Raw genomic sequence first — 144,179 nt, 5'->3', positions numbered from 1 at the left:
CCCATTATAAATAGAAACATTAGAAAAAAATTTTTAGAGGAGTGATGCCCCAGCCATGCAAGAAGGAAAAGCAGAGTGGGCACAGTCTGAGCCCCAGTATGTCACACCAAAACACAGCAAAACATTCTTACATGCAGAACCTGGGATGGAACTAGGTTGTTTCTTGCTGCTGAGCATCTCAGGATGCAAGACTGCATCTAAGCCTTTTTGGTTCCTTTCTTTTTAGAATACTTTCACAGAGACCCTGCTTTCACTAAGTGTTTGAGCCACTCTGGTGAAAGAAGTTGAACTTCCTCAGTTGTTAAGAGTAGATCTCCAAAAATCATGCTCTGCTTGTGAGTCTTACTCCTGACATTACTTTTCACTCAAAAAATTCCAGTTTCAAATTGGGCTCTGTCCAAAAGATGGCAGAATTGAAGGTGTAGTCAGAGAATAAGACGAGGAATTAAGAGGAATTAGAGATAAATCGAATGAGCACAAGACTGCTGCATTTGACAGCCTCTTCCTGTTCCCTCAGCTCTTCATATTTTGTAGAGTGTCAGAGGCATACAGTGGAGACAGTTGAAAAGTACAATTCCCAGCATGGCCCTGAGCAAGCTGTCTTGTTTTGTTTTGTTAGCTGAGGCCTCTGGAGCCAGTGGGAAAATAAAAACAACAACAAAACTCTCTGTTGTTCACTCTTGTTTACTGGAAGTGGAAAATAAAGAAGAATAAGCAATGTAGAGGGGCAGGAAGGTAGCAATAATAATTTACAGGTTGCCGAGGGGAGAAAAGAAGTTCAGAAAGAGTGATACAGGACATAGGCTTTTGGAGAATGCTAAGAACTATGAAAAATTCAATTGAACGAAAAACCGGAAACTTCTTAAATTTTCCCTCCTGCTCCTTTGACTCATTAAGAGGACAAAAATTCTGTGCATTCAGAAAATGAGTGCACACAGGGCACAAACAGGTTAAGCTTAGGGAACAGAGTCAAAAATATGGTGACAGATCCTGCTCTTGTTTATCTGGGGTGAATTTTGAATTGTCCTCTTGGGACAGCTCTGGGTTTGCCTCAGCACGACTGAAAGCAGAATGTGGCCCTTGCACAATATGTCCAGATGTTCCTTTTTTCTATGATGAAAATGTGAGAGTTTCAAAGAGATCTCTCAGACTGACGAAATTCACAGCCTCCACCCTCTCCCCATGTAGCTCTACTTAATTCAGCTGGTTACACCAGAGACTGCAAGACTTTTGGCTCACTGAATATTTTTTTTCGATGTTTTACACTGCAAACCTATTATACAGGTTTGTTGGTGCCTGAAATTTAGCAAACCAAAGCTATCCTGGTGCTTTTACAAAGACAGCTGGCCCAAGGGAAACCTTTCTGATGCCTGGGACAGCAACGTGTTTTTTGCTTCTTGCCTTGTCCACAGACTGCAGAGACTACCAACAACCTGCAGAAGGGAATACTCCCCTTCTCATCTTGGGCACTATGACAGCCACAGATAAGCAACAGGCAGAGAGGTAATTGTTCATTATTTACTGCTGAATTGCCTGGTGCAGGTGTGTATCCTTCATTTCAGTTGTCTCTCTCACTCTCTTTGGCTGGATGATCTCATTTTGCACAGATTCCTTGCACTTTGTAAAGAATCCCAGAGATATGGAAAGGATCCATCATTTTACACTCCCATGCCAAATTCTGGCAGTGTCTAAGCAGGTGCTCAGACATGCTGGATATCCAGAAAATCAAGAAAATTGCAAAAGAAGATGGGTAGTTGGTTTGACTCACTGCATTTTGTGGATGTGCTCGTGTATATTGCAGGAGCCAAATACTGTCCTAATGAAACAGTGCACAAGATTTGGTGAGAACAAAGGGGAAGGGAGTGGGCAGGGGTGGTAAATGTGTATAATTCTTCCATTTTCTTTCCCTAGAAAACCCTCCACATTTTGAGGCTGAGGGGGTCATGGCTGGGAAACAAAGGTGCCTTGTCTTGCTTGGCAGCGCAGGCAGATGCCTTCTCTACTTTCCAGTTAAATGCCAGGCTCTGCCAGGCTCTGCCTGGGGCCAGCTGGACCTGTCCATGACTCAGAACTTGCCCTCTGTAGTGTGGCTGTCCAGGGAGATGGCACAGCTGGAATGGCTGTATGATACTCACAAACATCCCTTACCTCCTTGCTCTGACAATATTCCATTGATCTTCTCCAGCAGTTAAGCTGTGGTCTGACACTCCAGTTGGAGTTTCGGCTGGGCAGCCAAAAAACTTCTGTTCTTCTGTTGTCTTCAAAAGAAAATGATCTCTGGCTATCTTGTCCCTGATGAATCCAGCTGCAGAAAGGGAGGAGTTACTCAGTCACCACGGCCAAAGAGGCAACTTCCCTACCCTCACTTAAACTACATGACTGCTGGCAAGACACTGGTACAGTACCCTTTGCTCTCTCACCAATTTTAGCCACGCAAACTTCTTCATACCTGATCACCTATTACTATTGCATCTGTAGGGTCTGATCCTATCACATCTGGGGCCCTTTATGGCCCTTAAAATGCCTTTGCATTGTACAGGCAATCCCAGGACTGGTTATACTGCTCCCAGGTTTGGTCAAGTGAAGATCAAATGTGTGGAGGGCTGTGCTTATGAGGTTCAGCCCTGCTCCCACAGAAGTTAACACTAATTCCAGTTTTCACAACAGAAGATGTCCTCCACAAACTTGTAACTTCAGCAAGCCAGGGCATTTTTAAAATCAATAATAAAAGATAAAAAATAAAGCATGGCGGTCCATCAGTGAAATAATTTATCTTTCTTCTGTTGCTGAAACAAGAATTCTCTCAGTTTCTCTGGTTGCTTCTTTCTTGGAGCACCACAGTGTCCCCTCCTGCTGCGCAGTATCCCTTTGGTTTACCATGGTGGACCTGGGCTGTAGCATGGTTGCTTTGCTGTCTGCAAGTGGTGCTACGGGAAGGAGTGGGACAGGCAGTGGGCTCCCCAGAAGATTTCCCACTTCTGCCAGGAAAGAGAACCATCACGAGGCCAGTGAGATTAAGCAGAGGGATTTGTGGTCTTGGGTTAGTGTCACAACTCACACCTCATACACGTCTCTTGCTCACTGAGAACGTCCTCTCAGCTGATGAACCTGGCCATGGTAAGCTGGACATCAAACTGGGTGCTGGTAATTGGTGTTACTGTATTCTGGGTCTCTGAGTTAACCCCCCACCCTCCCAGGGCAGTGGCACTACAGCAGTGCAAGATGGCCCAGCAAACCTGACACCATCTGAGACTGCTGCTCTGACACTCAACATTTTGGGATAAATTTAACTTACATCAGCAGCTATCTGAGCACACTTCAACTCCAGTCTGTTCTTCCTCTGCAGAACCAAGGTTCTGCAGGGCAAGCACACTTTCTGGTTGTGTGCTTGCACGATGTCCACCAAAACAGGATTGAGTCTACAGATGTTTCCCTAACACACTTGAGAACAGTGACCAAGCGGGTTCCTCGGTGAGCACACAGCACCTGAAATAAATCCTCCATGCCAATGCTAACCCAATTTTTAGCTGCCTAATCAGGGAATAACAGCAGAAAAGCAGAATTGTTTAATACTTTTGCTCAGAGAAATATCCCAACAGCCAGGGAGAAAGAAGTTGCCCTTGGGCACAGACTTTAGATACACAACAGTGAGACACAGGAGCGGGGACAACACATGACATTGCTTTTGGCCAAAACCTATTTCTCAGGGAGATGTTTAGCAAAACAACAACCATCACCACCACAGAGCTCACTGGGTTGTCACAGAAGATGATTATACTGATTAGCCTTGAAGTTAAAATCAGGAAAAAAATAGTTTGGATCGATTCTTGCAAGCAACTGAAAAGAGACTCATACTGCCCTATATGGTAAAAATGCAGCTCACATTCAGTGGGAAAATGTGGATTTTATTTTCTTCAGTTACAGCGGTTAATCCTGTCAGTTCATTTTAATAATGTTTTTTACAAAACCATTCTGATCCAGATGTGCTGTTATTGTGCTCTTTTCAGGGACTCTGGGCATTTAGTCCACGTTTACAACACATTAATGATGCTCACAGAAAAAAAGAAGGGATTCAAAAGCTATGGTCCAATGATTATTTTTAGCATTTTCCAGTATCTTTTTCAAAATGCCTAAATTCACTTTATCTCTACAGGATAAGGCTTGTCTGCATACCAGGTTTGAAAAAAAGATGAAAGATCCTGGCTTGACCTGAGGATGACCTCTCTGTACACAAGCTCCGTTATTGTAGAGGAACTGAAAGCAGCAGTGCTTAGCAAAACCAAACCAAACAAGCCTGAGAAGCAGGCGGAGGGGCTGGAGCTGCTGCCCTGCAGAGAGGTGAAGCTCAGAGCACCAGCCCCTGCCCCTGTGCTCTGCCTGTGCCTGAGTGCCCGGGAGCCAAACCTCAGTGCGGACCTCGGGGGACCTGTGTCAGCAGTGAACCCCAACAAGTCAGGTTCCTTCCCAGCCCTGGAAAGACTTGTGTCTAAAAGCAGATCCGAAAAACTGTGGTATTTTCTCACTTCTGCTGCTCTGAAGAAAAGTGTGGGGGGGTTTTAGGTTTTGGTTTTGGTTTGGTTTTTTTGTTTGTTTGTTTGGGGGGTTTGGGGTTGGGGTTTTTTTTTTTTAGTTGAAGTTGCTGTAAGCCTCCTTGATTTCATCATCCTGCGCAGGGCATGTTCAAAGCAGGCTGCAACTGCTCAGAGATTGCTGAGGAATTTGGACTTGCAGTTACTTGCAGGAATTTAGATAATTACTCATCCTTTACATCTGAGACATTTTTATACCCATGCAGCTCCTAATTACATAAGGAGCATCAAATTTGTGATACCCAGTAGATGTTTTTTAGTGAGTACTGCTATATGATATGAGGATTTTTCACACAGACATACAAATATACTTCTGTCTTCCTGGCATCCTTCCCATATACGAACCTTTGGTGCTTTGACTTTGCTGGGAGAAGCTGCTGACCATGCTCCTGCTCTGCAGATCTCTGCTGTGCTCTGCACATCTCTGCTGCTTAGCAGAACAAATTGGGAAGTGATATTTCCCTCAAGAGAATTTTTTCCTTCAACTGAAAAACAAACCACTTTTTAAAGAACTGCTTTGTCAAAAACTGGTCATGTTTTTTTCTGGAAAGAGCAAAAAAGCAGGTCTCTCTGTAAGAGCTTAGAGATGGGGGAGTCACAGTGTATGGTAGGTGCTCTGTGGTAAGGGCAGCTTCAGGGTTGAATGTGAGATGAGATTCTTCTCCATTTTCTGGTGCCGTGAGCCTGCTGGTAAGGCTGGACCATGTTCTCTAGGATACAAGGGTTTCGCAAACATTTCACAGTGCTGTCCCACCCTGAACTACTAATCCTGGGGTTGGCTGCCCAGAGGAGCTGAGAGACCCTCTGCACCCCAGTGAGAGGCCCAAGAGAGCATTCTGCTCCAGGGCACCCCAGGGCCACCCTTGCCCATAGGCATACAAGTAGGCAGGCAGTATCCCTGATTTTTGTGCAGTTGTTCACAAGTGATGTGGTCAGGATCAGGCCAGAGAAGTCTCATTCTTACAGCTGGCTGTATAAAGGTCCCTGTGTCAACACCAGGTTTCTTTACAACATTCAGTGCTTCCTTTCCCAGTTCTGGCGGATCCTTGGCCTCCCAAGGTACGGGGAGATTACAGATGAAGAAGCTGAAAGGAACAACATGACCCTCTCCCAAGAGGTACCTTACTAAAGCAGCAACTCAGCTTGTGCTCTGTAGGAGTGGGGTGGTCTTGCTGTGTCAGAAACAGTGCAGCCACCCAAGCCACTGAGTTATTAACATGCTGCATCAATTTATGTGCTTCCTGAATGAACTGTATTTTACTTTTATCAGCCATCTGTTTTTCAGACTTGACATTGATGGTTTCAGTTTTGCTGCTAAAATGCACCTTGCACTCTCGAAAATATTTCCTGTTCGGGTTCCTGCCCAAGTGACTTACAGAAACTGCAAGAGATCAGACAGCAATGGAAACTGTGACCACGTCCTCCTGCAGCTGCTCAGCAGCAGAAAAGCAGATGCAGCTGGCTACTGAGAGGCGGTACACATGGCAAAACCATTGCCTGCCAACCCCTCTGCTGAGACCAAGCTTGACAAGAGCCTACATGGAGGAGGGAGTGAGACCAGCCTCTGTGAGTCTGACAGACTGATCTCTCCTGTCCTCAGGATCTCTGTGAGCAGACCCCCCTCCTGCACCCAGCAGCAGGGCCAGCGGGAGTGCATCTGCCAGGATGTGTGTGTGATGTCCTCTAGCACCTTGGCCCCGGAATATCCCCTTGCTGCGCCTTGACCTAGCAGCACCCTCCCTGGGGCCATCCTGACCCAGGACACAGTGCTCGGCCCTGGCCCCGTGCCCTCCTCTGCTTCCTGGCTTCCCCTGAGCAAACCCAGCTTCTCCCAAGGCAGGGGCTGCAGGAAGCAATGGGGTGTCCTGCAGGAGGAAGGCATCTGGGTAAATGCAGGCGGACGACTGTTGAAAGCACAGGGACATTTTACTTCACCTAAATAAATAAAGGAAGATGATTTAGCAGTTGCAGGCAGTTTCACACTTCAAATTGTCGTGCAATGAGGCTGTCCCATCACGTCCGGGCTCTGTGTAAACTGTGGGTGATTTCACACTTAATATCACTTATATTTATTTCTTGCTAATATTTATATCATGCATAAATTTTCATAAATGAGTACAGAACCCACAGGGTTGCTCATAAGGCACTACTTGCAAACCAGGGAAGAGCAAGTCTAAGAAGTCAGTGCAGTTGGCATAAGGGCCACTGGTGAACATGTTGTGAACCAAAAACCATCAGAAATGTTCATCATGGGACTGAGGCATATGTCGGTACACTGCTACAATACCAGTGGGAGCAAACTTACTCAGACCAACATTTCAGCAGTTTATTAAGGCTGAGTGAATAATTTGGAAATAACCATCAATAATTTAACCAGCTATTTCCTGAAACACTAGAGAATTTAAATTATCGAACAAACATTGTTTGACTAATTTATAGCTGGATCTATATCGTGAAAAATTAATATTCAAACAACTTGAATGACAAATTATGGATATTATTTGACCGAGCTAAACAGAACACAGATGTATCACTCATTTCTTAGACGTATTTATGCCCAGTGCCAAAGCTCTTCTGTTGTGGGCATGCTCCTGTCAAACACACATACCTGCCTTGTACACCCTAGTAGGTGTACATGCCATCCCTGCATGGCTCACCATCTCCTGCTGCCATAAACACTCTGAAATCTATTGAATCAGGCTAAATGGTGATGTTTCTCCTCTTTCCCTCCCTACTAAATTGATCAATGTTTATACTAATCTTGCTATTAGCTAGTTGACACCAGTAAGAGGTGTGTGGTCATTCCAGAATCTGTTTAACCTAAATAAAGCATTTGGGTTTAGCTGTCAGTGCCTGTTCTAACACTTCTGGGAAGGCAGGATCCTGGGTGCAGGCAGGTAGTACCAGGTTGCTCAATAGCATGCTAGATAACCATCTTCTCTTACAGACTTTTCCTGGAACATTGGGCATTTGATTGCCACTAGAAGACTGAAGAAATCTTCTTTGAAGTCGCTGCAATTACTTTGTCTGGACTATACTGTATGGCTATTTTTTGATCTCGTCAAGCACAGGCTGCTTGCAATCGATACAGAAAGAAGGGGCGAAGGAGAAGAATAGAAAAGGAATGGAAAATGCCATGGTAAGGTCACTGAAACATAGTTTTCGGATATGTGAAGAATACCCACCAGGATGAAGCATTCATCTCTTCATAAGATTTTCAGAAGTTTTTCCAAAACAAACACTGAATGTCACAACAATAATTAATTAACATGGTCAAGCTCTTTCCTCCTTACTCCTATTGTTCACACAGCAGTCTGTAAAAAACAGAAAGCAAAAACATTGAAAAAGCAGCACTTTTATGGCATTCATTGGGTTCGCTCTTGATCAGGCAGCATTCTTTATAAAGCAGCAAACGGAGCAACATGGGAATCTACAAATTGTAACAGACTCTTGCAAAAGAACTGACACTTTATCTTAATGTACATCTGCAATTATAAAAGTTGTGAGAAAGTTTCAAAATAAACCGCAACCCTGGAAGACCTGTTTCTGCACATCTAACTAAGGGAAGCTGACAAAAAACCCTTTATATGAATCTCAGAAAACACTGAAAATTGAAAATCAGGCCTGTATGTTCTTTGTGTATCCAAGCAATTTCCCAGAAAGATTTCAAGTTTTACAGTTAGCTTTTGTACAGAAATAAAAAGAAAGATAGTAACCTTTACAGTGAATGGCAGGTCTGTGAAAGCACAATACTGTGAGAAAACATATTATATTACATATTGCATCATGAGGTAAATTAATTAATTGGACAATATTAGTTTCTGTTGACATCAAGTATTCTTATTTTCCAAATCAAATCATAGACAGTTTCACAATCAGAACAACATGTTTTTCATTAGAGAAAAAAGGAGGTAATTATACTTTAACATCATGGCCTCAATTCTCAGGTTGTATTAACCTTCATACTGTGAGAGGTTTGTGGAATGGATTTTACCTTGGACTGCCACCAGCTAGGACTTCCTCTACATTCAGAGAATTATGATTTCTCCATGTTACTAGAAAAAACAATCTGTGTCTGAGCTGTGAATTAGGTACTTCTTCCTCATCAGCATAATTTATTGGATAAATAATGTGGTCTGGAAGCCAGAGATAGGCCTAGGAGACAGTCTTCTGGGTTATGTGCCTGGCTTTGCTACCAGGGCACTTTACAAACCTTCAGCAAACCCATAATCTTTCTGTGCCTCTGCTTTTTGAATACGGACCATAATAACTTCAGCTTTTTGAGCAGTATTTAGAGGAATGGGTAAAGGTGTTATCTTTATCCTAAAAATTATCATTGTTAGTACTGAAATAAATTAAAAAAAAAAAAGTAGTTACAATATATGCAGGAAGGAAACTTCCTAATTAAAAGATATAGTAGGATTTAGATCACGTAGCAGAGGAGGCTTAGTGCAGTAACAGTTGGAAAAATAGAGCTAGAAAGCTCTACATTCCCATATAATTATAGGGACATAAAGCCATATCAAGCATAACCACAGCATCCCAGACAGTATTTGTACATTGACAGGGACATAGCCATGGGGAAGGTACGGTTGCCACAATGATCCTAAGCAACTGTAGCAACTACCTCTGGAGTTAGAAAATTTTCCTTCTAACCATGCAGACCTTTAGTTAACTTAATTACGCCTTATCCCACTTTTACTGAATTTGGCAAGCAGTTTATTCTTGGATTTTGTTCCAGTTATAGCCAAAGTATGTTCCTTTCCAGTACTGTCATTTGAGTCAGAAAAAATCCAGGTCCCCAAAAGCTGCATTTTCTCTTTTTGGTGTCTCAACTGCTTTGGACTTTCTGTATTTGTTCATAACTTTAAGTGCTGAGTCCAAGTGTAGAGAATTCCCTTTCGTTGAAAAGCCTTACCCAAGCAAATACAACAGAATTGCCTCCCACGGTTTTCACATGGTAGCCCTGATAATATTTAACAGCATAACTGTTGCCATTTTTGTCACAACCTTTTGCTCTTGCCTCCACCCTAATCCTAATGGCCTACAGTGGGACCACTGCCTACTCACTTTGCATTGTACACAGATCTCTACTTCATAATATATCACAGCTGTCTTTATTAAATGCCATTTCTTCAATTTTAGTCCTGTTTTCAGTCTAGAAAGGTCTTCCTTTTTTTTTTTTTGGTTATTTTTTATCCTGTCCTCCAAAAACCAGGCAATCTTTTTCGGCCGATTTTGTAGGTGCATCCCTTATTCCCTTATCAAAATTATGGTTGAAAACACAGTATATAGAGAGTATTCAGGTACAGATCACTGTAGACATCAACAGATTTTCAAATTGTTGATGGCACCTCTGTGATTACAACTTTTTGGCTGATTATGAATAAAACTATGCACAAATCAAATTATGCACTTCATATGTCATAATTTGCTCATCAGAATAAAAGTTCTTTCAATTAAAGCCTGTAGCCATATTAAAAATAAGGACTATTTTTCTTCTGTTTTCATCATGTTTTAATCTGAAAGAAACACAGAAATAAACAGAGTTAAAATAATCCATTACTGTTTGTACACTTAATCACAAATCTCTCTACCATAAGTGACCGGTACTTCCACAGCCACTGAATGTTTTAAGCTAATTTTCATGAATGTAACTGTGTTGAAGTGAATTTTAAGTATAACATGTCCCTGGATTTTGGCTGGCTCCCCTTTAGAGCTACGTATGTCTTCAACCTTTTTCGATCTCTCCGGGGGCATTTAGGTGACTGGGCTTCCATCTCCATTCCCTGACAGCAAAACCTTGTAGCTCATCTCTTGATCTCACAACAGTTACCCCTCCCCTGCTCATACATTTGCCTCATGATCTCAGCCTGCTACATCTGCCTAGCAAAAATTCCATTTGGAAGCTATGACAACACTCATCCCGAAACAGTCTTCGTAACAGCATCATCCATTTCTATAGAATTTGCTGCAGCAAGCAGCCCACATTCCTGAAGGAAGGCAGGCTCCTCTAGTTCTGTATCCTAGTGGGTCTGATAGGGGGTTGTTAGGTGTCCCATTCACCCCGAGGCTGGATGCCAGGTCTGGGCAGGGAGCAAAATTCCTTCCCCTTCTGGCCTGCCTTCAGCAGGACTCATGCTTATCTGTCCCTGTGTGTGAGCACAAAGAGCACAAAACTCCTGCATCTTCAGCAGCAGCAGGTAATGCTTGAGATTGTGAAAAATGGGTGCCCAAGATAAACTTCCCAGTCCTGCCTCATTTCCTTAAGCTGTGGACGCCTTACTGCTCTTACTGAGTGCACTTTGCTTTGTAGAGCCACGGTGATAAAGCACAGCAGGGTTGGAGCTGGGGGCAGCAGAGGCAGTCAGTTTGTTAGCACAGTCCTTTCCTCCTTGTAGTGCTACTGTGGTTTCTGCTGCATGCAGCTGCCCTAAAATCCATCTAAAGTCACCTGCTTGCCTTTCCACTTTAGACATTGTGTAAAACATCTTAATGGCAGAATTGGACTCCTGTTTTGCACTGATTTAACAGCCGGTGAGGCACTGGAGAATCGGGGTCTTTTCCAAAAACATACAGTCTGACAGCAGTGCTGACATTGTAGCCTTAATGTGGTAGGTACAGAGAAGCTTCAGACACAGCTTATAACATCCAAAGTGAAATCACCACATTTCCATGCTGAGCAGCTAGTGCTAGACAATGTATATTCATCTACTCCAACCCTTCCCTGGTAACAAAGAAGAAAGACACACCTAGAGAAAACAATGGAGCAAGATGGTTTTGGATACTATATTAAGACTAAATGCCACCCTGCCTCTGCTGAAGACCATCTGAATGTTGCAGCTGAGTCAATAATGTCTTTTCAAATCAGCTTATTCTTTTGCAGGCAGTTGCCCAAGCCAACGCCTGGAACAATCAATCCCAACCTATGGAACCTGTTTTCTGCAGGCTGCTCACTCTTAGCCACAAGATAAACGGCAGCTGGCTCTGTGGCTGCAAAAAAAGTGAGCACCCTGCAGAGGACATGCTAGAGACTGCACTCGGAAGGACAGCTCTGGGGCAGAGGAGTCGCTGCTTTTCACCGCTGTCATGTAGAACTGCTGAAATCCGTGTGGGCTGGAGCCTCAGCCTCCCCACACCGCAGGGGTGCTCTATGCTGAAGCAGCACATGAATGCAAAGTGTGCTCTCGAGGACCTCCTCTGCTCTGCGAGCGCTTTACCTTGGATGCTGCTGTGGATCAAAGATCTCAGAAGGATCATGGGAACAGCAAAACAGTGTTTTCAAGTGGTTTGTTAATTGTGGATGTGCAAAATTTGCCTTTAGTACAAGCACATCCCACATGCAAGCGAGACAGCTAACCCATCAGTAGGTGCAAACATTTTGCCCTAAGCAAAACTAACCATTAGACTGTTCCAAAACCCTTCTCTTCAGCATGTTTTCTCCTCTAGCCTTATTGCTGCGATGAGCATCCATGCATTTCCCTAGAGGCATCCACAAGAGTTGGCAGTTCAATATGCCCTGGACACAGCATACGATAGCAAGTTTTTGGGTTTGCTACTTGTGCTTCCTGCAAACCTGCTCTCCTTTTCAGATGTTTTAGTTGTTATAGCTATCTAATGAAAGTAGAGGAACATAAAACCACTTGGCAGTCAATCATAGATGGTGTAGCACAGCCATTTTAAGCCAAATTTTCTGCCATTGCTGAAGACACTTGAACGTTTGACAGTGGTGAGAGGTCTTTCGCAGGCAGAGAGAGGAGGTGATCACCCAGGCTCCTTCCTGCCTCCCAGTTCTTGGATTCTGTGAGTAACAAAATAACTTCCTAAAGGCAGTTGTGCTGAGTGCACTAATAGAGGTGGTTAATTCATGAGACTGTCCATTAATAATGAAGCAGAACATTGCTATGGAGACAATACTGTACTAATTACCAACAACTCTCCAGAGATCTGCGGGATTCTGTTTCTTTTAATAAATAATATATAACTCTGTTATTTCTGTAATATTATACAACTAAATAAGATTTCATTTAACTGTTTCTGCTCATCCTCTTTCACCTGCTATATTATTGTTGTGGTTTGTTTAGAGAGGTTTACTTATCTCCCCTTACCTGCTACATAAAACATTATCTTTTATCTTGACTGTTATAACACTACTTTTTCTGAAGGAGCAACATTCATATTGCCCCTGATATATTAGCCAATATCGAAATGAAAGGCTGAACTTGGGCAATACATCTCCACTGATCATTCATCGCAGTCCTGATTGCTTGTGCATGTCCGTACTGAAATGCGTACCTTGCTTTGCGTTAACACACTGCACTTTCCTCTCTCCCACAAGAGAATTAGCAATGTTAAGGAGGAAGAACAGGTTTTAACCCTGCACAGAGTTTGCCAGTTTGAGGTGAGGAAGGCAGAGGTATATGAAATACATTCAGTGAATAATTTGGCCCATGCTGTGCAATCCCATTTGGATTTGGATAGCTGGGAATGCAAGACTGCTAAGACAAATGTAAAGCTCAGTGGCGACTCTAGCCTTACAACATTTCTCTGACATGAGTAGGATAGACATGTGTCTGGAGTAGGAACCTGATAATTTGCTTCTCTGAAAAAGGAGTTTTCTTTAAACCATTGATATGCTCTGACATGGTGTCATATTATATCAAAGCATTTTCCATAAATCAGTTTTGCATATGTGAGAGATGCTATCCATAACAGGCTCAAGGCTGAAATATTTAAATTACTTAAATATTTAATATATGAGTTGTTTACAAACATAAACTTCAATTCTTTTGGTTTTCCCTGGATAATCCATTGTGTCTCCTCTTTTCCCCATGACTAATTGGCTGCAGCCTGAATATATAGAGAAGGTCTGTGTTCTCTGCAGTAACACGCAAGGCCACTATCAACAAAGAAAGTTCTCCTGTTTGTCTTTTACCAGTGTGGGCTCAACATGAAGATAGAGAGTGCTTTAAATTCATATCCATTCTGTTACTTGAAAAGTGGTGTTAGAAAACCTAAAACTAAAAATTGTGTTATCTCTCATCTAGTAGCTGATCTCAACCCCCCTTCAGGCAGTGGAAGAACTTCTGTTCACATAGGCGGGGGCTTTTTATCCATCTCTGTTTCTGTCTGCAAGTAAGAGCTCCCGTTTTCTGCTGATTTCTGCTTAAGATAATGAGGGATTCCTCTGAGTTTCACTCGAGATTTTAAACATTCCTCCTCACTGAGACATAACTATTAGTTTCAAGTTTCTTGAACAAAACTGTGGGGGAAAACTACCTAAACAAAGTAATTCATGGCATCTAATAGTGTATGTAAAACAACGACACATCATAAAGTTAGATGGAGATGTTGACAATGCTCAGATCTGTCAGGCATTTTTCAATAGACTCCAGGAATCATAATAACCATATAGGTCAAAAATCAGCTGCAGTGAAGAAGTCTTCTTACAGGTAAAATAGTAGGTCATTATAATGGCTCACAAGTTTTTTTCTGAAATTTGCTTAGATCACCCATTGTGAAAAGTGATGAGCCCAATCCAGTCATAGCAAGAGAACAAAGTGGTGTAAGCCATAGCAGCAGCAATTGCTTTATGAATCTGCCCCTAGGGATGCCTGGTGAGCTCTGTCCTGCAAATAGTCACACTTATGCAGAGAGAGGATGGGCCAGGCCCGGAGGCTCACAGCTGCTGCAACACTTTGGGAACATTTTGGGAAATCCCACTTACTGCCTGTTTCTGCAGCATGCAGACCCACTCTGCTGAGTCCCTCACACCTTGAAAAACAAAACAGATACCAGGTTAATGCCACCACGTGAGACAAACTGCCTATATGCCAGGCCAGCACTGCACGGGACATATGCTGCAAGGAAAAGTTCTGGCTACATCTAAATGAATGGATCAATCCATTAAACAAAGATCTCAAATTAGACTCAAAATAGTGCTGAGGAGCTCCAGTGCTGCATACACTGGTTTCAGGTGACTATTTTGCAAGAAAACAGTTTTTAAAAAAACCTGTCTAACCTGTTGAGGCACTTGAAATACCAAAAGCACTTACAGTTTCTGGCAGAAATATCCTTAGGCAACAGTAGCTGTGCTATCTTGCATGCCCTGTAGCACCTCTCTCTTGGCTAGTGTCACTATCTAGGTACCCACCTTCTTGCCTGTGGCACTTTAGGGTGCAGAAATTAAGTGCCCCTATGCCTAAATCCCCTGGAGAGCACTATTTTTCATGCATACCAGGACACACCTAAGACAAACTGAGAGGCTACCTCTATGCTGCTGAAGAAAATGGTTTCTTCTAGCCCTCAAGGCAGTTAGCATGGCACATCGTGCATACATTCTTCGCTTCACCCTGCTTTCCTCAAGCTGTTCCCTGGGAAAGTGGCCGGCTGTGGGCTAACTCTGAGCTGCTCCTCCACCTCACCTGCTGCAGTCTGAGGTCTCAGGAGCCAATGCTTTGTCAGGGCTCTGTTAATTAATAAATATTATGCAAGCTGCTGCTCAGATCTGTGTCTGGCTCTGCTTAGTCTATTAGTACAGATCCCCTGTCCTGAACAACTCAAATGCTAGGATGCTTTTGGCTTCACTCAGACTGTGGTTTAGGGCATTTGCCTGAAAGTACCCTGCAGTGGTATGGAGAAGTATAATTTCATTTCAGACCCTGTTGCACTGTTCTCAAATATAAGCAGAACAAATAAATGGTCTGATTTCAGAGAAAAACTTGAGATTCACATTTTTACTTTTGCAGTTCAGATGCAACTGAACAGAGAACACTACTTATGACAGATGAACAGTCCCTGCAATTCCCTCCCCAGTTGCCCTAAGGCTGACACTGCTGCTTGGAGATAACTTAATCTGTAAATATTATTTTGAAATATTGGGGTTTTTTCTCTGTTCACAGACAGATTAGAACCACAAGAATATGCTGATTAGGGCCATGATCATTATCCAAGTGATAGGACAAGGGTTCTTCTTCTCAAAGATAATGCAAGCCTCCAGAAAGAATCCCTGTTTCCTGAACTCAGGAAACAGAAGTGTGAAATAGGATCCTGTCTAGAAAGGATTTTGATTTACTGATCTGAGGATGAAGGACCTGCCTTCACATTGTGCCTGAGAAGACCCATGAGCACTGTGAACCCTGCAGGGATTAGCTGCTCCCTGACTACTCAAAGAGCAAACTGCTCGAGGATCCAGCCTGAGGGATTGGGAGTTATTCACAGTAATGGCTTTCGATGCCGCTGTGTTTCACACTGTTCTGAAAAGTAGTTATGACAAAGAAAATTTGCCAGGCCTCCAGCAAAAGCCTGGATTAATGAATAACTTCATTCTGGGCAGAAATATAAAAATATGCTCTTGTGAGCTCTGCTCTCAGCCATTTAGGTTGAGGTGCAACAACAGCAATAGACATGATGCAAAGCTTATGTGTCTGTGTTTTAAGATCCTGGCTAGGAAATCAGTTTAAAAGGCAGACAGAAAGGAAAGGTGTTTGAGGATGGTTGAGGTGGGAAAAGATTTAAAGCAGAAGAGGCAGAAGTGAAGAGAGGAGCTAGATGCAGGAGAAGGAACAAGCGCCAATGACACGCCTGAGAAATTCATAGCACTCCTGTTAGGCACTTAGCAGAGCAAGATCGTCAGCAAGACAGGAAGGGGCTGAAAATGCAAGGGGGAAATCAGTGAGGGGTGAGCACAGCAAAACAGTTGAACCTGGAGATGCTGGGGACAGAGCAGAGGCCAGTGTTCTCGTACACAGCAGAATGCTACACCAATGGGTGCAGAGACAAAACGTGCTCCTGGGTGCATGCCTGTATGTCAGGCTCGAGCTCCAGCAGCCACCTCTCTGTGCCAGCTCCGTTTATTCCTTGTTTCAAGAAAAAGTGAGTTGCACAAGGTCGGTGTGTGTTATCTCCAAATAAGGGCCGGGAAGGAGTCGACGCTGGCAGCTGGAGCTGTAGGGCTGCCATGGCACAGGTGCTGTTGGCAGTGGGCACAGCATAAGGCTGCCTGGCCCTTCTCCCTGGACTTAGCTGCTAAGGTGGGAAGGACTGCCAAGCCTGAGGCCAGGACTGAAAGGAGAGTTTGTTGCCAAACCAAGCACTGAAGTTGTTAGAGAAAAAAATTGTCAGCAGTTCTTAAACAAATATCTTTCACAAACATGATGCTGCCTGGAGTGTATTGTTGTGAGCATGCGTGTGTGTTGCTGACATTAGCTCACATATTTGCCTTTCAGAGGTTCAGGGAGATGTGTGCTACATGAGCCTGAACTTGAAAGACAGCAGTCTCTCTCATCCTGTGGTTGGCATCTCCAGTAGGTACCTGGTTGTCTGCAGCATCAGACTGCTGCTTGGGCCCTTCCTCACCAAGGCTACAGCCACATGTTTCAAGGGATGAACCAGACTCTCCCAAGAACTGAGTCAGTGAGTGATGTAGAGTCATTAAGAATATTCACAAGTCACTATTTAGCTATTCAAAGGGCCCAAAAATTTTAGATTAATTAGGCCATGAAGCGCTCTGACTTTTCTAGAATAGAGTGCCTCAATTTGTTGCATACAGAGTACCTTACTCCCAAGGACTTATATATCCTCAAATGAATAATTCTAGATATGTAGGTAGCAACATAGCTTCTCCTCTGAGGTGACTCTTGAAGCATATAGTCACCAGACATACAGTTGGAGCTACTCTAGAAATTAAGCCCCTTTGTCAGCTACCTCTATGCTTTATTGATGTGTCAGGTTATGCATTAAAATGAAATGTAGTTCAGAGGGTTAATGGGAGTGATCTTTTTTCATCCATGCTTCTGGAGATTTCACCAACACAATTAGGTCATCCCTGTTTGCTAGTCACCAAGTTCTCTGCTCTGTGTGCTGCTGACCCTCATTTCCCTTGCCTTGGCCACAGCTGCACCCTCTGCTTGGCTCACGTGGCACCAGTGCGAGTGCAGGTCAGCCGAGGTGCTGGTGGCTCCGTGCGGCACAGCTCCCTGGGGTGCATTTTGGGGAGGCATGTCAGGAGCTTTGCCAAGCGTGGAGATCTGACAGTGTTGCCTAAGAGCTGCGGGTCCTTCTGGCGAAATAAGGCTTTTCCTGGAGGTCTTTATTGCGCAACCCACAGTGATTAAGGCTTCCATGTTCTCAAAAGGAAGTGAATATTTTGCAGGCTACGTAAGGAAGAATTCAGGAACTTAGGAGGCTAGGAGGGAAAGAGTACACAAGCATGTAATTGGGTGAAAGATGAAAGCTTTCAAAAATTGCTTCAAAGGTTGGAGAATGAGAGAGTGAAATGGTTCCTGTTAACAGCAAATTCACTGAAAGTGTTAGTAACAGGAAGAAACAATTTGCAAATTTTTACTGGGTTCGCCAATCACCTTTGTCTAGAAAACAGAAGGCAATTATACAAGAAGTTAAAATGTTCCAAAGATTTTGAATTGCTGTAGTTCATTCTGAAAAAGTCAAGTACTCATTTTTCAAATCATAGAAGCTTTGCTTTTCCACTCTTTATTTAGTAGAGACTTTTAAAATAGACCTAAGCATTAAAGAAAAGTGAATAAATATGCATCTTGAAGAAAAATGAAACATATCAGATAAAAAGAAACAAAGTATTTTTTGATGATTATTTTTTCAGGAAAACTGAAAAGTTCCATTTCAGTTTGACCTGCTTTACATCTGTTCCTCTCCATTTGCCAGTGTGGTCATCAAGGCAGAAGTTCATAGTACAGGTCTCTCTAACAATTGAGTTAGAAGCCCTTCTTAGGAGCAGCCTGTATAAGAGATGGATCTGTTGTGTGAAATCCTGTTACTACTGTGAAGTGTCCTCCATATTGAGATGTTTAGCAAACCTTTTTATCTTTGGCATGTCTGGTGCACGTTGTTGTGCCAATAACATTACTGAAAACATAGAGAAGGCATCTTGGCCTGTTATGTGATAACCAAAACTAATTGCTAATATTTGAGTCCAATAGTGGAGTATGGGAAAGCTTCCCATTCCAATAGATCATTTCTTATGTGTCACATTGAAAACGCAGACTGAAAATCTTGTTCTTCATCCTTTTACACCTTTTGTGAAAGTTATACCCATATATTCCCAATGGAATACTGGAACACAACATGTTTCATTCTGACTGCATCATTTCTGACCATGCTGCAGAGGTGGCTTAGGCACAGTAGCAGCTCATTATTAAAAACAGTCCAGAACACATTGTCTGAAAAGTCCAAGGAGGAGGAACTCAAATATTTACTGTAACTTCTGGAGCAACCTGGTCTAGTGGAAATTGTCCCATGGCAGGGGCGTGGAACTACATGATCTTTAAGGTCCTTTCCAACCCAAACCCACAATCCTATATTTCTTCATAATAAGTACCATTGTACTGCTCAAAGTTTAATGAGCTTTAATAGTACCACTTGAAGGAAGGGTGTTGTCTTCCTCCACAGAAACTGCCTTGTGAATCTGTACAGAAGTGTCCTATTCTTCATTCAGTGAACTAAGGCTTTGGTTAAGATCAGTTTCAGTGATGAATTTCAGGAATGGGGGGGGGGGGGCGGGGGAATAAAGCACATTTTTATGTTGCTGTACACACTGGGAGAATTTACTGAAATATTTCTTGTGATGACACTTCCATAGCTGTACATGGAAATCTTATTAAAAATTATTTTATTTATTTACTACTATTTTGAAACAGGTATCTGGAATCAACAAATTATTTTGATAAATGTTAGCAGGAAGGAGTACATGATCTTGAATAGTCTCATATTGCCTTAAATTTTGATTATATGGTAGGTAGTATAAACATGAGCACAATATGCATAATACGATAATAGATACACTGAAACAGCATTTAAATTAATACCAATTCAATCAGAAATATTAGTTAGAGAGAAGGGACACTATATTGAAATGAAAATAAATCTTCAAAGAGAAGTAGGAGTTTAGTCATTTGAGACATATCTGAAAGACTACAGGGAGTTAATTTAAAGGCAAGAATCTGTAAATATATATAAATAGCTGCTGGCTGACACCTTTTACAATGGAAGTCAAACCTAAGAAATAGAAGGGCAACCAATTTTAAATGTAGGAAATTGTCATTTTCGTTAGTGTTATCCTGTGAAACACACAGTATTATTGTACTTCAGAGCTAGAAGGAATTTAGTATTTCTTACTTATTTGGAAACAAACATATGAAGAGAGGCAAACTACTAAGCTTCATGGTACAAATCATCAGCTAAGAATACAAGTATAAGGGGTAGTGAATGTGTTTCACATTTGCAAGGTTTTTACATTTGCAAGGTTTCTTGCTTCCTCCTTTGCAGTACTCACCCCTAGCCTCTCTCAGAGGCAGGATGCTTGACATGAAAGGACATCCGACTGACTTCATGTCTGTTCCTATTGCCCTCCCCCTGGAGAGAATCAGTGCATACAGAGCACTTTGAGTGTGAAAAAGAGCCAAGATAGAAAATGTTGGCATGCTGTACATGTGAGATATAAATATTCCCTTGTCATGGCTGGAGGTTTGGGAGACCTCAGACTGACTGGAGACACCATGTTGTCACATGCCAGCCCCTTGGGAAACAGCTGGGAAGTCACCACAGAACAAATTACTATTCACAAGGCAAAACCGTAAAACAAAGCCTGCCCTTCAAGTTCTGGTGGTCCAGTAGGATGCAGCATGGTTTAGGGTGCTGGGGTATCATCTGCCGAGCCAGAGGACCTCTGTGGCATACTGCCAAGAGCCCAATGGCCATGTCCCATTTGCATGTGCAGAATTGGATCTTCAGCAGAATGCAGTGCACATAGCTTGAGTACTGACAGTAAACACACCACTTTTTCAACCCATAGAGAGAAAGGGTGTGGGTGGTAGTTAGAGAAGCAAGGGGACAAGATGTACCAAATGCGCATCAAGCACAGCATGATTTCTGACACGATGCATGGCAGTTTCAAACTCTTAGGTGGTTATATTCCCTGGGCTTGTTCAGACCTGTGATAGGAAATATCTGTTCACAAATACATCATTATTTCCAAAGAGCATTGTACAAACAGCAGTCCACACATATAACCATCACCAGCCATGTAGCTCCACAAATCCACCTTGGTAAAGTCTGGGCGACAGAACTATAACTTGATCAATTTTTCTTCAGCTATCACCTCAGCTTATTCCAGGGTCTTTCCAAGACATGGATCCCTGTTTTCTTCCCAGGGTAGGAGCACTCTAACAGAGACATGCTCTGAGCTGTCTCATCGACAGCAGGGTTTGGGCATGCTCAAACAGCTGCATCTGCTGAGCCAAGAAAGCCTAAGGCTTCTAGCTGTTGATTCGGAGCCATGTAGGCTTCCTTTCTGTGCCAGCTACACTGCTTCAGCATCAGTTAGAATGCATGGGCTACCCAGACACACCAAAACAGAGAGGCAGGTGTTCCAAATATGGACAGAGGCAGCCTGCCGGGTGACAGCAGATGTGGTACCTCTTCCTGTGACTTTTTCAAACCCTCATGAGTGGCTGTAGACTATGCCTTCCTCTCCACACAGTGAAGTGGTTGGTTACCATGTGCTGGACAAGGACAGGGAGGCCTCACTCCCTGGGAAGGAGGAAGATTTTGCTGTAGCCCCAAGGCCTTTACCCTGAAAGAACTCGCATTTCCTTTTATGTTATACCTGATTATCTACCACACTTTTTAGCTCTTTTTTTCTAGTGTTTGCTTTCCTGTCCATAAGCCTAGTTTGCATTTGAGCCCAGAGCATGATCTTAGAGTTGGCATTTCTGCAGTGCACATTGCTAGTCCTCTGCCAGTCCCACGGAGATCTCCAGAGCACTGTGTATCTACACCCCATCCCTCTTCCACTTCTAAGTCTTTATGTAAATTGCAAATTGTGTTTATTTATTACATTTTCTTCAAGCCACTGATCGAATCATAAAATGGCACAGGCTGCAGTGTAAGTAAATTCAGCCCTATACACTCACATGGAATTACATATGTGGCATATTAAGTAGAGTATTTAATCTATTTAATGCATTAATAAGCTATCAAAGTTTAAAGATAAATAAAATCAGAACCCAATTAAGTGTCTTTTATGTGAACATTTCTACTAAGAACACTCATGGACTCATAAACTGATTTGGGTTGGAAGAGACCTCAAAGATTCACCTAGTCCAAACTTTCTGTCATGAACAGGGACACCTCCCACTAGACCACGTTGCTAAGAATTCTGTCCAGCCTGGCCGTGACACTTCCAGAGATGAAGCATTTACAGCCTCCCTGGGCAACCTGCTCCAGGGTCTCACCACCCTCCTGACCAGCAGCAGTTCCTTCCCCAGCCCCCCCCACCAGCCCCAAGGCTCAGGGCCTGAACATCCCACACCAGTTTCTTTCCTGCATTGGGAAGACCAGGAGGGAACAGAGGAGTCCAGACACAGTTGTCAAAGTACCAAATAAGAGAGAGGGAAAGCACATGTACTGTTATTTTATTGAAGTTTTTTTGAGCCAACCCTCTGATTTTTTGCTGATTGAGACCTACATCAACATTATTTTTCTGACATCAAGATCAGGATGAGTTCCAGACTTTAATTGGTTTCTCCTTAGAAGTATTAGTTCCAAAATAGATGCTTCCCAGTTCTCTGGAAGTTTTCTAGGGCTCTAGAAGATATTAAGTAAAAGCACTGTCAACCCTTTTTTTTAAGGGTTGTGCCAATAACATTACAAGCTTTTTTTTAAATGTTCAGATACAAGTTATCTTGATTTAGTGATTTATTAAAGACTTTCTAATAGCTTTGGCTTTTCATTATCCTTTAATATTATTTCAATTAATAGGTTCATTGTTATGAATAATTTTAGAAAGTTATATATATACTGTCCATCTGTAATATTCTATCATTTCTGTCTGTTTCAACCCACAATCTTATGAGTTACTTTTTCTCCTGAATATCTGCTGCTATGTGCATTAGGTTATTTGTTGTATACTTTTCTTTCCTTTATTAGTCTTTTACTTCATCTGGCTTCCTCTTCATAGGAGCTTTTATCAAGTTTCCATGTTTCTTTTTATTTTGCTTTATTTTTTTTGAATGTCTTACACTTTACTTCGGTAAAGCTGGCTTTTAATCAATGTAAACATTGGTTCTGATTATAGGTTGCTGTTTTTAAGCTACATATATTTATAAATAAATATCTGATTTCGATCTCAGTTTCCCACTTATATTTTTCCTCTGATGGATTTGACTTACAATTATTTCCAAGTTTGGTAAATAGTTCCTTGAAAAGGTCCCACATCTATTTATATTTCTTTTATATGCAAAACATACAAAATATATACATACTTCTTTACAGATAAAATGACAAAATCATGTGTCCTGATCATATTTTTTCTAAAAAAACCTTGAACTCTAATTTTACAGCCAGATTTTGTTTATCTGATAATATAAGACATAGACCTCCATGAGTTGGATATAATTGTTTTGAGGCCTTCTTAAAATGCCAGGGACACTGAAATACAGACAGCATCAGGCCACTAAAAAGTCAACAAGAATTCACCAATCTCTGTGACACACACTGGCATTTTCCTTGTTTAGTGGAACTTGTCAAATTTGGAAAATACCCCACCTGGAAAAATTATTGGGCATGCTGAAGAGCTCTACAGAATGATACTGAACGTAAAGACATTTTAAAATTATCTCCTGGTACTCCTAGCAGCTATACAAAAAAATAAGTCACAAAAATGCAGAAAGAGCAATTGCTGTTAGCAAATGTTACCCAAATGTTTGAAATTAGGCGTATGCTTAACATCACCTGTTAGCAAAAGTTATCCAAATGTTTAAGCATATGCTTAACATCACAGCTACACTGCTGCAGTGAATTCAGATTATAACTTGATATACAATACAGTATAACATCCATGGATGATTAGGAGGACAGATATATCTGTATCTTACAGTGTTCACATTTGTGAGCTTGCAGATGAACTGCTCACAGCTTGTTCCCCACAGCCTTGATCAACCAAAGTGCTTGGAGATATTCAGAAATGAAAGCAAGTAAATAATCCCACTCAATAGTGGGTTATTGCTAAGTCTAAAGGCCTTACTTGTTTAGGGCTATAAATAGCATTAACACTACGAGTACTACCCATCCAGATTTCTGTCATTTAAACCTCCCATCACTCTTTTTTGGAACAGTGCCTGTCAGAGCTCATCAGTGTCCTGGATAGAACTTCTCTAACTGCTTAGCAGCCTTGTATTGAAAGAGTTACCTGCTGAAAATAAAAAATAGCAGCAGATCTGATGTAGCATGAGCTGCATCAATCAATGTTCCTTGGCTCTTGGGATGAGTTTCTAGGGAAGAAGGATGGCAAAGAGAGCACAGGTACAAGCCCTGACACAGAAACATGGATAGGCTCACGCTCAGAGGTTCACTTCACCTGGAGAGTGAAAAGCCTCCTCCTTTGAGTGATTTACTGCCCAGAGCAAAACCCATCTTTCTAGTCCAGTGAACATTTAGTATCTTATACAGTAAGAATCAATGGTAGCAGGAGAAAGTGTTCCTTGAATAAATTCCTAGTAGCAGTCTGATGGAGCAGGGATTCAAACCTGTCTCCAATGCCCTGAAAGGATGCCTTGCTGAGTGAGTTACTATACTGCTGTAAGAATCAGAGATAGGTTTGCCTCCCATCTCTAGCTAAGAACAGAAAAATAATAATGTGAGTGTTAACACATGCAGCCCCTTTGTTGCGGAATGATAGGGCAGGAGTGTGAAAAAAAAGAACAAAAAAGATCATATCTCTGTGTATCTGACCTCTTGAAGAATGTGAAAGTAAAGGGGAGAATGGAGAAGAACTGCTTGCAAAGCAGAAGCAGATGTTCTCCTGGGCAGAGTAATGAAATTGTGAGTTTGCAACCACCATGAGAAGTGAGAGCATGTGCAATGCTACCTGTGTTTTGAGGGAAGGAGCTGAAGGCCTGGAACAGCAGAGCTCCTTCTCCAGAAATATTGGATGCTTGCTCAAAACAAGTGGGAGAAGAAGAGTTAGGGGTTTTTCCCTTTTCTCTTCTGTTCCTTGGCTTGTTTTAGCTGGAAGGAAGCAAATAAAAACCTGTGAAGGAGTCACAAGACACTTCTGTTCCTACTGGACCTGGCTGACCTCAGAAAGCCTAATGAAAGCATGGATCATCCAATCCATGAGGAGTGAAGTTTAATGGAATGGGGGGCCAGGATCAGCCTTCCAGCCAGTCACTGCGCAGCACCAGGGCCTTCCTTACAGCCAAATCTACAACAATAAACCCTACAACCCCTGTCTCTTTGGAGGAAGCTCTACATTTCTAAATCACTCAAGACTTCAGTCTAACTTGAAAAATGTTCAGTGAAGGCAAATAATAAGCTCCAAAAACATGTAAGTGCAAACATATGGTGAGCCAAGCTGCTTATGCAGAAAATAGCAAAACCTTAAATAACATTTAAAGGCAAGCCTGAGTAAAACCTCATTGGAGTCTCTCTCTTTACAAAATGCAGATAGTAATGACCATTTAAACAAGAATTAACCAACATGTACCATTGATTAAAGAAGGATGAAAGACCAGAAACTGATTTGCACTGGTCTGTGGGGCTACCTATCAGTACTGCCACACACCCTGATGTAGCAGGGCTCTGCCTGTAAGCAGCTGGCCGTGCTTACGCGGCCGCTCTTCCAAACCATGCGCTGGGGAGCATCCAATGGGCAAGGCACCACCAGCTCAGGAATGTTGTGCTCCTGACGCTCTGTTTTCCCAGTTGTCAGCTCTGTTTATAAATTGCCCACTTATAGCAAATCTAGCACCTGCTATGGACACCTCAAGCTGCCAAGTGCTTGAATGTACCTCAAAAGAAGCCAGTCCATGCTTTAGTCCGTTATGCTCAACTCTTTGGTTAAAGCAGCTTCCCAGAATTTATGAGGGCAAGTCGTTTTGAACAAAGCTCTGGAACTGCTTTTGGGTAGACCTAAGATGTACAGTATTCCCTTTCAGAACAAAATAGCTGATCCACTGGGCCTTGAACATACTACCTTCCACAGGAGCAATATGTTTATCCTTTACAGCACTTAAAGATTAATTTAGACTGATAATTCAGAAAAACCCAAAAATAATAGCAATTTAAAAATTGAGTCTTTTACTGCTTTGTTCAACTGATTTGCAATTTTGATATTACTGGTATATGGTAGTTATTCGTTAATAAGTCCCAGGTGGAAAATATCAGATGCTTGGATTTGTTCAAACTTGATCACCGCTTCCTGTAACCAACCTCCCTCAGCCTAAAAGTGCCCAAACAGCAAAAAGCAAACACTTGGTTACACACAACAGAAAATACAAAAGGCTTGTGCCAGACTAATTCCTGGGCTGGCCCAAGCATAGCCCAAAACACAACTGGGTCTGATAACAACCCAACTACTGCTGCAAAAGCAAAGTGATCCCAAGGAAAACCTCAGCTGCCAGTCTGCGGAGACAGAGATTCCAGAGTTACTAATAACCAGCTAAGAGGAAAGGGGAAGGGCTGGGACTTACACATCTTCAGCAGAAGGAGGAATTTGGGAGTCTGCACAATGCAAGGTCTTCTTGTCTTCCTTTGAAATTTTTTCCTCCTCCCCTGTGGTCAGAAATAGCCCCAAATTTGTGACCTTCAGGCATGGTACAATCAACCCATTTATTAGTCTGGTCTTTTGGGGAGGCTTCAGATGTACAAGGGGTGATTAGGCTCAGAGATTAATGACTTTTAGGGGGTGGTTGTTTTTCACTGGGGTTAGTGGTTTGCTTCTGCATTTCTTGCATTTTATGGGGTATATAGAGTAACTTGAGCCCATATGAAATGGACTTTCCTTATGTAGCCAAGTCAGAATTTATATAGAGATAAATGAAATGTGGCCTTGAATGTTGTGAATGTATGGATTTCTAATTCTCTCTGGACTGTTCATATTTGTGCCAGTGCAAAATTGGCCCCAAATGCTATTGAGTAAAAATTCTTGAACAATAGTAGCCTTTTACCCAGGTCAGGCTGATTCCACAACTCAGAGTGACCTTGGTCTACAAGCTCTGTGGTGCTGCCGTGCAGCTGGGCCACGCTCACTCAGGAAGGGTCTTTGCACCATGAACAAGGTGGTCCTGGTGATCTGTATTCAGGGAGGCTTACACCCGGTGATGCTGAAGACCAACAGTCTAGAAACACTTCATTAATCTGTGAAGCTCACTGCCCCAAGATAAAAGGAGGTCAAGTGCTCAAGAGTACTCCAAATGGATTAGCTTTTGTACTGCTTCTGCAAGATTCTAATTGTACTTGACATTCAGAGATGACAGCAGAGAAATCTTCACATTACAAGGCATTATCCAGTCTTTCCTGTAGTTTAAAAGAAAAAGACAAAAAACCATTGTCCAAACAATTTCTCAGGGGCACCTGACAAGGTCTAGGAAAAGAGAAACTGTCTACCAGAGAGACACCGCTGCTGTATGACCCCTCCCTAACACCTCCCAAGTGCCTCCTGACTTGCCTGGGGCTAATTGCAGGGGCAGGGAGCACCACTGGAGCCAGCACCGGGTCCTCACCACTGCTTGGCTGGCCCAGGAGGTGATTACCAGCAAAGTGTAGAAGCAGAGGTTTAGTGGGACAAGGATTAGTCCCACTGGGACTATCCCATTGGACTGGCAAGCCCAGCCATGGCAACCATGGGCACTTGCACCTCGTGGGAGTGGTGGCAGTGTCCTGGGCCCACGACAAGGGAAGCCAGGGAGTCAGGAGCTGCCTCCTGACTCAGGGCGTGTCTACCTTGCTCTAGCCCTAGGCTCAGACACATACCTCAGAGGGAACTTTGAGCTTATTCCAAAACACTGCTAAAATTATTTGAAATACATTGAAAAGGACTGTGTTATTACCAGCTTGTTCTTCTTCTTTAAAATCGAATGGAGCTATATATATTATGGGGACAATATGCATAGAAAACAAGGTTAATCAAGTTTCCTGGCTGTTATTTAAAACACTGAAAAAATGTCATTTTAAGCATATGACCCAGACCTTAACACATAGTTTGGAAGTATGTTTCTTTCCTCTATTTAGTATGCAGTAGAAATCTAAAAATAAATTCAGATATTTGAAGTACACTTTAGATCTTTGGTGCTCTAAATTGATGCATGTTTAATTTTGTTCCAGTCAATCTGAGAAAAAGCTAAGTACTCACACCGAGTACTTTGTATTTAGTTCTAATGTTACTCATTTTTGTGGTTATGTTTTCAAGGTTTTTTTAAAATACCATAGATGTATGAACTTACTGGCAGACAAATCTTTCACACCACAAATCTGCTTTTCAGACTTCAAAAATAATTTCTAAGCACTTAAAGAAATCTGAAATTGCATAACTTTCTCAGAACATAGATTGTTAGTAAAAAGAGATTATGTAGATGTAAATTCACCTTTTGCTACCAAATATAGGAAAAGGGAACCTCTGAAGCCTAAGAACAGCTAAGAATAACTCAGTAAAGAGATGGAGTCACACAGGTAGGAGGCAATACTCACACTGCAGCTTTAGGTAACTATCAGACTGAAATAGGAAGCCATAAACTTCCTACTAAACTTTTTGCTTCATCAGCAAAGTTTAGGTTCACTATACTTGCAGCACTGTGCCAGTGGATCTTTACAGATGAACTCTTTTCCCTTGCCCTTGCCCTTCCCTTCTCTTTCTTCTTGCAACAGTGATTAAAATTACTTTCTCCATGAAAGCCTGAAATACTCAATTTAAACACAGTGTTGTTAAATTCCAGGTGAATCCCATCAGTGAAATAGTTTGGAAAACGCTCAGTGAGGTGTACTGGTGCAGGTAAAAATCTTTACCAGAGCTTAGAAACCTGGGTGTTGGCGAATTGTGTCCAGCAGGCATCCAGTGAAGGGACAAATAATTGTTGCAGACTTGCACATTTTCAAGATCAAACTCTTCCGGTATGTTTAGATATTTGAGAGGACACAGTGTTACTTGTCACATTTTACTGACGTGACAGATACCTGCACTCATGCCACACAGCTTGTGCAGGCATGCAGTCCTCCAAAGAAGCTACAGCTTTTGGCTCCAATCAACAGTACGTGCATCTTAACACATTACTTTTGTTTAGGATCTTGGCTGACAGCCCAGCCTTTGGGTCACCGAGTGGATATTGCACAGAGGAAATTTTCCTGTATTTGGTAACACCAGTTTTCCTCATAAATATATCAGTAGTGCTAAGTGCACATTTCATTTTTCATATTCCATATTTTCATATGTGCACCTCAGTGGATGGCATTATGCATACAATAGCACATCACCTACGAATGCTGACTTGCAATGGCTTCACTGATCTCTACTATTTCTTCAGTTCCAGTTGCAAGGTATTTGCTGATCAATATGCCCCTAATATGCACCTCCACTCAGTAGAGAAGTTTCTGTAACATTTAGTGTCATTCTGTGTCATTAGGACGACCCTTCTTGAGCAGGGAGGTTGGATCAGATGATCCACTCTGGTCCCTTCCAGGCTTACCCATTCTGTGATTCTCTGATTGGTCACACTCTTGCTGAGTGTGTTTCAGACAATGCTTTGGAGTAGGTAGTCCTGCTTCTCAAACCTCCCCTGGATTTTGTCTGACATTTTGTCTGCAATAATTAATATACTTTGGCATTCTTTTCTCTTTCTACAAGCCAGTTCCATGCTATGTAATATTTCCTCCTCCAGTCTATACAGGAATACAGCATCTAATAACATACTTTAGTTCAACTTTCCTTGAAAGAAACAAGGAAAGAATCAGGCCTGAATTGCTGATACAGAATAGATAACCAAACCATGAGTGATACACAACACACCTCAAAGAGCTGCACAAATGGTTCCCCTGCAACTAAACCCATCCTTTTTAAGAATTTGGGAGCATTTTCATTGTAGCACATGTAAAAGACAGAAGTCTTCATCAGCTTCTCTTCAGTGCAGTGTTCAGCTTCAACACTGAAAGAAACATTGCAAGAAAATTACCAGACTCAGCTGTGCTCCCACTGCCTGAGAGCAGGACATAGCATGTGAGATCAAGTGCTTTATTACAGGCTAAATCCTGCTGCATTAATTCACCTTTTAAGAGTTTAGTCATGGGATGCAGCTCAAGAAACCTAGGCTTTCTTCACAGCTAACTTGCCCAGGAGCTGGCTGGGTCACCTCACACCCTTTACCTCCCCAGACACTGGTTTCACCATCACTGAAATGGGGCTAACAGTGCTTTCTTGCAGTGCTTTAATATCAGCTGCCGAGAAAAGTTATTTTGCTATTATTTAGGTAAAAACCTGTATGACTTTGTGAGACCTGTGCAAAAATCAAGAGAAGATGAGTACTTTCCCTGAAGTGCCCATCACAGGACATGAATCTCTCCAAGGTAGGGAAATACTATTGTCACCCTGCAGCAGGAGGGCAACCGACTGCAGGCTACCACTGCTGCTTTCTATTCACAACCACCTCATACCATGTTCATTCTGACACACAAACCTAAGCCTCTCTGGACCCCTGCCCTCCCACCAGCACCCTGCTTCAAAGTCACATTTCTTCACAGCTGACCTTGATCAAGATCTGGATCATTATAGCCAGAGAATAAGATGACAAGCACTTACTAGGTTAATAGGCATTAGGAGAGTTGGGCTATGCAAAATGAGTTCAGAGGGAATCATCAGCCATGATGTGCCGCAGGAGGACACGGAAAATGGGAGGTCAGGTAATCCATCTGAATCAGCCAGTGAGAGAGGAGAACTGAAATCTCCCATGTAAGCAGCCTACAGCTGTCTGTTATGTCTTGGCAGTGGAGTGAAATTTGAAAAACAGAGAAAGACAAAGTGAAAGAAATTGACTAATTTAGATGCCTTCAGATCAGGATTTCAGATGGAAGACATTGCTTCCCAGCAGACAACATATTCTAGAAACAATGCTCCTCAGCTCTCTCAGCTGCAGCCTCACAGGTATGCAGCATGCTGACCTTCATGGGTTTTGTTTCGGGTGACCGGTTGTCCCTTGGGAAGAGCCTGGGCCAACTCTTGACTAGTAAGTGCACTAAAATTATCCATACACTAAAAGTTCTTCTTGCAATACCCAAGAGCTTCTTGTAAATCTAGCTTCCAGTTAGTTTGGGTACACTGGACCACAACATTGTGTAATATTTACACAGACTTCCTGGTGCACTGAAGCCTGTGAATAGGGAAGAATTAAATAGAACTTCCCCCCCTCCCCCTCCTTTTTTCCTCCCCCTTCAGCTTTCAGGCTACTCACAAGTGATCAGGATGTCTTCCTAGAATAGTCAAGTCTTCCACAGAGCTCTGAAAATGCTATCACTGTAATATTGCTTTTAGTGAGTCCTAATTACTGACTTGTGGGAAAAGGAAAATAATGCTATGTCCCACAGCACAGTAAGCAAAACATATTTCATTTTGGAGTAGACTACTATAAAAGCAAATACTAAAAACTGCTATACAAAAACCTCAAGGTATTCACCAAAACATTTTTTGATCTTTTTTTTTTTAATGAAAATGCTGGTGTTTTGCTTCCTTGTATATATATAGAGGACACTTTTTTCCCAGGATGCCTTCCTGGGAGTAAGTCTTTGGGATGCGGGTGAAATTTAAAATCAGGCTTATTTATTTATTTATTCTGGCTAGATAAGTGACTGGCACTTGGTTACATTGTTTCTTCTTACAGTAAGTAATCAACATTTTTCCTTCTCATACAGCATTTCATTCTTCATTTGGCAATAGTTTAAACATAGCAGTATTAGCAATTGTGACCATATCCTGAAATAAATCCACTGATGTGCAAGATACCTCCTAGTCTCCTTTTAATTTCAATTAAAGGTTTAGTAGAAACTCTTCCAGAAGGAAACATAACCTCAAGCAAACTATTTTAATGTTTTAGGGACTAACACTCAGGCAAAGCTAAACACAGCTCACTGTAAATTACAAGGCAGTCTTTCCAAGAGTATGAAGCGATATAAGCAGCCTCAACTGACTTTCTTCACTCTACAAAATTAAAAAAAAAACATGTCAGAAAGAGAAGTCATCTGTCTAATGGTGAAATGAAGAGCCAAGATACTGTTATTATGATTACAGTTGTGAATATTCTCAATAGTACCGTTCTGGTTTATGCCCATCCTTGCAGAAAGATTTCCAATGTGCAAGCACAGAGGACAGCAAGCTCTCTTACAGAAAGATCTGCCATCAAAAACTAGAATAAAGTGGAGGAGTGAGGAGAGGTCCACTTGCAAGCTGTCTAACAGTAGGCAGAGTTGTGACAGACCCACAGCTTTACTGAGGTCAAACAGGAGAGAGAGCAGACCCTGTTGGGCCACTACTCTGTGTTTTATATAAACAGCTATCCCTGTGTCCTGAACTCTGGGCCCAAGAGGATATTCTTGTTCAAGGTCACAAGGAAAACAGAAGATGTAAATAGAACCTGGCAGTTTTTGAAGGAGAAAGGCCCTAATTACATGGAGACAGACAGACAGACAGCTTGCCTGTGGAAAGCCAGCTCTGCTAGCTAAGTGTGTTGTAAACTGGGCACCTCCTGAAGAGCTTTCCCATTTAGTATTTGCATACAAGATAGCTAACCAACGTGAAATCCCCTGTATTCCATTAACAGATATTGTTACTAAAATGAAACTGATTTCCTGGGTTCTTTTCAATAAAGCTACCAAAAGTAGTCTCATTCCACTGCCAAAAAGTCAACACAGTCCAAATTCCTATGAAAAGAATCGATGTGTGCTTTTCACTATGTATAATTACTCACCAAATTAAGGCCATGTACCTCACCTGGAGTCCAGGAGCCACTACCATCATCCATAAGAAGAAGGCTGTGTAGTACACTATTCCTTTCTTCATACGTATGTTGAAAGAAAAATGCTTATAATAATAAGGTATTTGAGGCAATGTTGTGCTGTTAGGGTCATTAGATGGATCAAATAGAAAATATACTGTTCTGAAAAAAAAGTACTTGTCTTTATAGCAAGACTAAATAAGGTTAACAGAAGTATGTATAGAAGTCTGGGGTGTCTGAGGGCCAAATCTTGTGAGATGTCTCATCTTGCTCAGAGAATTAGGCATTTTTTAGTCTGTGTAACCAGTCCTGGTGACTTGAATAGCTGAATAATTGAATAAATCACAATATCAGATTAAAAAAACTTATATTTAATAATTATATCTTTAACACTTCACCAGAAAGAAAAAATCCAAAAAAACCAACAAAATAAGTCATAGTTTCTTTGGTGTTCTTAACTGATCCAGGCCTTCAGTCTACAGTTACGGGGCACTACTCTTTCACTGAGAGCAGCTTTTTCCAGCTGAGTTTCAGTAAAAGTAATCTTCGGGGTCCTCTGGATGAACTCAGACGGCTCTTAAGAACTGCTTTAAAAATGAGTGCTTGTGACTAAGCTTGCATGTTCTACATTTCTGGCAACTGCAGCAGTTTGTTAGTGCAACAGGCTGTGCTATTAGCATTCGATTTCTGTATCTTTTATGAGCTTTGTGTGAGGCTCTGATCTGTGCCTGCCTTTAAAATAGGACAGAATCAATATTGTTCCAATTGTCATTTGGTTCATTTTGTGTGCAAGATACACAAGAAACTCTCATCCTTAAAAGTACTTCCCTGCAAAACAACCCTGTCATTGTGACAGGGAACAGGAAATGCTGTGAAAATTTGAGATGGTTAAAGTCAGAAGAATGTTAATTATGTAGTGGGAAATTTCCTGAAGACCTTGTTCTGTTTGGAAGGCCCCAAAAATCTGCAAGTGCATGTAAACCACTTCTAGGAAAATAAATTTACTTTCTAATGTGTTTGTGTTTGGGTTTTCTTTCACACCTCAGAAGAGTAACTTCTAAGCTACAACACCAGTATAGAAATTCCTTCTTCAGAAACTGGGATATACCATGGGTTCTTTATGATGTCCTGTGGTGAGAACGTCAGTTACTAGGATTTTAACCACAGAAAAGGAATTTCATTCAGCAACAGTATGCTCAGGTAGCCTCTCTGTTTGAGCTGTTGCAAAGAAAAGCCATACTAGTGTCTTCTGACAATTGTTTGGATTTTTCTTGGCTAATTGCTATACAGCTTTAATAATACTTAATTTGATACTTCCTGTCATCATAGATGACCTATTTCCAACACAATCATTCTTAATTCTCAGTATCAACTAGAATGGGATCTGATGCTCTATGGTTACAAATCTATGACCTTGCTGAATAGTGTTGTATAGTTTGACCATACTTACTGAACAATTTTTATCTTAGAATATTTGTTTGTTCATTTTTGAAATACAAGGGGAACTAATGTCAATTTCTCTCTCCTTTCTTTCCTCCAATTTTATCTAGTAAAAGTTATATTTACATTTCATACTCTGCATATCTGAAAACAAAGATATAAATTCTTTCAGAAATATGCAACATACATGATAATCAAAGTATCACCTATATATAACCGTTCCATATTTAAAGAGGAGCCTTTACCTCTTTATATCTCTGCTTCTTTGTCTTCAGAAGAATAGAATTCCAGGATAATTTTCTCATGTTTTGGAAGGGTTTTAGACTCCAATATTATTTCTTATTCAAGTACAGGAAGCATCTACATTGTAGGCATTCTTTCTTTCATAAATATTCAGAAAAGATTTATTTTTTGCATACAGATGCCCTGCTCCTCTGAGCTTTGGGAAATTGCGATACCTTCCCAGGATGAATAATAAAAAAACATTCTTTCTAGACTGAATTTCAACAGCAGGAGCTTATAGCCTTCAGCATAAGTAATCAACCTTGGTTACAAAAATATTTGGTTATTTTTGGCTAGTAAAAACTTTTGAATTTACACATCAACACAATTTTTTCTCTTTTCCTGTATCTCCATGTTCATACCATATTTCTTTACTACTTGTAGCAACAAGACTTAGAGAAACTGAAAGGAAACAAATAAGAAGGCTGATAGTTTACAGACACTTTGTTGTATAAAAATACTTACATGGATCATAAAAAAAGTTTAAACCCCTGGTGTGTATGAGAGACAAGTGCATATTTTGTGATTGTCAAAAATCTGCATCTACTAGTCACTAGACACTGTTTGGAAATAAAATTTGATTGTTTATTGACATTTTCAATAGAAAAGAGTATTTCCTATTTACTTCTTACTAGCAGCCTTAAACTTGTGATTTGATTATTTCTGTGTGCAAGATACAGAAGAAACTCTCATGCTTTAAGGTATGGTATGCCCAAAGTGTGGGCAAACAACACACTGAATTTTGTAAACATATGTTTGTAGTTATAGTACATGGGTTCAAACCATGCAGAAATAATATGTGTTCACTCATAAAAGACAAGGCTCAGACCTTTGATTTGCCTGCTTTCTGTATCCAATAGTGTATTTTTGCTTTTCCATCATGGCATTTTATTGCCTCAAAGTGACCTTTATGTGTGCTGCTATTCTTCCTTTTCTTTTTCCCTGAAGTATTGACTTTGTTCTGGGTGGCTGAGGGCACTGAAGGCCCTGAGGTAACTGCTTGTCTAAGGACAGAATAAGATGAACAGAACACAGCCCAGGCACGCAATCCTGCAGCTCAGTGCAAGCCTCTGGTTTGTAAGGCTGTCTCATCTTATCTGTGATCAGGGCACAGCATCCTAGGAAGTGTGCAGTATGCCCTTGCTACAGCCTTGCCTCTACAGTAACACATGGATGCATAGCCATGCACATTTTGAATCAAAGTTTTCAGTGCTTACATCCACAAGCCTTCAAGAACAAAATCTGAATTGCAGCTCTGTAACAGATATACTCAAATGTGGTTCCAGATATTTTTTTCAGTGTACATATTGAAGTGCAGATGCTAGGTTAGTTGAAAGATTAATGATACTTAACCATGCATGTACATCAGGCAAGTTAAAATCCAGGAAAGTGCCTCTGTTCCTTTGAGCGTGATCCTGTCCCTTGGCTCACAGCTATGGAGCATGCTATGCATGGGTGCATCTGAAATCCTCAGCACTGCTTTCAGCAGAGCAGGTTCAACCTGATAAGAGTAGTGAATTTCCTGAAAGGCAAAGTAGTCTGTTGCACAGAAATTCTAGCTAAACAGAGAGCCCTCAAATCATATGAAGTAAATACATATATAACAAGTTCTTTGATCCTTCAAGACCTGATGTCCCATAACAGATTCCTAGTCAACCACAAAGACTTACCAGGGTATATAGTAAGCACTTCATAAGTAACTGCAACATGACCAATTTCACGGCCAGTTGAGTAACCTATCCAATGTTCCCCAAACAATGGGACATGAAGAGGCATTCCAGCACAGACATCACCATGATATCACCATGAGTGCCAGCAGATTTAGTTCATTCCATCACCATAAGGCAGTGATAAAACTTTTTGTAAGCTGTATTTTGGAAAATACATCTTGGCCAAAAAGAAGACCCTGAACTTTACGTTCTCTTTTAGAGTCCACATTACTCTTTTAGAGATCACATTACTATAAAATTTATTATAGTATAATTTAATGTATTTAATTTATTATTTATAATACTACTTGAAAGATCACATTACTATAAAAAACCTTCTATTTATATTAGACACCACCGCCTTCTCCCATGTCTATGTGTTTATGTTTTCAAAAGAAAAATTAGTTTTCTTCTGCCTTTAATGTAAGTGCCTAGGAATATGTTGTCCCATTAATTCCAATGCAAATTTTGTTCCAAACTCCGTAGTAAAGCCAGATATTCCCTGATCTGTCCCTCTTCCCCTGTTAGGCATCTGGTATATTATAAAGGTGCAGAGTCAAAGCCCTAACAGTAGAGTTCAGACAAGGCCCCCCACGCTGTGTAAGAGTAAGAACAGTCTGATCTTATATAAACTGTAAATTACTTTTCCTGGACATAAGCCTTTCTTGCATGACAAGCTGCCTGGAAAAACAAAAAAAAGATTTTTTCATGAGATTTCTTGGGGGGTAGGGAAGGGAGAAACCTTTCTTTGATCACTTTGTTTTTTCTAGACATGAAGGTAATTATTCCCTCTATTTTCTGTTAGTGTAATTTGCACAATGAGAAATAAGTTGAGAATATATGCATTAAGCCTGAAATTTTCCCTGTTATCCCAACAGGCATACATGGTTTTACAGAAAATAAACTACTTAATATAGGCTCCAAATCACTTTTTGATAAAGCCTTTTCAAATTTCATAGAAGTACTATATTATTGTGATGGAAGCAGCTGTGGGGCTCCCTCATCCAAGCAGTATACCACAGGTTATATATGACAATAGCACTAATTTCATGCAGTGCTACTGCTGCAATCCTTTCCTGCCCTGGAAGTCTCCCAACCTTCCATTTAGAAAGATGACCTCTTCTCATGATCATTCCTTAGTCTCAGACAGTCAGAGGTATGAGATGAGGATATGTAACCCTTAAGAAATGGAATAGTAGTGGCATTTAGAAATGACTCTGTAGTCTTTTTTAATTACTACCACAATCTACCCAAGAAATGAACTAGAAATTATTCTTACTGATCTAATTATTCTAACCCAATCCAGACTGCAAGATGACCAATACCTTTTGTTTTCAGACATGGTCAGCCATCACTGACTTTTGTCTAACAGTTTACCTAATTGACAAAATCTGTATGAGGAAAACTAATAATAATTAAAATTCTTTCATGAAATGTTTTTAATTTTTTTCCTTTTCTTCCTTCTTCCTCTAATTACAAGTGTTACAGGGCATATTTCCATGGACTTTCTGAATAGGTCACAAAAATTACAGAGTTTTCAACTATAAAAATAAGTGTAATCAAAACTAAACATACTGCTCTGCTGTCAACAACATTCCATTTTCGTTTAGAGTAATATGATGCCACAGATGTTTTTTGAACTAAATTTTTCTATGTAAGTAGTCTTGAGTGATTCATGTGAGCAAAGGATACAATATCAATGCACTTGATCACCTCTTTACAGTGAAGAAGGTATCATATGTAGACAACTTCGTTCTCAGGTATTCTTAAAAGCATGTTTTCCCTTCACTTTACATTCTGTGAGAGAGACAGCACCCAGCTGATGAGTGTTTGTACAGGTCACATAGATTTCAGTAGTCTTTAAAACTGTTCTTATTTTACATAGTGTAGACTGAGGGCATGTATAAATTTAAACAAATTTTTTCCTTGTTGAAATCAGTTCAGTTTGTCTAAACACAAGAATCTTTTTTACATTACTTACAAGACACAGATTGTTCTAAGGGATGCTATAATGTTTATTTCCTTTCAGATCTTGGACTTTTTGATCTGCAAAATGGCTTTGATAGAACTTTTCTTTTGTTACAGGTTATTAAAATATGTGAGTGCATTGCAATTGAATGAATGCTGAAATTTTGCATGACTACTCTACATTTACAAAATACACAATTTTCAGTGCTGTGTGCGTGCAGCACTGTATCTGTATGATCATGATTCATCTCCTCTGTCTTTCTCAGCTGCTAATTCCTTGCCAAGTTTCACTGCTGGGTGCTTTGTAGTGTGTAAAGATTTGAAATCAGTATGCAGTTGGCAACAAGTTGAGAAATAAGTTAAAAGAGCCCACTGCATTATTTATTTTTAAAGTCCTGGATGGTTTTCTTTCTCAAGCTAGTAGCATAAATCACCCCTTTTGGGTCTTGGGCTAGACCTCTTTCAGTTGAGGTTTCGCAACATCTGTTTCACAATGCTGAGACAACAGAAAAACTAGTCTGCCTTGGCGACAGTCATTGCTATCCATTTATATTTCTTTTTAAATATCACTGTAAAATTAGGCAGGAGCAGTTGCTGCAAAAAGAAATTTTAATATCACTGCCTTAAGTTAGAGATGAGACTAATGCTTATCTCTGCTTATAATTGCATTTGTATGAGGTGTAATTGATAAAATTGACGAAATTTCAAATGTCTCAAGCTGCTTCTCAGCAAGTACATGGGATTGCTTGTGGGAGGCAGATGGAATAGCTGAGGTGATGAACCTGGGTTTAGGTCCACGGAACCATGTCATTGAGTCAAAAGCTCCAGGGAAGGGGAGGTGCTGCTGGAAAGCACATACTCTCTGACTGTTGTTACTGGCTTGCCAAGTTGCCGCCTTTGTCTCTTGTCTTCCCGGTGCAACAGAAAGCATGTCATGCTTTGCTGCTGTGTGGGTGTCATAGGCCAGCTGTGGGACACATTTGTAACTTATCTTTACATTTATAGCAATGTAATATAACAAGGACCTGTCCATCCTCTGCAGTGAGTTGTTCTGGCCCTTAGAATCCTCCTGCTGCCATGGGTAGATGATTTGCTAAAATCAAAGCACACAGATATGGTGACTTCTTTTTCTGAAGACAATAAACTGGATCATTTTCTTATTCTTTCTATTTACAGAAGGAAATATTAGAAGTCAGAATAGGAATGGGCAGACAGTCATCTCTAATGCCTTCTGCAAGGTCTCCGATGCTGCAGTCTCAGAAAATTAATTGTTTTGTGCACTGTGTCTTGAAATCAGGAACACTTTGATCTACATTTAAATGCATGTAGTCATGGCCTTTACTTACATAGTTCAGATGTTATGGAATGGCACTTCTGATCATAAAGGCTGTGCCACCGGACTTTCAAAATTCTGCACATGTGGTCCTTACATAACTGCCTTATAGAATGCAAGCAGACTCTCTGTTTCTTACCTTTATTCACTGGTTATTGTGGTTGGGTAGAAGGAGGCTAAGCAATGGTTGGACAGAAATAATGGTCATGTCTCAGTGTCCCACTGCTGTGTTGTAGGGCAGACTGGGCTGTGTCCAGCCCTCTTGTCAGTCTGTGTTGGCTCATTTTTCTTCAGAGGGAAGGAACCCGTCTTATTAACATGCTCCATGCCAGCACATCCTGCTCTCAGTTGTTTTCAAAACCTGCCCATCAGAATTTCCCTACTGTGGCAGCTACAACCAGCCATGGAAGAGAGTCCCTCCCCAGAAAAAATACCAGGGTGGGGTGAGTAAAACTATGCAGAGCTGTAGGAAAATCCCAGGTCACCCAAGCCTCATCCCACCGCTTTTCTACTGAGCTCTGCCAGGACTTGGTCATGCCAAGACCTCCCACAGCTGTCATCCCTCACATACACGTGCCATAGGCACCAGTGAGGTTTCCATTGGGAAGAGTCAGTGCAGAGGATGAAGACTGCTGTAGGCAGGAGGGACATTACCAGGGCAGGGACAACAGGGCATTCTGAGATCAAGCTACCAGACTCAGTTTGGTAATGTCTTGAACAGATCTGCTTCCAACAGAGAGTCATGTGTAATGGTAATCCAGTACGGACAAAGAGACAACCCAGGTCAGAGTGCAGGATTTCAGTATGACACCGCTTGTGATCCAGAAGGCTGTAAATGGAGAATATATGTATTCTCCATCTCCAGTGTTTGGAGGTTTATGCTCCCAAAATGTTCTAATTTTTATGTGGTGAAGAAAAATCCCTGTTTATAAAAACCCCCAGACTAAAGTAAAAGAAACTAGTAAGAAACATGTTTATTTAATTTAAAATGAGGCAAAGAATGAGTTTCCTTCACACAGCAACACTGTAGGAAATGTCAAATGTGAACAGGTAGAAATCCATGGCTTATTCCTGCACAGTTTTATTTGCAGCAAGTTTATCCACATGTGTATCTTAATTTCCTGTACTGTATTCTTCTGTAAATATACATTGTCACAAAGTCTGCACATCATCTTATCCTTCTGAAAGTATTTTAAAATGTCTTTCAGAATTTCCAACAAAAATAAGATTGTCGCAATTAGGAGTGAGGCAGATTCCCCAGGCAGGTGCAAAGGAGAGCCACTTTATTGCAAAAAACCTGGTCTTTTTAAGCAGTTAGCCAGTTATCAGTTTACATAGTTTTAAAGCATAACAAACATAATTCAACCAACCACCATACGCCATGATGTGAACATGCAATGGTTATATAACATGTTCTTCTACCCCTAATCCAGCTGTGGCTCTTTCCTACAGTCCTTTACTACCTAGCCGAAGTAACCGGCCTGAGCCATGATTTTACAAAGGCAACAAAGCCTCCATTTTATAAGGTTTTACCTATATGCAACATAAGATTATTGAACTTGAAACTTCATTTAATTTATTGCATATAATTTTTCTTGTTTTATCAAGTCATGTCAGATGCATGAGCTGACAGTTTGACAGCTGTTCTTCATTTGATGGTACTGCAAGCAGTTACATAAAAGGATAACATAGGAGTGTTATGGCAACAAAAATCAGCAAGAGTCCTGACTTAGCATCTTAGAATATGCCTAATATGTATCTGTTGCTCTGTATATAACTTTATTTTTCAGCACAAGTAAAAACTGGGGGAAAATCCCCCAGAATTTTAAATATGACTTCTTATCATTCTGTTACTTTTTTGTATCTGAAGTGATAATTTCTAGATTTGTAAAATAACTGCAGCGAATCTGTGCTCAGCAAGAACTCTAATGTACTCATGTTTATATAGTCTGCTTCTGATTTTGTCTTGATGTGCATATATTTCTCATAGCAAGATACTGTTCTGTGAATGAGCTTAGCAGGACACACTGAATAAATACCATTAACTTCCACTTTAAGCCAAATAACTTTGATAGCTTCGATAAATATCCACCCTAATTCTGCTTTAGTATTACTTCAGCAACTCTTCATCATCAACTGTTCTGGGAAAACTGAGCAGTGTAAAAGGTTATTCAGTGTTATACAGCAATATATAGAGATGTTTGAAACACAATATATTTAAGATGTCCCCAAAGAAAGGCCTTAAACCTAAGCACTTCATTGTTTTAAAAATATAATACTTCTACCCAAAATTTACCACTGTGGTCAGAGTAAAAACTCACACTGATTTAAAGGAAGTTAAGAATTCCCTTGTCTGTAGGAGGAAATGTGACTAGTAACAAACATGAGCAGAAAAATCCATTGACAAAAGAATTTCTACATTTAAAAATCTGGCCTTCTTTTGAACTAACACCAAGAGTAAAAAGTCTGAGGAAAAAAAATTCAGCCGAAATCAGTGCAGATCTTTTGCCTGATAAGACATTTCATTTCAGATCTAGCTACAGTCTGATCAATTTATATACTATAATATGAAATAAATAGCTTAAAATGCACAGAAAAAATAGAAAACAGCAGAACAGGATATTCAGACTTTATCAGAATCCGTAAAGGGCTTCTTTTCCTAAATATAATTTATCTCAATAACTATATGCCAAACACTGTTTGAGATGTGATTACATTTTAAGGCAGCAAATGGTTCCCTTAGCTTCTTCTATCTCGTTCTAATTAGGAGTAATACTAATATATGAAAATGGTGGCTTCAGATTAGCTATTCCCTACATAGCATAGAACAGGGATGTTTGTACTTCTCTTGCTTTTCTTTTTCCCTGAACAAAAGGGGTAACTGTCTTCTTAGTTTTAATTAGGCATTGATTATAAAATGAAATTGTGGTACCTTTCCCATGATCACATCCTTCTCGCAAGTTAGGAGCCTTTAGAAGTACTGCCCAAAAAGGTTAGAAAAGAAAACGGTTACGGATTACAATATCCATGCTGATCTGCAATTTTCTCTTTTATTGCAAAGTGAAAGAAGACTAAAAAAAGGCTAAGTATCATTTGTAACAGGAACTCAGTTTCTTATTCATCTGTAAAACTGGGTTAATGACGGTGACCAATTAATAAAATGCTTCTGCACACAAGACCTGGCTAATATAAAAACCCAATTAATCGCTCTTCTACCGTAACAGACAGTGTACCATAGAAAATCGAGTGTTTCCATTTTTTTGAGATGAAGAACTTTCCCAACCCAGTAATTCTGCAAGACCTTGTCTATTCTCAGGATGGTGGGTTGGGGTTTTTTTCAGGTACTACAGGCCAATTTGAATGAAAGATCCATTGCATTCACATCAGGACTATTGAAGTGTTGTTTGGAAGGGCTCTCCTGAGAATATGCAGTTCAACCACCTGCTCAAGCCAAGCCTTTTGCCTGCACTAAATCAGGTCAGTTTTGGGGCTATTTAACTCAGCCTTGGAAATCTCCAAAGATGGAGGCATGACTACATCCCTCAGGTCCAGGGATAGAGGAAGAACATTTAATGGAAAAATATCCACCAGCAGACCAGTACCTCTTAGCCAGTGTTAGGACAGCCTTATTGAGAATGTAGGCTCTGCTTATCTCCACATTCTGAAGGCTAGATGGAAAACTAGGTGGTGTTTCAATAAAGACGTGTTTATTCCTTCTTGCTCCTTGTTAAAGCAGTTGTATGTTCACACTTCAGCTGATTTATATCCTGCTATAGCACTATATTTTGACTCTTAGATGGTTTACTTGTATCTGAATATAACTTTGGAATGAACTTCCATGGCCTGACTTTGATGGAAGGAGAGAGGCCCTAGATATTTTACAGGTGCTTCCAGTATGTTTTACATGGCAAACCCTAAAAGATGAGCTGATAGACTATTTTGAAAACAAAACCCCATCACTTTACAGCATGCCCAATAAAACCTATTATTTTGTTGGAGGTATTTTTTAAGTCCAATGTGATTACTATGAAACCACTAGTATATCATTACAAGGTTAGCAGAAATTAGATCCTCAAAGCACATTCATGTCAAGAAAACTTGGAAACCCCATGTAGTTTTGTGGCTGAAACACTGAACTGGCCAGACACAGGTTTTTATTCCCAGCTTTCTACTTGCACACAGTAAGCAAACAATGTCATCTTTTCTTCATCTGCAAAACAGAGCAAATGACAGTAACCTACTTTATAAAGTGCTTTGGGATCTATTGATGAAAAAAACTAATTGAAAGATTTGATAATACTAAATAAAAGATCTTATCTCTGGAAATTACTCAATGGGGCTTCAAATCTTCATACAAGCAGACTACTCTGATTTAAATATGTTCCTTAAGAAACTGATTCAGTTAAATCATTGCAGCTTCTGTGGTACAAACAAGACCAAAGAAAAAGCCTGAAGCAATAAGTACAGGAGAAAGGGAATGTATTTGTAGGTCAAGCAGTGTAGAGCAAAATTTTCTGAAGCAAGCACTTCAGTCTCAATCAGTTCTTATTAGCTTTCATCTCTTCTTGTTTTAGCTTCAGATGATGCTGTACAAATGAGAGTAGCAAATAACAGCAAAAAAGGACCAGCCTTTTTACCTGAAGTTAAACCACGCATTATTATGTGCTGCAATATAAACCCTATTTGAAACTTTTAGTAGATTGTGCAGGCATGGAAGACAATTAGAAGGAACTAAGGAACAACCTGTGCCAGACGTGAACTTCCTAGTGTATTTTTAAGTAAAGATGATTCATTTTGGCAGCAGTTCGAAACCTGGCAGTGGGTGGAGGGAGGAGACTTAGATTGATGGTGGTGTCGCTGTCATCCTTCCTCACAGCTTTGCCTGGAACAGCTTAAGAGCCTTTTCAGCAAAGCATGCTGAATCAACTTATTCTTGGCCAGCCCAGTTTGCTTTTTGCTGAGCCCAGTGCAGGCAAAGAGGAGGGTGTGACCAGTGCAGCCTCTTCATTCTGCAGACTTCCTACCCCCTTGTCATAGTTTCTGGTATCTAAAACTAGTTAAAATTGAGCAGTGCTCATTGCCCAAGGTGTCTTGTGATAGGAGTTGTAGCTTTTGTGTGAGTTCTTTAAGTGCAGAGGAGCTGTGTTATTCACTATAATGCCACCACAACTCCCTATGTCTGACTCATATTGCCAAAAAACTATTAGAGCTTAAAAATATTCATGTGGGGTTTTTTGCAGTATCTAGATAGAAGGCAGAATAAGTACCATGGAATGCAATGACCTAGATGAATTTATTCAATCCTAGATTACTTTCTATTAATTTGTGGGGTATGTACATGTGTTTGCAGCAAAGTATCTTAACTGCAGTCAATGACATTTAGACTAAGAAACACTGAACATGAGATCTCTCTTTTCAAAAAATTACTTGCTTGGGCAAAGAGAAAGGCTAAGATATGACATGGAAGCCCTTTTACCATTTCACAAGGAGATAGGCCTATGCCTAGTGTCCAGAGCAGATGGCCTCATTTGATTTCATTTCTACATTAGGCTATGATTTTTCTGAATGATAGTAAGTTGTTTCACTTGTCTGTGCCTTAGGAGTTGTTATACAAATAAATCATGGATATTCGGAGAATTATATTTAAAAGCGTAGAGCAACCTAAACATTTCACCTCACAATTAATGCTTTGTTTAAGGAAAACTTCATATCACTACTAATACAATATACCACACACATTTCAGAGACAATGATACACAGAATTTTGATTTATCAGAAGTACTTTTCATTTTTTAAGAGGTTCTTCTGAAACTGAACTTCTCATAGGGACAACATCCAGAACCATTAACTTTGGGCCTCAGGAAAGAGAGGACTCTACACAGATGTTGCCTTCATTGGGCCTGGGGACCAGGGATGCAGTGAGCAGGAATGGCAGCAGCATCCTTCCCCCATCCCTGGAATTAAACCATCTGGACCATGACTGGTGCTCTGCAAAAGCTTAGCTGCGATTGCAAAGGAGAAGTGGACAGATTTTGCCTCTCTAATTCTTGAGCCTCTGTATATCCTCTTCTAGACCAATGAATGCCAAAATACTCAGAAGATCGTATGATAAGCTTAGGCTTACTAGCAACATTTTCATTCATGCTTTCCCATCTTCTGCAACAAGACTAGAATGCAAGACATCAGAGGAATTCAGACCTCTGACCTTCTGAATATTCACAATGAACATGCTTTGAAAGCATCATACACTTCCATCTCAGGACATCTTTGTTGTCTTTGGTGTGGTACAATTACTAAAATAAGATGGTTGGAATGCCTTTCCATGTACCAAAACAAACACCCTCACATGGTTCTGTAACATGCATCTGCACCAAATACTCCATGGTTGTGGTTCTAAACAAATTGTTTGACAGGTTTATAAAGCTAGTCTTAGATATGAATCATTATTATTCCAAAAAGTTACATTTTATCTCGTGCTGTGTTGAGAGCAGGGGAAATAGAAACATTTTCTCTATATATGACTTTTATATATTTTATGACTTTGGCTTTAACATCACCAAAATGCACTGGAATTTAAATTCTCTACTTTCAATACTTTCAAAAAAGATGGAAGAACGGAGGAGTCAGGAATTTATGATACATACCTCTTTAATATGCTGTCATTAGTGATGGTTTTAGAATGACAAATAATCAAAGACAATATTAAGAAAAAAAAGATTACATACAAAGAATTTTGTATTTATTGACTGATTAACATATGTGTTCAGATGAGTTAGAGAAATAGTCCTGTTTTATTTGAGATATAAATAAGTTGCTTTACACCATTCACATTGGGGGAAATTCTGCATGTAAAAAATAGGATATTTTTCAACTTTCTGCAGGCTTTTCCAATTGACCATATTCTTCTTTCATAACTTTCTCCAGTGATACTTTTCAGAGGCTCTTCAGCTTCCTTCAAACACTGGATTACTTAATATGGTAAAAAGATGAGCTGTGTTGTTCTTTGATACCTAGACACTCAGGGAGTAGTGTATATACTACTCCAAATCCTTCAAAATCTGAAAGAGAAGCTTCTGGTGGACAGGCATAATGTCTCACAGAAGTATATATCTTATCAGACCATTGTGTTGAGACTGAAGATTCCCACAAATCAAATCTGAGTTTTAACAATCTAGGGGGATTTTTGGAAATGTGGAAAAGACAGGAACTCTACTCCAGGGGAAAAAAGATTTCTATGTACTGCTTAAAGATGCAAATGGCAATCTACTCTATTAAAATTCAATTGGCAGGATAAGAAAATAAAGAACTGACCTGAACTAGAAGGGTGCTTTAATGTATGAAGAGTACCTTTTCTTAAGGTTTAATGAATTTAAACCTGTAGATTAACTGACATGGAAAGCTAGGCTTTCCTCATATTTAAAATAAAATGTTGCTGAAATAATGTGCAAGTGCTTCTACTGAACTAAGTCCTAATACCTCTGAGTTCTCTCTGAAAAAGAAGGAATATATATTGTCACAATTCATAGTGAACGTGGGGAGTTAGAATATACAAAGAAATTTGAGAAAAACTCAGAAAGTTCTGGGGTTAGGAACTTAAAGGCAAGAGAGAGTATTATTCTCTTTATTTAATAACATCAGCCTATGTTTTATTTTTGCATTTGGTATCTCTCCATACTTCATATATACATGAATATATTTCACTAGATGTGAAAGAAGTTATTAGAAAGTGGCTGCAGTAGTTCTTACTGTAGACTTAAAGGTATGTACCACCCTGTGAAGGATCCTTTGTTCTGGTTAAACCGAGCAAACAAATAGTTATAATCTCAAGACTTCCATGACTAATAAGTAAATGTGTTAATACACATTCTTATCTTGGATAGAAATTAAAAGGGAGACTGTTCTCTTCAACATAAAGCAGACAGTTCATGCGGCTTGTAATTAAGATGTTAGAAACCACCTAAAGAAGTCAGTATAATGAAACTGGGGTGAATATTTGTAAATAAAATCACCTCCAAATCTTGTGTCTAGAGGAATGAAACTACGAGCAGCAGCTCAGTACTGTTCTGTTGTTAATGAAGTTCAAGAGAAAATTTTGACATTTGCTTTTTAACTGATCTGACTCGCACTGTTAGTGTCATGCTCAGAAAACCTGATTAAGGCACTGTCCTTGAAAAGCAGTTACACAGCTAACTGGAAGTGTTTTGTATGGATAATACCTTCAACTGTAAGTGGTCAGTTATGCTCTGGAGACTTGCAAACCTTTGTTCAAAATCTGAAAAGTTTTGGCTTAAACCACAAAGAACAAGGAAGATAGGCAATCAGTCAAAATAAATTGTGTATCCTACCTTGGCAACCATTATTCTGATGTCCTCTCCCAAATCCACACAACATATTCTGTCAAGGTCATTCTTTGCTTCTCAAAGCCTTTCATAGTGCAAACATGTAGAACATTTGAAGTCAGCTCAGCTTTGTACCCTGATAATACTTTTAGGTTACATAAGTGAGATGAAATGATCAAAATGAAAATTGCAAAACCACAAAATTGAAACCAAATCTGTTAAAGAAGCAACATATATATATATGACACATATATTTATAGTATTTGCATGTATTTATATTACATGCAAATTAACTTTGCAAACTAGTACAACAGCAGTTTTCTGTGATTCCAGTACCTAATAAAAGGATGGTAAGCGTGCAGAAAATAGAGGATTTTTCTATTAATGATTTACTGATATGATTAATTGGGTGAGGAAAAGGAAGTTATGATGTAGAACAGCTAAAGCTCTATGAAAGATAAACCTCAAGGACACCAATCAAATCCAACAGGTAGGTTTGTACTGTGGAACAGATAGAATATTTTTTAAATATCTTATCAGTAAAGTAGAACTCAACAAAGGTCAGAAATTCGTTTTTCAAAAATATATTTTATTTCTTTGTATTTCTTTTGGAGCCAGCTTTTCATGAATTATAAAGATAAGACAATTGATTTTAACACCAATCAAATACTAGAAGTGAAATGTTACTTTCCTCAGAACTCTCCAGTGCAATTTTCTTTTTCCAAAAACCACATGGGAATCTTTTTTATAACTCCTGGACTCGTACTTACGTCTGGACGTTGAAGCAACATGGTGTTCAAAATATTTTGCCACTAGATAGGCAAATTCCTACTACTGATGTCCATATCATCTGTTTTTTAAGATGTTTAAATGATAGCTTTGAACACTATGATTAAATGGCTTTGAAAACACCATTCTCAGGGACTGTGACTGGCACACAAGCAATAAAGTAGTGTTGTGCCAACTATATTACTGGAGGGAATAACAGAGATTTAAGAGCCTAAGGAAAAACCATGTAGCCTTTTCTAAAGAGGTGGAGATGATAAAGATCTGACTCTTTGGACATCAAGGATCCCAGAACTATTTTTAAGATCTGCGGATTCCTTGCCATTGTTACAGCTAATAGCTGCTTGATTCACTTCAGCTATGGTGCCAGAAAATTGACAGACTTGGCATAAAGGGGTCACATGATAAACTAGGCACGGATGTTGCTGCTGAGTTTTATTCCCTCTGACAACAGTGAGGTCCTTCGCAGGTCTACCTGCTGGATTTAGGAAGAGGAGCAGCACTGCCATTACTGCTAGCCATCATGAATGGAAGCATACAGACATTATGACTAGAGGGCCAGGGTGGGATGAAGAGAAATTAAAAGGAGGGAGAGAATGTGTCAGGCTGGATGCTGTTACTGCACCCAGAAATGATTATTCAGATATGCACTGCCTCTGGAGAAAGCAAGGAGGGTACTCTGTGGAGGGTGTTTCTGACAGTTCCTTGTCCGTCTGGCAATTGTTCAGGGAGGCACTTATCCAGAGGTCTCTATAAAATTGTGTCACTCTTGTCTGCTCTTTTTTTACAGGATGCTCAAAAGGATTGTGTGGTATGTGCTGGATACATCAATCACACAAGACTGTTGTTTTACAGCCCACAGCCATGCTGAGACATACCAACAATGGTTTTAATGTTTGCTGGTGGTTGAATGTTTATGCTGTTTTCAGGTTACTGTCCTCTAGGAACTGCAGCTGGCACTGTGTGATTCTGCTGCCGGGAGAGCAAGGGTGGTGAGCAGCAGGCAGAGGAAAAGAATAACTGCAGGGTCCTCTTCAGTGGGAGTGAGGAAGTGGTCCTTCTTCCATCCTGTTAAGACAAAAATAAAAGTGAAATTCTTTCATCTGTTTCTCTGTAATTTGGAAATCTGTAGCTTCCAGTGGAAAAAAGCACCCACAATTTATTAAAATATGAGCTTCTGTTTGTGTCTTTGACTCATAGAACAGAAGGAATAACAAACACCTAGGCTGAAAGAGATGTAACAGACAGTGGTAGCAGCAGGGGAAAGGAAAACTGAGCTATCATTGTTTTTCTGAGTCTTAAGTGGTAGAGTTGTTTTCCCCCAGAGAGAGAACAGATAGTGGTGCTTAAAATAGATGCAACTGCTGATCCAGGTGAGAACTATGTTTTCAATTTATTAGTCTGGAAGAATACAAAATAAAAGAGCTGTTGGCTGCAATAATTTTGGTAGATCTTCGTAAGTGATGTATGAGAAAAGGTTTAACAGGTTTTGCTCACTTCATTAATATATTCCTTTTGAGCAAGGGTGCACCTGGAAACTCAATAATATCATATCCCTCAGCCTTGGGTCATGCCTTAGGTAGGTAAATAAATTTGTTACACAGTTACAGTTGGGAAAAATTGAACCATGAAAGGATCGTGACTTATTCAAAGCCAGAAAAATCCTCTGTAATACAGCCAAGAAGAATATTCAAGTTAGATATCAAGGTATCAATATTCTAAAGACTGAGGACAAAAATTGAACTGATTTCAGTAGTTAATGCTAGATGTACAAACTAGTGATAAAAAAATCAAGGCACCAGATCTTCTTATACAGTACAAGAACTGCACTCTAGCTTGCTAATTGCTCTGTTGCCTGTCTTTCATACTTAAATTGCAAACTCTTTGGAAACAGATCACCTTTTTGCTTTGGATCATATGGTGGATAGACTAAAAGGTTCACTAGTTCATGAGTAAATGCTAGAGCAAAAAAAAAAGTTAAGTGTAAGGAATGTGATTAGACAGTGCAGGAGTGTTGTAAGTAGCATCAGTATCATTAGTCCTTAAAAAGAATCAGGGAACTGTTGTTACATGCTTTGGCAGAACAAGCAGGTTTAAGTACAGCTCTTTTATTATGCGTCTGACACCTAGGTCAAGACATCACCTTCACTTTTGTAGATCCAAAAAACATTTTTAACAGAAGTTCAGTTCCATGTGGACTGAAATGTGAGGGAAAAAAATAATCTTTTAACATGTTTTCAATTGAAATAATGAAGAAAAGCAAAAGTAAAACATTAAGAAAAGAAATACATAAATAACAGTAGATGAGACATTCCTAGTGTGTCAGCAAAACTGCTAGAATTCCCTGTAACAGATTCCAGTTTTACCTTTCTCTCCCCTGACAAGTGATAGGGGATCCTGCTTTTCGGAAGGAAATTTCTTCTGAAAGGTACACCTGTTATGCTATAAAGTAAGAATAGTGCATCAGCAAGATGGCAAAGCATTTCTACAGAAAACAGAAATGCCAGCAGATTTTCAGTAGGACCTAGGAAACAAGCATGAAAAGGTCCTCAGACTGGTCCTCATTTAGTTGTTTGACTTCTCCATTACATGGAGGAGTAAACAGGAAAGGATTTTGGCTTAGGAGCAGGTTTGTTTTCCCTTTCTCACAACGGAACGAATGAATAGAAGATCAAGGTGAGGATAAGACTTTCTACACAGACTAAGAAGACAGAGAGAATCCAGTTTGTATACAGTGTTAAAGCATTTTTTGCATGTTTAGTCAAGACCAGAAACTGTGGACTGTGTTATCTCTCATATTTATTCTGTTTGTGCATGATGATGCCTAGGTTATGTATTCAGGGGCATGGCAGATTCCTATCTCTAGCATGTTGAAAATTGTTGATTATTCATTACACTGTTACAAGTTTTGTGCAACAAGGAAACTCCTTGGCTTGCAAAATCTTAGTGTGTTCCCAAACAGAAGTTTCTTTGTGTACGACAGTAGATGTTCCAAATATTGCATGATGCTAATTTGAGGCCAAAGGCCTCTGTTTCATAACAAACCCTGGGTGCCGCTACTTGTGACTGAAAACTGCTAGAAGTCTCATGTTACCTTCTAGAGTTGTGTTTTAGACAGACTGAGAAATAATCTATGCAAGAGGTAACTGAGTATCTTTCTGAGCTCTTGGTAGTTTTGTACTTTGTTTTTCAATCAGGTCAACTCATTTGTTTAAGTGCAAAAAAATTTCTAAGAGCAAATGAGAAGAAAACACAGATGTCAATAAGCATGTTCAGTTTCTGATTTCAAAGTGGTAGCGCCTCTATATTGTGCACAAATCTATGTTGCATGCCAGCAACGTACAACCTAATGTTCTGGAGTGAGGACTGGAAGGTGGGTCTTGTTAGTCACTGTGCTTCCTTCTCTGGTCAAGGCACTGTGGAGAAACACACATTTGAAAAAATAAGGTGAATATAAGGATTATAGGCAGAATGCAATTTATTAGAATTGAAATTCAGCCAGTAATAAGGAGATAAACAACCCTTATCAGGCCCACCATGCATTTTTTAATTACAGAATCATAAGGGTTTTCCACTTTGCATCTTATCCAAAAGTAACTCAAAACCTTGACAGTGCTGGCCTTACTCAAAAGGCAAAGTAATGCCTTAACAGGGGTGGTGATAGCACTGGTCTGCTTTTACGTATTTCTTACACCGGTGCCTGTATTTTATGTTTTGCACTGTCCCTGTATTTTATGTTTTGCCCTGTTGCTTTCCAGAAAACATTTCTCCTCTGTGCACATGCACATTCCTCAGTACCCCACTGTTACTCCTACATCTTGCCTTGAATTTCCTGTTTCCTTCTCCCTTGTTGGAGTCTTGGCACTTGGGAAAGTTTTTCCCTAGAACTGTCATACATATTGTATGTACCCTTACCTCCTAGATTTACTTTTATTGAAGATTTGCTTTTTCTTCTCTGTATTCTATTCCAACCAATTGCTATTCAAAGGGGTATTCCTATTCCACATGATGAGCATTTATAAAACACCTAAAGCTGTTTTCTTATTCTGTTTAGATGTCTTTAAAAGCATGAGGTTTTGTGTGGTTTTCTTGTTCTCTTTCCTCGGTCTATTAATGTCATTGTATGGCAGAGAGGAATATTTGAAAAGACACAAGGGCACTGATTTGCATGCAACTAATTTCATGCTGCTTCTACAAAGTGGATACTTTGTTATCTTTTTTTCCATGAATAACATTCCCACTTTGTCAGTGTGTCTTGGTTTAGGAATCTTCCAGAAACAGTCTGTAATTTATAGCAGTCTTTGAGTGTCAAACGCTACCTTTATGAAACTCAGAACTGATTTACATCTCTCAGTTGTACATTACAAGAGAATATTTACATGATCTGCTTATCCCAAAGAAACCTTAGTTGAAAGACGACAATAAATGCAACTGACTTTCTCACAGCATCTTTCACTAAAAAACCTGCACAAGGGTGGCTGTAGGGTGGCATCTTGACAGATCACCTAAGTAATCCACTCAGTGTGACCTCGAGGCCTTATCTACTGATATTATTCTGCAAGTATATAGAGCACAAAGGGTGCCCTCAGGCTTTCGTCTAGAAAGACCTCTTCCAATCTGGTCATGACATCCTCCAGCAAAGACCCTACATTTAGGTCAGCATCTGATCACGTATGCAAGGCAAGAAAGAATCTTCTTCTGTTAGAAGGTACTTCTCACTCAACTAGTGCTTCAGATCAGATCACTGATCCCAGGAAATTGACCATACTAATACTCATTGTTGAGACGCTTAGTTAATGTTACACTTGGATACCTACCAAATTCAGAGAAACAAGCCTGAAATATTCAGCTTAACTACTTTGAACTGTGTGACTTTTACTGTATCTAAAAATCACACCACCCTGAAAACAACCTTGTGTGCATAGCAATATGCAGTTTTCCTTTTCTCATCTCAGATCAAAAAGCAAAACTACCCCAATGCGATCGAGTGAAAATCTAAACCAGGAGTAAATTTACTTGAACCTCCCCGAGGTTCTGGTCATGTGATGTCTCCTGCCTTTCTTCTCTCTCCCAGTCTCTCAGGAAACAGCCGCAGCGGTAGGTGTGCGTGGCAGGGTATAATCTCATCTACATGTGCATTCCTGCGCACACATGGAGACGGGTGTGCTCCGACGAGACATTAACGCTTCCCCGTCGTTTGCAGACATGGAGAAGTACCTGAGGACGGGGGCGGCGCCGGCCAACTGAGGGCAGCCGGGGGAAGGACGCGAGAAGGCTACGAGCGAGGATGTGCATTTAATTTCCTACTAACTCCAGACAGGGACGACCAGGTGAGCTGGGGCACATTGGAGAGGCGATTCCGCGGCTGCAGCGCAGCGAGGCACCGCGGGCGCTCCGCTCCTCCCGGCCGCTCGCCGGCTTCCCGGGAAATGCTGGGGGAAGAGGCTCAGGTTACGGGGGTGCGAGCTGGGAGCGCTCCGAGCTCCGGGAAAGCCTTCCCCCCACCTCGTACGGGGGAGCCCAGCCCGCACGCCCGGCCGGCTATACCCCGCCCCGGGGCCGCCGGAGCCTCCGCCGTTCTCCCGCACGTGGGGAGGGCCGCGTAGAGGCGGGGCCGCGCTCCCCGCTCGGCGCCTCCACCGGTTCCGGGCTCGGGTCGGCTCGGCCACCCGGACGAACTCCGTCCGGCCCCTGCTCCGGCTCTGTGGCGCGGTGGCGGTGGCGGCGACCGCGACTCCAACCCGGCTCCCTCCCCGGCCCGACACCTGCGCGGGGGCGGGCAGGGCGCGGCCTCGCGGCACCTACGGGCGCGGCCCCGCCCCCAGCGCCCGCCGCCGCCAATCCGCGCCCGCCGCCCGCCCCCGCCCTACGCCGTTTGCGCAGGCGGCGCTGTTTGCGCAGCGCGCCGTCCGCCGGCGGCCCCCGGTGCTCGGGAGTCCGATGTGACCCGACAGAGAAAATGGCGGCGGCGGCGGGGGATCGCGCCTCGTCATCGGGATTATCCTCGGGCAGCGGCGTGGAGGCGGCCGCCGCCGCCGCCTGCGGGAGCGTGAAGGGCGGCGCGGTGGCGGGGAGCGTCGCCGGGAGCGGCGGGGGGCTCCTGCGGGAGGCGGGCGGCGGCGGCTGCCGGGAACAGCGCTCTGACTGGAGACGGAAGCAGCTGCGTAAAGTGCGGAGCGTGGAGCTGGACCGGCTGCCGGAGGCGCCCCTCTTCCTCGCCGCCGCCCCGGCCGCCTCCTCCTCTTCCTCCTCCTCCTCGCCGGAGCCCCCCGAGACGCTGCTGCTCCACTACCTGCCCGGGCCGCCGCGCTCCAGCCCCGCCAGCCCGGCTGCCTCCCCCAGCCGCTGCGCCGAGCTCCTGGAGTCGCTGCCGGCGGGAAGCACGGTGGGGACGGACCCCGCCGCCGAGCGGAGGATGGAGCCGTCCCCCGCCGTGAGGTGAGGGGCGCCGGGGGCTAGACGGGTGGGCAAGGGTCGGTCCCGGCCGGCGCTGGATGACAGCGGCGGCGTCGGGGCTGTTCCCGCGGACGGGGCTCGGGGCGGGCTCCGGCGCCGCGTTCCGCCTGGCCGCGGGCCGGTAGCGGACGCGGGGGCGGCGGGAGCTGCCGTGGAGCGCAGTGCTGGGCGCGGCGGGCAGAGCTCGCCCGCCGCCCGCCTTCCCCCGGGGTACCTGGTACGGGGCTGAGGGAGGGGCACGGCGGGGCCGGGCTGCCCCGTCGGCTGCAGCTGTCAGCAGTGCGGGGCTGCGCGGGAGCCGATCTGCGGGCGCGGAGCGGCGGGGGACGGCCTGTCTGGCTGCGGGGGTGCGTTGTGTTTGACTTCTGCCGGAGTCCCGAAAGGCTTTGAAGTGTGAGCTCGGGGCGGTGGCGGGGCCGGATGTGTCAGCAGCCATTGGGGCTCGGGGCGAGCGAGCGCGGTGCTGCCCGCGGGGCTGGGGCCGGGCTGCGCCGGGGTTCGAGCGGCGGCTGAGCGCCTGCCTTGGGTGCTCCCCAGGCGCTGCCCGAGCACTTTGCTGCAAAACTGAGTAGTCTACCTTCTTTTTTTTTTTTTTTTTCCTCCTACTGCCTCCCCCGCCCTCCCCCCCCGACTTCTCCGAAGTCAGATTCTAATGTGCAGCTTCGCGATAATGCTGAACTGATTTGTTTTAGTAAGAGGAGGAAAGGCTTTGAAGCATAAATGTCCTCTCTGTTATTCTAGGAGAAAGTAATTTTGTCGTAGCTTAGTTAGGCAGCCCATATTTGCCTTCCATATGTATTAATTGATAAGTCCATTTTCTTGTGAACTGCCCGTATTTCGCCAGTTTAACATGTGTGCTAGTATTCAGGATGAAAGCGAACTCGTGTCTGTGGTGAAGCAGTTTAAGTACTTCAGAACACATTTCAGCTTTAACATGTACTCGCTGGGTCTTACTGGTGTGTGTGTGTATATGTGTGTAGGCACTGCAGTATGACCGTGTAATTTTGATATGAAGATGACAATTACTTCTGGATCTTTTGTAAGGCTTTATCTGATGTGGACTCTGTAGTTTAAGAACTTAATGTTGATGTTAACATCCAGGGACCTATTTTAATGATGCCTTACAGTTTGGCTAATCATTTAAACCTCATAAAACATGTAATTCCTGTTTGGACTTAGGACTTGTGTGTTCTGTTCAGTTGTGACTTATGTCAGTCAAACCTCAAGAATATTTTTTAAATGTTGACTTATCATGGGAGTACCATAATAAGAATTGTTTTCTAGACCAGTGTCCTGTTTATATGTATTCTCAGGAATTCAGATGGATTTGGCCTGTTCCTAGGGCAGTATAAAAATACTTGTTATGGTGTGGTTGTGCAGATAATAAATGGCTCTGTACTTAGAGAAGGACTAGCAGGAAATCATAAATGTTTAGGGTAAAGGGAATGATGTACGAATTTCAGTGAGTGCTTTGTCTTTTAATAAACTCTTAGCACCATCTTTGTTTTTATCAAGTCATGAAATTATAATGTACTGTATATTGTAATGCAGTTGTATCCAGTTTCATGGCTTTCAAGGAAAATAAATAATCTGGATCAGAATATGTTTAAAACAGTTGATTCTCATGGTGATAGGAAGTGGGAGTTAGGCTTGACATTAGAGATGCAGGAAGGTCAATGTATATTGCATCAGTGCTGAAATGCTGCATCCATCCTTGGTAGTTGGTCCACAGCAGCAATGACAGAGCAGCTGTGGAATTTTTTTCCTTTCCACATGGACAGTTCTGCTTAATTTTAAGTAGCCACATTTGGGTAAATCAGTGTATTGAGTGTGTATACAATTTAAAACACTTGTAGTTGCTCTCTGATATTTGACTAGGAATGTTATCAAACCTCAGAAAATACTAAATGCCAAATGCTTTTCTCTTCAGTATTTTAGTGAGATAGTCTACTTTGAATTTAAGTGCAGTTGAAATACATGACAACTTTAATAATGATTGTCCTTCAGAAATACCCTATAATTGCTCATGTAGAGTATCTCAGTAATTCTGTGTGCTGTGTTACCAGTAAACAGATAGTAGACCAAGTACTACTTTATCAGGCTGTTTAAAGAATTTAAACCATCTATCTGCCCTCATTTTAATACTGACTTTTTTTAGCTGGAGAGAGGCTGATTAGTATGTGAGTAACAGTAATACACATTAAATTTGTCTGGGCAGCTGTTGTCCAGATATTTATTAACAGGCAAACTGAAAGCCATAATTTCAATAATGCATTATGGGGAGGTTTTATATTCTGTTTGTAGATACAGGTAGTTATACTTTCTTGTAAGGATCTACTGTTAGTTAGAAGATACTGTGCTTGCTCCAAAGTCCCCCTATCAGTCTCTGTGGTATTACAGTTACTTCCTTTTAAATAGTCTCTGTTTCTGTTTATGCTGGAAGACCTTCATGAACCGCAAAATGAAGATGAGAAGGGAAACTGACTGATGTTAAATTACAGATGTAAATATTACCTTTTTTTTTCTTTAAGCTCTCAAGCATTCTGCTTGTCAGGCAGTAGAGTGAATATTTTCACTAAAAGCAGTGAAGGGTGTAAGCTATCTTATATCACTGTAAGAGAAGAAGGGAGCTGTTTTACTAGGAATTGCAGCTTCAGCATAATAAAGCACTTCAGATCTCTTATCTCATGTATATTGTTTACTGTCAGTATATTGGTTTTGTTTATAACAAGATCCAAATTGTGAGTTCAGTGATAACTGTAGTGTGATTTCTTGTAGCCTGATGGAAATCCATGGAGGCAAAGTGCACCTCCTTCTCCGTGAGGTTAACGATATGCTTTTAAAGCATCCAGACTTTTAAGTGATGTTAGTGGCTGAAATTGGTGTAGATGCCTTATTACTTCCCCAAGTACAGGATTAGTTTACATTGCTGTAATCATGTTTCTATAAAGAAATAAATGGTGCAGTTCATCTCTTCTGTGTGCAGTAACCACATACTGTGTGACTTCCATGAAAATTAGGTGTTTGAAAAGGCATGTGCTAGATAGTTCAGCTGCAAGGCAACCCTTGTAGGTGTTTATACTGTATTTTTCTGCAGTTGTTGTTTGACACATGCTAGAGACAGCAAAGTCACACTGTAAAATAGAAGTTTTGTCTATATGTACAAGTGTACTACTAAAAGCTCATCAGTTTCAGCTCTGTTTATCAATTTGTAGCACCTTTGATGACTTTCAAAGGAAGACATGAATGCTTTTAGCAGAGCACTGGGAGCTGGAGTGGGAACAGAGGGAGAGCACCTACAGTGACAGCACAGCATGGCCAAGGATTTTTCTGTCACTGAAATGCTAACTTTCTCTGTTCATGTCAAAAGGTAGCTAAGGTAAAAAAATATAGCTTATTATTGATCTTGGCTATTCTCAGCTAAGGTAAAATATAATTCTGTATTTTATCCAAGTCCCTAATGCTTGATGTTTTTAACCATCTGTGTAAATAAGCCACCAAATTTTCTACTTCCAGTTTGAGCGGATGCTGCGGTGAGAGGAGATTGCCTTTCTACCTCTTCTGTGCTCTGTGGCTTGGGAGTACTTTTGGAAGAGGGTCACCCTCTACCATGTCTGATTTTTATCACTCTTAGTTATTGCAAATGGTAGGGTTCTGCTTAAATGGTCTGATCTGGTATGGCAGTTTCTTTGTTCCTGTGCAAAGTAAATAGATTGTAACTAACTAATCTGGAGCTTTCTGTCTCATTGGATTTAGTGATACTAAAGGTTCAGTCTCTGCTGTCACTCAGTGGAGTCTAAGTACTGCTCAGTGCAATACCTGTGTGAAGACATCTGCTGTCGTACCTTACCCAAAGGTCGAACAGGTAGAGCACAAGATTTGAAGACCAGTTTTTCCTTCTGTATGATGGATTTGAACTTCACAAGACCTTTTAAAAGTAATGGTGCAGCCGTGCAGAGATTTATGCTGCTGTGGGGGAGCATGAGGCAGGAGTAGAAACAAGCATCTGGGGGTGGAGTGACTGTGAGAATGCTTCTGTTGGCTTTCACCAGCTTCCAGTATTGGTGAAACTTGGCTTAAGCTTGTTTAAAATACAAATTATACGTTGCCATGTAGCTATTCTTTAAACAAACTTGTAAAGCTAGTTTTCAGCAGAAGTGCTGATAAGAGGATGGATCTGGTTTGAGTTCTGAGTTTCTAAGGCTAATCTGAGTGTTCTCAGAGTATTCTCTGCAGACACCTGAGGGTCATCTTAATATACTTTTTATCTGCTGTGCGCTCACTTAAAGCTCTAAAATGACGGTTCATTCTTTCGCTTTAAGCAGAGTGGACAAAAAACCTTTAAAAGGGCTTCATTACTTGTCTCTGTGTGACTAGGAGAACGTGGTTAAGTGGAGAGTTGCTTTCTGTTACTACCCTCCCTTCTCATCTTTACCCGGCAGCTGAGTGTATTGCCTGCAGGGTTGCTTCCGCTTTCCAGTCTCACAACACTGTAGAACTGGAGAATTCTGGTCGGTGTTGAAGTGTCTTGGTTATTTTTTCACTGTATCTTTGGAGTTTTGAGGGAGTTTTGGTGTGTTTTGGTTCACTTCTTGGTTTTTTGTTTGTTTGTTTGTTTTTGGGTTTCTTTGTGGTTTTTTGTTGTTGTTTGTTTGGGGTTTTCTTTTGGTCTGTTTCTTGTCTTGTAGGTTTTGGGTTTTTTCTTTCAGTTAGATTTTGGGGGTTGTGTTTGCTTTATTTTGTTGGGGTTGTTTGTTGCTGTGCTTTTAGAAGATCGGTGTTGTTGGATCTTGGCTAAAAATGTCCAGAAAAAGCAGCAGCTCTATCTACTTGCTGCTTAAGAATAATTTGAAATTGGGAATTATTTACCGTCTGTCTGGAAACTGTTGAAATAGTTTTCAAATTGTCTTAATAAAAGCTGATAGAGGCATCACTCCCTCTCTTTCTGGCTCAAAAATGTCCTATTGTTTTGATAGCGTTCAGCATGTGATGATTAAGGATTTGAAGGTGTTTGCAAAAAGTAGGTTTTTTTTCTTTAAACTCAGAATGTCATGGAGTATTCCTGTTTCTGAGATTAAAATGGAATTCAGGTCAGTCTACCTTTCTTTCACACTGTCTCCATATATTTCATTTGTGTTCCGAAAGTGTAAACTATTCAAATAATTCATGGAAATAAATACCATGATACTGTTTGTTCTCATCTCTCTTGTCCTAGTATTCTAATTGGTAGTGAAATGACTGCTAATATGACTATTATGCTGGACAACTTCAGATAGGTTTCACTCTGCTCTTGCTACTGCAGCTCCTTGTAACTTACGCAGGGTCACTGTGGAAGGTGGAAGTAGAGTGCTGGGAAGTGAGTTGCATCTGCTTGATCTCACTGACATCTGACCACATCTGACATCTTGTTTTCTGAGCTCTTTTCCATCCTCTTCTTCAGCCTCCAGTCATTTTGTTTTTGAGCAAACTGAAATGAGTTCTTACTCAGCTGTCAGCAGTGATGCTCAGGTACTTTTGGGAGCTGGTAGTTCACCCTCGAATGTGTGCATGTATGTGTTTCATTTCAGTAGTTATTTCTCTGAAATACCCTCTTACATCCTGATGATTTTTGCTGTCCTGTATAACCATCATGTTCCTATCTCCAGGACTGTTCTTTTCAGATGCTGAAAGATCTTGGTGTAAATATTTAAAATGCTGAAGGGGAAAAAAACCCGAACTCTAATTTGTGATAACAAAAAAATTGAGAAAAGTTTTGGGGTTTTTTATACAAATTGTTTTTGTTACCTCCCATTCTACTGCAAATAAAATGTCTGCACAATATTATTTTAGTAATTCTTAGTATTCTTTAAAAGGGAGGCTTCTAAGCTCAGTGGATAATATTTTGCCCTCAGATAACATTTAAGTGTTCTGCATTTGGAGACGTATACAAAAATGTAAATATCTGTCAAAGGTGTGGTGAAATGTGCAGTGACATCTAGTTTGCAGTTCACGTACAGTTTACTGAGCTTGTCATATTAATATGCTCTAGCAGGTTAGTATTTGTTTGCTGCCATGGCTAAGACAATATTCTAATTGCTTTGAATTATGATAGTACTTTTAATTTCTGGTTACTGAATATATAGTTTGAAAATTCTTGTGTAGTCAGTGACAGTTTCTCAGTATTCTACTTTTTTTTTTTATTTTTTACTTTTCATGGTTTTAGACTGTGAAGTTGCCAGGTCTCATACTAATAGTCCTTTCAATTTTTTCCTCTGGTTGCACATTTTAACTTTACCGCTAGATCTATAAATAGTGTCTTAAATCTTTCCATTTAAAAAATCTAAAATGTTTGTTATTTCACTAAACTAAATGCCTCTACAGAAGTCTGGGCTACGACTATAGTTTTCTTTGCTTAATGTAAGAAAATATTGCAGCTTGATTAGCATGGAAGCTTGCTGAGACAGTGTTAATGTATTCTTAAAAACTTGGAAAGGATCTTCCATGTTAAGGATCTGTATTGCATATTAATTTTGTTAGATTATTCATATAAATAAAACATAGGGGGTAGCTTCTGTAGTTGTGTAAAGTTCTTTCACGGTTCATACTTGAAATGGAAGTGTGGAGAGCTGTTTTTTCAATTGTGTGGAGCTGGATGGAATTTTTCTTAAAACTATACTAATATGCATAAGTTTATTTTTTAAAAGTTAATTCAGTAATGCCTGCATATAGGTCCAGAAAACGACTTCTTCTGTAAAGATAGAATACACGTTAAGTTGTTGGGGTTTTTAACTGTAAATTCTGCATTGATCTGTAATGAACAGCTTATTACAGTAGATCTCCTGATCTCTGCATGCAAATCGAATGCCCTGGCCTGTAGAAAGTGCCAGGGCTTTGGGGTTTCTATTAGGTTTTCCATGGTGTGGAAACTATTTCTATAATGCCCAGTAAATGCAGCCAAGCTCTTCACTATCTGTCTGGCAGGGGTGGCTCCTGGTTTCTGGCAGGGTCATAGTAACCAGGGATAACTTGCTTTCTCTTTGAACCTCCAAGGTTAGGGCTAGAATTGGTGACCTGGTACATTCTGCTCCACACAGCCTTGTTTACACACTTCCTCAAACATCTTCCTAAAATTAACCAAGAGCTAGAGCTTGTTCCCTGGAGAAGAATTTGCTCTGAGTTGCAACTGCATGTTTCTTACCCTTCCCAGAGGCTCTTGGGAGGAAGAGCAGGGGTACATGGAAAAGAGATCTTAAGGACATGCAGATAATTCTGTATTTGCTTTAAGCCAGCATTACAAGAAGAGGGAGAAGAAGCTCCCACTCCACGTCCCCCCAGCCTTATGGACAAGAAAGCATGAAATGAGACACCTTAAGCCATGCAGAGCTCTGGCAGAGAGCAATGCAGGTGGCCTCAGGGTTGTCATTTTAGAAATGCCTTTGCCAAACCAATACAGAAAAGTTTGATCTGCTTGGTTTCTCGCACTGTGAAGTAAGACTGATGTTCACTGTGAACATGCAGACTGATACTGAATGCCCCTTTTTTGTGGTAAGGGGGCACATAGTAAAATAATAAATATTTTTTTATTAAACTAAGATGTCTTCCATCTTTTCAAAGTTGTAAGGTGCTTTCATGTAAGGATGTGTTCAGTATTGTAAACCAACATACACTGATACACTCAGCAAGCTGAGTGAGGAAAGATATGGAATGGCGAAGCGTTTGACTTGGGTGATTCATGCCTGACCATTGCATTTGGCTTATGCTGCACGCCAGGATCCCCTGTTCAAAACGGTTACTGTTGTCACTCATTTCTGGTATATTGCTGGTAGCAAAGGACTCAATTCTGAAAAAGAAAGCATTTTCCTTGTTGAGATACTTCAAAGCCTGATGGGTACAAGTTGACTCTCTTTGAAATGGAAAATATAGGAAAAGGCTTAGAAAGCACCAGAGTAGTAATACAAAAAAATGTGAAGTGTTCCCTGTACCTGGGATGCTCATTATTTTAGCCAAAAATAATTTCTCAGTCTGAGGCGTTTTTTTATTCCACAAAAGGAGAGAAGTCAGGGTTTGCAGACTCCTAGACTCCCCTACGAATTCTTTTTCTTTTCTACAGTAGAAGATGGACTTCCCTTTCTGAAGAAGAAAAAAAAAAAGTTGGAAATGTTTGATCTGAACATTGCCCAATGACATGTCCATGAAAAAGGTCTTGATGACATCTCATTCAAATGTTTACTGTCTGTTCCAAATAAAACAGTGACAGTAACTTTCTTTGGCTGTTGCTCTTTGGGATACAGTTTACTAATAACATCACAAACATTTGTGAAAACTCTGGCATATCTTGGAAAAATAGTGTCTTTAACCAAGCTTTAATTCATGATAGTAAACTAATGAAACTGCTTACTCTTCGTCTTTCTAAACTCATTTGAAGTACAATTATACTTGATCTTGAAATTGTTATTTATATTGAAAATTTTGAAGTATAGATTAGCTCTTTCTAAAAACTTAAGTGCACATATGGTAAGCGGAACACTGCTACTGTATTGTCAGATTTGTCTTTCAAGCATGTGGTTAAGTTCCAGCATGTTCAGGTACAATGGTAAACCATCTTGTCCTGGTAAATGTGCTGAAGTATTTAATTCCCCTTGGTGTCTCAGCAGTAAATTAGTATGCTCTACTGTCTGCTTGTTCTGACCTGCTCTGAGTTGCATGTTTGTGGCAGCGTTTTACAGTTCTGCTGCTGCTAGTGAGGATGCCCAGCAAAACCAAGTGGAGAAGGAGAATTGCTTTGACATTTTCAAATCAGCTATGTATGAATTGCATTCCTTTATTTTAAAATTGACTGCAAATGAGAATATAGGTCCAGTACGAGGGCAAACCACTTGTAGATCCTGGGAATCAAGACTGCAGGGGAGAGCACAGCCAGAACTTTTAGATTTTTGGCTTCCTTTCAGCCTACAGGGTAGACTGTTGAGGAACCAGCAAGGGGAACTAGAAAGAAATCTGCCAGTTTCTATCATGTAGACAGAGTTCCATAGGATCTTCATCAAAATAGGTCTTTTACTTTTTCTTATTTGACAAATAATTCTTTGAAAGTATTTCTTCCCAGGAAGTAAGTGTAGCTGTATGCATTAGTATTTCAACTGTATTTAACGAGTTTGCACGTGCATAAGTAGTTGAGGCCTAAATAACCATAAATAGCTAGGACTTAGACAAAAACTCAGGTTTTAATCTTGTGAGTGAGCATCTAGCAAAAACCTTATGCAGTGGTGGAGCCTTACGGGCTTTATTGGTATTCTTTGTGAGCAAGTGTTCATTTCCTGTTTATCATATTTGTGGTATTGGTACCTTAGCCTGAAATAAAGCAAGGCATTTGTCACTAAGTAGGTGACTAAGTAGTCTGAGTTTTGTTCAAAACATCAATCCCACTTCAGAGGGAAATCAGGACCCAAATTACCACTATGCCTGCCTTGGAGTTACATGTGACTCTGTCAGCGTTCTGAGCTTTATCTGCTCACCAGCTCTGTGTAGCAGCTGGAAGCAGGATGAAACTACCATAAAACCTGTTGTACTCACAGTGACTAGGTAAGTTTTCTGCATCTTGTGGCATTCAGCTGCATAAAACTTTTTTTAAGACTTGTAAAGTTAGCGAGCTGGACTGCCTCTGATGCTTCAGGCACTACGTACCGCTGTAGAACTTGGGGGGAAAAAAGAAGGGTGCAAGGTCTGGTAATGTAGTATGTGCTACAAACTGCAATACTTCCTGACTGTAGCAGAATCTCTACAGAGAAATGTGTGTTTCAATTAGCATGCTTAGGTTGCTTTTGTCTAGGCTACGCTGATAGCGTTTTGGTGCATGCTGGTTAAATATCTAAAACTCATGGGTTTGTCATGACTAAAACCCAGATTCAATGGATATAGTGCTGAAAGTGGTCAAAAGTAAGAATGTAACTGTATCTTTAATGTACCTAGGACCTTTAGGTATGAGTAGCTATACTTAAGGAGCTGTAAGACTTTGAAAAAGTACTCAGTTTGTTTCATCCAGCTTATTGGGAAATAATTCCGATTTGTTCCATTAATGTTTGTAAGGGGAAAGACTACTGAACAAATTTACCTTCTCTGGTTAACATTGGTATAAAAGGTACATTAAGTTTCTTTGATCACAGAGCCAAAAGTGCTAAAGATCTGATTTGCACAACTAGTAAATAGGCAAACTGGATTGGAACAAAGCCAAAACCAGATGGTGGAGGACTGATTTATACTATAGCAGCATTTTCAGAGATGTGACATGTCATCTGTACGAAAGAGCTCAACTGGTTATACTAGTTAGGACCAGCTGTGTTCTGTCTTCCCTCTGTGGGGAGAACATAGCTTGTGTTATGGGAGCCGATACCTTAGGAATGACAGGCTCTTTTTTTCATTAAGTATTGTCAGTTATCTCCGGTTGAGAAGACACCATTGCCTCCAGATCTCAAAATATTTGTGCACCAGACATGATGACAAATAAATTTCTGATTTGGTGGAGGTATAGAATAGGTGTATGGATTTTGCCCTATTGACATTTTTTAAACTACTGTTTTTTGCTTGAAACCACAAATAATTAGTGCATAAGCTGAAATGCAGTCAAAGTTTTCAATGTAGTTATTATTGGGCAAAGTTTGGGCATTTTTCTTAACTGTCAGTCTATCTAATCTTTCCTCATGTTTCTTTATAATCACTTTAGGGGAAGAAAAAAGCTCTGTAGAACTTGCTCTTTTTCCCCCCTTAAGTTCATTTTAGGGAACCAACATTTCACTTTATCTCCTGAAAGCCCAATGTATGCTTCATTGCATTTCTGAATCTCATTGTGAAAAGAGATTTTGCATTTTAATACTTAAAAGGAAATAGGAAATGAGACAATATGGGTCTAGCACTGTTACTCCCTTTCCATGTTCAAATAAATGCCATGTTTTTATAACTGGGAGGGGATGAAGCTGGCTCTCACAAGGGAAGTGGTTAGTGTAGCTGGTTCTTACCGTGGTGACTTTTGATAAGGATTTGTTGGGCTACTGTATACTTATTTGCACTTGCTAAAATAATCTATAATTATAGGATTAAAATGCTTAACCCTTTCTGTGTAACTGCATTAGTTCTTCAGTAGTTGTGAGTGGGCAGCCAAGAAGCAAGAATTGAGAACTCTGCTATTCCATATTCATACAGCAGCTTGTTTAATGCTTAATCCAGACATACTAAGCAAGTAGATGGGAAGTATGTCTTCTGAAAGAGGTGACCTTCCCTGTTGAGAGTATTCAGAGTGATACAGTTTATGTTACCTGAGTGTTGCTGAGGCTCACTGTGCAAATGCCTGTTGGTTTTCCAGGACAGGATCATGTGACAGTGTGTTCTTCACTAGTCCTGGCTGCAGTCAGCATTGTTCCAGCATTTCAAAGGCATGTTTTCTTTCTGGTATCTGCATGAACTTGGGGCTCTGTCACCCTTTGCTTGTCCCAGGTTGCCTGACATTTTAATGTAGCAATTCATTCAATGGGTGACATCAGTCTTCAGCGTCTAGTTCACAGTCAGGTCACTCCAGTACCTAGTAAAAGATTAACTTGTTGAGAAAAGTATTTCCATAAACAGTCCATTAGTAAGTCACAAGGTCATGACTCGTTTCACATGCAGACTCCCCCAACTACAGTTACACCAGTGTGTCCTGGAAACTAGTTTTTATTTCTGGGCTTTTATGTATTATTGTGGTTTCACAATGATTTGAAAAGCACTTGCACACCTGTTTAAAGAAGTGAGACTGCTTTCCCGGTTGCTGTCCTGTATTTGAGGCTGCTACTGTCATACAAGTTCTCATGGTAAGAAGTAAAATTAGTGTGATATCTTTAGTGATCACAAATGTTTGCCTAATCTTTGAATATTATATTAAAATTTAGTAAGTTATCTGTGTGTTATAGAAAATGGTTTTTTATTCTCTTTTTTCTTAGGCATTTGTCTTGTAAAGGTCTTTCAGAATACTATTCTTTTGGCTGTAAAATGAGCGTATTGCAGTTGTGCTTCAGTGATGGTGGTTAAACTTTTAAGACATCTGATCATGCATTGATTTTACATAAGAGTCCTTTTGTAATCTCTTAATGTGTGGAAATGCCATTAAACTGGAGAACCTTCTAGAGCTGCAAGAGGTATGGAAATCTTTTCCCCACTTTTTTTCCTTTAAAGTAAAACTTACATGGTGTAGCAAAGTAAAGAAAATTACATTGGGTTATGAAATTGTAATAATCAGACAAATTCTGGGATAGAATTATTACTATGTCCTGTTAAGTTATTTCAGCTAAGGTTGAAAGTCCTTTCAGAGAAGTCATAGCACAGTGGGGTAATCACAAGTGGAACTATTAACTCATACAGTTGCTCTGATGCTCAGACTGCTTGATAATCACCTGTTTAATTTGTTGCCGCTTTACGATTTCATGTGCTGAATCAGTGCTGATGAGTTTCTGGTAACACCTCAGGGAATTCAGATTCAGTTGTTGTTACTGATTTCCTTTGAGTGAAAGATACTTTCTCTATAATAAGTGGGGTAGTTTACCCTTTCTTAAGTTGGTTCAGTGAAATCTTGGGCTTTTATTTCCCATATTTTCATGATTTCCATTACTATCACTTCAAGCTACAGTCCTAGTTTGTGTTTCTTATCTTTAAATGTGTTGCTTAAAAAAACAGCACTGTGGTTTAGGCTATACTGATGTTTGTATGATTCTGATTTTAAATCCTCAAATAGACTAGCGAAGTATGGAGAACACAAAACTGACTGAGATTTCACTTACGATTGTGCAGAAGCACCCATGAAACTTGAAGGAAAACTTTATTAAGGCAGATGGGAAAATCTCATCTTTCCAAAGAAGAATTAATGTTCTTGAATATAATTAGCTCTCCATTTTCTTTTCACTTAATTTTGAGTAAAGGCAGTTATGGCTGCTGGCAAATAAATTAAGTCACTTTAAAATCTGTAGATTGGTCCAATCAGTCTAATAAAAAGAGTGAGGAATTTGCTTCAGAAGGAATTAAAAAATAAAGCACAAGGATAAATACTCTTTTGAGCTGTGCAATTTAGATTTTTACTTTCTGAAGATACTTTAACATAATTGTGTATACAGAGAACTACAGAAATCAGTTGTGGATGAGTAGTGCTTCATCAAATCAAAAAAGGATTAAATGAGCTGGGCCTCCCTCACCTGTGCCTTATGTACTTGCTGGTACTTGAATAGGCTCAGAAACCATACCAAAACTTCAAACTAGCAAATTCTTCTTGGCTTTTTTTTTTAAATATCTAGTTGGATTCTCATTCATTGTAGTCTCATTTTTATTGTGAACTTTTTTTCCAAAGTAGCTGTCATATTCCTTACTAAGTGATTTGGTTTTGGTGATTTTTTTTTTTTTTTAAATACTGTAGTTTTAAAACACATTCTTGTCTTGTATTGCTGCTTTCTAGGTTGATACATGTCTATGTGAATATTCATAGAGAAAAGAAACCTCACTTCTGTTACTCAATTTTTTTTTAATTTAATTTTAATTTTTTTAAATTATATTTTTAATAGTTCTGAATTTCTCATGTTGGTATTTGATTTATGTGTTTTCTGGACATGAATGCTTCTTCTGTTCTTTTTTCTTTACTGTGCTGTCTTTAACTAGAATTGCTTATGCAGAAAGTGAAGGTTGGTTTTGAATATAGCTGAAACACATATTTAGTTACTTAAATGTGAAGCCTAAATCTGGAAATGGCCTTGGGAGGCTTGACATTTTTTAGAAAATGAAATTGCTCCTTGGATACTTTCATATGAATTGGGAAGCTATTTTAATGTGAAGGCAGGGAAGGGAACAATATGGGGGAACAGTCACTAGTAGTCTTGCACCTTTTTTCAAAGCTGACAGTGGGAATAAAGCACCAGAAGAGTGCATTTATCAGCCAGTTTGCTCCAAGTGATGTGGTTTATTCTGACTTGTTAAGGATTGAGTGCACAGTATTAAATGTTATTTACATAATTACTTTGAAGTTGGAAGTAGTTAAGAATCTTCTAAGAATAATGCAGAAAATTTGCTTTTCTCAAAACACATATCTTGCTTGAGGTGCTTTTGGTTAAAAGTCTGTAATGAGAACTGGCTTTCATCCACCAATTTGAGCCAATAAGTTTTGGTGTTTTGCTTTTTTTTTTTAAGGTCATAATTTTAATGGACCGGAGTTTGTTGTTGCATGAAGAAATTGTAAGATTTTTGAACAGAAATAGAAAAATCAGTCAATGTTAGTTTAACCTTCCCTTAGAACCCTGAAATAAAATGAAGTGGAAAAGCTCTGGAGACCAGATTAAGACACACTTGAAAGCACAGAATTCACTTACTGCCTTTCTAATTTTAGAGCATTGTGGTGGTCAAAACTATATGAGATTTCATGAGAAACTGGTAATAAATTGAAGTAAAAACTCACTGATGTGCATTAGTTTCAGAAAATCCTGTGAAAACTACAATGCAGAAAGAGTATCTTGGTGAACTAAGTGCTGTGAAATTGCTAGGTTTAGAACTTCTAGGTTAGTTCTAAATTGAAACGACAATACTTGCAAACCATCAATCTATTGGACCTTTTGTAAGACAAGATGGTTTCTCAGACAGCCTTGAAACTTGTAGTCTGTGTTGGTAAGGATTTGTGTCTGCCTGTGGGAGGTGGAAAGGAAAAGAGTCGGGGCTTGGCTTTTCTGAAACTCTGGACCTCTTCAGCATTGTCATTTATGGCCTGTTCTTCTGTGTTTGCCTTTGTTGGTGTTTCAGGTATTTTCCATTTGTTGCTTTTCACTGTGCTAAACAGTAGGGAGAAAATTAAGGACAAAGTATTTCTGTAGTTAGGTTCTGTACCAGATTTTGAGAGGTGGGCTTATGATTCTGGCTTACCTGAAAACTCAGACACCCATGCAATGCTAGTTTAAATAAAGTTGTTCTTGTAGGTGCAACGTTGTATAGATTACTTTCAAACATAAGATTTAAAATGAAGTGCATATTCTTTCCTTATTACACCTATGTTTCAGTCTAACAATTAAATTATTAAATTCTCTCTAATAGTGTCTATTACCAAGGAGGTCCTGAAAAGTACATACATACTTAGATCCCAGCATTAATACCAGCATAGGTCTAACACATTTTGATCATATGACAGCTTAACTGTGTTTCACACTAGAAACTGTGCTTTTAATGATCAAATGAATTTGTGAAACAGTGAGGGGGTATACAGCAGAATATCATAATTTGCTTAAAATAGTACTAACTGGTGGATATATGAAATGAGAAAAAGATTCAGACAAAGATAACATTTTCTTCCCCACACCCCTGCCTCACCCCCCAGACATCAATGCCACTTGCACATTTGTATTTTAAATTAGACATAGGCATTCTTGCTTATTTTTCTCATACATGTGTAATTTGCTGCCCTTCATAAGGGAGAAAAACAATGGATATGTTGATTGAATAAAATAAAATTTAAAAGTTCAGATAACTGGCTTCCCACACTGATCATAGTTTTTGTTGACAACACTTCCATTCATGGGCTAGATTTCATGATCTTTTTTCTTCTTAGTAAGAACATTGCTTTAAAATTAATGCTGTTACATAAATATGAGCACCTCTCCTTGCTTATTGGGTCCTGGACTGAGAAGAGAGTATGATATGCTGTGCTATGGATGAGAGATACCCATAGGATATGGATAAGTAGTTTACTTTCTAAAGCACTGTGAAACTGGAAATAAGTTGTAAATTGAACATCCAGCTGCTAGTTATAAAGTAACATCTCCTAAATTAGATGATTTCTTTACCACTTTCAACTAAATGTATTACATGTGAATGACACAAGTTTCTTCTGCTGGAAAGATAATAACTATAGGATAAATATTTGCATTTTATGAACTGGAAAACAACTTTCCCTAGAAAAAAAAAAAAGGTAGATTGAGGGGTTTTTCCTCCTAGATGAACCTTTAAAATTACTGCTATAACAGTCTTCTGAGATAAATTACAGGTAACAAGAACCTTGCACTTTTTTAATCCTACCTCGTGCAGCTGAATCTTTAGCAGATGGTGAGTTTGCTGTGGATTTGGTGCAAAGTCGAGAGGTAACACAGAACAGTCCCAGTCAGTGTGTTCTACAGTCCAAGAAAACAAAGTCCTCATCCCCAGTGAAACATTTCCTGTTGTGTTCTTAACAGCTCTATTGTAGTAAATTGTTTATTACTTAAACAAGCCATCTAAGGGGAGAAGCTGAACTGTGACATTGTATAGTAAAATTCAGTTCTGTGCTGATCATATCTTTTAAGTTTGTTTAATTATGATATACTTCAAGTCAACTAGTGCAGTGTGCTATTTGGAACAATTCAGTACAAAAGTCATGTAAGGCTACGTCACACACACAATTTCCTCTTCTAATTTTTGAAACAAATTGCTGTTATTTTTACTTTGTCTGGCCATTTTAGCTTTTTTAATGTAATAATCAAATTGCTTTTTAAAACATGCTCAGATATTTTAACAGCACTGGAAAGTAACTTCTGTTTTTCAGATATCTGCCTCTCATGAACTGAGTTTCACATAAATTTCTGCAAGCTGCAGAAAGAAATGAGAAGGGCTTTTTCATAGTCAGATAAGAGAAACCGAAAGCATGCAGCTGACTTCGGCAGAATGCTTTTTCATTTTCTGGCTCAGCAAGAGAAGGAGTCCTTATGAAGCTTTCTTAAACTTTCATTAATAATTTCCTTTGTGTTAATGCTGTCTCTGTTATGACAAATACCACTTTAATGTTTGTATTGAATTTTGTGTTTCAGAGAGATTATGAGAATGCATCTTTCTTGATCAGTGTCTGGTCATGCTCTGTCTAGGCTTTGGGAAGAGACAGCCTTTCCATTGTAGATTCCCTCAGAAATCTGGGGTGGTTTTTTTGGGTTTTTTTAAATCTTAAATTTTGCTGCCAGCTTCCCTTCATAGCTGAGGTTCCATTTCTAGTGTGATAATAAAGCACTAGCACCATCTGGGTACAGTATTCTGTTCCTCTCTGCTGTTAAATTCTGAAAAAGTGACAGTTGTTTTGATAGTTCTGCAAAGCAGGAAATTACAGACTTCTTCTGCTTTGTCAGAAACTTCAGCCTGCAGCAGGAAGAGCTACTGGGATTCCAAAGAACATGTTCCAGGACACAAAGTGTTTCTGTTTTAACTCTACTGCTTGGGAGGAAGCTAACTGAATATTTTTTTTGTTTTCTTTTTTCTGATAGATTTTAGTAATTATAATCATCTTCTGATTTCTTTTTGTATAGCTTAGAAATAATTTTTTAACATGCCATGGTGCAAACAGACCTTATTTTTAAGAATTTGTTGCTAGTATAGTTGCCCAAGGGAAAACCTTCATGAAGTGAAACTTGCCTTTCTTCTCCTCTTCTGGGTTGTATACACATGATAACACTGACAGATGTGTTTGTTGAATGTCTGCTGGCACAGACAGCTTCCTTTAGAGTTTTAGCTTAATCTGTAGTTGTAGTTTCTCCTTCTTCTGTCCCCAGAAGGTTACTCGGGTTTTTCTCTCTGCCATTTTGGTTTGAGTAGAACTTTCTCATTGAATAATTCATTGCATAATTCATGCTGAAGTTTAAATCTGGTTGTATATAATGGCAGTTCTGGTGTAACATTTTCTGAACATTGAAACAGTGGAATTTTTTGTATCATTCTTGTGTAATAATGCTGATAGTGTGACATGAAGTCAAGGACATGCAGTGTCTTCTGCCTAGAGAAGTCAAGATAAACTTAGTAAAAGCAAAAAATAGGGGAAGCAGAGCGTGTACTTGTGGACCAGTGGGTTTTCTCAATAAGTCAGGAGGGTACGTGAGCACTCTCCTCTGTTTTGACTTGCCTGCAGGAGCAGATTTGATGATTACAACTCCTTTGTACTTGCATCAGGGTTTTAGAAGAAGTGGGAAGCCCAAGGTGTGTGTCTTTATGGTAAAGTTTTAAAGTTACTGGATTCCCTAGCCTACAGTCTTTCTGATTTATAATAGTGGGCGTTTGTTCTCTGACCTACATTTATTCACAAAGTGGCTTATATATTAAAATAAACAATGGGCATTTACCTCTAACGTGTATCTTAATGATTTTCTGTACTGCAGTTGTTTTCAACATACGGGTTTTTTTTAGTCTTGTTGTGTGGTGAGTGAACACAATTTTTACTTTTTACCTGAGGTCAGCTCAGCTTCTGTATCCTCTTGGGTCGTTTCCCATGACATGCCTTCAGTTTCTAGAGCGCAGTCTACGTACAAACCAACAGATGAAAGATACAGCAGATAAAAAGTAAATTGGACAAACTCATGTGGAGTATCATCCTCTCATTCATCCCTGAAGCCGTGCATTGGCTGGCGAAAGTGGGGGAGAATCTAGTGGGAGGAGTTGCTCAGAGATTGTTCTGTGGTTTTACCACAGCACGCACAGATAGTTGCAGTTTGACAGAGGATGCTGGGCTGCGTGGACTTGAGGCTTGGACTTACAAAGATGCTTCTATGGGGAGATCCCATGGAGTGACAGACTGTGCAGCTGGGAGCCTTGTGAATGCACCGGGTCTGCGGTTCTCTGTAAGCTCTGTTCTTATCTTTAGTCATATTGACATGTTCCCTTTCTGTCCTGGAAATGTAGCATTTTCCTCCTACAATAAATAAGAAACAAAGAAAGTTGTTACTTTTGGGGGGGTAACCTCTTGAACAGAAATCAGGAAAAAAAGTTAGTATGAATCGCTTTCAGTGTTAAGTGTTCTAATACATTTAATCTCATGTCTGAAGGTCATAACCCCTGCTATTCTGCTGGGTTGAAGGAGAACAAATTTCAGCTTTTGGTTGGGGACTGTTGTTTCTGCTCTGGCAGAATAATTTATTTTAATAATAAGGGTTTCTTCATCCTACAGTTTTTAGTATGTAGTGTGTCCTACATCCTTTATTCGTTAGTCCTACATCCTGTAGTCTTTAGTGTGGTAAATCCCATTTCTGCATGTGGGGGGTCTTCTCCACTGGAATAAATCTCTATTACAATGCGTGTGTACTGTAAAAGAAGCTTGTTCATCAGAAATTTCATCCTGTTTTATTTTCCTGGGAAAATGTTGGAGGACCACATGAATTAGGTTGGAGATCAAACCCAGACCAACAGTTTTCCATTTTCTCTTCTCCAACTTAAAGTTTCAGAATATGTGGTGGCGTTCTGGGGTTTTTCTCTGAAGTCAGATGAACATCAGTAGGGGTAAAAAGAAATGAATAACTTAGGTAGGGAATAGGAACTTTTTAAACTGACCTTGTGTCTGCAGAGATGGTATATGGAATTGTTTCAACAGGTTACCTACCTGAGATAGGATAGCTTCTGGTCCCTTCTTCCTTTGCATTGGCATAAATAGCTGTTTTTCAGAGCCTAGGTATTTAAATTACCTAATGTGTTTCTAGGCTTGTTACCGCATTAGTTCTAATGTTTGTACTTGATTTAAGAGTTCTAAGAGTATTCTAGCAGCAAATTCAAGATTCTACTTGCATATAAATATTTTAGGTACTCTTTGTTGTTTGATTTTTTTTTAAATACTCTGTTTTTTTCATGCTTTTAAAAGCATCTTAATCTATAAATCTTAAATGTTTATGTTTGAGTTTGAGATCCATTACCAAATTGACAAAGTACACCCATCACCTTGCCTCTTCTTTAATTGATACAGAATGGCAGAGAGGGAAGTAAGAAGAAATGAAATTTGGGTGTATTCCTTAAGTAGGTTTGCTTTCAGATGAATAGTTGAAAAAACATTTTAACTTTTTTTCTTTTCATAGCTCAAATTTTTGAAATCTGCTTGGTAAAAAAATAAAATCTTGCAGTTTTTACTTTTTCCGTATTGTCACCTGGAATAAACTTTCAGTAACCTCTTGGAACCTCCAATTTCCACATGTTCCACATGACATTCAGTTTGATAACATGCCCTGAGACTCATTTTTAGCTTTTTTTTTTTTAAAGACTACATTATAATGCTAAAAATACCTTACTATCTCTGTCCCATACTGCTTGTGTATAGGAAGGCTTTAGAACTTTGTTGCAGCCTGTTGGAAGCTGCTTTATGTGGCAGAAAAATGTAGTATTTCTGATTTTTGTTTTATGATCTAGTTCAATTCTGCCCTGTAGAGTAGACTGTGTCGAATTTCCCCTCTATTGTATGAGTACATGATTAAGTTGGAATATTCAGAATAAAATTGTCGACTTGGGGTTTTTTTGAGACAACATTCAGCATTCCTACTTATTTGATTTTGTGTTTTCAAATGAGCTAACTAGGGAAAATGTTGCGTCTTGTTTTTATGCAGGACAGATTTTAACAGATTAATTACACAATTTTGGTTTTTTTTAATAGCCTAACAATATTTCATAATATATTGAATTTTAGGAAGTTGAATTTGAAAAATTTACCTTGGGAAGCAGTTATTTTGAAGTGAACTGCATAGAAAACAAAGCTTTCAATTGTGGCTTCAGTTTGATATCTTATGCTAGCTTTATATGTCATGTCTAAATGTGCTCTGGCTTGAGAAGGGGAGCACAGCAGTCTTTGTGAGTCTAAATGCACATCACACTGCTGTGACTACATTTTCTCACAAACACTAGAACTATGTTTAAGTGTGGCACTCAGCATTAGCATGGACTCCTGTCTGTGGTTTGCATGATCCCCCCAATGCTGAATTTTGTGTGATGCTGGTTGCTGACAGCATTAGGTGGTAAGTTAAAACCCAGTCTGCTCTAAGAGATGAGGGCTGCAATTGTGTTATATCCCTCTAGAGCAGGTAGATGTGTCCATAAACAAGACCACATTTTCTCACCTTTTGTTGTTAAAGTGTTAGTTTCCATACAATTAATTCATAACTATCTGAAATCCAACATTCCTGGGGGGCAGCATAAAAGCTTAACACATAGGGAGATACAGGTAATGGATAAAACATATCTGTGCATTAAAGCACATATCTGTGCATTAAAGTTTCCTTGTAGGGAGGGATATATATGATACGCTTGCAGCAGCATACAAAGTTCTTCTGTCTTGCTTTAAAACTTAACAGAACTATGAAAATACTGCCCTGTACATAGAGCTTTGTGTAGTAGGCTTTCTGCTTAACGTGGATTTTTAAAAATGGTTTATGTATTGATGGCAACAAAATGGAATATGAAAAACATTTGTTTCATGGTCCTTTCATAAATGGGATACTTATACCAGGGATTGACACAGCAATGCTTTTCCCATGCAGCCTTAACTTGCCCTGCAAGCTATTTTCTTAATTAATAAACCACCACCATTCCTGCAATAAAAAACAAACCACAAAACCCCCAAAATATTCCAAGTATGGTACATGTGAAACTAAAAATCAAAGTTCTGATACTTCTTTACTTTACAAAAACAAAAGCATGCTGGGACAATCTGAATAAAGCATCTGCTATTCAGGACTGAAGTTTCTTGTGAGCTATTTTGAGTAAATTACAGAAATGTTTTCATTTCCACTGCTGCCTGAATCGTACTCTCTAGTTCCTAATAATGATTGTTAATCAGTTGATGGAATAGGACCAAAATATTTGTAATTTGACTTTTCCTTATTTCAGATTGCTTATTTCAAATGGTTGGTACACCTGGCATATTGTTTCTTTAGGGAGGTGTGCTGAGAACTGTGGAAAAATCATAGTTGTGATAAGGATCAGTTGAGGATGTTTTTGAGAGTTGACTTCTGAGCTAAAGGTATCAAGGACCAAACATAAATGAATAAAACACAGCCGCATTAATTATACTATTAATCTCCAAATCTGCACAGTAAGGGAAGACATCTTAAAAAAAAAAAAAGGGAAAATAAGGTGGATGTTGACATTTGTTGACATTTGACTTGATTAGTTTATGTTGTAGAACAGGTACTTCTGAATCATGGACCTGCATATTTCTCCAGGATTGATAGCTTAGTTAACAAATTGAGCAAAAGTAAGAAAGGCAGGGCTTTTCTGTACAAAGGTATAATTTTGAAATAAAGTCTGCAAATAAAGACATTTGAAAACCATGCTCTACATTTATTTTAGAAAGCTTTCTTAATAAGCCCAAATTTAATTACTTGAAATTCTAATTTCAGTACAGCCTTACTTCTTTTGTGTAATAGTGAAATGTCATCTTCCAGACAGATGTTTGTTTATACAATTATCTCAGATATGTTTCATGAGAAGTTTGAGAAAACCCTGGAACTTCTTTGCTTACATGTGAGGCTAAGTGATGTTTCAACCTATCAAAAATGTTGTAATTACAGTGCATGAATATTTAGGCATTGTGAACATCATGTGGGAGCATCCCACCATTCTTCCATATATTGGGAATATTCATGAAAGGATTTTGCTATTATTATTTTAGTTTTCTAAATGGAAGTTTAATAATAACATCTAAATATCAGACAACTGCTCCATTAAATTACAGAATTAATTTGTAGAGGTCAAACACAACTGTGGACAGAAGATGGATGTTTGAGGATTGCATTGATGAGCTTACATGAGTAGTCCACAAAAGCCTAGTGTATAGTATTACAGAACAAACACAATATTTGTCTTTTGGGCTATGTGGGAGAGCAGTTTAAAAATCTGAAAGCACACTTGTGTGTTAATGTTTTGGTTTTTTTTTCTTTGAAGCCATGGACTTCACTGAGTGCTGCTATCTCAACTGAAGCAGTGCTTAAGGGTACTGCATAAATGGTTGGTAACTGCTTCCTATCTGTAACTTTCAGGGTCCTTTAGTGTGGATGAATTTCATGACAATTTCTAATCAGATTTTTCTTGGTTGCTGGTTCATGGCTTGAAGTCTTTTCTTGCAGTTCTGCTTTGACTTTATTGTTGAAAAGTTTGGATGGGTACAGACTTGCTGCCAGCTACCCGAAAGGTGGTCTGAGTAGTTGTTGATTTTAAGCGACTAAAGAAAAATACATCTTAAATTGTAACTGATATCTTAACTGGTCAATAACATAAAGAAAATCATAACCTTTTGTCTTGAATGCCAACAGTCAATTTCTGATAAAGCAAGAGTTTAATAGGCAGATAGTTACAAAGAAGCATCTGTCATGGTGCACTTTTTGAAGTACTAATAACTGCATTTATGGTGACTGTCAGTGTTAAATATTTAAATCAAATCCCAGATAAAGCTAAATTTGAATTTTAAGTGCATCATTTTTATTCTGCTTCTTAAGTTCCCTTTTTAAGGATATCTAATAGGCAAGAGAAGGATCTTTGTAATTGAAAACATGTCTCCTATGCCTGAAGTATACCTATATCTGTATATTCCTCTGCTCCTTGTTTCATGACAAGATAAATAATTATCTTGTCATGAAACCTACTGAAAACACCTTTGGTGCTTGTCCTATAAACACTGCAGTAGTTTTCTCAATGAGAAAATAAATGAGCTCTTTTGTAATCTTACTTATTTTGTAGCTTCAGCAATATGAGGCTGCTTCTTCAAACACAAGAGTTATTTTTTCTTTTATGCTTGTGGGTTAGGATAAATGAAGAAGTTTTTTTTAAAGTCACTTTAATGTGATACCTATCTATGGTAATAAAGCAAGCAGTGAGTACTGCTGTTAGTATTTCTGAAATAAGTGTTCTAGAGATTTTTCAGTTAAATTGTTTAACTTTTTATAGTTGTTTCTACTCCTTTGTATGCCCATAAGACTTGTGTTCTGTGCCTGTGCTTATTTCTAAGTTTCACATTCTTTGTAAGTTTTTTTCCTCCTTCCCTGATTCTTTTGGATTATTTTTTTAAAAAATGGTAAATTGTAGCTACTCTGACTTTTATTTAACAATAGTGTAACGAAGTTTAAGTTATTATTGTAACTCCTTCCCAGCCAAACCCCATGCAGTTACCTTTGGAAGAGGATCTGAGAATGTAGTAATGGACAGTAATTACTCTTACTCAGTTGTGCTGCTGATTAGAGAGGACAGTAAAATATTAACTATCCAGTTCTGGAAAGCCTTCTTCCCTTCCTCTTCAAAAGGGTTTTTAACAGCAGTAGGAAATTGTTCAGCATTCTGCCAATACATACAGGTGACATGATCTGTTGTTTGTTACTTGTTTTAAAATGTTACTATTTATGTTCAATATATTTTGTGGTCCCAAAGTCCTGTATGAGGTTAGAGACAGATTTGTTTGAACTACCTTGTAAGTACATATAATCAGAATGTTTGAATAGTGCAGTAGTGGGAGATGAGTAAATGTCAGTGTAGATTTGGGGTTGTTCCACAGTGTGGTTTATTTTTTCCAATAGGACATATTTTTTAATCTTTTTGTACTGCATTATGTATAGAGTGGCTTTCAGTGTGCAAAGTGGTGGTGTAGTCAGTACAGTGATGGTATTTTAAGAATTTTTGCTAAACAATCACTCCACACAATCCTGGAGAAAAGATAATATTTCTTAGAGCTGGCAAGCATGGGAATACTAAAAAGTGCTTGAATCAAAAATTGCCAAAATAAGTGCAAGAAATTACAAGTAGCCAAAGCATTTTCTGGTGGACTGCTGGAAGGCAAAAGTGAAAGCACCACCTGCAGCTTTCCCCACAACATTTTGAATTCGCATTAAGTAAATGCTGTCTGGGGACTTTTTGCAGGAAGTGCAATTTGCCTTTTTTTTTCTCCCCCTACTTACTACTTTTCCTGTAATAATTACTGAAGCCATGGGTTTAGAGAACTCAGGATGGTGATCAGAGTGGAATGCAGGGAGTCAGTGTGTACATTCTGAGCACTGGTTTTAATAAGCAGAGAGATGACAGTTCTTGGTAGCCCACAAAACCTGTGACAGGTTGGGAGTGGTCTGCTGGCAGTCAGTATGCTAACTGAAATCTGAACATAACTAAGGCATCTTTATTCACCACTATGGTCTCTTTAAGACTTAGCACTTCATGTCAAATACTTCTACTCTTTCATAAACCTGGACTTAGAAGGACCACATACGTGTCACTAGATTAAAAATGAATTAATTTTGCTAGTTTCATTTTTAAGAGTGTTTCACAGATAGGGAAACTGATACCAGCTGACCTAATAGCTCTTACTCTTACATCATCCCTCAAGTACTGTGTAAAGCTTCATTCTGCTTCTAATTTCTTTTGCATGGTATGTCTTAATGAAATCAGACTATTCCTTTTCATATACTAACATGTTTTGCATAAGTGCAGTATCTGTCTATATAATTTCATTCTGATGCATCTTTCTAGATCTATGTAATGTTATTTTTCTCGTATTATGGAGGGATGACCATGCTTTATGATGCTGTTATTTGCAGTCCCTTGTGTACAGGGGAGGCATTGTGCCTGGGAGCCTGGGATGAAGTGGTTAATCTGAAAGCTTGAATGCAAAGGCCTTCTATCAAATTTGGTTCACATGGAACAGTGTCTTTCCTCAAGTCACTGGTGACAAGCTGGAATTCTCATAAAGTAATGCTCCTCTTGTGTTATGCTTTCATACTGCTATGTGAACGTGTCTGCAGTTTATAAGTCAATTTTTAAGCAAACACTAAAGATACCCACTTTTCTTTACCCAGACCCCTATCATACGGAAATGAGCTCACTGCATTTTTGTTCTGACAGTATGTAATTTGTAATTAGTATCAAGAATTACATTTTGTAAGGAGCGTGAATTACTATAAATTAAAAACTTAAATACATTGTTATAAGTGAGATGTGAAAGCACCAAAGTTTTAAAATAAAATCTCAGGAATCCACTGAAGATGATAAGAAAAAATGGTATATTTTTAAAGCGTATACTTGCTGTCCTGTATTAGCTTTCTTGTTTTGTTATCAGACCTATTTGGTTATTATGGAAAAATATTTTTATTGCTTGCTAACTGGTTTTTAAAAATTTTTTTTAATTGTCTCACTAAACACTCTCTTCCTCATCTGGTAAGATTCCTGCACTTACTTTCTCTTTATTCTGTAGGTTTTAAAGAAGACAAAACAGGAGTTAATGAGGCTGTATCATTTTTAACCATATGCTCACAGAAGTTTTGAATGCCTTTTCCTGTAATTTTTTTTGTCATGGTAGCTTGACGTCGTCTTCAAAAAATAAACATTTTTAATAGTAGCTGCCATTGTTGAAGTGGGTGTAGTTACTGTATAGTTGGCCTGTGGTTAGATTAGCTGACAGATACCACCAAAAGGTCTCCTCCTTCGAAAGGAGACAGCCCTTTTCAGCACAGAGCACTCTATACCTGCAAGGGCACTGCATGGTGTGAGCATTAAGGAACTGCAGAACCTAAATCTGGATCTTCATGGTGATAGCCAGCTCTCCTGTAGCTCTCTGCTGATAGAAGATAATGCTGTTCAATGTGTGTCTACCATAAGTGGGTGAAAGGGTTGCTAGGGTTGTATTTTTTTACCCAGCAGTTACTCTGAATAGGCTTGCAAGGAATTTTTAATGTTATTTCTGTGCCATAGGAAAGCTTTTTATGACAGTCAGAAGTCTGTGTGGAAACATTTAGCCCACTTTGGCCTTTGAGCAAAATTCAGTGTATGCATGAATCTTCAGAACACAAGGCCTTTTTGAATGAGTCTCTGACTGTCAGTGAGCATGACATATATCTCTTTAGCAAGTTTAGTGCCTGTTCAGTATAGCTTATATATATAGCTGTTTCTATGTCATGGTATCATACTAATGATATTAATTCCTAGTGTAACTTGGATTGGTAAATACATAGACAAGAAATATAAAAAGAGGGGGGAAAAAAAGCATAAACTTTAAAAAATTAATACCAAATAACAAAACATAAATTAAAGAAACAGATTGGGATGCTTAGAATACGAGGGGCCTGCTTTGTGATTCCTAATTGCTACTTCAGTACAACTAATAGATAAGAATAATAATTGGTTGTAATTGTCAGCAGTGTGCACTAAGAAACAGATATAACCGTGGTGAGAAATAATGGTTGTCATGAAAGCATGTCAGTTAGATCATTCTTCAGAAAAGAGCAGGAGACCTGTTAAATTTCTTTCTGCATCTCTGGTCTCCTGTGTGGCCAGACTAACGAGCCATTAAGACCTAAAATTTGTAGAAGATGTTGTTTCTTTTCTAGAAACAACATATATATAAGCCTTAAATTTTTTCATTTGCTTTCTTTTATTGTTTATTTTTATGATCATATTTTGGTAAGAGACCTTTCCAGCAGTAATCTCTGAACATTTGGTATCTGCTGATAATTCTGCCATTTTGAACAGGGCCAGGACATTCTAAATTTTTTCTCATTTATAACTATCACAGAAATCATTTAGTAGGTTGTAGCTTTTAAATTTTATCTAGCTTATTCTGTCCAAGCTACTTGTTTGTATGCTATTTTATTTCCACCATTCTCATTGAAGGTAGAGAATATAGTGTGCAGGTTTATCTGCCTAACCCTAGGATCTTAAGCTGATTCAGAGCATAATTTTTTTGTATGAAATATCTGACGTTCTGTACTGATGACAGGGGAGTAAAACTGGCTAAGAAACTCTTAATCCTGTGCATTATGTGTGGAGATGTTCTGCTCTTCTCTGACAGTCATCTAATATACAATAAGCAATTTTATCTTTAAAAGTAGGATAGACACTTGAAACAGTAGGATATCTACCTGATATACTGACATATAAAAATAATCTCCAATGAGAACTTTGTTTTAGGACTTGTATTTTGGCTTTTATCCTACCTATAATTCTCATCTTTCTGTTAATGGCTTAGACTTCTGCACCAAGGACTTCTGCAAGGACTGTATCTGCTCTGACCTGATCCTTTCTGTGTGTTGGACAATCACATTTCAACTAATACTCCTAGTTTGAGCTAGGACAGCCTTGAAGGATTTGGTGCCTAAGAGGTCAAACTTCATACTAGAAGTGAAGAATTTGATTTATAAAGGGAGTTTACTTACATGATATGTAACAAGTAAAAACTTGTTCATATACTTCAGGAAGAGCTAGAGGAGGTCTCTGGTGGGGCAACCTGGAGGAAAGAATCCCTTTCTAACACCTATGCCTGAGATCCTATAACAGATGGTTATAGGTGGTGCAGATGAACTAATCATACAGCTGACTGTAAGTGAGCACTCCAGTCTTTGTAATGACATTACTGCTGTTTTTGAAGTAAGGCCCAGTGGTATGTTGCACCACCATGGAGAGGACTTGCATATTCTCTGCAGCTGACGTAACATGAACTGGGCATACTGGGCTCTGCTGGGATGCTGAAGTTTGTAATACTGTAATAAATATTTGAACGTCTTTCATCTCATTTTGGGTATATTAAGCAAAACTCATAAAATTATTTAAAAAATTAAACTGCACAATTACTAGTAGCATTGGGTCTCTTGTATCAATATAAATCATTTACCTGCTGTAAATTTTAGAAATTCTGCTCAATAAACTTGATAAAATTTCAGGGTTTTAGAGATAAAGTACGAAATTCTCTTTGTAAAGCATTTATTATGAAAGTGGAGAGTCTGAGAGATCATGTAATGTTACTGATGTTTTTCACATTTTGAAAACACCTATGTGTATGCCCTGATCCATCTGAACTGTGACTGGCTGACTAAATAATGATAGAAAGAATTAGAGAGCCCTAAGAACTTTCTGTAATACTTGTGTGAGATGTCTGATAGCTTTTTTAGGAAATACACAGAGAGAAGCCCATTTCATTTGCTTTGTAGCAAGCATCTGTTGTAAACGGAGACTGTTGTTTCTTGTGTTGTTTTGTAGGCGGACTCATTTTCAGTACCTACTGAGTAATATGTATCTCAAAGGATTAGCTAGGTGGTTTCAGAGCAAGAAATAGAACAAATGGTTTACATTGGTGAATTTGACTTCACAGGAGCTAGAAAATCCATGCAGGAAATTTACCTCTGTATGTTTTGACATCCATCTTTGGAGTTTTGAGCCTTCATCACTGGGGCTCACAGGAAGGATTGACCCTTCTTGACCAGGGCCTGTGAGGTTCCAGTGAAGGGGATGGCTCAGTCTGTGGAGTTAAAGTTTTGGTTGTGAATACTGTCCTGTTAGCAGTGAAATACTTTTTGACAAATGCACCTTTTGATGTACCAGCCTTCAAGGGAGTACTCTTAACGGAATAATACGACTAAATTTCATACTTCCATAACATTCAGCTAAAGTCTCTGTAACTATTTTTGGAAGCCAGGTACCTTTGTCTCTAGGAAGTAGCACATTTAGTTCTGTTGTTAAGTGACAGTTGCTGCCATTTATTACCAGGTTGAGAAGGTTCCTATGAAATTTTTCGTTTTCATAGTATCTGCCATACCTGATGTTTTGCTTTGTTAGAACGAATGCATATGGTTAGATGATAGATGCCAGCAGTAATGAATCAGCAGGAGAAGGAACAGGAGACCTGACAGGAGGACAGACCATGCCTTGTCCATCTTGCTCTGGTTTTTATTTACTGATCTCTACTTCATTAGAAGTACATAATGGCAAAAGAGAAGCTGTGAGCACTACTGGAACTGTTAGTGGCAAGAAGTTATCTCAAATATTAGTAGCTGACCTCCTCAGTTCAGGGAATGGCTAACTCTTTTGTCCCTGTTCCTCACATTTGAGCACTGCTCCTAGCATGCATCCTGGCTAGCTGACTAGTCTGGTGTTCTTGGGACCTGTTGAGGCTTGGGTTGCATTTAGCTTGGTAACCATATTGTTAATTTGTGCTTAAGATCCTCAAAATGAGATCTTTATGTCCCATCTAAGGTCACTTCCAGTTTTGATTGTTACAACAGATGGCATTTGTATTGAACAAATGATGTAATTTCTCCTGTATTCGTTCTTTCTCATCCAGTGCTCTTCCATCAGATCTGTTTTTAACTGCATTGATTGTTCTGATATAGCTCCTTCGTGACTGCTTTTGTTCATAAATATTTCTTGTGGTTCCTCATGGTTTGACCACTGCTGATATTGCAAGTTACTTTTGCTAAATTGCTTCCAACAAATGTTTAAAATAAAAGAAAAAACCAAATAGCAGCTAATAACTTTTCTCCTTGCTATGATTGGGTATTTGTGGATATAGCAAATAGAACCTCCCTTTCTTGGTGAATTGACTCCTCTTTCAGAACTTGCCTTTTTCCTGTCTTCCTAATAAAATAATTAATAATGCTAATAAAATGTGGTCCAGCCTGGCTATTGGATAAAGCTTTTTTACCCAAATAAGATAGCAGAGAAACCAAGACATCTATCTAATTGCTGAGAGGTACACTGGAATGTACAACTGGCAAATGAATTGGAGCTACAGTTGGGCTTTCATATACCATTATATACCCTTTGTAAGAAAAACACATGCAGAGAATTAGTACTGAATTCACTAAGCTATTAGAAGTAAAGTTTGCTTGTGTACTTCACCATCGTTTACTAAAACAGCATGTGTACTGCATACCTCATTCTAAAATCCTGAGTCATTGGTCCATGGAAAACAAGTTGTTCATAATCTAGCTACTCATTTACCGTTTGGAAGTCTTCAAAATTAAGAAATGAAGGACATTTTGCCTTCTCTGTTGCGTAAGATGTTGCAGTAGATTGTTTCCATGCAGTATGTTCATCTTACTGTATTGAGTTTTATAGTTCATGAAGCAAATAATCCAAAGTGAATAATGCAATTATTAAGTTGCAGATCAGTGACCTTATGCATTAAACTCCTGTATTTATCACACTGTTGACCTTGCTCAGTACTCCAAAACTCAGTTTATACCCATTTCTTTGGAACTTCTTGACAATTACTACAGGAGCTGATGTCTGTTGATTTGAAAATACCGATACAAAGAATTGAGAAGGTACTTGGTGTTGCCTTAAGGGGGAGGGAGGCAAAGTTTAAAAGTTAAAATTTATCAGAAAAAAAGCATATTTTATCTTCTTTTGTTCTACTCATGAGAAGCTGAAACATTTAAGAGCAAAATCCTGATGAAGCAGAGGGGTGGGCTGTTGTGAAATGTAAGGCTCCCGGGGTCCAGGCATGTTCTCTGAGGTTTGTTTTTAGTTTGTTCATTAGCTTTGCACTGTGATTCAAATGAAACACCACCTGGGAGTCACTTAAGCACATAGCTATCATGAATAGGTGCTGCTGTATGAAGATCAGAATACTCTGTACACTGGAGGATGAAGTCCTTGGTGGAATATGCTCTGGATTTCTTGTTTTTATTTTGTGCTGAGGTACAGTGATACAGACTGGCAATCTAAACATCGTTGTGTGGAAAAAATCTCAGCTTGCCTGACATAGATGAGGGATTTTGCTTAAGAAACAGAAAACAAATAAAAAAACCAAACCTGGCAGGTTCAGGGTCACAAAGTGAGGGTATCTTCCAGTATGTAGGAGTTTGGTGCAGTTACAGGAAAAATATTTTTTCCACAGACCCAACAGATAAGACTACTTAATGAATATTTTAGCCAAGGCTTGAGTTAAAATACGAAGTTGTTTTGATCACTTAAGAAGATGTGTTCTATAAATAAAAAGAAATATATAGAGATATACATACAACTTAAATTCTGCATAAGATAACTGATTTACTAAGCAAAAGCTTTCAGACTCGGTTGGTCTTTCCCACCTGCGTGTAGAGAAAGCACAAGAGTTCTTTGTGCAGGCAAGAGTAGATCGGTTTAGCTGTCACATGAGAGGAAGATAGCTGCTTCTGCTTTTTAGAGAACAAGCAGAGATTGTGAAGCCTCTGCTGTTGTATTACATTGTTCATGAATTCAAGTCCAAGGGCCTCAAAAGACTTTTTTTATATCAGTTGGGAAGTTAATCATGGGTATATGAACAAATGAAATACTGTGTTATTCTTTCACTGCTGGTGGGATGTTTTCTGTCTAGTATATGAAGTACTCAAGCAACTGAGATGGTTCATGTCATTAAATAACTTGCATCTTTATTACTTTGGAGCTGTGCTGTTCTTATCAAATATTTTTTGTCTTTGAACAGATTTTTTGATTGAGGAAAAAAATGTAAAGTTGAGTCTTTTTACATAGTGGTTTCTTCCACATTTGAAACTTTTAGGCACGTTCTTCATTTGGACTCTATCTACTGCTATAGTATCTTTGTTCTTCATTAATTATCACTATATTTGTCTCTGTTTCTAAAAGGCAATGCTATGGAATTCAGTGCTGGGACAAAAATTACTTCTATGTCACTTGCATTACTTTTAGAATTAAGCAGGCATTAATGCTTAACCTCTGAAAAAACATTAATTCTTAGGTGGATTGTGTTTCTACTTTATAAACATTTTTAAGGCCTTAATCACTAGAATCACACAGTTCTGCATATCCAAAATCAGTTATTAACAGTAGGTTTAGAAGGTAGCTTGAAAGAAAATATATTTTGTTTACAGTGTCCATCTGCTTATTACGTTTCAGCGCTGAACAGGAAGAATTATTTCCTGCCTCAGAATCCTTTGTTTCCTTTGTCTCTACGATGAGAGAAGAAAAAAAATAACAGTACTCTCCTGACCAGCAAAAACTTTTAATTTTCTTTAAAGTACAGATTTGTGATAAATTACTTTAGTAACACAATGCTGCTGAAGATAGGAACTGTAATTTTAAGATTTTATTGCAATGAATATTGCAGGGAATATGTTTTTAGGTCATCATACAGTACATAAATGCAGTTGTGACTGCATGGGTAAATGCTTTAAAAGCTGAGACTGCACGGAAGAAAGCAGTGGTTGTAGCTAAATTATTATATAGTCTTCCTCTTTAAGCTGTGATTTTATTTTTGGAGTAAAGTCTCATTCTGACAGTTGTCTTAAGCAAGCTTGCTTATTTCTAAAGAGCACTGACTTCAAGAAGATGGGTGGGGATCATGTGCTCCTGCTTAAGAATGTGGTTTTCTTGGTGATTTCGCAGATAGCTCAACAGAATCAGGAAATCTTCTAGACTGTTCATATTTGTTTTTCAGTGTCTGACAGTATTTTTTGCTTTTTGTTGTTGCTAGCAGTCACAAGGAACTACTTTGCTGTAGGTCAGAAAGTACAAGCCCAGATGGATTAAATTTTCATTTTACAGATATGAACTTGCTGTGAATTTTGCTCTTATTATAGCTGACTTTAAGAGCTCTTGAGTCATTAGTCCCTTGGAAAGAACTCATAAGGCCACTAACCTTAATTTTGTGACTTCTGTGTCAAGTTTAAATACACTTCAGGTCAGTTTGGATGGGGCAACCTAGTCTAGTGGGAGGTGTCCCTGCCCACAAGCGGGAGGGCTGGAACTTTAAGGGCTCTTCCAACACAGGCCATTTTATTATTCTCTGATACTTATTCTGTATTAGTTTACAAGTTCTCTTTTTTTGAGCAGAGTTAATATATGAAGAGGCACTAGGTACCTAGTTTCATTCTCGTGCATCCTCTTATTATGGAAAATTTTCATCTTTATATTAATTTCGTTAATTATTTTTAAATGGAGACTGTAGGCTTTGAATTGCCAAGAAGTGTATGAACCATTCCAACACTTGTGAAGATGAATGGCATGACATAGAGGGTAATTTTTGTATTGGTTTTATATTTACCAAGACTTTTTTTTTACTGGTTGTTCAGTGCTACAAACAATACACACATTTTAAAGAAATATCCCTCTAAACAAGTATTGTGCTTCAAATGGCAGAACAACAGATCAGTTGTAACTCTTAAAAGGCTTCTTGCAGTCTGGTGGAAATAATGTTTTAGCAGCTGCATTGTAAGGAGAGGGAGAATAGGGTGGCACAAAGTTTAAGAATGCTGTGGCATTATACTTTAACTGAAATTAATTGTGTTTATGACTTTTTTTTCTTTGCTGTAGTCGTGACATGGAGAATAAAGAAACCCTCAGGGGGTTGCAGAAGATGGATGACCGCCCAGAAGAGCGCATGATCAGGGAGAAACTCAAGGCAACGTGTATGCCAGCCTGGAAGCATGAATGGCTGGAAAGAAGAAGCAGGAGAGGCCCTGTGGTAAGTGGCACTGATGGAAGGACAGTATCTCTAACAGCTATTACGAATAAAAATTACTTACATTTCTTTCTGTTAGAAACCTCTGTTTCTTAACAATTTCTCTGCTCCTAATCGCGGTGGTCCTGCCCGTTTCCTAGGCGGTGTTTAGCAGGACAGCGCGGCTGCCTTTCCGAAACGCAGCGCGTTGGTTGTGTTTATTTTTAAGCACAGGCGTTATCGCGGCGCTGCTGTGAGCGGGCACGGCTGCGGCACTGCTGCCCTCCAGCGGCAGCGACCGGGGCTGCGCCTGCTCACCAGGTGCGAGCCTGCTGGGAACAGGAGCGCACCGAAACCCAGCTGTTCTTCGGCCAGCTCTCAGCTCTGCTGAGATTCGGATGGCAGTGTTCTGTTAGCCTTTTGGGTATTGCTTTGGCATAAACGGCTTGGAAGTGCTTTAAGAAATGCAAATAGATCAAACCTGAAACATTTTTAAGAGTAGTTTCAATTCTATTCAGCATATTGCTGGTTAATTAACAGCCATTAGTTACTTATAAACGTAGTTGCATTGGTTGCTGTGACTCCCATGTACCACTAATGTAAAGTTAAGATCATCTGATGCAGTATGCAACTGTTTGGGGACAGCTTTGCTGGAACAGAAATAAGGTTCTGTTCTGAGAAATAACGTTGAAAATACTTAAAAGTGCACCAAACCCCAATACCTCAAAGGATCAAATAACACAACTTTAAAAATGTAAATGCCTTTGGGTTACTGTGTGGTTTGAAATTGTTTTCCTGCTCAGCCCACTTCCTTTGAGGTTTCTGGGTGTGTCAGTGCAACATTTGATGCTCCAGATTCTCAATTACTATAATTTGACATTTTTAATGTTTTCAAGCACAAGTAGCTGGTAACTGTAGCTTGTCCATAGGTACATAAATTTGTATTCTGATCTTCCAGGAAAGGAGAAGCATTACAGTTATTGGTAGGAGGGAAAAAGTGCTTTTCACTGCTCTTTATACTTCTCTTTTATCCTGTTCCCTTTAGTAATTGGGCACTGAGTCTAGATGTCTCTTCTTACCCTAAGGAGGAAAAGCCCCTTTCAGTTTTTGTCTCAGAGAGACCTCTGGAACTTTCTGGGAGAGATCTGCTCTGTTTATCTGAGGTGTTGCTTGGAGCTTCCTTCCAGTGTTGAGTCAAGTCTCTGAGACACTGAAAAATGTAGAACTAAAACTGAATCTGCCCAGTGTGACTGTTTTTAATTTGGTTCCCAGGGATGTTACTCTTCTTATGCATTATGTGGGTCTGACAGGCAGAAAGCTGAAAGTTGTCTTGAAATATTCTAATCCTCAGTATCAAAATTGTGTTCATGCAACAAAGCAGTGAATTGGAAGTGTATATATTCCCTTTGCTTGAGCAGCTATGTCTATCCACATTGTGCAGCACCATGCACGTTGGTTAGCTCAGACGCCAAATGAGGTGTAGCTATTTTGCTTGTATGGCAGACAAAAAATGTGGATGTGGTTTTTACAAAGAACAGCACACCGAATTTTGCTGGATTACCTCCATGTTTGAAGTCTTTATTTTGCAAAAGTGTTGTGCTGTAGAAATAGTAACCCTAGTATTCTTCAGCTGGTACCATGTTGAATGGATGGATCCAATATTATAGCTCTTAATAAGCAGACAGTACCTGTAGAGGAAAAAGTTCTTTTGGCTTCAACTTGGCAGATGGGGAAACTGCTATTCTTTAATACATCGTGACTGATAATTATAGAAGTACTTTGAGAATTAAATCAGTTGCTGCCACAAGTAACATAAGCAGCACAAATGGACAGGAAGAAAGGTTCTTGCTTTTGTGTTGCATATAGATCAGGAAGCTAATCCCTCTTAGATGTTAGTAGTATGGCCCAAGGCATATTTGGATATCTGTATAACAGCTTATTTATAGTAAAATAATTCTTGATTAATTTGATTTGCATTAATGTAAAATTGCCAATTAATAATTTTAACATGTGGTTTAATTTCCTCAAGGTGGTGAAACCTATCCCTGGAAAAGTAGATGGATCAGAAATGAACAAGCTCTGTCTAGATCCTCAAGCTGAAGGACAAAACACTGCTTCACCTACACAGAAAGGAAGACGTAGTCCTTCTCCTAGCAGCTCCTCTTCATCATCTGCTAGGACAGTTAAATCTGAGTCACCAGGTGTTAGAAGAAAAAGGGTATCTCCAGTGCCTGTAAGTTGCAAGCTGTGATGTAATTTTCAGTTTGGCTATATTCTACAATCTTTTGCTTAGAGGGGCAGTTGGTCCTGCCTCTGTAGAGCAAGATGCCGATATAAAGAGGTTATTACAGGGTATCACTTGGGTGACATACGTATCTCATGTGATACTTCTCATGTGTGTTTTCTTTTTCCTTCAGTCCTGCTTCCATTTGTTATTGCTAGGAAATAAATGAAGAAATACAGATACTCAGTCAAGAATACATATAAGTTCTCTTAGCTTGATTAGCATGAAGAAGTGCTGGTAGTTTCTTTTTTTTTTTTTTTTTTTTTTTTTTACTGTAGTCAGTTTCTCCTGCCTGTCAGTTCTCTGGGCAGGTATATTCCATTAAGGATTGGATTGTGGATGAGATTAAGATTCCTGTAGAAAAGTGTTACTGGTATACTCTTGTGATCCTCTATTTCAGAACTGATCTTTATGCACAGATAGGGAAGATGTATTTATGTACGTTGTTAGAAGTCTAAAATCACTATCACTGCATTCTAGGGAAGATGTAGAATAGAGCAAGAGTAACTGGCTGAATTAAAGATCAAGAGTATATTTTGAGGAATAATATCTAACATGCTAGGTTGTTGTAAAAATGCTCATCAACAGTTAAATTCACAATGCAATTCACTGTGCAATTCACAGTGCAATTAGAGGAAAAATAAGATTTAATTGGTGTTATTGTCCCATTGTTCTAAACAAGTTTTTCCAGTATCAGTTAAAATATGTACTGCCCTTCTTCTGAACTAGGGACAAGTATCAAAAGTTACAGCACAGCAGCAGTAGTCCTTTCCTCCTGATGAGAGAAACTGACAGCTCACCAAAATACTGAATTTTGTCTTTGATCCATTTTTGCTTGGTTGGTGTTTTTTGGTTTATATTAACTTTTCACATTAAAAACATTAAAAATCCTGGTTCTATTTCACTTATATGATGGACAGTGAATTCATTATTACTTTCATCCTAACATGAAATTCAATGCTTATAAATAAAAGCAGAAGATTTGAAATGGGATTGAACCATTAATGCATTTCATAATGTTAGAAATGTGAAGAATTTAATTGAAGACAATCTTCCTAAAAGGTTTGGGCCACTGATTTTTTTATTATGGGGAAACAATATTAAAAAAAAACCCGAAAGCATCTTCAGCTAAAAGTTGCTTTCATGGTGGAAAAGGGAGCAAGCTGTATCTTTTTTTTTCTTTTCTTTGGAATTTTCTTAAACTTTTGATCTTTGTTGGACTTGTATTCCCTTTTGTAAACTGTAGTCATAGCATTTTTTCATTTATGAAATACATTAGCATTACAGCCTTATATAGTGATCTCTTTTATTGAGTAATAAGTCTCTGATTATCTTCTGATTGAATTATGTTTGATAATTCAGTAGTAATATGGTAATGCAACCAATGACATTAAAATAAAAAGCAATTTAAGACTCCTTTTGTGTCCCAATGTCAGGCAAGTTTCAGCTACAGAATTCAGTTTTCATATGCCCTCAAGTTCTGGCATGGGAGAAGAGTAATCCTTTTAAATCATAGAGTCTAAGAGATTGTAGTAGTTCCAGGTTTTGGGGACTCTTATTCTGGAAATAAATAAACCATACCTATTTAAACATTTTTCTGTCCTTTGAATGCTCATGACGGAGGCACTTCTATAGTTTCAGAGCGGACGGATAACACCACCTCGACGAGCCCCATCTCCAGATGGCTTCTCTCCATACAGCCCTGAGGAGACAAATCGCCGTGTCAACAAAGTGATGCGAGCCAGGCTGTACTTGCTGCAGCAGATAGGACCCAACTCTTTCTTAATTGGAGGCGACAGCCCTGATAATAAATACCGAGTGTTTATTGGGCCTCAGGTAGGGAATGTTTTTGTTTATAGCTTTTGCCAATTCATAGTTAATTTCAGAAATCTGTTTAAAGCCAAATGAGATCAATCATTGATCACTGTTCTGTAAAGTAATGTTTCAAAGTTGTAATCTGTACTCATGGAATACCAAAATCAGCTTGTAATTTGTAAACTACATTTGTCTACAGTTTCTCTTTTTTGAAAGAAAAAAGTCATTCCTAGAAGTGGCTCTGAATTATATGTCTTACATACTCTTGGCTAAAATTTGGCCACTTAATTCCTCTATTCATGGGATGTGTATAAATGACAAACACATGACATAATTCCCTTATTGTGTGATAATTTCATTGATACCCATAATGAGGTTCATAGGCTTTCTTGGTACTAATGTGATGCAATATTGGGACACATCCAGGTTGGATAAAGAGAAGCATCTCATTTAAGTTTGATTGATATCCTGTTGTGGATTTGTGATTATATGCATAAATTCCTTCCAGTTTGAAGCATAAAAATAGCTTCAGTTGATTAAAAAAAAGGGACGGGGTAGAGGGAGAAAATAAATTGAAAACTGGTGTCATAATTATATGCTTTCTCATTTGTGTTTCTGAATAATATTTTAGGAATTCTCTTTTTTTGTAAGTCCATGCAAGAGACATTTTTGCTGTATATGAAATATTTTTGTGTTGGGGGATGGGTAGTGTATGTTCTATGATACACTTAAATGTGTAAAAATTACCAAGTCAGTAGAGCCTTAGCATATACTTTTCTTTGCAGACTTGTAGCTGCGGCCGTGGGACTTTTTGTATTCATCTGCTGTTTGTTATGCTGCGAGTCTTTCAGCTTGAACCCTCAGACCCAATGCTCTGGAGAAAGACACTGAAGAACTTTGAGGTAATCAATTTCTAATAGATGTAATGATGATCTAGAAGACACTCTATAATGTCTTCAGGACACTATCTTAAAAATGCTGAAAACTGTTAGATTTCAAAGCAACAAGAAATATGTTTATAATTATATCTTTAATTCAGTCACAAGAGTTCTTTCAGTGGAAAAAATTATCTGCAAATATTACACATAACTGCATAAATAGTAGAGAGCTGTGGTTTAGTGAGTGATTCAACTCTTGGGATTTTCTACTCAAATTTATAGATCTGTCTCTCTGAGTTGCTAATAGGAAGGAAGAAAATGGGTATTTTGAAGTGATCGTGTGTTTACTTAAAGCTGTTATTTTCAATAAGCAGGTAAGTTTTTGGTATAAAATGTTTCTTGTGATCTTTTTAGTAGTAAGACTTCTGATGAATAGATTTTTCCTGTTAGCAGTAGTTTATGCTTTGGTAATATGACTTTTAATTACAAGCTATTCATAGGATAAATACGACTGTTGCTATCTTTTTCTGATGTTAGGTTGAGAGTTTGTTCCAGAAATATCACAGTAGGCGTAGCTCGAGGATCAAAGCTCCATCTCGTAACACCATCCAGAAGTTTGTCTCACGCATGTCAAATTCTCATACATTGTCATCATCTAGTACTTCTACATCTAGTTCAGAAAACAGGTTAGTATTTTTTAAAGGAATTACAAGCTTTGTTTTGTAGTTTCAGAGTCACCTACATTCTTTTTGTTCAAAGCTGCTTTCATTTCAAGCCACTTTAAGTCTCTGCATTTGCAAGCTATCAAGTCAAGCATACATTAGTCACTGTGGTACCAAGTGGGCATATTTGTTTTGTAACTTCTGTTGGGAAAATGTTAAGCAGAGTTGTGAAAAGAATTTTTTTGACCCTGTATGAATTTTGCAAAACAAACTTAAATCTGAGTGCAAGACTGAAGCATATGTCAACTTTGGTAGCCTATTGTGTGCATTTTTTCAAATACAGCACTTGTGCAAATGTTAACAGAAGAATAAACATGATTTTTCTTTGTCTCCTATCCTGCTTTGGAGAAAAGCTTGTGTGTCTGACAATACAATGAAAAATATTTAGGTAAATGCACTCTATGTAAACACATACATAAATGTAAAAACACAAGCATATGTTTTTAAAACTTTAAACATTCATTGAAAATGGATGTTTAAATTATTTTAAAAGGGCAAATAATGTCCTAGCTTTATAGTTTGTACAATACTAAATGATGTCTTGTCTGTGAATTTTAAGTGATGTGTTATTCTTTCATATTTTTTTCCCTGACTTCTACTTGAGTGCTTTTATACATTCTTTTCCATGGTTTTGAAAAGATGCTGATTAATTTTTTAAACAAATAATTTATGCTTGCATTATTTTGTGGGTAAACTGTACATCATTTAGAGAGGTCAAACCAAAGAAGGCAACCCTAACTGAGGCTTTGTTTTGTGTGAAGTGGAATCTAACTTAAGGAGTACCTTGATGTGTTACTTTGTGATAATGAGCATATTAGTAAGTATTGAATATATTCAGACAGGTTTATAATTCTGATATACAGACTGTGACATTAACTTCACTTCATCTTTTACTTATTTTTCCAAATTATGTCACGGTAAATAAATTCCATAAACAAAGCTGTAAATACATAATTACTCTGGAACTACTTATCTGTGACAAGCCAGTTCCTTTTATGTAGATACTTTGCATAGGAATTATTTTTTCCCATAGGATTGTGAACTTCGCTGCCTTAGTTATCACTTTTTACAGGGTGAAGGATTTTTCAGTTGTTTGCCAGTACACCTGGTGATACTGATTCACCCTGCAATAATGATTCCATGAGAGAAGCTACTGTTTTGTACTAGTCTAAATTTGTATGGTATAGTTATTGAAGAACACTGAGCATCAGATTCATTTGAAATAGAAGTATACTCGGTTCTGGTATTTCCTGTGACTTGCAGTTATGTTTTGTGTACTGCTAATTCTTCAAAAATAAGTTTCTAATTAATAAATATATATACATGTGGAAAATTATTTTTCATTGTAAGCTTACTTTTGTGGATTTTCTCAAGGAAAAAATAGCTTTGCAAGCATTTGCAAAGAAATAGAAGGGAATACTTGTATATAGAAATATAGAAATAATGCATGTACAAGTTAATTTTATTTTTAAAATACATTGTTGTTAAACAAATGCAGGGTGCCTGCAAAGTTTTAGATGCATGCCAGCTATACCTTAAATTTTTTGCAATGAGTAATTAGAGTTTTGCACATTTAAACAATATTGCAAAAGATTAAAAATCTGTGCTTTTCATTGCATGTTGTTTAAGTTTAGAAGAATTTTTTGGGTAAATCTCTGGTTATATCCATTTAAAAATAAAATTGGAGAAAAATAAAATAGAAACAACAAGTAAAACAGGGAAAATAGGGTTTTTTTAAACGTCTATGTGTGACATGTATGTTAGTGTTCATGTGAATCTATTCCATCAGTTTCTGTTAGTGGCAGAAAATTCTTGAGCAGTTGTTTATTTTTTGAGTTTTACTATGTTCATCGAAGAGTATTTACAGTTTCCTGTAAAGGGCTAGAGACTACCTTGTGACTCCACATTCTGAAAGGAATGTGATGAAAAAGAATGTGGTTAGCTTTCAAAATACAAAAATTTCTTAGTTTTTCAAAACCAAATTATAAATTAAAAAGTGAAGGTTGGTTTGTTTAAAGAAGCCTTAGGGGAAAAAAATGTTAAGTGCCCAAAGCTGGGCCTTTCAATCTCTAATTGGTATCTGACCTAGTTTGAAAAGATGTCATGCGTTTTGTGACTTTCCCTTTCATTTCAACAAAGTGTTGTCTGTACTCAGTGCTTCTAAAAATCTGGTTGCTTACTTACGCAGACCAAGGTTTAGGAGAATGGTTCATGAATAGCCTATAGTTACCCAGAAGTGACTCTTCCAAGCTGAAAGTTAATATTTTTTCACTGTTAAAGCATGTTCTGAATTCTGATATGCCTCTCCTACAATCACAAATGTCTCTTTTTATAGTATGAAGGATGAAGAAGAACAGATGTGCCCCATTTGTTTGTTAGGCATGCTGGATGAAGAGAGTCTAACTGTGTGTGAAGATGGCTGCAGGAACAAATTACACCACCACTGCATGTCAATATGTATGTTACCTTTGTTTTGTAGAGTTCTGGTGACTCTAAATCTGCAGAAGTACTATAGCTTACTATGGGTTTGGGTTGTTTGTTTTCTTTTTAATAAAAAACCCCAGAAATCTTCTCTTAAATGGTGACTGTTAACTTTGAGAATGTGGTATCATTCAGGTACTATTGATACACCTTATTTTATCACTTACTCACAAATCGAGTTTGTAATTCAGTGCTCTGATATAGAAGTTACCTGCAGGTCTAGAGGTTTAAGCTTCTCTTATCTGAATGAAAAGATTATGTCCAATTAGACCAATGTTAGGAATGGCCTTTTAACTCCCTGTGACTTGTCATTAGACTGCATGAAAGTCATATAGTGTCAGCTTGGATTATATAATGAATTATGAAGTATGTTTATATAATACATTAAATAAAGAGTATAAGTATTTACAGTTTGCATTTACAAATAAAATTTTCCTATATTTGTGGTGCAAAAGGACTTGAATTTCAGTTCATAACTCAAAATATTCATTGTACTACTGAAGTGAAGCATTTCTTCATGCAGGAAAAAAAAGTTTAAGCACCCATATTTTAATGCCCAGGCTGTTAAAAGCGGCTCAGTTCAGAAGCGTTTATTATGAAACTGATGTTCTTCAGTAAAACTTAGAAATAGTTATGCCATTTTCTGGTTTCGTACCCTGTAAAACTTAAATGCATATTATCCTGTTGCTGTATTCCAGGGGCAGAAGAATGCAGAAGAAACAGAGAGCCACTTATCTGTCCACTTTGTAGATCTAAATGGAGATCTCATGATTTCTATAGGTGAGGATTCAGTTGGTGTATAATAAACTATCTGTTTCTGGATCTTTAACTGATATTTCTGAATATGCTAGAGTATTACCTCAGATGTTTTATTTGTTACCTGTGTTATTTGTTCTTGATCTGTAGTCATGAATTGCCAAGCCCTGTGGACTCTTCTGTTCTCCGTGTGGTTCAGCAACAATCTCAGCAGCAGTCTGCAGTTGGATCACAGAGAAGAATCCAAGATAGCGATTTTAACCTTACTCATTATGGAGTCCAGCAGATCCCTTCTATATATAAAGATTCAGCTGAGCCATGGATTCAGGTAATTTTATTTTGTGAAAAACATAATAGCCTTTAGAGTGTAGAGGTGGCTTCAGCTGAACATGGGTCAAATACTTAAAAATGAGAGAACTGCCATTATTTTTGTCCGATATAGCCAGATCTTGATTTCAGGACTGTTAATATCAATGTCTAGAAACCAACTTCATACTTAATAATTAAAATTCAAAGTGAATTAAGCTGTCCTAACAGTCATTCTCCCACTTCTCCTAATAGATTTTTTACAGAACCAGTAGTATATGATTTACGATGTTTTATTTCTATCACAGAATCTGTTTTTTAAGTCACTGTACCTTTGGACATATTTTTGCTGTCAGCCTTGATGATTTTTAAATAATCTTTCCTCTTTTTAATTGCTCTTGTTAGGTACTTAAGTTGCATCATTATTAGTTTTGACTCCTGTAATGTTGCTTTCTTCCTTGGCAGGTGTTCGGGATGGAGCTAGTTGGCTGCTTGTTTTCTCGAAACTGGAATATACGAGAGATGGCACTTAGACGTCTTTCCCATGATGTTAGTGGTGCTCTATTACTGGCTAATGGTGAAAGCACTGGAAACTCTGGAAGCAGCAATGGAAACAACACAAGTGCTGGAGCTCTGGGAGCAGCTAGTGGGTCATCTCAGACCAGTATCTCAGGAGATGTGGTGGTGGAATCCTGCTGCAGTGTGCTGTCCATGGTCTGTGCCGACCCTGTCTACAAAGTGTATGTTGCTGCTTTAGTAAGTAGTTGTTTACTTGTTGTATTCTACTCATTTCATAGCTACTTCATTTTTGAAGGTGGAGGGAATGGGAGAAGATACATGAAGTCAGGAATCCTAGTAATTGTTGCTGAGCACCACTGATGACTTTTAACTATCATTTGAAAGTGGGATGATCAAAATACTCATAAGTTAAAGGATATGACTTCACTGGCACTTGCCACAGTGCTAAGTATTGACAGTATTTGTATGTTTTTCACTCTCAAAGAGGAGGTGACTAACTCTTGCAGTGAATATGTAGTAAGCTATTTATCCTTTGAACATTTCACTGACATTTTGAACACAATTTATGTAGAACTTAATTCACAACTCTTCAATGCTTACTTGCATCTCTTCAAAAATAATAAAAATTGTTTAGCTAGTAAGTTTTAATAGGTATTGTTTTTTTCCTTTCTCTTAGAAAACTTTAAGAGCCATGCTGGTGTACACTCCTTGTCATACTTTGGCAGAGAGGACTAAACTACAGCGACTTCTCAAGCCAATTGTAGAGACGATACTAGTTAAATGTGCAGATGCTAACAGGTATGGTGTCTCATGAACTTAATTTTGGATTATTACTGAAATATCTTAAAGCTTCATTTGTTGCTATTCATGTGGAACTAGTTGGTGTTAAAATGCGTGGATTGTAAATATATGTCATTGTTTTGCTAGCCTAACTGCTGCTGGCAAACTTCTGACTTGAAAGATGCAGGTTTTGAAGGCAAGTGAATGTATACTTTGTTTTCTTAAGGGCTTTTCCCCCCCGTAAAATAAAGGGCAGTCATGAAACAATCCCTTCCATCTCTTTTGCTATTGATTTGGTCTAATTCTCGTGACTCTCCTTAAAGACTCTCCTTAAAGCTATTAGCAAGTACTCCTCAGTAATCTTCCTGCTTCAGCAAAAGTTGTAACACATCTTTGCCATGAAGCAGTAGCAGTAATTTAACACTTGTGATTTGTAATTCAGAGTGTAATGCTAGGAGATGACTATTCAGAGTGACTTGCTCTTGGCTCGAGTCTTCCTGTCCTAGGCTACCCTGTTTGTTCTGCCAGGCCAACCATTTCTTCTCCTGTACTGTAAACTAATGCAGAACTCCACCAGCTTGAGTTTCGTCTCTCTAGGTTTAGTTTCTAAGCAGCATTTCTTCTGAAACTGCAACTAGAGATCCACCAGCAATAGTCTAGCAAGAGAATATCTAAAGTTAAAGTAGTAAGTGAAATAGAACTGTTTTTATGTATTTGGCCACATTTTGCAAGAGAATGAGATGATTTGGGTTTTTTTTTGTAGATTAGTGATAGACATTACATTTCTGGAAGTATCCTTGTAAAAATGTTGCAACCATTGGTAGCTTACAAAGAGTGGATTATAGAAATTTACTGGAATAAAGTGATGTGAAATCATTTTACATACAATTCCTAGCTGATGATTTCTTAAGTATAATGAATAGAATATTCTTCCTTGAAAGCATTTTCTAAAGGAATTCTTTTTTTGGTTTTAATTTCTTACAGTCGAACAAGTCAACTTTCAGTCTCAACGCTATTGGAGATGTGTAAAGGTCAAGCAGGCGAGCTGGCAATTGGGAGAGAAATACTTAAATCTGGTAATAATAACTCTCCATATACAATTGAATTAAATTACAAGCAAATAATACTAGAATTTATCAAGTACAAGCATGGCAAAGAGAACAGTATTTCAGCAGTTAGGAGTGGGGTTAATTTGGGCAAACAATGAATAATTCTGTATGATACAGTTCTGATCTTCTTGTAGACTGTGAATCTAATACCTAATCTTCATTTTATTAACTTTCTTATAGGATCCATTGGTATTGGAGGTGTTGATTATGTCTTAAATTGTATTCTTGGGACTGAAATTGAATCTAGCAACTGGCAAGCACTGCTTGGACGACTTTGTCTAATAGACAGACTTCTCTTGGAATTTCCCAGTGAATTTTATCCCCACATTGTTTGTGGAGATGTCTTGCAGGCTGATACTGTAGTTGACAGGTATTTGCTTGTACTATGTGAATTTTACTCTTTGTAGTTGAATTTGTTGGTGGTAATTTCATAAAAGAAGTAGTTGTTCTAATTCCTGTGAACAAGTAACATATATTTCTATGCACTGTGTGCTTGCTTTATGGAGTAAATAGTTGCATTTTAAAAAACTTCTGACCTGTGAAGCATTTTTGAAGCACCAATGCAACGATAAATCTCCTTCCTACTTCAGAACTGACAGCTAAATACATTATCTTGAAACGGCTTTTTTGGTACTAGTTAACTAGAGGATGTCGGTGTATAAAAGACCTCTTTTCTTTTTTTAGGTATAAGAAACTTCTCTCCCTCTTAAATTTCGCCTTGCAGTCCATTGACAATTCCCACTCAATGGTTGGCAAACTGTCGCGGAGAGTATTTTTGAGTGCAGCAAGAATGGTGGCAAGAGTGCCCCAAGTTTTTGTAAAGCTGTTAGATATGTTGAGTGTGACAAGCTCAACTCATTATGCAAGGATGCGTCGACGTCTGATGGCAATAGCAGATGAAATGGAAATTGCAGAAGCCATTCAGCTAGGCATGGAAGAAATGCACTCTGGGGAACGCCGACATGAAGACTTTTTACAGCTACCTGTGCCAGATAACTCTCCAGAAACTACAGAAAATAATACTCCTAACAACACTGTCCAGTTATCAGGGAAGAGTGGGAAAGGTTTAAGTGATAGAAAACTGAGTGCCAGTCCAGATGACATTTCTGAGATGCTAGCTGGCCTTGCTGTGGGACTTCCTGTTTCATCAGTAACCACTGAGCAACCAAAACCAGCCATTCAAACAAAAGGAAAACCCCACAGTCAGTGTGTGAACTCTTCTTCCTCATCCGGTCATTCCCAGTCACTATTCCCAACTCTTCTGTCTCCATCAAACCCATCTGTACCAGCTGGCACTGTAACAGATGTCTCTAAACTCAGACCTCAGGGATTTGTTCCCTGCAAAATCCCCTCACCTTCTCCTCAAACACAGCGGAAACTTTCTCTCCAGTTTCAGCGAAACTGTTCTGAAAGTAAAGAATCTGAGAAACTTTCTCCGGTTTTTACCCAAGCCAGGCCGTTGCCATCCAGTCATGTACACAGGCCAAAGCCATCGCGACCCACCCCAAGTGATGTGAACAAGCAAGGAGAAACCTTAAAAAGCAGTATGACACTTGACCTGAATGATATTTCACAGTGTGAAGGCAATAGCAGTGCAGTTATACCAAGTGAAGAGACAGTGTTCACACCGGTAGATGAAAAGTGCCGGCTGGATGTTAATGCAGAGCTCAATTCCAGTATTGAGGACCTACTTGAGGCCTCCATGCCAACAAGTGATGGCACAGTTACATTCAAGTCTGAAGTTGCAGTTCTTTCTCCTGAGCGGGCAGAAAATGATGATACTTACAAAGATGATGTAAATCATAATCAAAAATGCAAGGAAAAGATGGAAGCTGAAGAGGAGGAAGCTTTAGCTATTGCTATGGCAATGTCAGCATCCCAAGATGCCTTGCCAATAATTCCTCAACTACAGGTCGAAAATGGTGAAGATATCATAATTATTCAGCAGGATGTAAGTATACATATGTGAATTTTAAGTCTCAACTGAGGGTTGCTGAAATTATAAAGCAGTGATTTTATGTTTCAAAAGTGATAGAAAACATGAAGGTGCTCAATACCCTTTCATAGGAAATGGAATATAAACAGTCTGCCACTTGAGGGTGCTAACAGAATCCTTCCATGTTACTACCAAATCTAGAGAAGGCATTTGGAAGAGAAACACCATATCATGTATCAACATTTAAAGTGACAAATAAAGAAGTGTAAAATTGGAGAAACCAGGAAATAAAACCAAAATTTTTAAGCAGAACTATACTGAGTCCTAATGCTGATTTACTTTGAAGGCAATTGTACAAAACCAAACTAATTTCTGAAAGAAAGTCGTAAAATATCTTGTCTTCCTATCTTGAGAGAAGATGAGAGATACTTTAGTATTCAGAAAAAAAATACAAATATATTTGCAAATAGACAAAAAGCTCAAGAAATAAGAACAGAGGAAGGGATATTTTATTTGTGATCCTTTGAGGTAACAACATGTAAAGCCTAAAATGGAAGGGATAAATTAAATAGGAAAACAACTTGATTTTGGTTCTGTTTACTGTAGGTGCAAGCTAAAGCCTTAACTAGATGTGAGACTAGGGATAGTAAAAGAAGTCATGTTCCTACTTGTCTCCTCTAATCTTCCCTTCCACCTTCACTTAGTAACACAGAGGAAGCTCTGTTTCTGCATAGAGTAGGAGTATGTGGGTTACAGAATACTCTGGTGCGCTAATCTCAGCTGAGACCTATATAACAAGCAGTACAAAGAAGTGTAAGGGAGAGGAGAGGCATATATGCTTGGATATTTCCTAACACTTTAGAATGTCAGTATTTTAGATGCATGTTAGTAAACTTGGAATTGATCTTGAATTTAATTTGCAGACACCAGAAACCCTGCCTGGACATACCAAAGCAAAACACCATTACAGAGAAGATGCAGAATGGCTTAAAGGTCAGCAAATTGGTCTTGGAGCTTTCTCTTCCTGTTACCAAGCTCAAGATGTGGGAACAGGGACGTTAATGGCTGTAAAACAGGTAAATATTTCAGGAAAGTACCTCCTTTTCTTGTGTTTGCTCTCACAAACCTCTTGTGTTCCTGCTTCTTCTACTCCCTGTCATGTGTTCTGACATAATACATAATTAAAAAATCTCTATGTGCATGGTATTAACCATATACATGGAAGTTTTTTCAATTCTTAGAGTGAAAAAGCGCCCTTTTTTCTATGCCCATTTTCTCCCATAGTTCTTCAAGTGTGTTTTTGCTTCTATCAAGTTCATAAATTGGTGGCTGAGTTAGGAATGGAGCCCATATGTCTTGATTCCAAATTAATGCCCTATTTGCAAGATAGCTATTTAAAACAGTTTCCCCTCACTTGTCAAGAATATTTTTCCTAAAACTTTAAATGGAGGAAATGTAGTTTAATGTTTGTTTCCTCTGATTCAACTTTGCTGACTGACTAAAGCCAACTTGGAGGCAAGTATTTCTTACTATTTAAAGTAACAGATACAGAAGTGTGGCTGAGAAGAGGCCCAATGCTTCAGTCCATGCTTCAGTCAAGATTTTTGAAAGTTTTAGGTGTGAGTAAATTGTTCACACCAGAGCTGCCCTAGGGCTGAATCAGTGGTAACAAAATAGAGGGAATTTTAGTCCAAACACTCTCTTATCAGTTCTACAATGAACTTATACCTATGGAATTGATGGAATGTTTTGAAGTTGCTCAAGGAAAGAGTGTCTGCCACCAGCTATTTCTCCTTTGAAACTCTTTTGCTTGTGCAAAAGTGGGACTGTCCATGTGGTCCTGGAGAGATGATGATTGTGATGCCTGGGGGAAATTCCCTGCAGCATACCATTATTTCATAAATAGTATGGATCAGAGCTGAGTGTCTCCAGTTCCATTACTTCTGATCTGTCATGTTCTCCCCTCAGTTGAATTTATGTAAGAGCTTTAGTTATGAAATATTTATCATTAAAGTGGTAACATTTTATAAATAACACTCAGGGTCCTATTTCAGGTCTTATCTTTCTTCCTTTTCCTCAATATCTGGAAACCAAGGGTTTTTTCGTAGTTTAAACAGGAGAGAACAGAGATGTTTCCCCACTCTGTACTTGGAGAGGTTTTTGTTTGTTCCCTAGAAGATCACTCTTAATTTTCTGTGACTGTCTCAGATGGACATAGGTTCTCAGTTGATGGGGTTGGAGGTAAAAAAGTAGTTCCAGATGGTGAAAACTATCCATTCTTTTTGCTGTACTGAAGGGGGATTACAGGACTTGTACTTAAATTAGGTAAGTCTGAATACCATATTTCAAAACAGGTGACATATGTCAGGAACACATCATCTGAGCAAGAAGAGGTAGTTGAAGCACTGAGAGAAGAAATAAGGATGATGAGTCATCTGAACCATCCTAACATTATTCGAATGTTGGGTGCTACATGCGAGAAGAGCAACTATAACCTCTTCATTGAATGGATGGCAGGTAAACAACTGGTGAAAATACCATTTGAGTCTTAAAATACATAGTTTCATAGTGGATTTTGCATCGTGTGAGGTTGTAAATTTATATTTTCATTGCTGTGTTGGCAATCAGTATAAATGTCTACTTACAGAACAGCTGAAGTGCTCATAGCAACATTCTTAGTGGTGCATCTTTTTGTGATTTGTAATTTTCCATGCCTAACCTGTCACACAGTTAAAGCAGCTGGAAACCCTGAGGAAAGATTCTATTACTTTTCCTTCCATTTCTGACTCCTAAGTGAGAAGTTGGAAATAAATCAAAATAAATTTTATTTCCAATGGAATGACTGTCTCTCAAACTGTTGCATTTTCAGTGTATCTGTGAAGCTTTAGGTTATTATTAAAAATGACTTTGCTAGAAAGTTTGGAATACCTGTCACTTATTTTTGTCCCAAGCTTTTTCTTAAAAATTATGTCAGGTGATATGCAGAAGCATTTAAGAACTGAAAAGTAAGTTTCAAGTAATAAGTAGTAAGTAGTGCATTTGGAAAAATTCATTCAAGTCTTAAATCTCTTAACTGGTAATTTAGTAAAAAATTTTGAAGTCTTTCTGTAATTGTATAGAGCAGGGACAAGAAAATCTGTCTTTTTTTTGAGAAGTAGTTTTATTAATTTTATGAATGTGATTATATGTTGCTGCCATCCAGTTACCAAGACTAGATTTGGTGTTTTACACATCCTTATTTTCTGTGAAAGAAAGCATTGTACCTTAACTTATGGTCGGAGTGCTAACATGCAAAGCCCCCAAGTATGTGTCATTACATGAAGCAGTGCAATAAATATTTTCTCAAAATTAAGAGTGTTAAACTTTTTAAGTGTAGTTTTTTTATGAAATATTATTATTTAGATAATGAAATCTCAGGAATTGTATTTACCTCATTTGAGCCCAGGTTATATTACAATACTTGGAGAGACAAATTGGAAATACAAAATCTTCAGAATCTGTTACCAGTTTTGGAAAATAGAAGAAGATACTGCTTTTCCTTGCTTGTCTGTGTAGTTCTGTGTAATGGTTAATAACAAACATAAATGAAAATATTAAGAGAGAATTCTTGCTGGAGGTTGCACTTATCTGTTGCCCCAGAGAAAGCTAGTGTTCTGCTGTTTACATGTTAATGTGAATAGATAAAGTGTTGTTTTTAAGGAAGTATAAAATTATTAGGAAGCATGAAGACTTTTGACTTTAATGTGTACAATTCCATGTAGAAAGTAATTGAGGAATGAACTATGTCACTTTCTGCCTATGAAATTATTTTAATTTTTGGGGGAGAAAATCTAGTTATAATTTAGAAATACTAATACCAAGTTCCAGTTTTAGGATGTAGTGTTGCACTCTTTTAACAGAAAAGTGTAAATGTTGATAGAAGGTACTGTTTTATCTTTTAGGGGGTTCAGTTGCTCATTTGTTAAGTAAATATGGAGCCTTCAAAGAATCGGTTATTATTAATTACACAGAACAACTGTTACGTGGCCTTTCTTACCTCCATGAGAATCAGATAATCCATAGAGATGTTAAAGGTGAGAATTACTAATAATTTCTTCTAAAAAGAAGTATTCAGAAAGCAGCATTTGTTTTGGCCTGAGAGCTGTTTATTCTCTAAGGTACCATCTCAGGAGTGGTATTTCTACTGGGTTTATCTGATCATTCTTGATCATTCCTAAGAAACTCTATTGCTGATCAAAATGCTACTGAAATTAATCAAAATGTTCATAGCAAGCTTGGGGATATTTGCTACTTATGCCAACAGTTTAGAAAAATTGTCTTTCTCAGTTGGTTAAAATAAGATATGAAATTGCCATACAGTTTTAAAACTACTGCTATTTAAATTAATGTAAATGTTTTACACTGAAATGATAGTAAAGTCTGGGAACAAGCCAAGATAAAGAGGCCAGATTTCTAATGTATGGAAATACCGTGAGGAGTTTTCTTCCTTCATCCTAATTGAACATAAATACAGTTATACTCTGAGTAAAATGTGGACTTCACTGGGAAATACCAGTCTTACTGAACTTTTCCCTTTGATGTCACTATAGCTGTCCATGAACTAGAGATATATTTATATAAGTGGCAACATATTGATGGCAAATGTTTGTCTTTACTAACTCTTTTTGAAATAGTAAAACTTTCAATTGCTCTGTAATTCTCCTTAAAGCAACTCAAGGTTGCCTGATAATGAAATAACTTAAATTTCATGAGGAGCCGCAGGCAAAGAAAGCCTTTGGGGCTCTACGTCACCATTTTCTTCCATTATACCATCTCCAGGCATTGTTCCAGAATCCTGTGTGTTTGCCTTACTTTGAAAGTTTGATTGCTTCTTGAAATCTCTCAAACAGCCTCAAGCTGTGTGCAATATCATTCAGGCATAACAGGAAAGTGAGGTTATTAGACCGTATCCTTGATTTTTAGATTTCCTTGATACTGGGGTGGGGAATGTCAACCTATTTCATAATTTTGAAGTGAGGGAGGAAAAGTATCAAGTGTCTATTCATCCTTTTGCTTTTAATAGAAAGCCAACTAGTAGTATTTTTATTGTGCTGTTGACAGGTGCCAATTTGCTAATTGACAGCACAGGTCATAGATTAAGAATTGCTGATTTTGGAGCTGCAGCCAGGTTGGCATCAAAAGGAACTGGTGCTGGGGAGTTTCAGGGACAGTTGTTGGGAACTATTGCATTTATGGCACCAGAGGTAAGAAACCAATTTTTAAAGTTATTTCAAAAAGTTCGTTTGAACTCTTTAAGCTAATTCATGTAGCCACATAACAGAAAAATGCTGTATATGCTTCAAATGTGTTTTAAATGCCTTTGTTCTAAAGATTAGGAGTGATTCCAGCATGGTGATCATGACATTTCTTTCTTGCTGCCAAAGTTGTTTTGAGTAGTTTGCTGCAAGATACAATTATCACAAGTATTGTTACTAATGCCCAAATGACCATTTGCTCAAAAGCTAGCCATTGCAAGGTACTTTGCTTGGCACTTAGTCAAGTATTGTATTTACTATGACTAGATCTCTAGACCTGTATAAGTCTTGTGGCACTTACGTCACTTATCACTCTCTTAGCCTGAAATGTTAATCTGAATAAACTTGTCTGATGACGTTTTGGAGTTTACTTCTAAATGACTTAAAACTAAGAGACTTTGAAGCGTATAATCTGAATTTTGGTGTCTGTCTGTTCAGGTCCTGAGAGGTCAGCAATATGGAAGGAGCTGTGATGTGTGGAGTGTTGGCTGTGTTGTCATAGAAATGGCTTGTGCTAAACCTCCCTGGAATGCAGAGAAACACTCCAATCATCTTGCTCTGATATTTAAGGTGAGGTATTTTGTTACTGCCAATACACTACAAAAGATGCCAAGTAATCTTGTATACAGCAGTGTGAATTTTAGAAAAGTGTGCATGTAGCAGGGGTTGTTGCAATAGCTTTTTTTTTATGTTGGAGGTGTTAGTACAGAAGCAATATTGGTACCAATATAACCGTACTTGCTTCTTTAAAAAAACCAAATAAACTGATACCAAAAAAAAAGATAGTAATACAAAAATATTCAAAATCATAGAATCATGGAATGGTCTGTGTTGGAAGGGACCTTAAAGATCATGTAGTTCTACCTTCCCCTCTGTGTGCTGGGGAACCTTCCACTAGACCAGATTGCTCAGAAGGGTCTATTTTAAGTCATAAAAATACAGTGTAACAGGCCAAAAAAAAAAAAAATAGGAATAGAATTGATCTTTACATTTGGCAGAAGATTGGGATTTGAACTTTTTCTTACAATCCTGTAAAATACAGAAGCTTTATTTACCGTAAACTATTTCTGTGTGTATTCATATTTCACAGTGGGGAATGTCCTCTTGTAAAAGCCTAATGTTCCATGAACTGTAGGCATGAATGAAGAAAATACTGCTGCAAGTGAAGAAAGTGTTTGCAGAAAACAGACACTGCACAGCAGTACTCAGATATGTTCTAAGTAAAGTCAGTTGTGATACGAGATGTCTTGGTTGTCCTGGTTCTCTGTCTCTGTGAAACTGGTGGTGCCACTCTAGTGTTCCCAGTCATCCTGCTTTAATCTGATCTAGATAAATTAAAATTAATTTGGTTGGGAGAGATCTGTGTCTTTCTGAGACATACTGGCCTTTGGGGTGGTAGCATAAATACAGCAAAGGCAGTGCAAGAAAGCACACCGAGTTCTAACATGTTGTAGTGTAACATCACTCAGTTTTAGCTCTCTCCATGGTGACTTATGCCAGTTAACAGTGAGGGCAGCTAGTAGACTAAAGAATGCCCATATGTGTGCTGTAAGAGCTTCTCCTATGGCCTGCTCGGAGATGATCACTGCAGGATCTTGCTGTAAGAAGAAAATTTAGAGAAAAGTATAAGGAGAAAGTCAAATGGAAAAGCAGTAAAATAAAACTGAAAAGCAATAGGACAACAAACTGAAAGAAGTAGCGTAATCTTCAATTGCAGTAGGAAACATGCTGAACAGAGAAAAGTTCATAAATCTAACTCATCAGCTGAAATTAATCAGCTCATGGAATATTTTTGGGGTAGAAGAGGGGGCTTAATCACTGACTTCTAAAAAGTTATTTCCCCTTGTTCAGATTGCTAGTGCAACTACTGCTCCATCAATCCCTACACATCTGTCTCCAGGCTTGAAAGATGTGACTCTTCGGTGTTTAGAACTACAACCTCAGGACAGACCCCCTTCCAGGGAGCTGCTGAAACACCCAGTCTTCCGTACTACATGGTAGCTACTTACGTGTAAGGCTGAAATACTGAAGAAAATGCTACTGAATATACAATAACTGTCTTGCAGTGCAGTTAAGCGCAGCAAATTATATTATTCTGCTGGCCTTAATGATAGATACATCAAGAGCATAAGGCCAGTGGAGGACCCTACCTAAGTATGTGATTGACAAATCAAGATCTTTACTTAAGCTCAGTATGCAACATTTGACAATTCATGCAGAGATTTGTAAACCGTGCCTTTTCAAACATCTGGCTCTATGTTAACACAAAAACATTTTCCTTAAATCTGCATGATTATTTAGCAGGTAAGTGATTTTTATTTTATTTAGAGCACTTTTTCAGCAATATTAGAAGCTGAGAGGCTCAAGATCTATTTTAATATAGCAATCACTGTTCAATTTCACATGTAGATGCTCTGCAATTAGTAAGTTTTCAGCACTGGTTAAAAGGACATTCTGTATCTGTCCCTTTTAATTACGTGATGCTCTCTGAGTAACAAATCCAAATATTGATGGAAACTTTAAGAAAAGCATTTTGCCTTCCTATGAAGTAAGAGCAGGCACTCATGGTTCACTGTGCATTTACTGCTGGCCATGTAATTTCTTTTGAAATCAAAGTTTGTTTTCTTTGTGTTTTTAACTTTCATGAAAAGGGGATATTTTAAAATAGTCTTTAGAAAAAAAGATGCAAGCTGTGTCATGGAATATTTTCCTGACACAAGAGTTTTAAAACCAGATTTTCTGGAAATCTGGGATAAAATGCCACCTTCAACAAGGATATGTTGAAGGCTCTGATAGTATAGGTTATTTAATAAACAAGATTGTTCTGTATAAAGCAACTTAGTCTGAATCATGCTAGAAGTTGTTGAGCCTTTTTTTTTCATATAGCAGTTTCTTCTGGCAAATCGTGTAGAGAAGTTTCATGTCAAAGGCCCCACAAACAAAGCTCCCATTAAAGTTTTTATGGGAGATTTTGGCATGTACTTCAGTGTGAGCAGGTGCCAAATGAGCAAATCTCATTCTTTGTGTAAAGAAACTGAGGTTACATTCTCTACTGATAACAAAGTTTTACCTGCTGTTTTCCTTCTGCCGTACATCATCTATTTACTGTAGCCATTAGTGATAATTTAATTTGAAAATGTTAAAAATATTACCGTAAGAAAGGTATTTATTTTAACAAGAAACAAACTTGGACTTGAAGATCAAGACAAAGTAAAATGTGAAGTAAAGCTTCACCTGTAGTGCAAAACTTGTTGGTTTTTAGGAGTTGTGGGGGTTTTTTTAAACAAGTTTTTAGAATTATTTTAAAGGCAGGTTTTTAGATTCTGATGCATGTAATTCTGAAGGAAAATGGCAGCTTTTTCTTTTGCTTTTTTAAAAATGGGGATCTTTTTTAATCTAATACTGATTGTGTTTAATCCATTTTGAAAAAAAATACTGTTCATGTTATAACTCTTCAGAAGCCAGTTGGATTGTTGGACTCAGACAGAATTGGTTATTTTCAAAGACTCAGGACAAACTAAATAAGCTATAGTACCTTAAAAGTGTATAATACAAATTGGAAGTTAAGACATCTTAAAGATAAGTTTACATGAATGATAGTGCTCATACTAATAAAAAAAAAACAACAAACAAACCCGTGTCATTAGTTGTGAATGTGTTTCTTTTGGAAATATTACATTCCTTTGTTTTTGAAGATTGGCAGACTTTGAGGAGTTAAAAAGATAATACCGAAATGTGAAGTTTGGTAGCTCTGTTTTGTACTTGACTTTTTTTTGACCACTTTAGAATTTCTCATTCTAATAAGATTGTTTCCAAGTCTTTCTTACGTGCAAGCTTTAAAGGATGCACTCTTGCCAATTCATGTACTGGAAGATCAGTTGTCAGATTAATACTGTTTCTGGCAGAAATGTAAACTGTATAAACTGATGAACCTCAGCTAATCAGTATTACTATGTAGATCACCATGCCTACCACATTTCAAACTCAAACTGCCTCTTAGGTGTCCAAATGCATTTGTTTGAGTTTGCATTTCCCTCGGCTTGCTGGTAATTGTGGTGTTTTTAAAATGGAGATGTGATGTAATATTCTTATTTTCTTTGGATCAAAGCTGGACTGAAAATTGTATTGTGTAATTATTTTTTGTGTTCTTAATGTTATTTGGTACTTAAGTTGTAAATAACGTCTACTGCTGTTTATTCCAGTTTCTACTACCTCAGGTGTCCTATAGAGTTTCTTCTACCAAAGTTCACTTTCACAATGAAATTATATTTGCTATGTGACTGATTCCTAAGACTTCCAGGGCTTAAGGGCTAACTTCTATTAGCACCTTACTGTGCAAGCAAATTTTACAGAAATCTCTGGGTTAAGAAATTTGGCTTCATTGTATCCTTTGTTATTTTAAATATATCAAGATATTTTAATTAAAAGTTTTTACCCCATTGAACCAATTTTATATAGTATAATTTGTATGTATTTTGATGTTTTTTGTCTTTATAGTAAATAAAAGTTTTTGAACAAACTTTGTCCTTTGCTTACTGTGAGATAAACACATTCGTTTTACTGATGGGAATAAAACATTTCTGCTACACTTCACTGTTTATACACAATTTCGTACATCACACTTGATATATCAAGACTTAGTTTCTAATATTGAATGACACAAGTGTCTGAGTACTGGCCTACATATATATATGTGTATATGGTGTATATGTGTCTGTGTATATATATATATATATATATATAGGGCGAATTAATAAAGAATGCTTAGATAAAGGGCAGCAACAAAGACTGATTTTTTTTTTTTTTAATTAATGATAAAGATAGGAACTTCTGTTATGACAGCAGTGTTTTCTATGAACGTCACTTGATTGTGCCTTTAGGACAAGAATTAAATGCCAGAATTTTGCATTACTGCAAATGTAACAATTACCTGTTCAGGTGAGCTGATTTGGTTAGGTCAGTTCTGAAGCAATTGAAGTGTATGTGGGAAGTTAATCTGCTGTTTTATGTTTTTGGTGAAATGATTCTGTTGCTTGAGATTTTAATAGCAAACATAAGCCTTTCCTTATTCAGGCAATCCATGTATTGCAAAGCTTGGGCTTGTCTTTCTCCAGATATTTTTGAAATTTAAAAAATTAATCTATTTTTTTTATAGAAACAGATTTCAACCATAGATTTTTTTGTGACTATAGATTCTGTATTTTGAAGGATTTCACTTTTTTATTATTTCCATTAGTTATGTGACTTTCTGCAGATAGATACAAGTATATCAATTCACCAGAAGAAAACTGACAGCAGAAATCTTCAGATAAACTCTATTATCTGATTTCTAAAATCAGGCAAATATACTACCTGAAATGTCAGGAAGGAAAACACATGGCAAGGATTAAACAGGAGATAAACTGATCATAATGTATCTTCCTTTATCTGATTTACTATAGAAGTTCTGAATCCTGCCGTATTATGTCGTAAGGTTGCAGCCTCCTTTTTAGGAGCAAGGGATGACAGAGATCACGGGTGCCCGGCAGATGGCAGTGAATTGCAAAGACCTACTCAGGGAACCAAGTGTCATCACGTGCACAGGGCATGTTCTGTTCTTCCACAGGCAAATGGTAAGTTCTATGCCTGTTGTGACTTCTCCAGTGGGAGTAACATCTCATTCCTGCCTGAGGGTCATAGGTTGAAGTCTGGTGGTGGTTCATCTTCGCAAGTTCTCACTCAAGGGTACGGACTGGCTCCAGAACATGTTGGAGTGTCACAAGGGTCACGTATGTCCTTTCATCATACGAAAGTGGGCAACTTGTGTGCGTGGCTGTTGTGACCTGACAGCTCACCTCCCAAAGCACTCTATTTCCCTTACTAACTTTCCATTCATTGCTTAGTCTTCCTTAATGACTTGAGTCACGCTGTGACTGTCTTGCTTTCAAGAGCCACAATATGCATGTGTTGTGGTGAACATGTGTGGTGTTTCCTGGTTATGGCACACAGCTGCTGAAACCCAGAGTTTCAAGTATTGATGAGACCTTTCTTCCGTGTAATTACCGAGGAAGGCCGCGAGATGGCAGGGAAGCACTTCGCGCCAGCCACTGTGCCTTTTCCTGCATTTTCCCTCAATTACTTCAGTTTGCAATAGCCCATTGCTCAGCTCCTCTTCTTCGAAAAGATTGATTTCTCTGTTTACCCCAAACGCAATTCTGAAACACTTGCTTAATATTTTTTAAACTGCTTTCTGAATAATGTAAAATACATGCATACATGTTTTTATTTTTCCAATTTATTGGCGGACTTAAACTGCAGCTAAGGAGCAGAATCCAAAGATAAAAGTTTTATGAAACTAGGTACCCAAGCAGCCAACAGTGGCCAAAGATGATAACAGTACCCTTATCTTTACACGTCAAGTGGTTTGTACAGAATGATTTGGGGGCCACTGCTAGTTTTTGAAGATCAATTGCTGAATGGTTGTTTTTCTTACTAGATTTCTTTTTTAATTACATTAGAGGTAAGTGTTGGTAGAATGTAGCACCGAAAGGGCTCGTGTTTGTAAATGCTCATGGTTTGTAGTATATTCCTTCAATCTGTCTACTTCTGTGCTGCTGCTTGCTGTGCATCAGTCAGCAGGATGCACCTTCCAATCTACAGTATCTTATGATGCTACAAATTATGATTCATGTCTCCTTGTTGTCACAGTCACAAGGCTAAAGTGTGGACAGAAGTGTAACAGGTCTCAGGTCTGAAACTGAGCCACTCTTTTTATGACATGGATCACAAATGTTAACGAGGAGCAGCTGAGGGAGCTGGGCGGGGGGGGAGGCTCAGTCTGGAGAAACAGAAGTTCGGATGTGACCTGCCTGAAAGGAGGTTGCAGCCAGGTGGGGATCAGCCTCTTCTCCCATGCAGCAGGACGCGAGGACATGGCCTGAAGCTGCTGCACAGGAGGTTCAGGTTGGACTTTAGGAGGAATTTCTTCACGGGAAGGGTGATTAAACAGTGGAATGGGCTGCCCAGGGAGGTGGTGGGATCTGGTGCCTGAGGTGTTTAAAGGGAAGATTGGACGTGGCACGGTGCCACGGTGGGGTTTGGTCTGATGATCTTTTCCAACCTAATTGATTCTGTGACCATCTGAGGCACTAACAGCCCTTAGCATAGCTAGAAGCAGTCACTGGATTTTGGAGAGGTGATCTAACAGTGCCAGGAGTGATCTTTAATGGCTGCTTCTAGATAATTTTTTAACCACCTTTTAATCGGATCTTGTCGTTTTGGATCGTTCACAGAAGATGCAATAAACATTGTTCGGAGAGAGGTGTGCGTATTTACGTCTGTGAATGTGGGCCCAGGAGCCACGCGTCTTCACTCCCAAAGCCGGCAGCTCTGCCCGTTCCGGCTGCTGCGCGCCATTACCCGCAGGCCGAGCGCGAACCACGCCCTCACCGTCCGCCCTCGGGGGCTCCCCGCTCCCGGCCCGGCCGCAGCTCGGCGCCGCCCCGGCTGCTCGCAGCCAATGGCAGCTCAGGACACAAACGCGCCGGCGTGTGTCCGGAGCTCGGATTGGTTGGCCAGTTTGCGCGGGCGCGGCGGCGCAGGGGGGCGGTGCGCGGGGCCGTGTGGAAGCGGCCGCCATGCTGCGGGAGCTGCGGCGGCGCTGGGGCTCCTACAAGTATCGATTCGTGCCCTGGCTCGCCCTCAACCTCCGCCGCCAGCGCAGGTGAGGCGCGGGAGATGGCCCCGGGCGCCAGCCCAGACCCCGCTACCTCGGGAGGGTCTGGGGCGTCGCAGGAGCTCACTCGGGTTTATCATTCAGAAGTGCTTCAGCATTGGTTGCCTCTTGGCTGGCATGAAATTCGTAGTCAGATACTTTAAAATGGTGTTTAACGTTGAAGATGGATAGATAGGTACTTCTTGTCGGTAGGATGTGTATGCCCTATTTTAATCATAGAAGTAGTGTTTGAATTTAAATTATTGCGACGTGGTTATAAGGAACAAAATTAACTAACTATATTAAAACCTTCCTCGCCCAATAATATTTGTCTCACCTCATTTAAAATGCACTGAACTATTTTCTAAAATAAACATTATGATAATTATGTTTCATTTTTGGTGCGTTTTTCACTGAGAGCTCAGTAGGGTTTAACCTACTTGTGGTAAATGCTCCGAGACGATGGTTTTAGAGCAGAACAGGTACTGGTTTAAACAGTCTTTTTTAGTGTTTTTTGTGTTAAAAACAGTGGTTGGAGCTAGAAAAAAGTGGAAAAAGTGTGAAAAAAGTTTGGGGGTTTCTGAAAGAACAGTGCATCTAAGTTACTGATGCTGCAAAATGGCTCTTCTCTATTTAGGAAAAAAGTAATACTAATACATGTTTTTAATTTTAAAGTATTTTATTTTCTTTACAGGACCCTTCGATATGTTCCTGAAAGCTCTCAAGACAAAATTATTGCTGATGAAGATGTCTTTGAAACACTACTGAAAACATTTAAAGCTTTATTCATAAATGATTTCAGTAGACAAGCAGATATTCTGACCTTACTTCCAGAAGTCAAGTGTCAATATCAGGAGTTACTGACTGTGGAGCAGAAGCAGTCAAAAGTAAATTCTTGTACTCATCCGGGTCAGCACGTGTTTAGTCCTGAGGAAGTTTTGTTTAACACACTTGGGTTCACTGTTGGCAGGGACCAGAGTTCCCTGGTGTCTGCTGGAACTGGAGTCTTTGTTACCAAAGGCTTTGTACCGAAAGGGACGGTTGTGTCTATGTATCCTGGTAATGGAATGTTTTTGTTTTTATTATGTTAGATGGAACTTCTAAGCATCTGATCATGGAATGCCAAAGATGAACACTAATTTTTATTTTATGGGTTTTATTTCTCACTCCATAAGAAAATCACCAGTTAAGCTGCATGAGAATATTTATAAACTATTTAGAATTATTTTGGAAGTAAGAAAAACAATATTGGGAAGAATAATTTTGTTTATCAAAAAAAATTCAGTACTGAGAGTCTGATTTTCCAGCAGCTACAAAAGTTGTTCCAGATTCTTTAAACGCAAATGTATGGGAGAAGTTTCAAGTAGATGAAGAGGACAGTGGGGTTTATGTTTTGGTTCAGGATCTGAAAAATGAGGTTTTGAGATCTCCACACAGGTCAATAGACAATTGCATGAACTTCAAAGTATGGAAGTACAAATTGGAGAATGAATGAAAATAAAACCTTCATTTAGCATAACTTTATTCCATAAAGCATGTTTGGAAAAATCAGTACTTCTGTCTTCCTCATTTCTTGGAACTGTGTTTGCATACATTTCTCAAAAAGGTTTGTAATTCTGTCAGTATGGCTAAGCTAGCAACTCTGTTGAGTTGCTTTGGGTTTGTTTCTGTTTCATCTGTCAACAAAATCATTCCCTGTGGTCTGTGGCTTGTGCCAGTAGTGCAGGATCGGGAGCAGCCCAGGCATTCACTGGTTTTTCTGAGTGCTTGGCCATTACCATTGATTACTTGTGAACTGACTAATTTTCAAGTGACATTGAGTGAGCCTGCCAGTTTTGCATCTCGCTTCAAATTTCAGGCACATATGAAGTGTGTGCATAGGCTCATTCAGAGTCTGCTTGAACTGCTCTTCTGGCAAAACAAGAGGATGGGCTGTTGAAATGCCTTTTCAGGTTAGTGAAGGCTGGGGATGGGACCTTGTGGACAGGGACTGCAGCCTGCCTGTGCTTGGCTCCTTGTGAGAGCGCAGTACAGGATTTCTGCAGGGGTGCTGAACACATAGTGGGTGTGAGGGATGCAGGACAATGATTTCGTGAAAAATGACAAGCCAGTCAAGTTGTTTTTCTGTGCTTGGAAGTCATGGCAGATTAAATCCTCTCCTCAGATTTGGGAAACAGTCTGCTGAAATAATTTTTTCTTGGTTTGTCATTTTCCAGCTCCTGGACCAAACAAAATCCCTGGGGTAGTGGATGGAGGTGTTTCAGATTATTTGCTGAATCCCTGTGTGCTTTTCAGAGTCCTGACACAGTAGGATCAAAATGGCTTAGTATCTTCAGCTGTGTTTTCCTGAACAAGTATCCCCTGATGTTTTTGTCTCTGAAGCACACCAGTTGGCTGTGAGGCTTTATCTTCCTCTCTCAAAGATACTCAGTTCAAGCCTTCTATGATTTCCTTGGAGGCTTCTTTTTTTGGAATATATCAGCTCATTTAGTTGAGAGGGGATTTTTTTTACATCCCAAAAAATTGTGTCTGAGAGCTTGTTGGTTTACAAATATCAGTGTCACTAAGTGAGAGGGAACTTCTCTCCCACCCACTCTCTCTCTCCTTTGAGTTTCTGTGTGGAGGGGACTGAAAGCCCACTCTTAACAGTTAACTTATTTTCTTCTGAAATAATATCTGTCTTGTAACAGGTACAGTATACAGAAAACATGAGCCCATCTTTTTCCAGTCCCTTGGCAATCCCTTTATTTTTAGGTGCATTGATGGTGTCCTTATTGATGGGAATGATAAAGGACTGTCCAGATCAGTGTACAGGTAAGCAAAAGAAATAGAGGATTGTTGTTCATCTGATTAAAACAGGGGTACTTCTTGTCTCAGTTCTGTGTTCCTTACCCTGAGTTACATGTGATTGTCATCCACCTGTGCATATCTCATAATGCAAACACCACAAGGGTGGGAGATGATGGATGCGACCCATTATGTACTTCTGTCTTCATCTATAACACCAGTGAGATGCATTTTGAGGTACAGAGACTTTCCTGTACAGAAAATAGTTTTAATAAAGCAGGAAGTAGCATAAAAGTACTGAAATGTTTCTGAACTGTTAATCAAACCTGCCCAGCTTGGTTCATCAAGTCTGACTCCCTGCTCCTTGCAGAACTAGCTAAAACCATATGATTAAGAGCATCGTGTACACAGCCTTGAACTGTGACAGACTTGGTGCTGTGACTACTCTCCAGAGGAGTCCAGTGACCAGCCACCCTCTCAGTGAAGAATCTTATCATAATGCCCAGTCTGAATTTCCCCTGACACAGCTAACCTGGACTGGTTTGGCTTGCCTTAAAATAAAATTTGTTGCAATTTATGTTTAAATATGAAATGAAAAGAACTAGTAAAATGATATAATACCAGTTTGAATATTAATACCTACCAGATTTTAATTTCTGGAATGAGTTTGAAGCTAATACTGTAATGAATCTTTGTATTTTTAGAAGTGAATGAAAGGTATTGACATTTCTCTAATGGTAATGTTTGATGTTGATTTTGGGAAGAGTGTGTCATAGTTTTGTTCAGGCTCTTCCACCAGTCTGAAGGACCCCATAGAGTAGTGGGAGCTGTTGGTCTATGCATATGCCCCTCACCTCAGGTGGGTTAGGCAGCTGTAATGTTATGCAGTGACTGTGGCCATTCCTGCAGAGGAAGTAAGATAACCTGTTAGCCAAAGGAACCACAACCCATGCTAATGCTGTCAGGCATTTCAGGTCTTGCAGCAGGAGAGATCAACTTGGCCCTTTTCAAATGAGTGATGAGAGCTGGCTCACAGCCACCCTGCAGAACCCGCTGGCAGTGGGACAGTATGTCAACAACTGCTCACATGGTAAGTTGCCAGGTAAATTTTCCACGTATGAGTTTGGCTTTATATATATATATATATTATTTTGAAGGTGACACAGAGAATAGGATATTTATCTTGGGGGACAGTAGTACTATTTAAAACAAGCACTTAGGAGGTAAAAAGTTTCGGAGGCTTTTTGTCACAGCTGAGTGTTGGAATCATTCATTGCAGCAGCTCTTCAAATATGCTCGTTCTTTTCTCATTGACCCCCCAGTTTCCCTCCTGGTATGTAGAATGAAAAGTACACACCCCAAAATGTGAGATAGTGGGAAAGGATATCTGGCAAAGTACCACTGGACTGAAACAGTAGCGAGTTGCAGATCAAGTTCCCCAGTACGGTTCCAGGAGGTTTCATGAGAAAGCTACACACAGTGACATGTACAGTAGGATTCTATCATTGCTCAGTTTGAACTGTAAGATTTTTTTTAGACTTCCTTACGTTTGTGCACAAAATCTAGGAAACTGTTGGTGTAACCTCACTTGTTGGACCTGAAGGGAACTATTTATTCTGTCTCAGTGTTGATCTTAAGTAACTCATGGGAATGTTTGTACTGTGCAGAAAATGTAATTGATACCATACTCGGGTTCTAAGTGGCTTTCATAGCCTGCATTACACTAAAGATGCCCTGCCTCCAGGTAGCATTCAGAAAGGTGGCTGAAGGAGTAAACTGAGGATTCACTGGCACAGAGATACAGGGCTGTCCCATGAAACTGCTTTTTTGGAGTCCTGTGTCTTATGTAAATGGTGATTTTCTCCTTGCCTGTATTTCTGACATGTTTTGCCACCAGGAAAATTTGTTTCAATAATTTTTTAATTGTAAAAGCAAACATTGTGGTTTTGGAACATTTGGCAGTGCCGTAAGCTACCCCTGGCTCTTGAGCAAGTTGTGCTTCTTCATAGACATGTTGATAATTGGGCAAAGCTCCTATAGTTGATTGTGTACCTCTTGTTTAATTCAAAATAGGACTTCAGAGGAGTGCAGTACTTCCCAACAGAAGAATGGTTTTCAGGCTTGATGAAGCATCTGGTACTCCTGTAGCAGTACATTTGATGGTTTTACACATCTTTAAGCCCTATCTAATAACTTTTTTTTTTATTCCTAGAAAAAGCAGCAAACGTGTGTTATCAAGAATTTGATGTGCCAGGACATTTTCCAGTAGAACTGAAACAGTATCTTCCAAACATTGTCTACAGCCATGACGTAGAGAGGTTGGCAGCAAATGAAAATGCTTGTCGATTTGTATGATGCATATTGCATGTGTAAAGAAAAGACAAGACATGATTAAAAAATAACAAACCATATGAGGATGAATTACACAAGTGTGCAACTGTATGGGAGAGTTACCTCTCTGAGAAGACTAATTTTAATTATAAGACTCTTCATTTATTATTCCACGTAATCACAAATGAAATCAGCATAGCTCTGAAGACAGTTTTACAAGCAGTTGTTGCACTATAGTGCAATTCTTCTGAATTCCATAAAGCTTGTATTACAGTACTGAGGTTTTTCAGTACATATTTCAAATCTGTTTCAGCCTTGTCCAATCAAACTTACTCACCTTCTGAGGTAATTCGGATTTAGGCTTCTTCCTCTCTGTTCTTCATGTCTGCTGCTTATGTGACAAATAAGCAGATGAGTTTGCAAGAAGAAACCTAAAATTGTATTGATACAAGTGAAGTACTATGCAATATAAAGGCACAGACTTACAGTACAGTTAGTAAAATTACAACATCCTGGTTATGACCTGAAAGTCCACCTTTTTTAAGAGATTAAAACACTTGGGAATCTTTCTCAGATTATCCTCTTCATTTCAAGAATATGTAAGAATCGTAGAGCAGAGCATCTGAACTTTTAATGTAATTCTGGAGTTATTTAAATACTCTGAAATTTCATTGGGAGAAAGTTATAGTGCATATTGGAAAAATTACTTTTCTGATTAAACTTAAGAGTTTGTTGAGTCAAGGTTAGAGATGCATTTGGAATATGCAGATAAATTAAATGAATGCTAATAAAATAAGCAGTAGGACTAAATTCTCAGGAAGCCTGGATGCTGTACTTGAAGTGTGAAAGCACATAAGCTGTGGGACTGCTTCAGGAAAGGGGAATTTTGCTCTTGCTTGGAATCTGTCCAAGAAAATACAGTCTTCCAGTTATCATTTCTCCCAGTTTACAGCCACCAGACAAAAGATCCCATTTACTTCTAGGTGCTTATTTTGATGCTGATGAATACAATGCTGACAACATAGATAATCTGGTTTCTAGATCTTGCTGTGTTTTATGAAAGAGTTCTCAGTACTTATCTACCTTGTTGTTTTGTGTATTTCAAAATGGCCTCACACTAAATTTGTAGAGACTTGGGTTGATGCTGTTTTCCACTTCCTGGTTCGTCAGTATCAGAAGCATGTGCTCTCCTTCCTAGAACAGACACTTCAGCTTTAGGGCATGGCCATTTACTAGAAGGAAATTTAGAGGGGTGGGTTTCTACATACCTCTGTGACAAACTGCCTGCCAGCACCTGATTTCAGCCTGGAGTTAATGGATAATTTGACACATCACTGCAGATGGCAGCAGGTTTCTGGTGCAGTTGGGAGCTGTCTTCCTGGATGGTGCTGGGCCTTAGGAGAGACACTTTAGCCAGCCAGCGCCTGCAACAGGCGTGTCCTCAGGAATGGCTTCTGCTGCATCACCTTTGCTGTAGCTTTTCCTCCTGTCTGAGTGAGGGTGTCTCTTGAAGTCTTGACTAATTCTTTTAATCTCTGAATGATTGTGTGGAACAATTAAGTGGAAACATATTTTGCATACCCACATAGGCTGTGGGTTTTGGTAATACTGCTTTTGCTTGTATTTGCTGTCTGTATTCCAGTGTTGTTTTTCCATGTTTCTTGCCCTGTGTTAGGCGTATTACTCACTAAACTAATCTAGACACTGGTTCAGCTTCTTGAAATGAAGAATTAAAAACAATTCAAAGCAAAATATAACTGTTCACTTTTACATGTTTTCCTTCTTTTACAGCCACCTGAGGTGTGTAGTTCTTGTCTCTCTCAGAGACATCAAGCAAGGAGAAGAACTTTTTTCAAATTACTACACTGTTGTCAGATGAATTGGTAGATTCAAGACAGAAGAAATATGTGTCAATAAAATATGTATGGTGCCTGTACTTCAAGCTTCATCATTTTTGTGTAAGGGAGAACTGTATGTAGTTTTGCCATCTAGAGAGCAAGCTGTAGGCTTGAATTTCTCTGAAAAAAGTCCGCATTTGATGCACAGGTGAAGGTTTAACCATTTACATCATAAGGTACTCAGCTGTCTGCTGTTGTTGATAGTTTTGCATATTGGTGTTCAGCTGTTCATAAGGTAGTTCATAAAATTAAAACCTAAGTTTCAGACGTGTCATTTAATCTACTAGATTGCACAGTTCTCTGTAACTGGGACTGTTACAGTATTTTTCCATTTAATTTCCTGTGCTTAGAATGGACACAGCTTGTAAAAATTACTTTTCTCTTGAATTGTATAATAATGTATTATGCTAATCCTCATAGCTCCCAGTAGTTACTACATCTTGTTCTGGTATCCTTGAAGTTGACCCCTTCGGTGTCAGCTTGCTTTTAAAACACACAACAGTGCCAGCAGTTGTCCTTCTCTTGTATGAAGGCCATTTTGGACCCATGCTGATGGGCCCCTCCGCTGTGCCTGCATGGTGCACTGTCATCCTGAGGCCATCTTGAGCCGCTGGTTTAGCTGTGCCTGCCTGGATTAGGAGGAAACACGTGCCCAAGTCCTATTTCAGTGATTCACTGAAAGTTTCCTGGCATGTGGCAACTTTCATTGCTTTGTTCTGCAAGAGGACTTCATGTTGCAGTGTAGCTGGAGGAAACAATGCCAACCAAGGCTGCAGCATATTTTTTAATGAGTTTCGGGTATAGACAGGGCCAACTATTCTCACATTAATTTTTGCTGCTGTCTGCAAACTGCCTTCAGAAAGATGAAACCAGTATTTAATGCAAAAGTCCAAGCAAGCGTCCCAATGAATTTGAGGTTGGCATAAGCTCATGGGAGAGGAGGAGCTGGGAAACGATATGCTCTTGGTGAACTGGGTGGTGGTTGGGGCAGCCAGGGTGCCCTGCTTAGCTGCTGAGACGTCGTCTCCTTTTCAGAATGCAAAGCTTTGTGGTGTCGGCATTACTTGGTCTGCTTCCGAACCTGAACCTTGACTGTCACGTTCATCTGAAGTCCTTCACTGCCATAGGACCCAGGCTATTTCAGAAGGAGTTAACTAGCAGAGCTCTGAGATAGTGGCATCTGGCTCAGCATGGGTTGTGCGAGTTTTATGGTGATGCTCAGGGTGTGGAGTGAGTTCTAGTGACATTCCTCGTGGATTAGTAAGGGATCAGAGGAGTGATCACCAGTCTACTGAAGAAGGTCACCCACTATGACTCTGAGGATCCCTTCTCTCCTGAGCTGACCCTTTTCCCCAGCTCTCTGGGAGGTTATTGGGACCTCTTGGTCTGTGGAAGAAGCTGGACGTCAAGGGCACGTACAGTATTCCTAGTGTATGGGCTGTAGTTCCCCAGGCAGCTCCCATGGCACTCTGGAAGGAGGAGAGCAGGAAAGGTGTGAATGTGCGTGCTGCTGCTTATTTGTCCTTTTTCCCTTGCTCTTAAAGCTGCTGTTCTTGGCTACTGCTCATTATACCCTCCTGTGAGCTGATCTGACTTGCTAAGCATGATAACACCATTACCCCACCTCTCGTGTTCTATTGCAGTGAGGTGAAACAGCTCATAGAGGGGCCAGAGTGAGCAAGAGAGCAGGAAGCCCATAGGTAGTGTCAGAGTTGCTGATTTGACTGCCTGGATCTTACAAAGCTGTGCTGTCCAACAATTCTATTTTGCACGTAAAGGTGATGCTGTACTTGCTGGATGTCTCACTGCCTGCCAGGCTGGTCTGCTCCCTGCTGCATGCTCCACCCTGTGCCAGTTCTGGAGCTCACCTGGCAGCACAGGAACTGCAGCAAGAGGGAGTGATGGTGGTTCTGCCACCTTAAAGGACTGTGCATGTTAGGCCTGTTGGCACAGAAGGCAGGCACGTTCCAGCCACAGCAAAGGAGCAGGTGGGGATAAGCAGCCATGCTGCAGGGCAAGAGCGGGAAGTTGGCAAATGTTGTCCTGATTTTCAAGGAGGGTAAGAAGGAGTATCCAGAAACTACGATTCTATCAGTCTCACTTCAGTGTCCAGTAAAAACCATGAAAAGATTATTCTGGGAAGTATTGAAAAACAGCTGGAGGATAATGCAGTCACTGGTCACAGCCAGCATGACTTCATGAGAGGCAAAGTCCTGCTTGTTGAACCTGATTTCCCTTTATGACAAGGTAGCACACATAGTTGATCAAGGGAAGCTGGTTGATGTGATCTTCTTGGATTTTGGCGAAGCTTTCATTGCTGTCTCTGACTGTATCCTTCTGGACAAAGTGTCCAGCTCACAGCTGGACAAACATATCCTGTGGTGGGTGAGCTACTGGCTTTCGGGTCGGGCACTAAGGGTTACAGTCATTGAGGTGTCATCAGAGTGGGGAGCTGTGATCTGTCACAAGTGGGGCTCTGCAGGGCTCCATCCTCAGGCCTGTGCTCTTTGACATCTTCATACATGACTTGGACAAAGGATGAAAAGGAATACTAAGTAAGTTTGGTGATTATGCTGAATTTGGAGGAGCTGTTGACTCCCTTAAGGGCAGAGAGACCTCAAAAAATTAGAGGGATGGACAATCACCAACCATATGAAGTTCAGCAAGGGAAAGTGGTGGATTCTGGGCACCTGGCATGGGGCAGCCCTGGATGTATGGACAGACTGGGGAGTGAGAGGCTGGAGAGCAGTGCCATGGAAAGGGCCCTGGGGGTCCTGGTCAGTGGCAAGTTGAACAGGAGGCAGCAGTGCCCTGGCAGCCAGGAGGGCCAAGCGTGTCCTGGGGGGCATCAGGCACAGCATCGCCAGCCGGGCAAGGGAGGGGATTGTCCCCTCTGCTCTGCACTGGGGCGGCCTCACCTCCAGTGCTGGGGCAGCTTTGGGTGCTGCAGTATAAGACATTAAACGAACAGAGAACATCCAGAGGAGGGCCATGAGGATGTTGAAGGGTGTGGAGGGGAAGCCTTGTGAGGAACAGCTGAGGTCACTTGGTCTGTTCAGCCTGGAGAAGACTGAGGGGGAACCTTGCTATGGTCTTCAACATCCCCAGGAGGTGAAGAGGAGGGGCGGGCACTGGTCTCTTCACTCTCATGACCAGTAGCAGGACCAAGGGAATGGCCTGAAGTTGTGTCAGGAGAGATTTAGGTTGGATATTAGCAAAAGGTTCTTCACCCAGAGGGTGGTTGGGCACAGGGACAGGCTCCCCAGGGCAGTGGTCACAGCACCAAGCCTGACAGAGTTCAATAAATGTTTGGACAATGTTCTCAGGCACATGGTGTGACTCTTAGGGTATTGCGTGCAGGGCCAGAGCTGGACTTGGATAATCCTGATGGGTCCCTTCCAACTCAGCATATTCTACGATTCTATGACTTGGCTATTTGTTGCCTAAGCACCATAAGGACTTCATCTCACCTTTTCAGTGGCAGAATCTAATGTTCCCTACATAAATGGAAATACAAGTTAAGTAACTGAGGGGAGAAGTTTACATTAAATAAAAATATACTAGACTAGAACAATTTTTAAGACTCCAGCACTGCAAGGCTAACAATTAGTTGCATCAAAACAAGAACTAGATGGGGTCAGTCATTATCATTTATTCTAACATCAATCATTATGCTAAACAACTAAAAAAAAAGCGAGGTGCAGCTTGTAACTGAAGTGTTTTGGATAGGTATTTTGTTTTGCAGATTTTAGTGACCATCATCAGAAAAACACCCTTGTATCTCTTCATCAGGGGAAGCAAAGCTCATGACTTGGCAAATCACATCTTTTGCTGTTCAGAATTGTTATCAGCTGGCACTCCTAATTAAAAAAATAGTAATTTCTTACCTGAAGATTTACTGTGCCAGCCGCTGTAAAAACAAGCATGCTGGGTCTAGGAAAGAACTCCACTAACTCCATCCGGCATTTGACAGAATTGATATGCAAGGTCTTACAGCTTTTCAGGGTCCAAGATTAAGGCTTGTTGTCTTGAAGGACAGGAGAATCAGGGCAAGAAGCATTTCAACATTAAGGCCTAAGCCAAGTAAAATTTTTGTATTCACAGCTGTAATCCAGTTTGACATGGATTTACGAATTTGGGCAAGTTTTATTCCCACACAGAACAGATACGTGTTCCTCACAGCTTACAGTGTAATCTGAACACTGGGTGACACTGCTGCAATGTGGTACTTTGAAGCTACATTTAAGTCCCATCTGAGATTTGCTGTACTTTAGCCATAATGTTTCAAAAGTCTGAGGAAAACCATTACTCAGTAGCTACCTGCATCACTGCATGCTGCATTTTTCACTCCTCTGTGCACCATCAGGTGTGTGGTAGCAAGTGCTTTGGTGGTACCCAGAGTTCTTAAAGTGCATTCAGAGTTGCTGCTATGTATCTCTGGAAATGAAGTAGCAAACACAGTGCAGATGCATGAAGAGCTTTACAAGTAAAGAAAGGTTTCCAGACATTTATTTCTGGAACTGTACACCAGGTATTAAAGTACAACAAATACAAAATAATGCTCAAAAAAATCAGTGTTTATGTACAAATATTAAAACCAATGCAACAACAGCGACTTCCTCTTGAACATCTGATACTAAAACATGTTCCGATTGTCACTTGATTTGTTGTTATGCACAGGGTAGTTACTTTGAACTGAGAATAATTGGAATCTCTGTTTTATTAGGAAGACTATAACCATTCCTACTTTATTGTACAATTGATAGCATCTTCCTCCTTCTTTCAATGAAAAATAGGAATAATAAAAATAGTAACCTTGTCATTATCTTACAAATCACTGTATTTCAAATCCCTGTCTGTAGACAATGTGCTTGTAATGCTGGGCCAATAGTGTCCCTGTTGGTCAGTTTATCCATTAGTTTACATTCAAAGTTGAAATACTCACTAGAGACTTTGGTAAAATTAAGTAGTATCACTGTGTCCTACTTGAACTGAAGTTTTCCTATATTTTTGACTCTCAGTTTCAATTGCACAATTCATTGACCTAATTGTACACAATTTCGTATTTTTCAAACAGTATTGTATTGTACATCCTTCAAGTAAATTCAGCAGTTTGACCATTCCAAGAGGAAGACTAAACACTTAAGAACCTAGCATGGGAAGATGACGTGTGACCAACTGTGGTATTGCTATAATCACAGCACCAGTTACACTTCTAAATGAATCTGCTACCCTCTTCAGATTCCCTGTACATAAAAAGGATACATTTACCAACACTGCAATTGCCCATTATGGATTTTTTGGTTTGTTTGTATGAAGAAAACGCATGGCAAAGGACAAAGAATTCATCACAGTTTGTTACAAGAATTGTGCTTCACCATGTAATAGCCAAAGCACTGTAATTTCCTCATATGGTTGCAATTCAGTTATCTCCATGCTGACTTTCAAAACACAATTCTTTTAATAAACAGTAACAAGTTCTCCATTTAAATGTTTAAACTGAGAGAAAAAAGTAAGTCCAGCTTTTTAAAGAAAAGTTCAATAAATAGCTATTTTACATGGATAAAGTCATAGTGGTACAAATTTATGAATGTCACATCAAGCATGCACAAAAATGTTACTATACACAGAAGTAGTCAGAAAATATTGAAAGAGATATCTAAAAAGATATGAAGCATTTACATATTTACGAAATCTTGCAAATTATTGCCTCATTTTAACATGGAATTAAAAGTAAACGATACCAGCTAGCTAGCCAACAGGCTAAATAAGATCAGCATTTATATTAGACTACCCAGAAATCATTTTTCTCTCATACTATTTTCTGAATTTTGGTCAAAGTCTTTATTAAATAACTAAAGTGTCCATTCAACTTGCTGACAACCCAAGCCTTAGACAAGTCTCTGCCTACATTAAGAGCCCAGCAATGCATAGATAAACTGAGTATATTACTGCATCAGCTAATGAAAATGGGCATGTTCATTTAAGTGCAACTGGTATAAGCATTCAGTCATCTTTGTATGATTTTTATACAGACCAGCCACTCACTGTAAACCCATAGATAAACTTGAATGTATAACAATGGAAGATTATGGCCAGAATTCTACAAAACTACTTGAAATGGGTTGATTCATAAACAAAAGAAACAAGGTACAAAGTTCAGCACAAAACACAGCAGTAAGAAGCTGAGAACTTGGCTAAAAATGTCAAGAATACAACACAGGGCCAAGGCTACCCGTTATTTACTGTGTACTTACTAAAGTTAAATATTTCAGATGTTTAAGTTAAGAACTGATTACAAAACTGTATCTACTTTTGTCCACTGTGCTAAACTAATTTGTTTTTAATATGGTAAATGTGCTATTGCATAAACACTTCAAAGCAATCTTCATTACAATGCTGTAAAGAAAACTCCATATACTGCATCTGAAAATCAGGATGTCAATGCAGTTCACAGTATGCATAATAAATACCCTCTTCCCTTTCAAATATTAAACTCACTACTTTCTAATTACTCAGCACAACCTTGAAGCAACTATTAAAAATATCAACAATGCAAACTTAATTGCTTGAATAATGAAAACAAATTAGTGGCAATTAAATTTGTAATACATCAAGTGCAAAGAAAAAGTATGGAGGCAAAGGGGTAATCCTACTGAAGTGAGGTTCAGGCTTTCATTAGAACACCCTGCAAGTTGTATGCTACAACATGTTACATGCCAACACTATGCTTGGTTCCTGCAGCAACTGGAACAAATGTTTGCAAGACAAATTTCCTGGATGGCTAAATTGCACTCAAGGTTCAAAATAAAAAAAATGTAATGCAGTTAAACACTTGCTTTTATGGGATGCATTTTTACTCATCCTTTCCTATTTGACCAAGGAAGTGAAGTGCCATTTTGAAGCCAACGACTTGCCAAATAAAATAAATGCAATCCACACTAAATAAGAACTTTCAAGCATGTACTTCAAGGTTCTACTATTACTATATAAACTAGATAGTCCCTCAGAACTGTAACACTTAGAACTGCAGTGCTCCAAACAACTTAAGATGTCTTCCAAATGTAGACTGTTTAGTGGTAAATCCTAAGGTGTGCAGACTGTAGCTTTATACATCAGCTGCCTTAGGACAGGTAAGGTACACGATTGCATTACTCTTCAAAATTGTGGACAAACCCCATCCAAATACAATATAGCCTGAAAGTTATGTGTTTAAGCCAATTAAGTTTAAAGTACACAGACATCTATGGCAGCATGATTACTTCTGTGTAAGGTAGCCATGACCTTTAATTTTGCAACAGCATTCAAGTGTAGATCTTCACTTTACTCATCTTAAGTCCCTTGTGCTAGCTTCCACCAACATGAATTTGCTATTTTGTAAACTGAAGTGCTCAAGTTTAGTATCACATGAGAGAAGGTTCCATTTAAAAAACATCCTTGTATGTTTGTGCAGTTTAAAGTAAAGAAACCCATCCCTGCCTTTATAAGGGGGGGAAAAAAAATGCTACATTGAGCAGGGATCAGGATTGGTACCTGTAAACATTGTTACTCCACTGCATCCATTACGGCAAAAGTAACTTAGACTAAAAAAGCCACTCCAATCTGTTCAGAACTTCTGTGCTGGTTTTGAAACGGTGGCCTTCGTCTACAGGCTTTAGAAAAAAAACTGAAGCAGAGCTTAAAGCTGCACCACAGAGTTCTCTTAGTCCCAAACTCTGCCACACATCCTATGACATTTCCACATTTATGGACTGAAAAAAGAAATTACTCTTGATAAATCAAGATATAGTTCTATACATACAAAGACATCACTGATGTCATAAAGTTCAAACTTCCAGTGAAAGACTAAGCAAACCTGATAGCTCCCATCAAGTTTACTACTACTGCATAAAGTACCCACTGTTTGTTTAAGTTTCCACAGTCATTCTGAGTGAAGGGCAGCATGTTGGTGGAGAGTGTGGGTACTGATAAAACCATTTGTCTCATTTGCAGATAGACTGCTGAAGTCAGCCACTGAAACAGCCATTTTGGCACTGGTAATGTGGTGTGTGTGGTTTTCGAAGTCCACACCAAGGTTATTTACAGAGACATCATTCATAAAAGATTCTGGGACAGCAATCCCCATTTTCAATCTCTTCGCAGGTCTTTCTGCCTCCTCACTGCACATGTTCATTTGGTTTAGCTCTGAATGATAAAAGCCAGTCTCAAATAAATTAAAACAATCACTTTCACCATTGCTAGGCAAGTTAAGTAATTCTTCTGTTCCAACAGGCACATGATTAACTGGTGCTCGGGGTAAGCTGTCCATGGGAGGGAAGGCGTCATCCAGGCAGTTCACGTCTGAAGTGTGGCAGACTGTAGCTACACTGTTGGTCAGTGCTGGAAAACAGATGAACACAAATGCAAATGAAATAGTTGTTTGTGTAGTTCCAACCAAGATATTTTTTTTTCTTGATTTACCTGTCAACTCATTGGCAGTGATAGAGTTCAGAATGCTTAGCTGTTGATCAGGAATGCTTTCTGTTCGACTATTAGATGTTAAGGCTGAAGAATGCACTGCTCCACCAAGGGATTCTGCTTCATCTACCAAACGATCCATGTAGTCCCTAAAAGAATATTGCATCCATCAGGTATTATATAACTGGAAAACAAAAGCTATAAATGATGATAGGTTTAATTTCAGTTGCCATAGCCACTGAAGCTTTACACTGCAATGACATAAGAGGGGTGGGGGGGATGTCTTCTACATTTCTGATTTGCAACAGAAAACCCATTCCAAGAACATTTTACTTACGTAACTCCTGGATGATGGTTATATTTCTTCTTTCCAAATCTTGTTTGCTGAGCAAAGTAATCATAACGTTCTGACTTCTTCCACATGTAGTAGAAAGCCACACACTCAGCAACTGTTCTGGTTCTTACCTAAAGGGCAACAAGAATAATTTATAAGATTAATGCAAAGACTTGTCATCTTCCCAGTTCCCAATCCTGCAATATTGTTAGTTCTAATCGTTCTGGAACAAACCTTTGCAGACTTCAAACAGCCCTACTGTTTCAAGTATTACATTTGTTCTACTCTACATGTTATTAGATTTTTTTTCAAACTAGATTGAAACTCTAACTACATCTGAAGTACTTATATATACAAAAACATTTTTTAAACTGCAAGATATGCCCTCCCTTAGGATGGCAAAAGCTGAGCAAATTAATGACCTAAGAGAAGTGAAGCATAGAAGACTGTGGGTACGTATTCCTTTGGGGAAAGCCCAGAACCATGTAGGCTCTGGCAACAGAGAGCTGTCAAATCATGACAGCAATTGCTTAAACAAAATAAAACTGTGGTCTTGTTGAGAAGGTATAGAGGACTGAAAAGACTCATTTTGATCTATGTTAACTGTTTGTCTCTTTCCCCAAAATGGAGGTTGCTATGTGAAGTCAGATTCTTGGAGAAAAAGTCATTATTTCTATTTATATTCACTTTTTGATGCAGAAACACTTCACATCATCATCACATCACCCACAGTTCCAGCTTTACAACTATAATATACAACTCTAATACAATCTGGCAGTAAAATATATTTGAGCTTTCTCAAACATACAGAAACATCAGTGGCGAATCCAAAATGCCTTGGGTGCAGTAGTAAACCTTGCTAGTTTAGGCACAGACATACCAGGCAGGGGAGGAAATTAACAGGTGTCCACATGCATAAAGTCCCAGTTAACAAAGCTTTGCAGTGCAGTGATAAGGAAACACATCTCGTTAAGCTCCTCCACCCTCTTAATCTTTTCTAGCTGATACCTGCTGTACTCAAGTGACGTTACCTTATGCTGGATCCCAGAACCTTCCCTAAACTTTCTGGCCTTTTACCTGGGAAAAAAATCCAGGAGATTTCTTAGACAAATTCTGGTCCATAGTGACACATGTGTTTTGTTCCGTGTTGGAAAATATAATTTAATCTCTGATGCATTAATTTTTATTTGTAAAGTCCATTTAAAATCTGAACCACCCAAATTACTTAGGATAGGTTAAACCAGGTAGTGGGCAAGACCAGCAGACAGTTGTTGAAGAGCAACCACAACCCTATAAAGTTTACCTGAAATGCAATAAAAACAAGCAGACTCCTAAAGAAAAAACCCCTTCAATGTAGTATCAAAAGCATAAAGGAGGTAGACAGGAAATTTGGAAACACTGATATTGTCAACTGCTCTTTTTTGACAACAAAAAATTTAAAAAAGCTCTATTCTTCAGGCACAGAAGAGTCAATCAGAAGCAATCCAGACCAAGATTAGAACTCCTTTTTGGCTCAGAAAAGAGAGTAAGTATTATGGATGACTCCACTTTATGAAAACACAGAGCTCAGCCTGATTCTGTAAACTTGCACCTTCCTGGTGGCAAAATAAATTAGGCAAACATGCATTCTCCCCTCCTACAGCCACGGTATAGAAATACTATTCCCTTTCAGGAAAGGCACGAATTTAAGTTGAATTGTAATGCACATGCATAAATATAAGTAATGTTAACATAAGTTGATTTCAGAGATAATATATTGACCCATCTTGCAATGCCTAATATTTCCAGTGACATTTGGAAATATTAATGCAGGGAAAGGAAAAATTAGTTCAAAAATGCCAAATTTATTTTAATATGCTTCTTTTTCCCTCTTTTGTACGGCTTCTGACAAAGAGATTGCCTTCATGTAGTTTCAGTATCATACCATTTACCAACTCTTCCATTTAACTGTAAAATACTAACCTTGTTTTTCTGTATGAGATGAAAGTCTTTTCCATACATCAGAAGTGCATTTTCAAAGCTTCTGCATTCTTCTTCTGTCCATGCTGTCATCTCTTCTAGAAAATTATAAAAGTAGCATGAGAAACTTGATTTCACTCACTAACCTCTGACAAAGAATAAAATTTTTGTTCCTAATGGACGAATATCCAAATGCATTTAAAAAAAAAAAAAAAAAGGAATTCAGTTATGTAGATTCATGTTATTTCCCCTACTGAGAAGCTATCCTACCTGAAATCTAACATTCTTCTTTACAAAGAATCATCTAGAAGAGCTTGATTTCTGAAATCTTTCATCCTTGAGGGCAAAGGTTATTTGAAAGGTTTATTGTTTTTAGTAAGTTTGTCATCAAAAAATAGTGTTCGATAATATCACTGAGGTGGTGTGATAATTTTTCTCAATATTTGTTACACAGGATACAAAGAACAGTGGTTGTTGGAAAAAGGAGCGAAGGAAGCCTGAGAGAGCTCAGCCCTGCTGTGCAAACCACAGGAACAGCGCTAGGCCCACACCCTCTAAGGCACTCAGGAGCCTAGGCCATGTCTGACCCAGGAGCCAGCTACCAGCCTGAGTGCCAGCCTTGGTGCACGCACTGTAAATCACAGTTGAGAAACAGGATGGGGTGAACTGTCATCAAAAGGACAATTCCAACCTGACACAGCAAGTGGAGGGATGCAGCATGAAACAAGACTCCCCAGAACATACAACATCCTACCTGATCTTATAAACCCCCGGGTGAGGTAGTGGACTCCTGGAAAAGGTGTAAAAGGTGTCAGCACTGAGCCTAGGTCAGGCAGCCATACAGGACAAACTGACTGAGACTATACTTAACGTGATCCAGCCAAAAATAAAGAACAAAGAACCATCTTTGTTAAATGACAGACTCTGGTTTTCATTTAAGGGATTAATAAATAATAGGGACAAACAAGATGGAAGCCTATTTTCCAAGGAGACTCAAGCAAAGCTCTCCATGCCCTATGGAACTGTACAATAGAATCCATTTAGGATTGGCACAACACAAATGTTAGCACAGAGAGGAATGGAGTGGGGCTTATTTATGTACCCAGCTGTGTCCTCCTGATTTTGGTACAAATGTCATCAGACTGTAATCAATCATAATCGCGAAGAGATACTACACAGTGGGTGAGAACTGCTTTATGGGAGCAGAACCGCATCTCTCCCCACCCCTCTCCTCAACCTGTTTCAGTGTTACAACAGCGGTGGAGGAAAGAAAGGAAGGTCAAAAGCAACCCCCTCAGCCTTTCTACCAACTGCAAACTTCTGCAGCAGAACTTCCAGCTGGCTGACTGTCAGATTATATCTAATTTGTGCTAAAGTCATCAGGACAGGGATGTGCTTGATAATCTGATTCCTACTCAAGGATTTTCCATGAAACCTTTTTTTTTTGGAAACACACTTTACTGACAAACCAGGTATTCTCTTACCCTGAGATGCCTTTCCATTTGAGCAGTATCTCTCAATTGCTTCTTTAACATTATGGCTACTTTTAAGAAGTTCATACAGCGCCTATAAAATAGGAAAAGTTTTTAGAAAGAGTCAGAGTTTTCTAATATCCAATACGGACCTCCAAAATCAGTGTTCCAGTAAACATATCTAATGCAAAAAAAAAAAAAAAAAAAAAAGAGGATTTATCTTTACACATGATGAAAATTTAAAAGTAACAACCCAAACCACCCAAAAGTTGAGGCAAGATTTAATTTAAAAAAATGTAAAACATTATATGCAATTATTAAAAAGGCTGGATTTGTCAACAGTATGACAATCAGAAACATCACAGATCACAACACTGCCAACATTCAAATACTCAAGATTTTTAAGCATGTGCTTAAAAATTTTAAGTAAGATCTTGATCCAATAATATCCGACTAAGGAATGAAGAAATTGAGTAGTGGTGCCTTTATAATGCAAGGCAGAGAAAGAGACCACATGTTAATTACCAAGTGCTGTGTCACAAATGGAACAGGATATAAAACCTACTTGTTCATTGTCCCGTGTATGTAGTCCTTCAGGAATTCTGCCAATCATTTTTTCATTTCCTGTTCTTAAGGAGATTTCAAAAAGGTATTCTTTAACTTTACTTTCTGAGATCACATCGGGTTTCCAAAGTAAATGGTCTTCATTTTCATAAACTGATAAAACAGAAATCCATTAATGCCAATTATAACATTTTTAAGGCTGTAGCATTAAAAGCTATTTCACAAATACAAAGACCAGTAAAAAAGAAGTAATCAAATCACACCACTTTTAAACTGCAGATCACTTCAGCTATTTAGTAATTTTCAACTAAAATTTGCCAAAAACTATAAATTATTATATGGCAATGTGGTGATTTGTTTTTCCATTCATTAGCAACTGAATGCTGTTGAGAACTTGGTATGTTGAATGCTTTGAAGTGATTAGGGTGTACTGTCCTCCACAATACACTGAAATGATGTCTGCAACTCTCAGATAGTTAATTTCAAGGATGATATATTGAAAGTGCACAAGAGTTGACCTGAACCTTTGTCAGTCTGTGCATATATTTCAATAGTAGATCAAACTGTAAATCCTTTCCTCTGATCAACAGATGTGATTACCACTGCACATCTTCATGTAGTCTCTTGGCAATAGAGAATTTGAGTTACTTAATTCAAACACAGAGTCATAATGGCTGTTACAGCAGAAAAGAAGGAGATGCTCAAAGCTCTCCTAAAACTGCAGGAAACAACATTAGGCTAACATGAGGAATAGAATGAGACCTCTGAAACTTCTTTTACAGCTTAACAACATGGAAAGCTTTCAGACAGACATGTTACAAGTGTAAAATTTATAGGAGAGCAAAACTGCTTTCTAGCACAATTCTGGTAGCTGGGACTACATAGCATAAATGTAAGCCCCTGTTTGCCGTAACTAGCTTTTCAGGGAGTACAGAAAAGGCTTTCATAGAATCCTCCACCCCTACAACCAAGCCCAACCTTTCAGAGTGCCACTGACACTCCTCTTCAGCTTTGTTTATCAACCAAGACCACACAATGCTTTTTGCTGGAGTCCATGACGCAAAAGATGCTCCTTGAGCCCTCTCAGCTGGGAGCTACCCCTTTGCTCTCGGCCATGCTATCAGACTTTCACTGGTTCTCTCTACTACCAGTTCATTACAGAGAAAATTATCAGATTAACCCCTCCTTGGTCATCCTCTGGTTATTAGCACTTCCTTAGTTCATGGCTGAGGAGAAGTCAAGATGTGGAAGTAGTAAAAGAATCACCCACATAAATCCAGTCCTTACTCCTCCATTTCTTGGAACCCATTAGCATCATGCTTGAATCTTAAAAAATTGGAGGCTCTCCTAGATCTTAAGCAACACAGGAGATGTTCGCTTCCTAACATTTCCAGCTCCATCCCTACCAAACATTCTTCTTCTCTATTGTAAAGGACTTCTCCTCAAAAGAGCAGGTGGCGATGTTGAAAAGACTCAATTCACTCAAATAATATTCCCATTAAATGTTACAGTAACAGAACACAAGCACCTTAGAGAATATCAAAAATTTACAGGAAAAAACCCAGAATGCCCTTCATTTATTATTATATCGCCCTACCCATTTCTTAATTTCATAGCTTTTCCACCGATGAGCAAATTTTTTTGCATTATTTGCCTTTTTAATTCCATGACTATATGCTGGTTTCTAAAGAAACAAAATAAAACTCAACTAAATAAAGCTCTTTTTTCCACTCTAGCACAACTGCAGTTTTTAACCTAAATTTGCACAGGAGACAGTATATCAGGACCTATACAAGGAAATTTAAAATAGCTTATTGCTTTGTTTTCCATATTAATTTTGTAACTCACATGATTTTACCTGCCAAAAAAAACAACCAAGGAAAAAGGCTGTTTTGAACATCTTCGGTGTAAATTAAGTTACATGCTCATAGACTAGCTATGATTCTCCAATGACGGACTCCCTTCTTGACCTACAGTTGGTTGCCTCCTAATACTACTGGATACTTCAGAATTAACCCTCCTTTTGTCTTAAGAATGTCCTCTCCAAGTTGAAGAGACACATTTCTGAGATTTAAGTATATAGTTGTGCTACTTCAATTTTCTAGTGCCTTATTTTTAATGGTCTCTGAGACTTTAGATAGGGAATTGAATTGACCTTACAAATTTAAATAACATTTTTCCATCAAGTGCTATGTATAAACATAAAATAAGAAGTAAAAGTTAGAAGAACTTACCCTTTTCATCATCTCTGCATCTGCCAAGGTAAGCTGGAATTTCAGCCTGGTATTGTGAACCAACCATTATTTCCTGAAAATGTAATAAAAATGAAGAGAGAAAGTTATTAACAATATTTTGTGTATGGAAGTATTAAAAAATGTCATTAACCTGGCACGTGACATAACTCCGAATGAAGGTGCCATTTTAGATACATACTAAAAATCTTAATGGATTTTTCTTAACACCAAAGTTTTAACTTTTAAAAAATATAATTATTACCTTCCTCAAATCTTCAGATGAATTACCATTGTCTGCCTCTACATCTTCACCATCAGATTCCTTATCTCCATCGTAAGTGGTGTTTGCTTCAGACACAAAAAAGTTTGCTTTTAGCTATGAAAAATTTTCTGTTCAAGCACAGAACTACAAGATATCATTTACTTCTGAAAGGAGCACCTGCTCTTACTCAGGGAGACACTTATTGTGTCTATTGATCCACATTTTTATCAAAAAAACCAAACTAGAATGAAGTCAGAACGCACTGATACTTGTATACTGCAGAACTGAAACATTTCTCATCATTGTAAATGACACAATCTACTGTATTTCCAACAGTCAAATGGAAATGAGACAATTTTTTTTTTGTTGATTTTCTCAATAAAAGCTTATATCTAGAGAAAAACCAGACAACTTCCAGGGCTATGACATAGCCTCAGGTTAATCACAAAGAGAGTAAAGTTGAAGGCATGCCTTTATTACCTATTAAAACCTTTCATCAGAAGTTTTAATGGGCATTCAAAACATTCCTTTAAACCAGGCTGCCTTAGCACGCAATGAAGATACAGGAGAGACACACAAAATGGAATAAGTAAAAGACAGCAAAAGACTGCTTATTCCTCTTTAATCTTTTTTTTTCCCTTCCCTTAGGAAGAAATACAGCAGAGCCCTCCAAACAGCGCAAATACGTTACTCCACAGAGTAACTCATATTTTAGAATCTGGAACGCTATGGTATTGGGTTCTGAACCAGTTCTGTTTTTATAGTTGTATAATCCCCAGCAGAATGATTACAGCTATTTTGTATTCTCCAACATCAGAAAAAAATATAAACTGGGCTGAAATATCAACTTCATCACAACTAAAACGTCATGAACATCAGAGACAATAGCCAAGACTGCATGGACTGAGGCTCTTCTTCTGTAGTCATTACTAAAATCACCAATCTCTCTCTTTGGTTTTACAAGTAGCAAGCAAGGAGCTAACCTGAATGAATGGAACAATATGCCTAGACAATCACAGGCAATTATTTTGCCCAATTAATGTAAACTTAGCAAAACAGTCTATGTTATGTATTAGATATGCATATCTTAAAACTTATGTTATCTTAGAATCTGGGAGACGGACAGAGACCAGAAAAAAGATGGGACTGCCAAAAGCACAGAGAACTGACATCTCCTTCCCTGAAATGGTGGATATTTGATTTTAAAATGTCTGGCTTAATGTTCTAACAAAGTAACATTTTTAAAGAAAACCATGACAGCTGAGAACAAAGATGACTGCTTCTTAATCCTCAGTACAGATGAGGAGCTGAGAACTTTTTTGTAGGAAGCTGCCACATTTAAAATGTCGTATTTCTTAACAGTTCACAAGTGCCAGCATGTTTTGAAGTTTGTTTAACTGAAAAAGGGGCATTATAATTGTTAAGTTTTTTGTATCTCTCTTTCAATACAAATGTCTTGCATTTATCAGACAGCAGCATGCAAAGGGCTATGACTGCTGGTGACTGAGGCAGCACTTTCCCTTTATCCCCCCCTCCTCTAGAGGAATGAAATCCCCCATGGAATACCTTAAGATACTTGCCAAATTAAAACTGTGATAAAAGTCTTCCACACTGCTCTAACTCTAGGACACCAGTGAACAAATGAGATGCAACAGGCAATCAGGAATATCTCATCCAGGTTGGATAACCGAACCACTGGTTCTCAGATCTTTCCCATCATAGCTCCATGGATAGTGAAATTTTGGTGGTCATGGGTTTACAGGCCCCATCCCATATAAAACTACTTTGGCTCACCCCATGAAGTCCTATGGAAAAGTGTTGAATGTGTGAAGGGAAATAATCACAAAGACACTGCGTCCCAGTTCACATCCACAGGCTGCACGGAGAAGTCACTGGCTTAAAAGCAGCAGCAAAAATTTTAGTAGAGAAACACTAATTTAAAAGAATGGGTTACATATTCATATAATTCACTAACATATTGAAAATCACGATGGGTGTTCCTCAATACTGTACTAACTACTGATTATGAAGTCATTGTATTTATAGAGAAATTAATTTTACTTGTGCTTTGAGCACAGAACCAAATATTAGTCTTTTAAGTAATCAATAATACCAACCCAAAGGCAATGTTCATGTACAACATCCTGCAAAGCACTGTTTCTCAACTCCTGGTACAGTGAGCATTACTCCTCAATTTTGGTGTTTTAAGATATGAAGCTATATATAACGCTATGACTTTTTTGAGTACTATTACAAAATCAGGTTTCCTACATCTTAATGGCCGAGGAAAGAAGTCAGTAGCCTCATGTGAAGTAACTGATGGTGTCAAGTCATCAGCAGAGGACTGTGTTTCTTCATCATCACCCGACAAGAGGTCTTTAGCGATTTCCTCCTGTATCATTAAAATAAAATAATAAAACCTCAGAGTGACTATAGACTGGTAAGCATTTAGATTCAGCCAACTGTAAACCTCATTAATTAAAATGAGTTACCTTACCATAAGCAAATTTAGCTGACCGTACTCCCTTAATTAAAAAGCTAGTATGCCCCTACTAACTCTAAGAATATAACCATTCATTTCAGAGTCAAACATAGAGGTTCATTCCCCCTCTGTCTCCTATCAAAACCGATGCACAAGAACTAACTTTTGTAAGCATCAATCCCAGATGTTCCTCCAATTGCTTGCTGTAAAAAACACCAATGGAAACTGCCTCACATATTTAGTATTCTGTCATTCTTTGCATCACAGATATACTGAAGCTTTAGAAGCCTACTGCCCCCTAAACTCTGGGGAAAAAGCCAACCAAACCAAAAAAATCCCAGCCAGGTTTTTTGTAGACTTTTGCTGAGAGGAATAGTTCCAAATAATAGACAACTTTCCAAAACACAAAAAAATCTGATGTTTTTGTAGGTTAAAGAAATGATATTAAGAAAGAAAAAGCACACTGCGTCCACTAGCAGACATATTTGAACCCCTCTGACTGAGATTTGGAAGGGAAAGAACTGTATTAGACAACAAGCCAACTACATTTTTGTAGCCTCAACACAATCGTGAATCCTAATGAGAATCAGATGTGCAGAGCCATCATTATACCCTTCTTTCTGTGGAGTTTACCATTACATCATACAGGAAAAATAAAAGACATATACTTACTACTTGCATACTTTCTAAGCTCAACTACAAGCTGCATGTGCTTTGTAGCAAAAATCAGAATACAATCTCAGAATTTAAAGTTAACTTGCAAACCACAAAAGCTGAAGTTTCAGGTTTTTATATCAGCAGTGCAACACATATAGTCACTGCACATAAAACAACCTCTCTCTCATTCCTCAAAGCTGAGACCTTCCTAAATGATATGCATTTGAAAATAAAATTACAAAGCAATCAAGAGTGCATTTTCAAGTTATTTTCATACCATTTTGGTACTTGATATGTGGTGGAAGTCGAAGTTATTTCTGGACATCGCATACATTATCGAAAAATCCCACTTCTTAACTAAAAAAAAACCCCAAAACAACTAACAAACCTCATACTTAAACGTTCTTTGCATGTGTTTTAGAAGAACTGTTGACATCCTGATTTTTCTTTTGTACTAATATAGTAACACTGAAGTTGCTATACATTTGAAACTGTCATTATTAGAACTAGATGCCCAATATCCATGAAAAGGTAGGATCCCAGAGAATATATATCAAATATAACAACAGACGTATTTTGTAACATCAAGAGATAATGACACATAATTTAAGGCCACCGAGATTTCTGCTTTTAAACAATTCAGGTAAAAATGGTTCTGGACTTACTTTATCTAGAGTCATATCTGGAAGTTCATCTGCAAGTTCACTTGGAGAGCTATTCGCACTGGAACCAGGCATAACTGGAATTGTGGGTTCATAGCCATAGAATGCTAGTAAATCTTCCAGTGGCATGTTTCCTTCCTAATACAATAAGAATTACAACATTTCAACACTACAGCCAATTACTTGTAAATAGGTCAGGCATAAGAAGGTAAGACATATTCTGAAGAACAGAAATAAAAACCAAAGAAAAACTCAACTGAAAGCAGGAATGATTAAAGGTTTAAGATACGGTGATTCTTTGATAACAGCAATTTATAAACATGTCTCTTGGCGTATAGTGAAGTCCTGTCAAGCTATTGGGGAAAACATTTTACTGGATGAAACTAAAGAGTAAGTATTAAAAATTTGCTCCCTGTCTGATGTAGAACATGATTTGTCAATATTTCTTCAAGAGAAATACAGAAAACCCTGAAGACTTTATTCCTACATAGCTACAGCTGCACACGTGAAAACCCCCACAAAGTAAACCAATATAGCAACTTTAAAGCCCTTCTTTTCATCTCCTGCACAATGTATTTTATATTAACCATTGACAAGGTAAGAGAAGAAAGACAGCCAAGAGAAGGCAAAAATCAAGAGAAAGGCTTGATTTTTAACTTGTCTTTTCCAATAGCTTTTGATCAAGTCATTCTAGTAACTATCATCATACTTACATCCTAATACAATAAATAAAACAAAAAACAGTGAAGTTTTTTTGTAGTTACCTGGTTCAAGACATCAAAGTATTAAAAATATTTTCAAATATTTATACCTTTGAAAGTTATAACTCTAAAAATTTACTGCTGAACTCATACACTGATTAAATTGCTTTTTTTTCTTTAGTCAGGCAAGGTCTTAGTCCTGTGAAGACTTTTCACAATGGGTAAATGGAAACTCATGTCCAAGTCTTTCCAGGATCAGGAACTAAAGTAATAAACTGTTTAAGACGTGTGTCTCTCAGTTCTTCTTTCTTCTATCATAGAAGCAGTAAGAGAACTTTGTGGAGTAACAACTCCACTTTAACCATCAGACCTCGCAAACTCCTTCACTACTATAACAGCAAACTCAATCAGCAAAAATGTAATTGTAAAGGCAGTAAGGCAAAAAAACCCCAGGAGTATAAGCACTGTCAACTCCACATTTAGAAAATCTGTTTTTACATGGACTACATAAACACAGCCTTGTATTTGATGCTAAAAATCAGTTTTTTCGAAGTCTGTTGACCAAAACCTGCAGTTATGCTGAGTGGTGTAAGTGGGTCACCAAACAGTAATGCAAAGAGCACCAATTTGTGGGTGTTCAGCACTCAGCAGGCACTGAGAATGGGTGATGCACTGCCATGGATGAACAAGAGGTGTAAATATGAAAAACTTATGAAGAAGATAAAAGGGAACAGGAAAAGCCAAAGAGCACACTGATCATTTTGTACATCCACTGAATGCTAAACTGATGAAACTAAGACACAGAAATATCATTTATATAGCAAATTATTGTGACCCATCATGCCTAAACCAGGATTGCTTGTCTGCATATTGGAAAAGTAAAACCTGACCAACATAATGAAATGCAGCTAGATGTCACTTTAATAGTACGTATATTGTACAGTTTCAACATACAAGTGATCTTAGATGACAGGACTCTAAAACCTGCGTCAGTGATTTCTCTACCAAAGCAAATGTGGTACTAAATAAAAAAAAAAATATGAGTACTAATACCTTTGAGAAGGTAAGTTCAGCCTTTTCTGTGAGGATACACTGCTACATCTACATCCTAACCTGACTTTCTTTTAAACAAGCTGCAAAAGTATTTTTGCAGAAAACAGCACTATACAATACAAACTGAAGGACAGGTTGAATGTTCTTTTCACTAGAAAAGTTACAATATATATTTCACAAGGGACAGAGTCACTCTTACCTTTTCTAAATCTTCAATTTCAGAGCTGAAATTTTTGCTTTCTTCCATCATTTCCTCCTCTTCGAGAGTTCGCTCATCATCATAATCGTGTACCAGCATTTCAGCAGATGGGTCAAAGTCATGATCCTCAGATGATAAAGAGCCAACTATCAAAAAAAAACCTTAATTTGAGAAATTTTTTCCCTATACCATCATACGAAATTAAATCCCAGTAAAAAAAGTTGCATGAATTCTTTTACCAACAGGGTGACAGCTCTCAGTGGAGTAACAAATTTGTAAGTACTTCACAAATTCAACTGCTTTAGCTGACCTTCCCTTTTCATATTTTTAAGTAATAAGCATAATTTAAGCATAATAATAAAATTACAGTTTTCTCTCTTTCTACAAACAGAATACGAGGGAGAAGCACCTAAACAAGTAAAACAAAGTTTCAGGCAGTACAATCCCAAACTAATATTATACTGAATAAAAGTTTGCTCAAAACACCCTTGAAATCATCATTAAGATACAAAGCACACACATCACAAGATATCAGAAGCTGGAAGACTGTGATCTATAGACTCTGATTTTATTGATGTGATTTATATGGTAACAAGCATAGTTTTTCACTGGCAAACAGGTAACTTAGGTTATGAATTCACATCCTACTAACAGCAAAATAAAGTGAGACTCGCTTCCAATTGCTTTAGCCTGACAAACGGATCTTCGAATAAAATTAATTTGTAGTACTTGATCTAGAAGAAAAAGCACAGCAGAGTTTCAAGAAATATTATGGAAAATACACCAAAAATAACAAAATGCTTCTAATGGAACATATTAATTAACAAGACAGTGTAACAGGTCTGTGGTCCAACAGACACTTTTTCATTACTGAAGATGATACTCAAAAGTCATCAAAAAAGTACTGTTATTTTAAATGCACTTTGTAATTTCAAAGATTATCATTAGATTCAACAAGTT

The 144,179-nt window shown here is 38.9% G+C and overlaps 3 protein-coding genes and 2 long non-coding RNA genes across 8 annotated transcripts in view; 3 read left to right on the top strand and 2 right to left on the bottom strand.

Annotated features, from left to right (window-relative positions):
• LOC125320546 overlaps nucleotides 1-8,126 on the top strand; it is an 11,322-nt gene extending 3,196 nt beyond the window's left edge. The window contains exons 3-6 of the long non-coding RNA XR_007201172.1: nucleotides 1,413-2,396; nucleotides 4,154-4,511; nucleotides 5,860-6,155; nucleotides 7,537-8,126. This is a non-coding gene — a long non-coding RNA (uncharacterized LOC125320546). The remainder of the gene's footprint in view (nucleotides 1-1,412; nucleotides 2,397-4,153; nucleotides 4,512-5,859; nucleotides 6,156-7,536) is intronic.
• Nucleotides 8,127-48,010: 39,884 nt separating this feature from the next.
• On the bottom strand, nucleotides 48,011-55,089 carry LOC125319679. Its single transcript, XR_007200857.1, has 4 exons — nucleotides 54,899-55,089; nucleotides 53,245-53,660; nucleotides 50,595-51,644; nucleotides 48,011-49,296 (listed from the first exon to the last, which is right to left on the bottom strand). It is a non-coding gene; the product is annotated as an uncharacterized LOC125319679 (long non-coding RNA).
• MAP3K1 (mitogen-activated protein kinase kinase kinase 1) lies at nucleotides 53,479-111,278 on the top strand. 3 transcript variants are annotated; one of them, XM_048291119.1, is made up of 20 exons: nucleotides 53,479-53,558; nucleotides 88,468-88,618; nucleotides 90,624-90,827; nucleotides 92,514-92,714; nucleotides 93,479-93,595; nucleotides 94,109-94,257; nucleotides 96,629-96,750; nucleotides 97,473-97,554; nucleotides 97,681-97,858; nucleotides 98,302-98,592; nucleotides 99,032-99,153; nucleotides 100,120-100,211; nucleotides 100,425-100,614; nucleotides 100,929-102,195; nucleotides 103,104-103,256; nucleotides 104,535-104,697; nucleotides 106,122-106,253; nucleotides 107,281-107,423; nucleotides 107,913-108,044; nucleotides 109,326-111,278. In XM_048291119.1, exons 2-20 carry the CDS (start codon nucleotides 88,475-88,477, stop codon nucleotides 109,473-109,475), a joined length of 4,032 nt encoding a protein of 1,343 aa, XP_048147076.1. In that variant the 5' UTR covers nucleotides 53,479-53,558; nucleotides 88,468-88,474; the 3' UTR covers nucleotides 109,476-111,278. The 3 variants fall into 3 exon arrangements, with proteins under 3 accessions (XP_048147076.1, XP_048147074.1, XP_048147075.1); XM_048291117.1 differs by lacking the exon at nucleotides 53,479-53,558 and adding an exon at nucleotides 54,163-54,666; XM_048291118.1 differs by lacking the exon at nucleotides 53,479-53,558 and adding an exon at nucleotides 73,187-73,274.
• A 3,767-nt stretch (nucleotides 111,279-115,045) lies between these two features.
• SETD9 (SET domain containing 9) lies at nucleotides 115,046-122,221 on the top strand. The gene is made up of 6 exons (XM_048291721.1): nucleotides 115,046-115,176; nucleotides 115,862-116,226; nucleotides 117,858-117,981; nucleotides 118,929-119,044; nucleotides 120,167-120,272; nucleotides 122,077-122,221. Exons 1-6 carry the CDS (start codon nucleotides 115,091-115,093, stop codon nucleotides 122,162-122,164), a joined length of 885 nt encoding a protein of 294 aa, XP_048147678.1. The 5' UTR covers nucleotides 115,046-115,090; the 3' UTR covers nucleotides 122,165-122,221.
• A 4,454-nt stretch (nucleotides 122,222-126,675) lies between these two features.
• The window catches only part of MIER3 (MIER family member 3), a 19,735-nt gene continuing 2,231 nt past the window's right edge, over nucleotides 126,676-144,179 (bottom strand). Inside the window, exons 3-13 of one of the 2 annotated variants that reach the window (XM_048291391.1) lie at nucleotides 143,220-143,365; nucleotides 141,270-141,404; nucleotides 139,737-139,857; nucleotides 137,466-137,551; nucleotides 137,204-137,276; nucleotides 134,971-135,122; nucleotides 134,418-134,499; nucleotides 132,937-133,028; nucleotides 130,978-131,105; nucleotides 130,644-130,789; nucleotides 126,676-130,562 (exon numbers count right to left, since the gene is read on the bottom strand). In XM_048291391.1, coding sequence (XP_048147348.1) covers nucleotides 130,105-130,562; nucleotides 130,644-130,789; nucleotides 130,978-131,105; nucleotides 132,937-133,028; nucleotides 134,418-134,499; nucleotides 134,971-135,122; nucleotides 137,204-137,276; nucleotides 137,466-137,551; nucleotides 139,737-139,857; nucleotides 141,270-141,404; nucleotides 143,220-143,365 — 1,619 coding nt within the window. In that variant the 3' untranslated portion in view covers nucleotides 126,676-130,104. Of the gene's footprint in view, nucleotides 130,563-130,643; nucleotides 130,790-130,977; nucleotides 131,106-132,936; nucleotides 133,032-134,417; nucleotides 134,500-134,970; nucleotides 135,123-137,203; nucleotides 137,277-137,465; nucleotides 137,552-139,736; nucleotides 139,858-141,269; nucleotides 141,405-143,219; nucleotides 143,366-144,179 lie in introns of both variants that reach the window. The other variant, XM_048291389.1, reaches the window with a different exon arrangement.

The sequence above is a fragment of the Corvus hawaiiensis genome, chromosome Z, assembly GCF_020740725.1.
Source record: "Corvus hawaiiensis isolate bCorHaw1 chromosome Z, bCorHaw1.pri.cur, whole genome shotgun sequence".
In the NCBI taxonomy this organism is placed as follows: Eukaryota; Metazoa; Chordata; class Aves; order Passeriformes; family Corvidae; genus Corvus; species Corvus hawaiiensis.
The sequence above is the reverse complement of the archived record's forward strand: the minus strand, read 5'-3'. Positions and strand labels throughout refer to the sequence as shown.

Coding starts and splice junctions, on each gene's coding strand:
- SETD9 (XM_048291721.1), top strand. CDS start 115,091: ATGCTGCGGGAGCTGCGGCGGCGCTGGGGCTCCTACAAGTATCGATTC. Junction 115,177..115,861: donor AACCTCCGCCGCCAGCGCAG/GTGAGGCGCGGG, acceptor TTTTCTTTACAG/GACCCTTCGATATGTTCCTG. Junction 119,045..120,166: donor TGTCAACAACTGCTCACATG/GTAAGTTGCCAG, acceptor TTTTATTCCTAG/AAAAAGCAGCAAACGTGTGT.
- MAP3K1 (XM_048291117.1), top strand. CDS start 54,188: ATGGCGGCGGCGGCGGGGGATCGCGCCTCGTCATCGGGATTATCCTCG. Junction 54,667..88,467: donor GAGCCGTCCCCCGCCGTGAG/GTGAGGGGCGCC, acceptor TCTTTGCTGTAG/TCGTGACATGGAGAATAAAG. Junction 98,593..99,031: donor AAGTGTATGTTGCTGCTTTA/GTAAGTAGTTGT, acceptor CCTTTCTCTTAG/AAAACTTTAAGAGCCATGCT.